At 50.0% G+C, this 134911-nt stretch overlaps 11 protein-coding genes and 1 non-coding gene across 23 annotated transcripts; 4 read left to right on the top strand and 8 right to left on the bottom strand.

Moving 5' to 3' along the window:
• The first annotated feature begins 4358 nt into the window (after positions 1-4358).
• LOC122431250 (interferon-induced transmembrane protein 3-like) lies at positions 4359-5416 on the top strand. The gene is made up of 2 exons (XM_043452451.1): positions 4359-4705; positions 5132-5416. The coding sequence occupies exons 1-2, from the start codon at positions 4457-4459 to the stop codon at positions 5321-5323; spliced, it is 441 nt and encodes a 146-aa protein (XP_043308386.1). The 5' UTR covers positions 4359-4456; the 3' UTR covers positions 5324-5416.
• A 2611-nt stretch (positions 5417-8027) lies between these two features.
• Positions 8028-13696, bottom strand: LOC122430804 (interferon-induced transmembrane protein 1-like). Its single transcript, XM_043451676.1, has 3 exons — positions 13672-13696; positions 8964-9173; positions 8028-8366 (listed from the first exon to the last, which is right to left on the bottom strand). Exons 1-3 carry the CDS (start codon positions 13675-13677, stop codon positions 8178-8180), a joined length of 405 nt encoding a protein of 134 aa, XP_043307611.1. The 5' UTR covers positions 13678-13696; the 3' UTR covers positions 8028-8177.
• Positions 13697-14396: 700 nt separating this feature from the next.
• On the top strand, positions 14397-16149 carry IFITM5 (interferon induced transmembrane protein 5). The gene is made up of 3 exons (XM_043451677.1): positions 14397-14574; positions 14691-14979; positions 15669-16149. The coding sequence occupies exons 2-3, from the start codon at positions 14788-14790 to the stop codon at positions 15879-15881; spliced, it is 405 nt and encodes a 134-aa protein (XP_043307612.1). The 5' UTR covers positions 14397-14574; positions 14691-14787; the 3' UTR covers positions 15882-16149.
• Positions 16150-16303: 154 nt separating this feature from the next.
• PGGHG (protein-glucosylgalactosylhydroxylysine glucosidase) lies at positions 16304-24123 on the bottom strand. 5 transcript variants are annotated; one of them, XM_043451673.1, is made up of 14 exons: positions 23981-24119; positions 23452-23735; positions 22863-23073; positions 22352-22787; positions 21650-21769; positions 21141-21272; positions 20830-20941; positions 20580-20652; positions 20246-20382; positions 19975-20108; positions 19761-19856; positions 19590-19687; positions 19305-19534; positions 16304-17272 (listed from the first exon to the last, which is right to left on the bottom strand). In XM_043451673.1, the coding sequence occupies exons 2-14, from the start codon at positions 23708-23710 to the stop codon at positions 17268-17270; spliced, it is 2043 nt and encodes a 680-aa protein (XP_043307608.1). In that variant the 5' UTR covers positions 23711-23735; positions 23981-24119; the 3' UTR covers positions 16304-17267. The 5 variants fall into 5 exon arrangements, with proteins under 5 accessions (XP_043307608.1, XP_043307606.1, XP_043307605.1 ...); XM_043451671.1 differs by lacking the exon at positions 16304-17272 and adding an exon at positions 18329-19233 and having other exon boundaries at positions 23991-24123; XM_043451670.1 differs by lacking the exon at positions 16304-17272 and adding an exon at positions 18329-19233.
• A 1886-nt stretch (positions 24124-26009) lies between these two features.
• On the bottom strand, positions 26010-32947 carry NLRP6 (NLR family pyrin domain containing 6). Its single transcript, XM_043451669.1, has 8 exons — positions 32810-32947; positions 31799-32079; positions 31574-31612; positions 29615-31328; positions 28678-28770; positions 27460-27630; positions 27216-27383; positions 26010-26753 (listed from the first exon to the last, which is right to left on the bottom strand). The coding sequence occupies exons 2-8, from the start codon at positions 32076-32078 to the stop codon at positions 26615-26617; spliced, it is 2604 nt and encodes an 867-aa protein (XP_043307604.1). The 5' UTR covers position 32079; positions 32810-32947; the 3' UTR covers positions 26010-26614.
• Positions 32948-49213: 16266 nt separating this feature from the next.
• PSMD13 (proteasome 26S subunit, non-ATPase 13) lies at positions 49214-60079 on the bottom strand. 2 transcript variants are annotated; one of them, XM_043451148.1, is made up of 13 exons: positions 59886-60073; positions 58395-58473; positions 54206-54240; positions 54069-54124; positions 53799-53842; positions 53528-53614; positions 53012-53183; positions 51960-52039; positions 51757-51882; positions 51265-51327; positions 50587-50667; positions 50271-50387; positions 49214-49702 (listed from the first exon to the last, which is right to left on the bottom strand). In XM_043451148.1, exons 1-13 carry the CDS (start codon positions 59978-59980, stop codon positions 49607-49609), a joined length of 1131 nt encoding a protein of 376 aa, XP_043307083.1. In that variant the 5' UTR covers positions 59981-60073; the 3' UTR covers positions 49214-49606. The 2 variants fall into 2 exon arrangements, with proteins under 2 accessions (XP_043307083.1, XP_043307085.1); XM_043451150.1 differs by lacking the exon at positions 50587-50667 and having other exon boundaries at positions 59886-60079.
• A 593-nt stretch (positions 60080-60672) lies between these two features.
• SIRT3 (sirtuin 3) lies at positions 60673-94006 on the top strand. 2 transcript variants are annotated; one of them, XM_043451151.1, is made up of 7 exons: positions 60673-60824; positions 70859-71047; positions 71137-71369; positions 74023-74123; positions 90458-90619; positions 91783-91992; positions 93498-94006. In XM_043451151.1, the coding sequence occupies exons 1-7, from the start codon at positions 60742-60744 to the stop codon at positions 93519-93521; spliced, it is 1002 nt and encodes a 333-aa protein (XP_043307086.1). In that variant the 5' UTR covers positions 60673-60741; the 3' UTR covers positions 93522-94006. The 2 variants fall into 2 exon arrangements, with proteins under 2 accessions (XP_043307086.1, XP_043307087.1); XM_043451152.1 differs by having other exon boundaries at positions 60692-60796.
• A 548-nt stretch (positions 94007-94554) lies between these two features.
• On the bottom strand, positions 94555-100336 carry RIC8A (RIC8 guanine nucleotide exchange factor A). Its single transcript, XM_043451147.1, has 10 exons — positions 100122-100336; positions 99780-99827; positions 99105-99695; positions 98329-98420; positions 97705-97855; positions 96793-96888; positions 96563-96707; positions 96349-96493; positions 95831-95950; positions 94555-95410 (listed from the first exon to the last, which is right to left on the bottom strand). The coding sequence occupies exons 1-10, from the start codon at positions 100203-100205 to the stop codon at positions 95290-95292; spliced, it is 1593 nt and encodes a 530-aa protein (XP_043307082.1). The 5' UTR covers positions 100206-100336; the 3' UTR covers positions 94555-95289.
• A 48-nt stretch (positions 100337-100384) lies between these two features.
• Positions 100385-106449, top strand: BET1L (Bet1 golgi vesicular membrane trafficking protein like). Of its 5 annotated transcripts, XM_043451157.1 has the most exons (6): positions 100408-100588; positions 101479-101967; positions 103155-103246; positions 103487-103543; positions 103674-104719; positions 104865-106449. In XM_043451157.1, the coding sequence occupies exons 2-5, from the start codon at positions 101949-101951 to the stop codon at positions 103839-103841; spliced, it is 336 nt and encodes a 111-aa protein (XP_043307092.1). In that variant the 5' UTR covers positions 100408-100588; positions 101479-101948; the 3' UTR covers positions 103842-104719; positions 104865-106449. The 5 variants fall into 5 exon arrangements, with proteins under 5 accessions (XP_043307093.1, XP_043307090.1, XP_043307092.1 ...); XM_043451155.1 differs by lacking the exon at positions 101479-101967 and having other exon boundaries at positions 100395-100588; XM_043451156.1 differs by lacking the exons at positions 100408-100588; positions 101479-101967 and adding an exon at positions 101981-102360.
• A 1302-nt stretch (positions 106450-107751) lies between these two features.
• Positions 107752-110586, bottom strand: ODF3 (outer dense fiber of sperm tails 3). 2 transcript variants are annotated; one of them, XM_043451153.1, is made up of 6 exons: positions 110421-110586; positions 110052-110252; positions 109502-109603; positions 109203-109324; positions 108276-108416; positions 107752-107892 (listed from the first exon to the last, which is right to left on the bottom strand). In XM_043451153.1, exons 1-6 carry the CDS (start codon positions 110527-110529, stop codon positions 107803-107805), a joined length of 765 nt encoding a protein of 254 aa, XP_043307088.1. In that variant the 5' UTR covers positions 110530-110586; the 3' UTR covers positions 107752-107802. The 2 variants fall into 2 exon arrangements, with proteins under 2 accessions (XP_043307088.1, XP_043307089.1); XM_043451154.1 differs by lacking the exon at positions 108276-108416 and having other exon boundaries at positions 107803-107892.
• Positions 110587-111980: 1394 nt separating this feature from the next.
• SCGB1C1 (secretoglobin family 1C member 1) lies at positions 111981-113569 on the bottom strand. Its single transcript, XM_043452273.1, has 3 exons — positions 113424-113569; positions 112590-112789; positions 111981-112146 (listed from the first exon to the last, which is right to left on the bottom strand). Exons 1-3 carry the CDS (start codon positions 113476-113478, stop codon positions 112114-112116), a joined length of 288 nt encoding a protein of 95 aa, XP_043308208.1. The 5' UTR covers positions 113479-113569; the 3' UTR covers positions 111981-112113.
• Positions 113570-121334: 7765 nt separating this feature from the next.
• Positions 121335-121441, bottom strand: LOC122431535. Its single transcript, XR_006266552.1, has one exon. It is a non-coding gene; the product is annotated as a U6 spliceosomal RNA (small nuclear RNA).
• Positions 121442-134911: the final 13470 nt, after the last annotated feature.

Below are 134911 nucleotides of genomic sequence, written 5' to 3'. Positions count from 1 at the left end.
TTCTGAAGGTTCTAAGAAAGACAGTGAGACGGAAAATGAAAAGGGAGTAGGGGCATACAGTTCAGAAATGAAGTGCCTTGGAAATATCTCTACATGCAGATGACATGACTTTGTGTGTAGAAAATCCTATGGAAACCACAAAAATCTATTAAAGAGATTAGCAAAGTTGCAGGTGACAAAATCAACATGCAAAAATCACTAGCAATGATTAACCCAATGATATAATTAAGAAAAAAATTCCATTTGTAATAGTAGTTTTAAACTACTTAGTAAAAAGTTTACCCAAGTAGATGTATGACTTGTACGCCAAAAACTACGGATCATTGCTGAAAGGAATTTAAAAAGTCAAAATAAATGAAAAGACATCTATGCTCACAGACCTGAGCTCTTAGGCAACACTCCACAAATGACCTTCAGTTTTAACACAATCAATATCAAAATTCCCACAGTTTTTACTCTTTTTTTCCATAAATGGATAGGCTGATCCTAAAATCCACATGGAATTGTCAGGCCAAAACAATCTTGAAAAAGAATAACAGAGTTAGGGGCTCATGCTTCCTGATTGAAAATTCACTACAAAGCTGCAGTCATCGAGGCATTGTGTTCCTGACGTAAGATACACACATGGACTGTGGGACAGAAATTAGAGTCCATGATAAACTTACACGTGGATGGTCAAGTGAGGCAACCAGGTTGCCAGGACTGTTCACAGCTGGTGCAGATGTGATGTCCATATGGAGAGGGAAGAAGCTGGACCCTTGCCTCACAGTTCATACAAAATTAACTCAAAATGGATGCGTGAGACAGGCCGTGACTGGGGCCTTTTGCCACAGGGCTTATACCTGGACCAACATCTCCTAGAGCAACAAAGAAACTACAAGGGACTAATAGAAACTGCATGCATGGGCGGTTGGGGGCAAGGTATGGACAGCAAGACACAAAAAGGCCAAAACACAGCTGCCGACACAAAAGTGAGCCCTGCCCACCGTCCCTGCACACAGCACCAGCAGCGGGTGGGCGGGCCATCGAAGCTGCCCTGCAGGCCAAGCCACCCATCTGCCCACACCCTCACCCCGTTTAAGGGACCAGCTCGCCCCATTTGGGAGTGAACATGGGCCCCTGTTGCTTGTTTTTGCTCCCTCCTTCTGAAGCAGGGGCCCCAGTAAAGCTGTGCCTCAGTTCTTCATTTGGCCTCTTATCGATTTCTACAATTAAACAGTCCAGGAGCCTGGGTTGGTAACAGTAGGACCTAGTATAAAAGCTGAACTGCAAAACGGTTAGAAAGAAACACAGTGTGACTTTGGATCAGGCAATGGTTTCTTAACTACATTACAAGCAACTAAAGAAAACACAGATAAATTGTAGTTTGCCAAATTAAAAATGTTTGTGCCTCAAAGGACACTCCAGAAAGTGAAAAGACAATCTAAAGAATGGGAGAGAATTTGGAGTTTGTGTATCTGACAAGGAACTAGTATTCAGAATATAAAAGAAGAACTGCAATTCAACAACAGCAAGACCCACAGACCAAGGAGTCAGTGGACAAAGGCCCGAGCAGACATTTTCCAAAGACACGTGAACAGCTGGTGAGCAGAAGCCATGCTTGGCACCATTGGTGGGCAAGGAAGTGCCCATAAACCACCACCAAGGGGACAGCTGCTGTGGTCTGTGAGGTGAAGACACCTGTTGGTGAGGATACGGAATGGTTAATCTCTCCTCCGAAGCTGGCAGCAAGGGAAAATGATGCACTCACTACGGAAAACAGTTGTGGGGCGGGGGGGGGCCTCAAGCAGGTAAACATTGAGTTAGGTTATAAGACCCAATAGTTCCACTCCAAGATGCATACTGAAGAGAGCTGAAAATGTATAGTTACAGAGAACCTTGACCACAAATGTTTCTAAGCATTGTTCATATAGCCAAAAACTGGAAACAGTCAAATGTCCATAGGTTGATGAAGAAAGAAAAAAATATGGTATCCTCTTACAGTACAACATTAACTGGCCATAAAGGAATGGAGTCTGACGCAGCCTACAGCATGGACGAACCTTCAGAACGTCATGCTCAGTGAAATACTACAGAGACAAAAGGCACATAATTCATACAAAATACCCCGAAAAGAAAAACCCATGCTGAGAGAGGAGACTGGTGTTTGAAGGAATGTGATGAGTTGAGGGGAAGAGATTAGGGAGGACCCCTGAATGGGAACGGGGTTCCCTTACCCTAAGGCGGGCGGGGAGAGTGGCTGTCGGAGCTGGACTGTGGCGGCTGTAACATCACACCAAAAATGTGCTAGAGAAGCTCACTTGTACACTTTCTGCGGGTAAAACAAAAAATGTTCTGTTCTGCAAATTTCAGGTGATTAAAAACCAAACCATATAACCAACAAATAAAAGCAGACTGAACCAAAGGCATGACTGTCAGCTGGCAACGACCTCCTATGTGTCACCGTCAGCGCTGCACAGCGGGTCACCCTGTCTACAGACCGGCCCCTGGGGAGAAGCTGTGGAGGCTGAGATGGGGCCCCTCTCCGGCCAGGAGCAGGGGGCCTGCAGGGGGCCCCGAGGCCGCGGGGGAGCCTCACCCCGTGCAGGCGAGGACGCGAGCCTGCGCAGGCACGGCCACCGGCCTGTGGGTGTCCGTCTGCCCACGCCGACCCTGCCCTCTGATGGCCCACTGTGCCCGTCAGCTCTGGCCAAAGGACGCCCTGCTGCGTCAGTGCCACCCAGCAGGAACGCAGAGCGCACGAGATACTCAACAAGGAGGGCTTCGCAGGAGGGCTGGGGTGCAGAGCACAGCTGTCCAAGGGAGACAGGAGGAGGCAGGTGCAGGCAGCAAGTGACCCCCTCTGAGGGGAACCAGGGAGGAGGTGGAAATGGCCACAACCTGGAGACCTGGAGGAGGCCCAGGGTGAGAGCCAGGCCTCTGGGGGCACCCGGAGGCTGGCCTGGGAGCCTTGACCCAACGGGACCCAACTAGTGGGATGGCCTTGCTCCTAACAGGATGGTCCAGGCCATCACCGCCCACAGCCTCACGCACAGGTGAGGACAGAGACAGGAGAGCACGTGGCCCTGTGGTCTGAAGAGAGCGGAGGCCTGGCCACAGAGCCGACCCGCCCTGTCCCTGAGCAGGGGGCACAGTCCTACGCCCAGAGCCGTCCTGCCGGCACGCCCGCTCCCCTGGAGCCACCCCAGGTCCCATGAGAAATGAGGGGGGCGGGGGAGGCAGGAAGGCCGGGCTGCACGGACACACAGGCCCAGGGCTCCCAGGGGCTGCCAGATGCCCGGCAGGCATCCTGCCTCCACACAGCCCGCCCGGGTCCAGCTCTTCCAGCCCGTGGGGGACCGCGGGCATCTCCTTCAGGGCAGGGCAAACGGGCTGCTGGGTGCTGCCCTGCACCCGGGAAGGACTCAAACCCCGCCTGGAGCGGGGACTCAGGACTAGGGGGCCAGTGCCCCTCAGAGCGGGGTGGGGGGCCTGGCGGTGGGGGTGGGGCTCCTCTGGGCCTGGGGGTGAGGCTGAGTGGGGCCTGGCAGGGGCCCCAAGTGGGGACAGTGGGCACTGCAGCAGGCTTGGGCCTGAGATCCCCGGGCTGGGGAAGGGTCCCAGCCCCAACCAACCCCTAAATAGGGAGCAGCTGTTGCTCAGACAGAGCCTCACCCTGGTGAGACCCCTATGTGCCTCTTTGGCACATTGATTATTTTAAGCTGTGTGGATGAAAAGTGTCATCTGCCCCATCAGGAAGCAGAGGGCGCTGCGGACCTGCAGGCCTCACACTACAGCCCCCAGTGTGCATCCCGAGGGGATTCAGGGTGAAGGCAGGCTGCTGCCCCCAAACAGCTGAGAGGCTCGTCAGAGGAGTGATTTCACAGGGCCCAGAATCTTGCATCTTATGGATGGAGGAGGCAAGGATTGACCTCTGCAGGAAATCACCTTTATTTCTATGCTTTTTGGGGTCATCTCCCAAAAGGGGCCTCTCCTACCCACCCCAGCACCTTTTGTCTCTAGCTCACAGTGGCATTTAAGGGGGTGGATTCAGCATTTCTGGGATAAATTACTCAAAATTTTCTCATTAACAGACAACTGATTACTCAGTTTTCCTGAGTCTCTCCCATATACAGGAGGTATACATGTTCTTAAACTGTTATTTGTATTTATTCTATTAAAGTGTCTTTATTACAAAAGGAGGGGAGGGGTGCTCTCAGCCAAGAACTCGGGACAGGGGAAGGAAATTGGCCCATTCCAGGCTCGGGGAAAGGAAATACCTCCAGCCCCTCAGCCTTCCTCCCACCCACCCTGCCGTAACCTGACACTCAGTGGTTCTTCCCGCCTCCTAGGACCAACCCATCCCCAATACCCCCAAAGCCAGGAAACGGAAATTCAGAGAAATCGAAACTCCTGGGTAAAGGAGGGCCACCCGAGCGTGTGCTGGCATCAGGACCGCAGTTGCTCCGTCCCCGCCATGAACCGCACACCCCAGCCCTTCTTCACTGGGGCCCACGGGGCGGTGCCCCCAGCCTACGAGGTGCTGAAGGAGGAGCACGAGGTGGCCGTGCTGGGGGCGCCCCAGAGCCAGGCGCCCGTGACGACCACGGTGATCAACATCCGCAGCGAGACCGCCGTGCCCGACCACATCGTGTGGTCTCTGTTCAACACCATCTTCATGAACTGCTGCTGCCTGGGCTTCGTGGCATTCGCCTACTCTGTGAAGGTGGGGGGGCACCTGGGGGCGTCTCCAAGGAAGTGTCTGGGAGCCTGGAGAGGGCCCTGCCCAGATGCCATGTTCTGTGTGTGTGTGTGTGTGTAAACATGTGCAGGTCATGATGAGGCTGCAGGGGGTGCGTGGGGATGACCAGGGTCAGCCTTTTGTCCCCTGGTGGGTGAGTGGCCGGTAAAGGGGCCTGAGAGGAAGGATGAGTGAGCCCCGGGCCTCCTGGAGAGGCCGACTACCTGTGGGAAAGCAGCTGGAGACCCCAGGAGGGTAGGAGGGCTCACCAGCTGCTGTCGTGCTCAGACTCCAGGGGACGCGCAGGCGTGGGTCCCCGCTGGGAAGAACGGGCACTGGGGGACCAGCAGGGGAGGGCCTGAGTCACAGGCCCGGCGGTCACCTGGACCCTCACCACCTCTCCCCCTGCAGTCTAGGGACCGGAAGATGATCGGCGACATCATTGGGGCCCAGAGCTACGCCTCCACCGCCAAGTGCCTGAACATCTGCGCCCTGGTCCTGGGCCTCCTTCTGATTATCATCCTCATCATCATTGTGTCCACCGGCTCCCTGATGATTCTTCAAGCACTCTCGGAGCTCATACAGAACCATGGAGGCCACTAGTCCCTGCCCACAGCCCGAGGCAGTCACCCCTTTTTCCTGCAGCTTATACAGGCATCTGTCCACCATGAAATAAAAGGAAGCATTTGTACGTGAGGGCACTGTGTTTTGACCTGGGGAGGGGGCAATTGAGAGTCCCAGCCTGGACGTGAGCCCGAGCCCACCTCCTCCCACCCCGCACTGTCCCACGTGCTCTGCTGCTCTAGGCAGGGCCCGGCCTCTCTGGGGCCTTGGGCTGGGTCTGCCGTAACTGGTCAGGGGGTTGGGGTGTGGGTTCCTCAAGGGAAGGGCCACGCTGGGCACAGAACACCCTCGGCTCTGTCGACAAAACAGAGAACAAAACCGACAGAAAATACAAACAAAACCCTCAGAAGCCAGCAGAAAAAAAAAAAGATTGGCGCGTTAGGATTTGGAGTTGGAGAAATGCAGATTCGGGTGGCAAGTCAACTGTGCTCCAGGAAAGTCCAGATGGCGGGGTCACAACACAGCGAGGATGGTCCAGAGCAGTCTCGGGAGGTCCCACAAAGGGGGCGGCGCTAGCAGGCCAGGGTCCCGGCCGGCAGCTGGCTGGTGGCTAAACAGTTTCCAGGGAGCGAAGAGCAGGAGTTCGGGGGGTCCGAGGGCGGTCAGGCCAGGACGCTGGTCAGTTCCGGCTCCCAGCTCCCTCTCACACCCTGCGGCACGTCCCTCTCGTCACTGTCCTTCACGGGGCCCCGCAGGCTCCTCCTGCCCGCAAGGCGACAGGAGCACAGCGTCCACCACTGCAGAGAGAGCCCCGTGCTGCTCAGATGGAGGAGTGGCCCCTGCCCTGCCCTGCCCTCGACCTCAGCCCCATCCCTGCTTCTGCCATGGCCTCCAGACGCGGGGGCGCTCGAGGGGCAGGGCAGACCCGCCCACCGCCAGCTGGGCTGGGGTGTGTAGAGGGGCAGCAGAGCCACCCCCTCGTCCCCTGATTCCACAGGCCGGTCCTCTCCCCCCAAATCTGTCCCTACCCCAGCCCCCTGACTTGGAGAGGCTGCGGGGAGGCTGGGATCCCAGGGTGGGCCAGGAGGGAGGCCCTCTCCCTGTGGGTCTGACACCCATGAGCAGGGAGGGGCAGCACCAAGGAAGCCCTGGAGGAGGGACGGCTGGCAGGCACGCCCCCAGGGTCGGGGAGGACTGCCTCTGAGGTGGGGAGGAGCCAGCAGCCCGCAATGCCCTGGAGTCGGCAGGGACGCTGCCCAGCGGCGCAGACCCTGCCAGGTGGGCTGCGGAGGCAGAATCTTCCCACACCAGCAGTGACAGGAAGAGAGCCAGGGGCGAGGCCGGGGCACCTCTGCCCACCCCCACCCGGGACTCATCTGCCCTGCTCTGCCCTCCCCCAGCTGGGACCAAACCTGGCATCTTAACGAGCCCTGTCTTCTGAATTCCTCCGAGGCCCAGTCCAGGCAAAGCAGAGGCAGAGTCTTCTCCCCACGGGCTACTTGGAAAAGGGACCAGTGGCGCCTCCTGGCCGCGCTGCCGGCCCCCCCATCACCCTGGCCCAGGGCTCCAACCTTCCTGCTCTGTCCTGCCGCTCCCCCAACTCTTCCAGCCCCGTCCACGCACTGCTGACAGAGGACACGCGACCGTCCACTGGGAACCAGGCCGGGCTGTGGCTCCAAGGACCACAGCTGCTCACGGCCCAGCAGTCAGCACCCAGGACCGTCGAGGGAAGGTCCCTCAGTTTCCCCTGCCTGATGCCTCGGGCCTCCTGTGAATTCTCAGAAGGTCCAGAACATGGGGCTTTGCGGCCTGCACCAAGGGGTCTCCCGCCTAGCAGGACCCTCACCCCAAATCGGTGAGGCTCAGGCGGGTTACACTCAGTGCCACCACCCCTCATGACTGCTGCCTGCCTGACAGAGGATGTGGGGACCCCTAGTCGGCCTGCCGGGGTTGGGGGTTCAGAGGTTGGGGTCAGGGTCACACGTCTGTCCCCCCGTCCCTGCCTGGGTGACAGTTCTTCCTGGACTCCGAGGCAGTCTGCCAGCCTCTCCTCCTGCAGGACTCAGCATCCCTGAGGTTGAGCCCCTGTGCTCACGCGTGGGACCCAAGAGAGAGTGGGCAACCTCATCTGAGTCACCGTCCTCCAGGGAGGATCCAGACCAGCCTGGCTCCCAGGTAGGGCCCAGTGGGGGTTGGGCGACCATCCCCTCTGGGTGCCAGGAGGAGGGAAGCCCACCCTGAAGAGCTGCTGACTTCAGCGAGAGCTGGACAGGACTGGCCCTGCACTCCCTGAGTGAGCCCAGAAGAGCCTGGGTCCCCAGAGGGCGTGTGGAGCGGGGTCACTCCCCAGCAGCAGCCTGTGGCTGCCTGGACTCCTTCAGCCTCTCTGGGGTGACACCCAGGACACCCCGTGCAGGGCACAGTGGCCCCGCAGGTGGGGTGCGGCCCCCTACCCGCTCCCCTGGGGAGCGGTGTCCGGGTGTTTGTCCCCGCACTGGGCTAGGAGGGGCCCCATCTCCCTGTCTGCATCCCAGGCTCACAACAGTGTCTGCGAGACCCTTCCACCCAGCAGGGCCCGCCGGGTTTGAGGGCAGGAAGGGGTCTTTCCTCTGGGGGTTCCTGTTGACCCGGGTGGGGTCACCAGCTCTGCTCTGGCCCTCTCCGTCAGCCTGCAGCTGACCGCTCTGGGCTCCCCAGAGGCCGCCGGGGTCACAGCTCCCTCCGCAGGAGACATCACAGCAGCTTCACAGACAAGGGCACTTTATTGATTCAATGGTTGACAATCTGGGTCTATAAACTGCTGCATTTGTGTTAGGGGAGGGTCGGGCCCGTGCCTCAGGTGCAAAACCATCCAAGGACAGTGGAGGCCCTGGACTGCCTCCATGGACAGCGGCTAGTATCCTCTATTTTTCATCATCTCCAAACTCATCTGGTAGGCTCCCCGGTAGACAAAAACGAGAAGAACGATTGATCCAATGGTCAGAAAGATGCCCAGGACCAGGGCCCAGATGTTCAGGCACTTGGCGGTGGAGGCGTAGCTCTGGGCCCCAGTGATGTCACCGACCATCTTCCGGTCCCTAGACTGGAGGAGGAGAGGTGGTGAGGGTCCAGGTGAGCGCTGGGCCTGTGACTCAGGCCCTCCCCTGCTGGCCCCAATCACCCCGATGGGTCCTCACACTCCCGTTCCCTGGAGTCTGAGCAGGACAGTGGCCGGTGAGATCCTCCCCTCTTGGCACCTTTGTCTGCGTCCTCACACAGAGTCAGCCTCCCCAGGAGCCCCAGGGCTCACCCTCCCTTCCTCTCAGGGCCCTTCACCGGCCACTCACCCCCCAGGGGTCAGTGTCCTTTCAGCACCTCTCTTGTTTCTGGACCAGACTCGAGTTCTGAGGCTGAGTATGAAGGATGTGCCTTCCCTGATGAGGCTGGGAAGGAGGCCGTCTTGGGGAGCGAGAGACACAGACTCCCACCTCCACCCCATGTGCACCCAGGCAACCTCACCATGAGTCTCACTGGGAATGATCCCCCAAGCCACACTCACACACACACACCACACACACACGCAAAGAACATGCACATAGACCTTTACACACAGAGGCTCCCCAGTGCATGCGCCATCCGGGCAGGGTCCCCTCCAGGCTCCCAGACACTTCCTTGGAGACGCCCCCAGGTGCCCACCCACCTTCACAGAGTAGGCGAATGCCACGAAGCCCAGGCAGCACGAGTTCATGAAGATGGTGTTGAACAGGGACCACACGATGTGGTCGGGAACAGAGGTCTCGCTGGGGATGCTGATCACCGTGGTTGTCACAGGCGCCTGGCTCTGGGGTGCCCCCAGCATGGCCACCTCGTGCTCCTCCTTGATCATGGCTTGTGCAGGGGGATCGATGTGCTGATGGTAAAGGGAAAGTTTGAGAAATGAATTTCCTGTTATATAGTCTGAGATTCCAGTGGATTTTTAGTGGGCGGTCCCATTCTGGGGTAGTTTCTATTTCTCAGTACTTTCTATTTCCTGTTATTGCTGAATTGGTTGGTTGTCTGGGACCTTGTTGGGTGCCTGAGGCCTCAATGTGATTTTATGGTCCCAATTCTCCCCGGGTGGCACTGCTAGTCCCAAGGTCCTGCCAGCAGCCCTTCCTGCTAAACAGATGCCTGGTTTCCAACCTGGGAAGAACACTTGAGCTAATCATTAATCAGATTATTGACACGAGACTTCGCCTTTTTCTTAATTGTGGTAAAACACACATCAAATTACCGTCTTAGCCATGTCTAAGAGCGCAGCTCACGGGCATTAAGCATATTCACACTGTGGTGCAACCACCAGCACCATCCAACTCCAGGACTTGCTCGCCCTCCCAAAAGGACACTCCATCCCCGGAAACACTCACTCCCCTCCCCTGACCTCCTGCAGCCCCTGCCCCACCGTCTACTTCCTGTGTCAGTGAATCTGACCCCTCCAGGGTCCTTGTGTGAGTGGAGTCAGACAGGATATGCTGTTTGGTGACTGGCTTCTTCCACTGAGCATCATGTCCTCAAAGTCCAGCCACACTGTAGCATGAATTCCCTTCTTTCCGTAGGGTGAATACTACTCATTTATCTTATTTTAAAGATCCCTGTAGGTAAGTTTGGTAACAGTTGATTTTTACACTGTTCCTTCTCATTCCGAATAAACAGTATTTTAGGCAGCTTTTGGTGTTTAATATGTTTTATAGCTATTACTCCAATTTCATTTGATGTGAAGAATTCTTTAGTCTGAATGTCAGCCCAAGGGTGTGTGGCCAAAGAGGGAAGCTACATTTTGCCATAACTAAAGACTCACTTTCATCTTTCTGGCAGGGATGAAGCAAGAAAAAACATACTGCACACCATAATTCCATGTTTACAGTACTCTTTACAGACAGTGTTTTCCAGTTTTGTGTAGGTGCAGTTAATACATTACTTCACGGTTACATCCAGAATGAGATGGCATCGCTATGCCTAGAACCATTAGAGAAAATGTGGCAGAACAGTAAAACTTTCTTGTAGGACTTCAGAAAAGAGATTCTGACTGTATCTAGATATTCTGTTATTTTCCGTCTCTTTGATACGATTTCATTGTCATTTTACTGTCTCCCATCTGTCTTTCAGTAGAGTTGACAAGTGTGCCAATTCCAATGCTGGATAGGATTAGTTTGTGTTTGGAACATGAATATGATACATGGGAATAGGTTTAAATGTTTTGGGTCATATAGTTAGCCATCAAAGCCAAAGTCTCAGTCACTCAGTCACGTCCGACTCTTTGTGACACCATGGGCTGTAGCCCGCCAGGCTTCTCTGTCCATGGAATTCTCCAGGCAAGAATACTGCAGTGGGTTGCCATTATCTTCTTCAGGCGATCTTCCTGACCCAGGGATCGAACCCGGGTCTCCTTGAGCCATCTTGAGCCACCAGGGAAGCCCTATAATTAACCATGTTGTGTATGGAAAATCCGATCCCTTTTGATAAGGTAGAGTTTTCAAAACAAATTTCAGATTTGCTACCATTCTGGGGCTTCCTCTGTGGCTTGGTGGTAAAGAATCTGCCTGCCAATGCAGGAGACGCGAGTTTGATCCCGGTCGGGAAGACTCCCTGGAGGATGAAATGGCAACCCACTTCAGTTGGTTGAGCCACTGAGCATAAAAGCCTTTCTCTCCTTGGCTGCTCTGCCAGCCCTCTGCACAGCTGAGGTTCCCAAGGGTGGAGCATTTGGCCAGAAGGATCCTGGGGGAAGGAGCCTCCTGTCTGCTCTAGGTAAAAAGAGAGCATTCCCAGGTGGTGCTAGGTCCATAGGGTTGCACAGAGTCAGACACAACTAAAGTGACTTAGCACGCGTGTTGAATTCAATTGTTGACAGGTATTTTTGTTTAGTTCCTAAGTCATGTCCACCTCTCTGGGACCCCATGAACTGCAGCATGCCAGACTTCCCTGTCCTTCACTATCTCCCTCAAACTCATGGCTATTGAGTCAGTGATGCCATCCAACCATCTCATCCTCTATTGCCCCCTTCTCCTCCTGCGCTCTATCTTTCACAGCATCTGGGTCTTTTTCAATGAATTGGCTCTTCACATTAGGTGGCCAAAGTATTAGAGCTTCAGCTTCAGCATCAGTCCTTCCAACGAATATTCAGGTATAAACTGATTTTTAAAAGGGTGGGGACAGGGGCAGGGCCATAGCCCCAGGTGCAGGACCAGCAGTGGACAAGGGAGCTCGTGGGGTGCCCACCATGGGCAATAGCCTCTGCTATCCTGCATAAACTATAAAGTCATCTGGTGGCGGTCAGGTCTGCACACACAAGAACAATCAGCCCGATGGTCAGAAGGAGGCCCAGGCCCAGGCCCAGATGTCCAGGCTTGGCAGTGGAGTGTGGCCCTGGCCCCATTGGTGCTGCCCACCGTCTTCCAGTCCCTGGACTAAGGGAGAAGAGGTGGTGAGGGTCCAGGTGACATCCAGGGCCTGTGACTCAAGGGCCCCCCTGCTAGACCCCAGTGCCCATCCTTCCTGATGGTGACCCACCCCTGCCCATTCCCTGGGGCGTGAGCAGGCCAGTGCCTGGTTGGCCTCCCTGTCCTGGGGCCTCCCAGACTCTTCCTCCCAGACTCTCAGCCTCCCCAGGAGCCCCGGGGCTCACCCTCCCTCAGCTCTGGCCCCTTCGCTGGCCACTCACCCACCAGGGGGCAGTGTCCTTCCAGCACCTTTCTCTTTTCTGGACCAGACTCGAGATCTGAATTTATCTGAGTGTGAAGGATGTACCTTTTCTAATGAGGCTGGGAAGGAGGATGTATTGGGACAATGGAGACATAGACCCCCCCCATGCCCACCCCTTGGGCACCCACAGCCTTGCCTTGATCTCTCACTGGGAGGGTCCCTCAAGCCACAGTTTTCACAGTTCCCTATTTTGGATGTAAAACCCCAGTCCCCCAAATCTGTCTCAGCACCTATGTGGGAACTGTGAGTTCCCAATGCGCAGTTTCCGGTCGGTGTGGAGCCCCCGGCTGCACTCTTCATGTGTGGAGTTCTGCTGGTCCAATCCTCTCCCAGCCCTCAGACTCCACGTTAGGAACTGTTGGTGTTTACCATCCGGAGTCGGGCTGGGTCTCATTTAAAAACTGAACTGGATCTCAAAATGAGCTACTTCCAGTTTAAGCTGGATTGGGTCTAGTGCAAATCCTACTGGGAATGCAGAACTTGCAAGTTAGAAAAACAAGCAGCAAAAACTGGTAGTGCAGATTAAGCATTTAAGAGCTGTTACACCACTTGCCTCCTGACCTAAGGACTCACATGTTAAGATAGGTTGATCATGGAATTGGTTGTATTGACTCCAGATCGCTCATCAAACCCAAGAAAATTGAGCAGCAAGGTACACCACGAATCACGCACAATCTGCATCGCAGAGGCAAGTCCCTTTGAGGTATTAGTTTGTCTCAGAGAGAACCCAAGGGTTAGATATAAGAAAGGAGCTCGCCACCTGCTGGCACAACTGTTCATTTTATATCTAAGAACTGCTGTCCCAGAAGCTGTATATATCACAAAAATGGCAAAGTCTTACTAAAACAACCTAGAATAGAATGGCCATTTATGAGGGATATTCCAAATAGATAAGATCACACAAGAGGTGGACCTGAAAGCAAAATTTCCTGAATCAAAGAAGTTGAATGGAACATGTGCTTTCTGCTCTAACAGGACCACTCTGGCTGCTCTAGAGAGAATGCAGAGGGGCTGCACTAATCCAGGAGAAGGAAGTTTGACTTGGTCTCAGTGGTGCTGAGAGTCTGCCCATTCTGGAATTGGGACCAAGTGGATTCGGTGTGAGGGGCAGAAGGGGCATGGGAATGGGTGGAGCTGGATGGGTGGAGTGGCCAGTGGCCACCTCCTGTGCCGGGGGCGGGGACTGAGCAGAGGGTACAGTGGACTGAATGCTTGTGTTCCCCCAAATTCCTACTGAAATCCTAAAGTGATGGTATTAGGAGGTTAGTAGGTCATGAGGGTGGATCCCTACCCCAGCTCCTTCCACCAGTGAGGAGCAGGGAGAAATAGGCTGTCTTCAACAAGGGCCCGTCCATGCTGGCACCCTCATCTTGGACCTTCAAGCCTTTAGAGAAGTGAGAGATACATTTCTATTATTTATGAGTCACTGGTCTGAGCACTAGCTATAGCAGTCCTAACTCAGACAGGAGGTTTGGGAGCCTGAGGTCTCCCTTAGAGGAGCAGGCTGGAGAGCCCAGGAGCCCTCTTCCACGGAGCGGGCACTCGGTTATTCGAATCTCAGTCAGTCAGTTTAGTCGCTCAGCCGTGTCCGACTCTGTGACCCCATGGACTGCATCACGCCAGGCTTTCCTGTCCATCATCAACTCCTGGAGCTTGCTCAAACTCACGTCCATCGAGTTGGTGATGCCATCCACCATCTCATCCTCTGTCGCCCCCTTCTCCTCCTGCCTTCAATCTTTCCCAGCATCGGGGTCTTTTCCAATGAGTCAGTTCCTCGCATCAGGTGGCCAAAGTATTGGAGTTTCAGCTTCAGCATCAGTCCTTCCAATGAATATTCAGGGATGATTTCCTTTAGGATGGACTGGCTGGATCTCCTTGCAGTGCAAGGGACTCGCAAGAGTCTTCTCCAACATCACAGTTCAAAAGTATCAATTCGCTGGTACTCAGCTTTCTTTATAGTCCAACTTTCACATCCAATCTGGCTCTTGACATACATGTGCTTCGCCGGCACACAGATGCTGCTGCGCCCTCTGGAGGGAGATGAGACCAGGCTTAAGACATAAAAAGCTCGGCCCCACAAACAGCTCTGGACTGGGGAGGAAGAAGCAGCCCGCCTGAGCGGCAGCTGCCATCCATGAGGGAGGAGGGCTCACTGCAGCCTCCAACAGCAGGGCCCGGTCACAGCCAGTCCCCCACCGTGCACACCCCGCTTTCTCTCTCCACACTGCGTTTTCTCCTTAGCACCCTCAAGTTCCACCTGGACGTGGCCTGCTTCCTCCCCCTGGCACTCACGGGAACTGTCATACCCCTAAGGCTGGACACGGGTGATCAGACGGTGATCTGGGCAGTGCTGAGGGCAGCAGAAGCCAAGGCAGCCACCCAGCCACAGCGGCCCTGACCCGGCGCCTCCACCTCCTTTGTCCGCGGGGGAAGGGGCTCTGGAGGGCAGACCGCAGCCACCGCGTGCCTCGGCCAGCCGCCTTGGATGGGGGCTTCCTAGCTGGACCCCAGGATAGGGGGGGCCCTGGCTGCTCCCCACCGCCCGCCAGCCTGTGGGGTAGCGTTTCCCGGTGAGGGGGTAGCTCTCTGAGGGGCGGGGCTCCCTGCGGGGCGGGCGGTGGGCTCGCGCGGGGGAGGCGGGCGGGGCGGCGGCGCTCGGCGGGCTGTCATTTGTCGTTATATTTAGCGGCGGGCCGGTCAGCCGGGCGGCGGCGGGGGCTATTAAGCGGCGGGGCGCCCACCCTTGAAGCAGGAGTCCGAGCGAGGAGACGGCGCTGGAACCCATGGACACGTCGTACCCCCGCGAGGACCCCCGGGCCCCGACGCCCCGCAAGGCCGACGGCAACACCCACACGGCCCTGACGCTGGGGGCGCCCCGACCCCCACCTCGAGACCACTTGATCTGGTCTGTGTTCAGCACCCTCTACCTGAACCTGTGCTGCCTCGGCTTCCTGGCGCTGGCCTACTCCATCAAGGTGGGCCTGGGGAGCTTCGTGGGGCCCAGGAGCATCTCATGGGGGCTGCTTATCAAGAGGGGGGTTGCAGGAGGACTCTGCTGGGTGCCCTCCAGCCTGACAGTGCAGGGGGGAAGTGGGGGCGGGGGCGGGGGGGCCTGCCTCCCAGAGGGCGTCTAAGTCTGTCTGCTGTTCATAAAAATGAAGGGGGGTGTCTAATCTTTCCCAAAGGACCCAGGGTAGATGGGGCCTTACCCAAGAAGCTCTCTTCTTTCAAATGGGGCTTTTCACACGCGGGGGCTCCTGTTAGCACAGCTCCCTAGCTTCAGCTCCTGTGGTGACGGCCTCCCAGCACCAATGAGGACTCCCTACCCTCGGGGGTCCTGGAAGGTAGATGCTGGCTTGGGATAGCCACTGGGTCCATTAACTGGAGTGTTAGGGTGCAGAGGCTGCCTTCAGCCCCACCTTAGGCTGAACCTTTTACCACCCAAGACCCCCCAGGGAAGGTCAAGCCCATGTGTCCAGCTGGGGACAGTGAAGGGAGTGAGTCCAGCTCAGACAGTATCCCCTCAGGCCTCACCCCTCCATCCAGGGTTTGGGTCCAGCATGGGTCCCCCAAGGTGTGGACCCAGTGGCTGCCTGGGGTGGGAGTGGCAGGGCCCCCAGTCCCTGTGAACGTGTAGCGACCTGGCCCTGCTGCTGGTCCACAGGCCCGAGACCAGAAGGTGGCTGGAGATCTGGAGGCAGCCCGGCGTCTCGGCTCCAAAGCCAAGTGCTACAACATCCTGGCCACGGTGTGGGCGCTGGTGCCGCCACTGCTGCTGCTGGCGCTGGTGGTGACCGGCGCCCTGCACCTGTCTCGGCTGGCCAAGGGCTCCGCCGCCTTCTTCAGCACCAAGTTCGATGACTCCGACTATGACTGACAGGCTGGGCCCTGTCCCTGTCCTGATCAGGGATCCCAACCCCAGGGCTCTACCCCAGCCCCCTGGAACCCTGACCATCTACAGGCTGAGGCCCACCCCCACCCTAGCCCGGGCACCTAACACTGACTCTGAAGGTCTTCTGCTCGGGCCTCAGGGGCTTCCCCTCAGCTCGATGCCCCCAGTTCCCTAACCCCCGGCCCTCAGGCCAGCTCCTCCCTTCCCACTCACCAGGCTCAGCTAGTCAATTAAAAGGACCTGGTTCCAGAAAGTGCCTTCTGGGACTGTTCCTGGCTGGGGCTGGGGAGGGTGTCTTCCTGAGGGGCGCTCCCCTGGGGACCACCACAGCCAAGTCCCCCTGGACTCCCCCAGCATCTGTGGTGGGCTGCCCTGGCCCGCTGGCTTGGCCCTGCCCTGACTGTCCCCTTTGCTCAGGCACCAGGCAGCCTGCGGCTTCTGGGCGGAGGCGCCTGAGTATTTTAGAATGAAGTTGGGGAACTTGGGCTTTTGATCTCTGCCATGCTGTGGTTTAGTGGCCTCTCTTCCAGAACATGTGTGGTGAGTCCCGAGTCCACGTGTGTGCCCATCCCCGAGTCAGCGCGTGCGCACGCGTGTTAAATGAGATCTCACTGGCCAGTGAGATCCGTCCTTGTCCTGCACATTCCTGTCTGTGGCTGGGCCTTTGCTGACCTCCTTCTTTGTGTCACTCTGTCCTCCTGACCTCACAGTCCTTTAATTCTGATTGATCGTCGTCCCAGCAGTGGGTTCCCTCCCTCCTGGATCAAGGGGGCTGGACACACAAGCAGACAGGCACGGTCACACCACCATCTCTGCACATGCCCATCACACACATGCACAGGAGCACCCCCCCACACACACACGATTGTACAGAGAGGAAGACACTTGGGGTGAGGACATTTCTAAGTGTCTTTGGCACATGTGCATGTTCTTGTATCATTTTACCTCCCCATGCAGCCCCCTACCAGACCCAGAGAAGGGGGCTGCTAAACACACATGCACACTCTGCGGCTGGGGCGAGGCCCTGGGGGCCGTGCTGTGGCCAGGCCAATGACAGGGCGGGCTAATTGCAGGGGCCTTAACCACAGGGTGGCTCAGGGCTTTGAGCACCCCACCCACGGTCCCCTCCCACCCGGCCTGGGCTGGGGGTGGAGGTCTCTGTGGAGCCGCTGGAGTGGCCGCCCTCCTGTGACAGCCGACAGTTGGCCGAGCTGTCTCCACCACGTGCCATCAGGGATGAGTCCCAGCTGCAGGCCGGCGGTGCCCCAGGCCCGTGCCGAGTGTGTGCTGCTCTGAGCCAGCCCGAGACAGAGGCTGTGCTGGAGGGTCCTGGGGTGGAGGCGGAGTTCTGCCCCTTCTTGGGCGCTGGTCCTACACTGGACCAAGAACAAGGCCAGTGCTCAGACTAGCACGGAGGCAGTGTTTCAACACTAAGCTCCAGGTCTGGCCCAGCAAGGGAACAGCCCATGCTGGACACAGGCTGGGAGCTGGGGTTACCCTATGTGTGGTCGAATACATGTCTCTAAGCAGGGGGTGGTCTGCTGGTCCCATTTGGTGAGGGGAGCAGAGTGTCCAGCCCATACCCAGGTGTGAGGACAGAGAATGTGCAGTCAAGCCAGGCACAGATGAAGGTCACCAGCAATGCTTCCTGCCCCAGGAAGGGACCTGGTCAAGTTTAGACAGTGGGCTGCCACAGACTGGATCAGCCAGGCAGCATACACGTGTTGCCACCCTGTTAAGGCCCCTCAAAGGGTTGCCCCTTCCCCTGCACAGGTGGGTGTGCATGCGCGCACACACACGTATGGCACACACGCCTGGGGAAATGTCAGGTTATGTCAGTCCTGTGGACAAAGGGCCACCTACTACCCCCACCTAATGCCTGTGCCCACATCTGGGTCCAGGGCTGCAAAGGAAAGTGTCTGCTTCATGGGGACCATCTGTGGCCTAAATCCTTGGCTTCAGCAGACCTCCTGGGCCTTTGCTGCACTGCTAGCAGCTGGATGAGAGCCTGTGGGCACCCGGGGGAGCCCCATCAAGCGCTGACTCCATTCTGAGGCCACGTGCACTCAGGAAGCTGCTCTGTAGCTCGGCCACGTTCCCTGCAGCCGCACGCAGGCAGGCCCTGGTGACCCCAGCTCCTCTGCCCACCCCCGTCCTCTCTTCCTCAGGAGCTTCAGTCTATCACAGTTTACCTGCTGGTATCTGCTTTTGGGAGAACTCAGGCTAATTCTCCACTGAGAACGGAGAGCAGTAGTTTGCCAGATGAAGGTGGCGGGGGGTGGGGGGGGTGGGGGGGAGTGGGGAGGGAGGCAGGTGCAGACGTGATGGGACCCACTTATTTGCTCCACATGAGCAAGGGAAGGGAAACCTGACCGTTGACGAGAGCCTCCCTTTCAGGAGGGTGCCCGTCGGCTCCTCAGCACAGACACAGCTTGCCCAGCACCAAGCTTTACTTCCCCAGCAGACACCGTCCCACCCTGGAAGACCCTAGAGCCCAAGTCAGCTGTGCCAGCTAGGGGGCTCAGGCCCAGAGCAGACAGTGGGCGGGGCCTTGGCCAAGGCTCTGTGCCCAGGCTGGGCAGGCCCAGCGCCACGGCCCCATCCTTCCAGCTGGTTGCGGGGAGAGGGCCCTGCTCCACACCCCACACCCCTTCCTTCCTCGAGGAAGGCATGTGACAGAGACCATCAGATGTGACCAAAGTGGCCCAGCAGCAAGAGAAGCCAAGGACTGAGGGTGCTGGGCCCTCCAGAGAGTCCAGGAGCACCTGGGCCCGCAGCACCTGGGCTCAGGTGTGTGACACACAGCTCTTTGTGGTGAAGCTGCGACCCAGGTCCTAAGTCCTCCCCATGCCCTGCACCCCGTGGTCCTCCCCAGCGAGGCCCACACCTGCCTCAGTCTTCTCTGCAGAACTGGCCCCTCGGGAAGGGCATGAAGGGGCTGAGCAGCAGGGAAGCAGCCTGTCCACAGGGGTCACTGGGGGCTCGGCTGGAGGCAGAGGCTTGAACTCAGGCCAGAGGGAGCCTGGCTGCCACATGGAAGCGGATGGGGGTCCAGGAGGGCATTGAGAAGGGACGGGTACAGCCACTCGGGGGCACCCACGGAGGGGCGTGGCTGGGGGGCAGCCCTGGCTGTCTGCGGGGAGGGGGCCTGGGGAGGGGCTCATGGAGCTTCAGGGCCCAAGGGTGTCCCACAGCAGGGCCTGTGGGCTCGGGGCAGCTGTTCAACATCTTCAGAAAGCCTCCCAGGAAGCTTGTGGGGCAGCGCTTGCGGCCTGTGCGGCCTACAGGCCTGACCTTTGTATCCGGCCCGCTGAGCAGGGAAAGCAGACTCTGTGTCCTGCAGAGAGAGGAGCATCGTGGGGCGAGGCACACACTGGGGCCACCTTGGGGGGGTCTGGGGGGGCCTACCTGGAGGCAGGGGCAGCCGAGTCCGCGACGGCCACAACTCGGCTTCCAGAGAGGGGGCCCAGCGTCCCGCCCGGGCCTTGACCTCGACTGTCACGAAGCCCGCAGAGAGGGAGAAGTTAAGCCTGCTCCCCTGGTAGGAGATGCCAGAGACACACACTCCAGAGACCCCCACCGGACACGTGGGGTCGAAGGTCAGACCAGCCGAGGTGATCCTTGGGGAAGGGAAGGCTCTGTGAGGAGGGCAGGGGGCAGCAGGTGATCACCCTCTGCTGCTGCTGCACTCACCTGAACCCTGTGACCCCAAACAGCACTGCCTGCAGGAAGCCCCCCATGCCTGTCAGGAAGTTCACAGCACCTGATCCGTCTGCATTCTCCGTCCACACCTGCAGGGGGCAAGGTGGTCAGGGCAGGGCTGGGCGTGGTGAACATGGAGGTCCAGGCTGGGGCCAGGCTGACCTTGAAGGGCTCTGTGACGTTGGCGAAGCTCTTCTCCAGGAGGGCCCATGCCCGCCCTGGGTCCTTCAGCTCCATCCAGCCCACCGCAAACATGCTCTGGGATTAGAGGACATGCTGGCATGAGGCCCACAGCAGGGGGAGGGGACACTGAGGCCAGTGGGACAGTGCCAAGGTGCTGTGAGGACCACCACCCCACGCCCCGCAGTCTCCTTACCCAGGTCATGGCGGGACCGTGGGGGGATGTCACAGCTTCATAAATCTCCAGGTTTTGCCTGCGAACATGGGGACTCAGGGGGAAGGGGACAGGGTACCCCAGGAGCACAACATCTGCCTGCTTCACTTCCTCTCCTGGAGGGGAGAGCGAGGTGCTGCTGAAGGGGTGGGGGCGGGGTGGGGACTGCTTTGTTGGGAAGGGGGCATCCAGGGTGGACACAAGTTCCTGCGGGAGGAGAGAAGGGCCTTGAAGGAGCTGCAAGTCCACTCACCAGGTTTGTACCCATCAAACTCAGGGTGAAAGTTCAGTTTCGAGTCAAAGGGCACCTTGATCTTATCAGCCACCACCAACCACTGGTTGGGGACAGGATGCCCCAGGTCCTGGGCCAGGGCAGCAGCAAAGCGCAGGCTAGGAGCAGAGGTGGCAGGGCAGGGGTGAGGCGGGGCAGGGGGCAGGGGAAAGTGGGTGGAGGGGTGGGGTGAGGCGGGGGAGGGGGCAGGGGTGGGGGAGGGAGCAGGGGGAGGCTCGGGGGAGGGGGCAGGGGGAAGTGGGCTGCAGCCGCCACACTCCTTCCCCTTCGCGGTGGAGGCGGGGTGGGGTCTGACCTGTTCTGGACCAAGACGTTGGTGTACACAGAGTTGTTGACCCCTGGGTGGTACTCATCGGGTGGCATGACTCCTGGGCACAGAAGGGCAAGACGGTACTTCATGGACGGGCTTAGGGACCTGCCCCGGCCCAGTCACCACTGTGGGGCTGGCAGTCACACGCGTCTGCCTGCCCCTCCACTCATGACCATCCATGCTCCACGTCCCTTCCCCATCACCCACACTCCTTCTGCAACGGCCATGCTCTCACCCTTCAGGTGGTACTTCTCCTCCTCAGGGCTCCACTCTACACGGCTGCACCAAAACTCAGCCACGGCCCTGACCACGTCCCAGCCACCAGCCTCTCGGAAGAGCTCCAAGTCCTGAGGGGCAGGAGGGGGTATGTCAGAGGCCACGGCACCTGTGATTCTAGCTCCCACTGGTCACTGCATTTCTCGTCAAGGCCCACCCTTCTGAGCGCCCAGCAATGAAGGCTGGGCTCCGAGATGCTCCACAGGACTGGCCCAGACAGGCAGTCATGCGGTGAGGAGGGTCGCCCCGGTGGGCACAGGGACACCTCACCTGGGTGGTGTGGTAGTACTGCTGGAAGGCCAGCACCACGGCCCCGTTGACGTGGATCTCCTGGGTCCCGTAGATGGCTTCAGGGCAGACCTCTAGGCCAGAGCCCGCGCTCTCCCAGGCAAACTTGGCTCCCTGGGGGTTGGGGGATGGAGCAGATGACTCTGCTCCTGGGGGCCAGGGGGAGCCCGTCCCTTTCCCCTCGCTGCCAGCCTTCAGCCATGGAGGGCAGACAGAGGCAGGGGCCGTCGTGGGGCCCTGCTGGCTCTCAGTGCCCACTGGGTCCCTGCCGTGGGCCAGCTTGCTTCCGTCCGGCATCTACTGTGTCCCTGCCCTGGGGCAGGGCAGCGAGGGGAGCCCTGCCGGGCCCATCGGGCTGTTGTTCCCACTTGCGCAGTACAGGCTGGGGGAGGAATCCAGGACGGCCGGGTCCCACCCACAGCGGGGGCCTGGGGTGAGGGGTGAAGGCCTGAGAGGGGTGTGGGGACTCAGGCCCTTTGGGGGCCCCTTACCTGGTAGCCCAGGCTCCGGGCGTTGTCCAGGGCCCCGCTGAGCGTCCGGATGCGGTACTGCAGGAGAGCCTTGGCGGCCTCCGGGTGGAGCAGCAGGAGACCGGGGAGCACCCAGAGGTCCTGGAGCGCAGCCACGGGAGAGCCCCTGGTCTCTCCCTGAAGCCACATCCAGCTTCCTCCTACAGCGTGCCCTCGGGTCTGTCCCCGATGATGCTCTGCCCGCCAACCCCAAGGCCCCATCCCCCAAACCGAGACACTTCTCAGACCCGGTGGGCACTGCGTCTTCTGGGCTCAGGCTAGAGTCTGGGTGTGGCGAGTGGGTGGACGGCCCCACAGTCACCCGGTCCTGGCTGCCTCACCTTCCTCCACCCTCCCTCCCCTCAGCAGCCCCAGGGGTCTTTCCAGAGCACACTGCTGGCCATGTCCTTCCCCAGGTAGAGTCTCTGTGGCCTCCTCGGGCCTCTACAGTGACTCCTTCCCCAGAGGGGAGGGCAACCTTCGCCCCAGCCAGGAGTCCTGCAGTTGCATAGTTCTGGGCCTCTGCACCTTCTGGTCTGATCCCTCCTCCTTCAGCTGCAACTCTGCTGCTCCCAGTAGGCCTCCCCGGCTGCGTCCCTGTGCCTCCCCAGCCGCAGACCCACCCCGGGCAGAGCAGAGGCCCACAGAGGCCTGCAGAGCTCGAGGACTGGGGATGGCACTCACCTGGTCCCAGAAGACATGGCCCCAGTAGCATTCCCCACGGCTTCCATTGGAGAGGCCCCCGGGGCTGAGGCCATGGCAGACGTATCCTGGGGCCCCGGGCTGGGGCAGGGCGCTGAGCAAGTAGTAGAGGGCACCACGCAGGGCCTGGCGCAGGGCCAGTGGCCCTTCCACATCCAGGCCACAGTCCGCCCAGAGCTGGGCCCAGGCCTGGGCGTGGGCCGTGTAGAGAGCGTTCCTGGCCTGCAGCTGCAGGGCCTCTGCGAGGCAGACCTGGGCCTCAGCCTGGCTGCCACCCACCACCGTCAGGAACTCCCATGTCGCATCCTCCTGCCCTTCTCCAAGGGTCAAGGCAGGGGGCACTGGGGTCCACAGCACATGCACCTCCTGCTGTGCGCCCCCAGGCTGCTCAGGGGTGAGTGTGCGCCCATACAGGTACCTGCAAGAGGGCAGCTGTGTCTCAGGGACCAGCCTCTCCTCCGGCCCACCCAGCTGGCCACCTGCCCCTCCTCACCGGGCTCCCTGGAAGTCAGGACCCAGATGCAGGTCCAGGTCCGGACTTTCTGGGGAGAAGGCTGACTGCAGCCGCACTGTGATGGGCCAGCTCCCCTTGGCCAGGCGGGTGATGGACACACTGAAGGCCAGGACATGAGGCAGTGTGCGGTGGGCATAGATGCGCTGGGAGGCACGGAAGCTGGGGCCCTCCAGGGTGTGCAGGAAGGAGCCTGAGAAAGGGTGGAGAGGAAGATGGGGCAATTCTCATACCCGCCCTGGGGCCGCCCAGGACAGTTCCAAACCGCCGGCCTTTCTGGGCTGGGAATGAAGACCCCTCTCCCCTCAGTGAGGGAGCTACCTCCAAGCCCCAGCTGTCCTGTTAGGGAAGCAACAGCTACATGGGGGCCGCCGGGCTCCTGCTCGTTCAGGAGGCCCGGCTGGCTGAAGCCTCACAAAGCAGCCTCTCAGAGCCTCCTTTTGCCAGGCGCCGGCATCCTGAGTGAGGAGGTGCCAGGATGGGACCTCTGTCTTGTCTTCTGCTTGCTTGGAACAATGGCAGGGGGGTGGGGGCTGGGGTAAGGGGTGGGCGGAGGGCAGGCAGTGGCTACCTGTGTTAGTGTCCAGAACATAGGTCTTGGTTAACTGCTCTCCTGTCCCTGCAGGGGCCTCCAGCTGGACATTGAGGGGACTGGGCAGAATGGCCCGGTGGGTATCCCCCAAAGCCCCATTGTACACACCGCTCACATGCAGTGTCTCATGATACACGCGTGTGCCCAAGTATGCATTGGTCACGGTGGCCAAGAGCCGGGGGTCACTGGGCAGAGAATGGGCAGTGAATCTGGTGGCGTCCTTGCCAGCATCCTCCATGGAAAGGGTGACTCCGTGGAGGGGCCTGCAAAAGCGGGGGTCAGAGGTCCCACAATTGGCTGGGCCTCTGTTTTCTGTAACTCCCAAAGCTCTCCTTGGAACTTGACTGATGCCCCCAGAGGTGGAAGGAGGGGCCTGTGCCCACCTGGGTGGCCCCGATTTTCTCAGGACGTCCCAGGAAACACCCTCCGCCTGAAGATGCTCACCCCCACCCCCCACTATTGATCCAGGGACCCAACGGAGGCTCCAGCTCCCACCTCAGGGCCGTACCCCCACAAACCGGTCCTGTTGGCAGGAAGGGCGGAGTCTCAGCCCGCGGGCCTCAGCCTCCTGGAGGCCAGTCGGTACAGGGCGGGGTGCGGCCAGCAGCTGGGGAAGGGGACGGGCAGGCGGGCCAGAGGCCCCGTCTTTGGGTCCGCAGCCCTGCCGTCTTCCTCGGCTCCGGTGGGCGCTGCCCCTCAGGGGCCGGAGGAGAAACAGCCAGCGGCAACCCTGCCGCCGGAAGGCCCCGCGGTCCCCGCCCCAGGGCCGCGCGGGGCGGGCCGGACGCGCGTCCCCACCCCCGGGCGTGCGCGAGGAGGGGGCAAAGGACGGGCCGGGCCGCGTCCAGCTGCCCAGCCTGTGAGGCCGAGCGGAGAGAAGCCCAGCTCCAACTTTGCCCTGAGGCTTCTCCAGGGTGGATCTGCTGGGCTTTCGGCTTTCACCGGTCCCCTCTCCGGCCGGTTCCTTCCTCTCTCCCTGACCGCCCTCCCCCAGGAGAGGTGGGTCGGGGTCGGGGTTCTCCTCTGGAGCCCCGCCCTCCTTTGTCCCCGCCCCACTTGCTGGCTCTGCACCCCCTCCTCAGTCTCCATCTTCCGCTCCCCTGCCCACGGAAGCTCTGGGCCCTGGGCCTGTCTAGACCTTGTCTCTCTAACCCTGGCCTCACCCAAATGACTGTGCTGGGATCACTGGCCCAACCAGACACTCAGATTTAGCCTGTGCCTGAAACTTGGCCTTCCTACCTCTCCCCAGCACAAGCAATGGTGACCTCACTATCCCCCACCCAGGCCCCTCCATCCCCGCTCCCAGGGCCCCACCAGGCCTGCTCTGGCCTCACAGCTCTTGTGAACAGAGCCACAGCCACCCTGAGAGTGGTTAGGGTCTGCTCAAAGCCTGCAGCAGTGCCCACCTTACTGGCAGGAGGAGACACCCAGGCTCCTCCCCACTCAGCCCCACCCCCCAGCTGCTACCTGACTTCCCTGCTGCTTCTGCACCATCCCAAGCACGCTCCCTATTATGGACTCAGTGTGTCCCCCCCACATGCATCGGTTGACTTCTGATCCCCACTGTGATGGTGTTTGTAGGTGGGGCCTTTGGTACATAGTAAGGTCAAGAGCAGTCAAGAGTAAGATTAGTTCCTTTACAAAGAAGAGATTTTGAGTAAACTCCGGAAGTTGGCAATGGACAGGGAGGCCTGGCGTGTTGCAGTCCATGGGGTCTCAAAGAGTTGAACACAACTGAGCGCCTGCACTGAACTGAACTGAAGAAGAGGCCTTAGAGCTCACTCCTTTTACCCTGGAGGACACTGCTGGAAGACAGCCATCTGCACCAAGAAGGTCCTCATCAGACACCGAATTGACTGGCACCTTGACCTTGGACATCCCAGCCTCCAGAACTGTGAGAAATACACTTCTGTTGTAGATCAGCTAAAGGCTCTACAGTATTTTGTTAATAGCAGGCCGAGCCGCTGTGTGGCCTTTACACTTTCTGTCCCACTGCCTTTTCCTCAAGACATCCTTAGGTTGACCCCTCACTTCCTTCCATTTTCAAGTGCCGTGTCTTCCCTAGATTGTCCTAGACTCCTTACAGGTAAGAGAAAACCCTTGGCTCCATCCCCCCACCCACTTCTTTTCCTTCCTCCTCAGCATTTATCAGTTGCTTAGAATGCCAGCTCCAGGAGGGCAGGGATATTTTGTCTGCTTTGTGGAATGAATAACTGGATTTGAAAATGGGTTATAGAAGGAAGTTTGGGGGACATGAAGGGACCCAGAAGGCCCTTCTGACTAGGGCCACAGAAGCTGGCGGAGTCCAGCTGTGTTGAGCAGAGAAGACGGAAGGATTCGGGTTGTCTGCTGCTGGCCCTGCCCGTCAAGGTCAAGCCTCCCATCAGAACTTCCTGAATCCAGCTGTTCCCCCGAGCTCACTCAGGAAATGGGGGCTGCAGCTCTGCCCTGTTCAGATGGGCTGGGGAGCAAAGGCAAGGGCATGAGCACCCGTGAGGATGCCTGGCTGTGCAGCAGAGAATGACAGACCTGAATCCCAAGGAGAATTTATTATCAGCACACGGGGCTCACACCACCTGTGCCATCACAGCCCTGCTCAGAGCTCCACCTCCACTCCCCTTGGTCACTTAAGTCCTCAGAGAGCAACTGGACACCTCTGGGCGCCTTGGCCCCTGCTTGGTCCCCTGTGGCCAGAGCAGAGTGGTTGGGCTCTGGGTGCCTGTACTGAGTGGGGCAGGGTCCACAAATGGGTCATCTCACGCTGAGCTCAGCAGGTAGAAGCAACACATGGTCGGTGCTCAGTTCCTGGCGCTCTCAGCTTCACCCTGCAGTGGGAGGGCTGGAGGGTCCCAGGAGAGAAACCTGGGTGGGGCAGCGGTGAGGGTTAGGGGAGGGGGCCCTCTTCCCTGTAGGGAGGACAGAGACATAAGCTGTCCCCAGGGTGTGGGGGAAGGGACATGTCCTGGGCCTGCCCCCGGGGCAGGCGAGGGCCGTGTCTGTCTGAGTCTCCCACCTGCCTGTCCCGGGCCCCTCAGGCTCAAGGGTTGCCCAGAGCAGAGAGCACCATCCTCTCGTCCTTGAAATGGGGAGGTCTACTCTGTAGGGCTGACCAAATTCCTCCCTAGTTCTGGCCTTCAGGACCTCAAAGGGCACTAATGAACACTTTGGGGGGCTTGGGATGGACGTCCAGCGCTGAGTGTGTGATGAGTAGTCTCGGGTTTGCTGTCTCCACATCTTGAAGCTCCTGCAGGGACTGCTCGCTCAGTTCCACAGAGGTCAGCCTGTAGCCGTGTGCAGAGAATGGCAGTGGGCTTGGTGAGGGAGGGGGCCTGAGGGTGCAGTGACCGGGGAGCAGTGGCGGGGCGGTGCTGGGGCTGCTGACCTGGGTTGTGCCAAAGGCACACGGTGACAGGAGGTGGCCAGTCGGGGATTGTCAGAGGGTGGGGAATGGGGCAGGGACTAGGGTCCAGAGCCTTCAGGGGACTAAAGGGGATTTGGGGTCACTGGTCCATATTCTGGGCATGGGCACCTGACAACGGACAATTGGTCTAGCGGATGGTCCAGGCCCAGGGCCGGGGCCAGGGATTTAGAGGGTGGGGCTCCAGGGCCCGAGTTACAGCGGGGTTGCCTCAGGAGGGCCCTGGGAGAGATTCCTCGTTAAGGTTCGGGGGAAGCCCCGGCACCCACCCCAGCCCAGGGCTGAGAGGCTGCGTTCCCAGCACCCTTCCCAGCCCTGTCTCCACCTGAGGGTTTGCAGGCGGCATCCTGGGCACTTTAGGGTGGTGCACAAGCAGGTCACCGTAGGTCCTGACAGCTGGCAGCCGCTGAGATCCAGGGTGGTCAGTGCTGGGATCTGCTGGAGCTTGCCAACCATGTACTGGAGTGCTTCCTGCAGGCCTGGCTGCTGAACCCTAGGGGAGGGCTGACCTCAGGAGCTGCTGTGGGAGCCCCAGTCCCTCCCTTGGTCCCTCCCAGGCTGCTCCTCACCTGAGTGTCTGCACCCGGCACTGGGGCGAGGCCAGGCCCTCGCTCAGCACACGCAGGCCGGCCTCGCTGAGCCCGTTGTGGAAGAGGCCCAGCTCTGCCAGGGCCAGGGCCTCCCTCAGGGCCTCAGAGAGATCTCTGCAGACCGAGTCGGGGAGTTTGCAGTGGGACAACCTGTGGTCAAGAAGCACACGAGTCCCCAGTGTGTGAGCTGCCTGCTTCCGGGGGGCTGAGGTTCAGTCTGCAGACTTGTTGGCTCCACGCCTGCCTCCCTGGGCCCCACGGAGCTTCTGCTGCATGTCACCACCTGTGTCCACACCTCGTGTGCACCCACTGGACTACACTCCCCTTGTCTCTTAGGACATTCTCCACGAGCTTACTCTCAATGTGCCTAACTCCATATAACTATCCACCAAGTATAGGAGGACTGAGCTCATTTAGTTAGCTAGTCCTAACAGTTGGGCAATGGGTCACTTCTGCTTTTTTGCCATTATAAATAATGCTGTGATGAACATCTTTATGCAGTTAGTTTGGCAGCAGAATTGATGGGCTCCTGATGTTTATGCCCAGTTAAGTTACCATGTCAGCATTGACACATGACTGTGTCTAATTCACCATACCTAATCAGTACTCATTCCTATAATGTTTCTTACTCTCTGCTTACTTGGTGGTAGTGAAGAGTAATTGGAAAAGATTACATACTAAGTACTGCCTCAGTAATTCTCACATCAACCTTCTGAGGTAGAAGCTACAGGCTCCATTCCCCGGGAGAAGACTGAAGCTGAGACAGACTGGCCTGCCAAGGGCAAAGAGGCAGGCAGACTGGCCTCAGAGCCTGCGCCCTGAACACCTTCCACAACTACTTCTGAGACTCCAGAAGGACCACCCTTGGCTACAGCAGTGCCCAGTAGCCCTTGGCAGCCTTCCTGGGGAAGGGAAATGACAGTCTGGCCTTTATCCCTCTTCCAGAAGCTCAGCTGTACTCTGCTGCCCGCTCACACAGGGGCCAAAGCCTCTGTTCTAAGTAGCACCCAAGTGCTTCCCTCCTCTGTCCTGTGTGGGCAGAGCTGTTGATCCTGCCAAGGGACACCAGGGCCATAGGTTCTCAGCCTGTCTCAGCGGCCCCTCGGTCAGCCATCCCGACAGGGTTACACCTCTGCCCCTGCCCAGGGCATTCTGCTATGTCCTTTCCAGGGGAAGGGCTGGGATTTGTTCACTCACGTCAGGCTGTTCAGACCACACTGTTTGTCGGTCATGGCCTCACAGAGTGGGCGCAGGGGGGAGCCTGGGGGTTTTCTCGTGGTGGCTCGAGAGCTACGAAGAGAGAAAGGAAGGTGAAGGTCCCTGCCCTTTCCAGTCCCTCACTCCTGAGAAGGACTCCTTCCTACGGTTCCGAGACATTGGAGCTGCTTCTGCCCTTACCCTCAAGCTGGGCCAGGACCCTCTCCCTCTTCATCCCAAACCCAGAGTGAAACCACTTATCTGTGACCTCATCCATGCCCCACTGAAGCTGTCTGTGTGAGTCCCATGGGACAGGTGGGCCTGTCTTGCACGTGCACTGGGTGTCCCCAGCCCCAGCCCGTCAGCACCCTGACACTCGTTCTCCCAACAGATGCTGAGCAGCTGAGTCAGGTGCTGGGTTGGAATCAAGTGCACAGAAACAACTGCACGACCTTTGCCCAGGAGATGAAAGTCTGGTGGAGGAGATGGGTATGGGTAGATGTCATGGCCTACAGTAGTCAGTGGGGCACTTCTGAGGCCAAGATGGCTTCAGACTAGAGAGGAGAGTTTGGAGGGGCTTTGAGGACAGGCAGTGTTCTGGGCGGAAGGAGCAGCAGGAGCAAAGGCTCAGAGCACAGTGTGCATGGTTATTCCAGAAATCATTATGAGAAAGCCTCGTGTTGGTGGTGAGAAAGGGAGGTTTGCCTTGGACGTGGATGCTAGGGTGGGGAACATGGTGAAGGCACCTGGGGAAGATGGACATTGGGAGCTGCCTTGAGGAGGTAAGAAAGACCAGCCATGAAGTCGTGCCTCTCCTCTGGGGAGCAGGTGTCAGGTCTGGACACGCTCCCCAGGCCCAGATGGACATAAGATGCTCTGGCACACATGCCTACACAGAGGGCCCACAGAAGAGGGCAGCCCTGCCCTGGAGACTCACGAGCTGCCACCCAGGCTGCCCTGTAGACGCTTCATCAGGCTCTTCTTTTTCTTCTCCTGTGCAGTGGCCAGTCTGCAGCTGACCAGCCGCAGCGCCTGCCCTTCTGGGCAGCACCGCACACAGTAGCTCAGGACGGCCAGGTCCATTCTGCTGAAGTGCACGCGCTCTAGCACCAGCTCAGGGAGGCCACGGAGGGCCTGGTGCACAAATGTGTCCTCCTGTGTCTCGTACAGGCAGTAGAGCAGCTCCAGCGGGTAGTTGAGCTCCTCGCCCTCCTCCTCCTCTGACTCCTCAGTGCCCTGGGGCACCAGGATCTCCTCTGTCCCCTCTGGCGCCACCCTAGGGCGGCCCTGTCCCTGGTCCTGCACCCACCTCAGGACATGCTGCTTCACGCGCTCTGAAACAGTGCAGCCGAAGTGGCGCTCGATCTCGCACATCCTCTCTGCGTTCAGTAGTCCAAAGAGGAAGCGTGTAGTGAGCTTGAGGTGGCTGCGCAGCTCCAGGTCCCCCTGCAGAAGTGCCTCTACACCGCCAGCAGGTGCCCTGGGAGCCCCTTCGTCCTCCAGCAGGTAGGACAAAGCAGCTAAGAATTCCTGGAAGCTCTGGTCGATGAACTGGTAGGTGACCTCTGTTTCCATCACGCCTGGCATCTCCTTCTTGCTGAGAAACTGCGTCTGGACCTTGGAGCCGCAGAGCTGCAGCCGTTCCAGGTCCTCCTCTGAGAACCGCGCCCTGCCCCCAAGGACGCCGTCACAGGCCAGGCGGCACAGCTTGCGCAGCTCTCTCTGCAGCTGGGCCCCATCGGCCGCGGGCGCCGATCTCAGGACGCTGGCCACGAAGAGCAAGTACACGGACGTGGTGGTCTTGGAAGTGCGCCACAGGTCCTGGCCGCGCTGGAGCTGCTGGCGCAGAACGGTGCACACGATCCAGCACACGGCAGGCACGAAGCACAGGGAGAAGAGCATCTCGTTCTCCTTCACAGAGCGGTAGGCGTGCTCCGCCTTCCACTCGTCCTGGAAAAACTTGTAGAAGTACTTCTTCCTGTCCTTGTCTGAGAAGCCACACACCTCGGCGCATTGCGGTGAGCACAGGCGGGCCTGCAGCCTCCCGGGGGCGGCGGATCGCCTGGTCACTAGCAGGCGTGCTGTGGGCAGCAGCTCCTTGCTCAGCAGGCTCCCCAGCACCCGCGCACCGCTGGTGGCCTCGTGGGGGTCTGTGCAGGGCATGGCCTCGGCCGGCTCTGGCGCCAGCATTTCGTCCACGCCGTCCAGGATGAACAGCAGCCTCTCGGACTGCTCCAGCATCTGCTGCAAGGGCGCCTTGCGGTCGGGGCACTGGTCTAGCATCAGGTCGGCTAGGCTGCACATGCCCGGTCGCTCCAGCAGCTCGCGGCAAGACAGGAAGAAGGCAAAGTCCACCTGACTGTGGTACAGCTTGCCCGCTGCCCAGTCATACAGGATTTTCCTGGCCGCCATGGTCTTGCCGATGCCCGCCGGGCCCTGCAGCGCCACGGTCAGCCGTCTCTCGCCGTCCTCGTCGCGGCCGAACAGGCGGTTGAAGGTGTGGGTGTCTGAGCGCCGGGCGCGCTCGGCCTCCGGCTCCTCGGCGATGAGCAGCTTGGTGAAGCGCTTGTTGATCTTCACTGAGCGAGCGTCCCGCTCCTTCACCTTAGCGTGCTGCCGCAGCACGTGCTCCCGGTACTTCTTCTTGTACTCTGCGGGTCAGGGGGGCGCCGGACAGAGGGCAGGGGAACAGGGTTCGAGGAGCGCTATGTCAGTGCCGCTCTGGGGCCCGTTGCCCTCCCCGGGGGGGCTCCGGCCTCAGTTTCCCCTATTGCCTCACAACCCCCTCTCTGCGCTCCTCCCCAGGGCCAGCTGTGCGGAACTTCTGAGTGACTCTGAGGACACCCGAAGTGTCCGGACAGCTCGGAGCCTGCGCTTCCCGCCGAGAGAGACCTACCTGAGACGGAGAGCAGCGCCGGGGAGCTGGGGCCGAGACCTGGAAGGGAGAGCTGCGCTGGGTCCCGCGGACTGGGCGGGGTGCGGAAGGGCGCGTCCGGGGTCGGGCCCCGGGGCGGGCGGGCGCTCTTTCGGGGAAGCCAAAGGAGGGAGGCCCGTGGCCAGGAACCTGCCCAGGCGGGAGAGGCCGAGGGGGGACCCAGGCGAAGCCCCACCTGGCACTCACTCTGCAGCCGACGCTCCTTGAGCTGCGCCGCCACGTCGCGCACGTCTGCCCTCTTCAGGGTTTTCTGGGCCACGTCCAGCGCGCGTTCTGGCCCGTAGAAATGGACCAGCAGCTTCACGAGGTCCAAGGTGTCCGCGCCCTCCAGCCGCCCCCACGGGATGCTGCGACCGTCCACCCGCTCGTCTCGCAGTTTGTGGCGGAAGCGCTTCAGCTGCTCTTGGCTCAGGTCTTCCAGTACGCCCAGGAGCAGCTCCCGGGCAGCGGTAGCGCGGGGCTCCATGCTGGGGGCGGGGACGCGGTCAGCAGGGTGCCGCGCCCCCCGTGACCCCGGCCTCTCGCCGCTGTGTCAACCCCAGCCCTCGGCTCCCACGAGCAGCAGGGGTTTTGACGCGCCCCCATCTATCCAGGTGACTCCAGGACAACACTTGAAAGAGCGCTTTACTGGGAGGGTCGTCCTCTCCTCCCAGGACCGCGACAGGGGACTTTCCTCCAAGGCTTTCACGCCGCCGACTGCATGGCGGTCTGGTGGCGAAATGGAGTTACTCCCAGGCCGGCACTGGCCACCGCTGATCCCAGCGTTAGGGGGCACCTTCCTACCCCGCAACACCGCCCCCCGCCCCCCGTTCTGCTCGTTCCTTTTAGGCATCCATGTCAGATGTCCCAGCTAAGATGTGTCTGTGATGGCCTGTGTTCTCCCCTTCCTTGCTTCCCTCCCATTCTCTTCCCCAGGAGCCTGGAGCTGACTCACCACCTGGCCCTCATTGTGCTCCTGCATTCCCCAGGACACCCGTGGTCACTGCACCCTGTAGTGGGGACTAGCCTGAGAGCCTTGCACGAGTCGCTGAGACTGAGCTCCTGGTGGGGGACAGACCCTACAGGTACCCTCTGAGGGGATGGAGCCCCCAGCACCTGGAGCCTGGGGTGCAGTGGGGGAAGGATGTGTCTGCAGGGTGCCAGGCGGAGGACCCAGAGAGCTGAGGCCTAGTGACCTCTCAGAAAGCCGGCACTCACCTGGAGCAGTAGGCCTCTAGCTGGTCTGCAGAGTCGACCCCTAGGTCTAGCACTCAGGCGCAGAGATGGGGATCCGGGAGCCTATCTAGGGTCAAGTCCTAGGGGGATTTCCAGCCCTGTCCATACCCCAGACCAAAGTGTTCTGGCTCAGCCAACTCTTCGATGTCCGTCCAACAGTCACCAAGCTCCCAAACTCAGGGACTGTGGCACATACTTACAATCAGCCTTTAAGAGCTCTGCTTGGTGACCTTTGATTTTCTACTGTTCAGTTCACATGCTCTGAGAACCTGCGGGGTGTGGCAGCAAGGCAGGCTATGAGCAGGAAATGGCAGAGCAAGGTGGGCTGTGTGGAGGAGGCAGCTGGCTCAGAACAAGACCTTAAACTTTAAGGCCTCAAGATAGGCTAATTTCTGAAGGTGGGGATGAGCCAAGGCTTCCTAGGCAGAGGGGACAGAAGAGGGACTTGCATGGTTTTTTGGGGGGAAAGGAAGGCTGTCACCTGGGACCTATGAGATAATGGGACTGGGAAGAGCTCTGTGGCCTCCCAGACCTGGCTTGAGGAGGTTGACAGCAAGAGGTTTGAATGAGTGTGTGACCATGCGGGACCCATGAATGTGGGTTTCTACTGACAGTGTCTGCTTGTGTGAAACATGGGCACTAGGATCTGGTATCTTCGGGGACTACTATCTAGCCCACCACAGATACATTCACACAAACACAGTATGAAGATGGTCACACAGACAGACCCAGACAAACACACACACCCATGTTTCACACAAGCAAGTGGACAGAATCTGGCCCTACATAACTGTTGGGCATCTCGGGGCCCCTGGCCACAGCCCCAGTCCTGAAGACCCTATGTGGCCCCAACTGGTCCCCTTCCTGACCCCCTCCTTGAGCCCCTTCCTGACCCCCTCCTTGATTTCCTTTAGGAAGTCCATCCTAAAGGAAATCAGTCCTGAATATTCACTGGAAGGACTGATACTGAGGCTGAAGCTTCAATACTTTGGCCACCTGATGCGAAGAACTGACTCGTTGGAAAAGACCCTGATGCTGGGAGAGATTGCAGGCAGGAGAAGTGGGCGGCCGAGGATGAGACGGCTGGATGGCATCACTGACCTGATAGATGTGAGTTTGAGTAAGTTCTGGGAGTTGGTGATGGACAGGGAGGTCTGGCGTGCTGCAGTCCATTGGGTCACAAAGAGTCGGACACGACTGAGCGACTGAGCGGACCTGGGACTGACCCCCTCCTGGGATGCCTCATGAAGCTCTGAGCTGCTGCACAGACAGACGCCACACATGGGCCACGGCTGTTTCTTCTAACTGCACAGTCACTCTTTCCTCTTCACACTATGAATTCTCGAAAGCTAGTTCTCTGCAAATGAACCATCTCCCTTTCATTGTTTTAGACAGACTACCTGGGATCAAATCCCGGCCCCACAGTCCAGTAGCTGGATGACCTTGGACAAGTTACTTAACCTCTGGGCCTCCATCTCCTCTGCAGAATGGCATGGTGATGGCACTTCAGTATCGAGGGCTGAGAGGAGCCAAGCTGTAAGGGATGTGTCTGCCACATTCTAGGCATGTTATTATCATCACTTATGTTCTCTGGATGACCTCTCACCATGAAGTTATGTTTTTTGTGGTCATCAAGAATGTCCATATCTCTAAACTCCAGTTCTGATTCCTCTTCACCTCTCCCCAGCACTTAACACCTGAATATGAACTTTTCCTCAAAATGGCCTTTTCCTCTTGTCAAAGGCACAAAGATAGCCGTGGGGCCCAGGCAGCGTCTGTCTGGTGCGTTCTGCCACAGCCAGTCTGCGGGGGGCCCTGGGGCCTGTGCTGTGAGGGTGCCAAGGTCAGCCTATCTCCTGAGAGGGACTCTCCCTCAGTGGACTCTGTGCCCCCATAAACTCTCAGCACCTGCTGATAACAGCCCTGGAAAAGTGTTTGATAACAGGAACCAAGGTTTCTGGGAATCTTTGCCAGGATGTGAGATGTGGAAGGAGGGGTATGAGGAGGAGAAGGGGAGGAGAAGGGGATGACAGAGGATGAGATGGTTGGATGGCATCACCGACTTGATGGATATGAGTTTGAGCAAGCTCTGGGAGTTGGTGATGGACAGCGAGGCCTGGCGTGCTGCAGTCCATGGGGTTGCAAAGAGTCAGACATAACTAAGTGACTGAACTGAACAGAGGGAGGTTGGGTATTGTCACCCTGCTTATGTAACTTACTTGCAGAGCACATCATGAGAAATGCCAGGCTGGATGAGTTATAAGCTGGAATCAAGTTTGCTGGGAGAAAGACCAATAACCTTAGATATGTGGATGATACCACTCTAATGGCAGAAAGTGAAGAGGAACTAAAGAACCTCTTGATGACAGTGAAGGAGGAGAGTGAAAAAGCTGGCTTAAAACTCAACATTCAAAAAACTAAGATCATGGCATCAGACCAGGCGTTGCTCATGGGGCCACTCCCAGCTGGAGGAAATATGGGCCACATTTCCAGCCTAAAGTCCCATCACCAAAGATTGTTCTCCCAAGACCTGTGGTCTGACCACAGAAGTGCCCTGACCTTGAGAGTATTCCAGGGACCAGCGTGGCTCAAGTCTAGCGAATTTGCATCGAAATCCAGCAGCTGGTGGTGCTGGTGCTGTCGTTCCTGGCTCAGGAGAGGATGGTTTCAGTTCAAGGTGCAGCAGACAATTGGATTTAGGTCTGAAGTCCCTACAGATCCCAACAGAACCCTCCTGAAGCCTCACGGCTCAGGCTCACAGCCACATCCAGAATCATCAGGGTGGTGCTGGGGGCCTCCAAACACAATGTCCCTCTGGGCTTCAGCTCCTCTGAGGGCCCCATCACAGCAGGATTTTCCTTGAAAAGACCTTTGGAGCCTCTCCCTCTGCCTGAAGTCCGGTGCTCAGGGCAGTGGCTGATGGTTCTGTCCCCCACCCGCCGCCCCGTGTCCCCCACCCACTGTCCGCACGTATCACTCCCTCTCTCCTCCCGCCCCCTGTGGTCCCCTAGCACTGTAACAGCCATGTCATTCCAGGGGTCACAGACGGACCAGAGGTGGTAGGCCCTGCCAGCTGCGGATCCAAGACCCATGCTGCCCTTCTCCCGCAACCTCGTGATTAGTTCAGTGTTGCCCTATAAAGTCTGATTGCCTGAGACAACCATGGGACAGCGTCTCGGCCAACAAGAGGGAAGGGGAAGCTGCCTGGTGAGCAACGGGGAGCCAAGTGCTGCTGGTGTGAGAGCAGGTGAGCTGGCCCAGCCTTCGGTCTTGCCCCCTCCCTGCCCCGTGTCCTGTGTGGCCGTGGGCACAGGGCCTGGAGGTCAGGAGTGATGCTCTTGCGAGGATGGAAACAGCTCTCTGAGGGCAGAGGACCAGGAGGAGCGAAGGAGACTGGCTGGGGGATGCCCAGCTCCTAGGCTGCCTCCTGAGCCCTTGCCGGGTGGAAATCCCACCCCTGTGGGCCTCTGTCCCACGTGGCCACAGGCAGCGTTCTTGGTGCTCAGAGATCCATCTCCGAGGCAGTTCCTGCTCAGACTCCTTTCTGACGCCTGTGTCCCTAGCAAGCCCTCCGCTGCTTTGTCTCCTGTAAAGAGCAGACCCAGCCCTGCACCCTGGTACAGTGCCTGGGAATGCTCTCTTCTTTTCCCCTCGAACAGATGAGAGGCTCCTTCCCCCAGGATCCTACTGGCCAAATACTTCACCCTTGGGAACCTCAGCTATGCAGAGAAGCCAAGGAGAGGGGCTTACAGGGGTCTTTAAAATAAGATAAATGAGTAGTATTCACCCTTCAGAAGGGAGGGAATTCACGGTACAGTGTGGATAGACCTTGAGGACATGATGCTCAGTGGAATAAGCCAGTCACCAAACAGCGTATCCTGTCTGACTCCACTCACACAAGGACCCTGGAGGGGTCAGATTCACTGACACATGAAGTAGACGGTGGGGCAGGGGCTGCAAGAGGTCAGGGGAGGGGAGTGAGTGTTTCTGGGGATGGAGTGTCATTTTGGGAGGGTGAGCAAGTCCTGGAGTTGGATGGTGCTGGTGGTTGCACCATGGTGTGAATATGCTTAATGCCCGTGAGCTGCGCTCTTAGACATGGCTAAGATGGTAATTTGATGTGTGTTTTACCACAATTAAGAAAAAGACGAAGTCTCATGTCAATAATCTGATTAATGATTAGCTCAAGTGTTCTCCCCAGGTTGGAAACCAGGCATCTGTTTAGCCGGAAGGGCTGCTGGCAGGACCTTGGGACTAGCAGTGCCACCCGGGGAGCACCAGGGCCATAAAGTCTGATCAGGCTTGGGGGGCTGCTGAGTGCCCGCCCCATGACCTCCTCCCTCTGAGAACCAGGCTTGTAAGATCACTGAGATCCCCTGGTTGTCTTGCTGCAGCTGTGAGGGCCTCCCACCATCACGGAGTCCAAGTCTTTGGCCACAGCCCCACTTGTGAGGAGGGAAGGGCAGCCCCTTCTCTGACAGACCCCCAGGTTCATGCTGGTCTCTGCTTGTGGGGGCGGGTGTCTTGCTCCTCAGCCCCTCCGTAGGTGGGGCTTGGTGGAGAGTCATGGATGAAGTTCTTCTTCCAAAGGTGGTCTGGATTCATCAGGGGGATGAGGGCACCATCCGGATCCTTGGGAGGCTCAGGGAGGACCAGATGGCTGGCAGGTGCCCTGAGCCAGGGGCCACAGAGACGGGCTGCCCTCTGCACGAAGCTTTTCTTTGGGAGGGAGTTGTTGAGAGTCTCTGTCTTCTTGCAGGGCTGGGGGGCTCTCCTGGCCGCAGAGGCCATGGAGGGACGGGAACAGGGAAGCCCCCGGGGCCTTGCTGCTGCAGTGGGGAGCCCCTCGCAGGCCCCAGCTCCTCTCACAGATCAGCAAGGGGCCTTTGAACCTGAAGCCCTGCCCCTGCCCGTGGCTCATGCTGTGGCCTGTGGGCTCAGCCCCACCCGGCATACACCCCTGTGAGTGCCTCCTCTCCCTGGGCAAGGCCCACAGCACAGCTCTTGAGTGTGCACAGAGTGGGCGCGGCGCATCCCTCACTTCCTCCATCTTCTGCTCAGACGTCCCTCCCCGGAGGCCTCCAGCCACCTGCCTAAACAGCCTCCCTCCACTCTCATCCTCCCATCCTTGACCAGGTGTCCACAGGCGGTGAAGTCTGGGGGCGGGGGGGGGGCGGCGGTGGGGTCCTGTGCACAGCCTAATTACTAGTTCTGCAACTCACTGGCCACTATGTGACCCTAGAAACGCTCTTGACATTCCTGGGGTCAAGTTCCTTCATCTGAACTTCTTGGGATTGTGAGCTTAAAGGGAGGAAATACAAGTAAAAATAGTTTAAAGCCCCTAGCTCACATCACATACAGTAACTGACTCAAAATGGACCAAACAGCTAAATTTAAGAGTTAAAATTATAGAACTCTTGGAAAAGCATAGGAGAAAATCTTCATGATCTTGAATTTGGCAATGAGTTCTTAGATAATGACAGCAAAAACATGAGCAATGAAAAAAAATTTTTTTTACTTCATCAAAATTAAAAACTTTTGTGCACCAAAGGACACTATCAAGAGAGTGAAAAGACAGCCACAGAATGGGAGAAAATATTTGCAAATCACATATCTGATAATAGATTAATACCTAGGATATATAAAGAGTTCCTATTGCTCTTTAAATGAAAAAACCCAAAAAAGTCCAATTGAAAAATGGGCAAGGATTCGAATAAACATTTCTCCAAAGAAGGTGTACTAATGATCAATAATCACATAAAAGATGCCCCAAATCATTAGTCATTAGAAAAATGCAATTGAAAACCACAATTAGATATCACTTCACATCTACTAGGATGACTTCTAGTTTAAAAAAAAAAAGAAAATGGAAAAAACCTTAAGTGTTGTTGAAGATGTGAACAAAATTGAATCCTTGTGCATTGCTGGTAAGAATTTAAAATAGCGCAGCCACTGTGGAAAATGGTTTGGTTGTTTCTCCAAAGACTCAAAAGAGTTGAAAACAAGGACTTGGATGGATACTTGTACACAAATGTTCTTAACAGCATTATTCACAATTGCCAAAAGATAGAAACAAACCAAGTGCCCACCAATAGATGAATAGATATAAGTGTGATGTGTAATACAGTGGAATCTTATTGAGCCACACAGTGGAATGAAATTCTGACACAGGCTACGACGAGGATAAACCTTGAAAACATGCTCAGTGCATTAAGCCAGACACAAGAGGACAAATACGGTATGATTCCACTTACATGAAGTAAACAGAATAGGTAAATTCATAGACACAGCAAATAGACTAGAGAAGTTACAGGGACTGGGTGGGGGAGGGAACGGGGATGGGTGATGAGCGGGTTTTGGAACAGTGGTGGCTGTAACACAATGTCGTGAATGTAATTAATGCCACTGAATCTTACACTTCACAGTGGTTAAAATGAAACATTTTGCATTAGGTATGTTTTACCGCAATAAACAGAAGCACCTACCCCACAGCCCCTGAACATGTAGTGTGGAATGATGGGAACAAAATCTCCTGCCTGGAAGGAGCATGCACCCTTGTTGGGGAGACAGAAAATAAACAGGATAAATCAGTAAACTACACACGAATTAAACAGTGCCAAGCCAGAGGGGAGCAGAGAGAGGAGACAGGAAGTGGGTGCACAGGTGGACGTGGGGGATGTCACAGGGCAGTGCGGAGGAGTACCCTGCCCCGGGGACAGCTGTGCTGAGGTCTGGCGGGAGCCAGCCTGTTTCGAACACAGGCGGCTGTGCGGGGAGAGGAGGTCTGAGGCCTGCAGCCAGGGCTGGGGGCCAGGAAGGCAGGGGGCACTTTCTGCACAGCTGACAGAGGCGCAGGGGTAGCGCCAAGGCGAGGAGAGGGCGGAGGTGGGGAGGCCCCCTTAGCCCCCAGGAGGCCTCCCCTCCAGTTCACTCCCCTGGACTTCGCCCACCAGGACTGCCGAGCCTCGAATCCCAGTCTTCCAGCGTCCCTTGTCCCTTGTGTCTCCTGGCTCATATGCCACGGCAGCCGCAGTGGTCACTACGAACACCCTGGACTTCCTCTCTCCATGGTTCTCACTTGGATAAAGTCTAACCGATCCTGTCTGTTCTGTGCCACTGAGGGCAGCTGGAGGAAGACTGGAGCAGTCACTGTGCCCCTGCCAGCCCTGATGGCCAGACACTCACTGCCTCTCAGCTCCTGAAGCCACCCCTGGCTCTGCACCCACGGACCTGAACCCCCACCCCCGCCACGGGGTCCTACAGTGCTCCAGGCCCCATGCTCTCCCTGCCTCCTTTTCCTGTTGGCCATCTGTATGTCTCCTTACACTTAAAAAGTTTTATTGGCGTGTAGTTGTTTTACAATGTTGTGTTAGCTTCTGCTGTGTGTGCTCAGTTACTCAGCCGTGTCTGACTCTGCAACCACATGGACTGTAGGTAGCCCACCAAGCTCCTCTGTCCATGGGATTCTCCAGGCAAGAATACTGGAGCAGGTTGCCATTTTCTCCTCCAGGGGATCTTCCCAACCCAGAAATAGAACCTGAGTCTCTTGCATCTCCTGCATTGGCAGGCGGATTCTTTATCACTGTGCCACCTGGGAAGCACTGTACAGCTATGCATCAGCTATGCACAATCTGTATCTCTTCTTTGGGAGAATGTTTCTTCAGATCCTCTGACCATTTTTAATTGGATTATTTGTTTTTTCACTATTGAGTTGTATGAGTTCTTCATGTATTTTGGATATTAACCCCTTATCAGATGTATGATTTACGCATATTTTCTTTCATTCAGTAGGTTGCCTTTTCATTTTGTTGATGGTTTTCTTTGCTGTGCAAAAGCCCCCACTTGTTCATTTTTGCTTTTGTTGCCTTTGCTTTTGGTGTCAAATCCAAAAAAATCATCACCAGATGTCAAGGAGCTTACCGTGGTCTGTTTTTACTTCTAGGAGTTTTATGGCTTCAAGTGTTAACGTTCATGTCTTAAATACATTCTGGGTTAATTTTTGCAAATGGTGCAAGATAGTGGTTCAGTTTCACTTTTTTGCATGCATCTGTTCCGTTTTCCCAACACCTTTCATTGGAGAGACTGTCATCTTTCTTCATTGTATATTCTTGGCTCTTTTATCATAAATTAATTGACCATTTATGTGTGGGCTTTCTATTCTCATTGAAAATAGGCTGGATTTGACACACAGGCCACAGTTTGTCAATGCCTGAGACTGTGTTGTTTTGAGCCTGAGTTCTGTCACTCAGAGCAATGCATGTGAGACACTTCCATGTGGCTGTGTGTCGTGGTAGTTTGTTCCTTTTCATTGCTGAGTAGTATCTCACGTGTGGATATTATAGGACACTTTTTAACTGAATTTGTTCATTTAGTAACCGTTATGTTTTGGACGTCTTTTCATGTTAGTGTATGTAAATACATCTCATTCTTTGTACCTTCCTCATAGTTGCCTGCGGTAGTGTAACCAGGGCCCTGTTAATAAACACTGGGTTAGTCCACTTCCCCTGCTATAGACTGCTGATGCATGACGTGCAGGTCAGGAAGTTGTGTACGTCTCTTCCACTCAGAACTCAATCCTGACAGCAGGCAAGGGTGGGAAATGCAGTCTCGCCACGTGTCAGGAGGGCAGGAGCATGGCTAGCAGTCTCAGCTGCGCTGTTCAGCCCTGAATTCTGCTGAGCTGTCTCTCTACTACCACCCACAGGGGTTACATATAGATACATACACACACACACATATATATACATTCATATGTATACACTGCATATATAAATTATGTATGCATTTTGTACAGAATTACATAAACGTATGTATATAAACACATATAACCATACACTCATGCAGTCCCCCATGGGAAACCACGTTATGACCTGGAGGACAGAGCTTACTTATTAGCAGTTTCTTTTGCCTTTATTCTTACAGACTCCACTCATTTCTGGAGTTACTTAGATCACAACTTTCCCCAGAGATTCTTTTTTAAAAAGTTGATTTATTTTTAATTGGAGAATAATTACTTTATTGTGTTGGTTTCTTCCATACATCAACATGAATCAGCCACAGGGATACATATGTCCACTTCCTTAGGACCTCCCTCCCACCTGCCACTCCTTCCCCGAGATCTTTTCATACATCTGTGTTATGGTTAGAATCTTTTGTGACATACACTGTATTAGTCCTGGAATTCCCTGACATCTCGAGTGATACTTTTAATTTGCAGACATTAATGTTCACTCTTTGTGCTGTAAAGTTCTGTGAATTTTGACTGATGCGTAATATCACGTTCACCTGTTGCCCAGATCCTGGTTTCCAATGCCATTCACCAATAAAAGGATCAAGGTTCCTTAGTTTATTCTAGGACTGGGTCAGAACATATACAAGGTGAGGGTGGAGCATTTTATAGTGCAAGTAAGTAAGAAAATGTTCAAGACAAATTAAAAAATATGAGAAAACTCCATAATGAAAATGGTTTGCCAAGGGGGCACAGGAGTCAAAAGAAAGAACTCCCGACACCAAACCTGGAAACATTCAAGCAACAAAATGAAGTACAATAGTATTGATTAAAACCCAAAGTATAAGACAAATATGCATGAGACCATACTGATATGGACTGTGCACTTGATATGGTATGATAAGAAGGGCACTTTACCTCTGTAGTCATGCTCCCAAACCTCATAACCCCAGATGATCCTGAGAACAACAGGAGACAAATTCTAATAGAGGGTTTCCCGAAGACATACCCGAACAGTTCTCAAAACCTGTCCATTTCATCAAAGACAAGGAAAGTCTGAGACTGGTCACAGCCCAGAGAAGACTACAGAGACGAGAGGACTGTCATGTCGGGTCTTGGATGGGGCCCTGGGACATCAGAGAGAAAGTGAAGAAATATGAAGAAACTATGGAATTTGCTTAATAATGGTGTATCAATACTGGGACCTTGCAGGAGGCTCGTGGGTAAAGAGTCCACCTGCAGGCAGCACACTGGGTTTGATCCCTGGGTGGGAAGATCCCCTGGAGGGCACGGCAGCCCACTCCAGTCTTCCTGCCTGGAGAGTCCCATGGACAGAGGAGCCTGGCGGGCTACAGTCTATAGGGTCACAAAGAGTTTGACGCGACTGAAACAATTGAGTACATGTCAATATTGGTTCATTGATTGCGACAAAACATAGCATACAATTGTATTGGCTGAAATTCTCCAGAGAAACAGAACTAACAGGATATAGATATTGATGATTTATTATGAGGATTGGCTCATGTGATCATAGAGGCTGAGAAGTCCCAAGACCTGTAGCTGGCGAGCTGGACTCAGGACACCTGACAGTCAGCTCCGTCCTGAGAAACGCAGGCTTGAAACCCTGCAAGAGGCAAGAGCTAATGTCTCAGCTGAGTCTGAAGGCAAGAAGAGACCATGTCCCAGATGAAGCAGTCAGGCGGGAGGAGTCCTCTCACTCGAGGTAGGGCCAACTTTTTGTTCTATTCAGTAGTCTGATTGGGCGAGGCCCACCCACATTTTGGAGGGCAAACTGCTTTACCTAGTCCCCCTCTCTGAATGTTAATCTCCCCCAGAAACACCCTTACAGATGCACCCAGAACAAAGCTGGACCGAATATTGGGCTTCATGGCCCAGCTGAACTGAAACACAAGACTAACCACGAAACCAACAGAGCTGTGTACGTGCCCCATCGCCGGGCAGCAGCATTTGTCTGTGAGCACGTCCTGTGTGAAGACGGTAGAGGCTGAGCTCCAGAGGAGGGGTGTGCAAAGTGGCGGCTGGGGGCAGAAATCGAGCAGCAGGCCTCTCACAGAATCTCTGCCAGTGACCCTCAGTTTCAGTACATTTTGCTAACCGTAAAAAATACTTAGTGGAGGTGCATATTTGTAGGTTAAGGGAGTGGGGGGTGAGTTTTGCAACCTGGGTGAGATTTTTAACCTCTCTGGAAGTGCTCATTTAGTTTTCAGTGGTTATGAAGCATAAATGGCAACCCACTCCAGTTGTTCTTTGCCTGGAGAATCCCTGGGACGGGGGAGCCTGGTGGGCTGCTGTCTATGGGGTCACACAGAGTTGGACACAACTGAAGTGACTTAGCAGCATGAAGCATAAAGCTTTCATATGACATGAACATAGCTCTCAAAGTTGATTATACATCAGAAAACCTTGGGCGGGGGCTTCTTGTAACAGATGACTGGGACCATCCGGAGTGCCTGATAGTTCTGACAAGGTCCCAGGTGACACTCCTGCTGCTGGTCTAGAGAGCATACTTTGAGAAGCTATATTTTATGTGTTGAAAACAGATTCGCAATGCAATAAAAATAAGATGCAAATGTTTGCATCCGTGTGCATTTTGTCTGGGTCCTTGATGTCTAGAATGTCTGCTACAGAGTAGGGCTGTGCCCCACGGTCAGTGTCTCTCTTCAAGAGCTTCTGTGGTTCCGAGTGTGGACACAGGGTGGTGCCACGTGTCCGCAGAGTCTGCCCCAGACCTTCCGGGTGGGCCAGACCTTCCGGGTGGCCCTTGTGAAGGACGGTGTGCATGGTGGCTGATCTCCCTGCACTGGGGGGCAGTAGGGACAGGTCTAGGGCCCAGATCCAGCTCAGACCCGGATCTACAGACATATGCTGAGGGTGAAGAAGTGGTATCTCTGTCCACAGAGCCCTGAGAGGCTTTCCTGACGCCACCCTGCCCCGGACAGGCCAGAATGGGTCTGGCTGGCCCCAGCCCTCAGCCGTGCTCCCTCTCTGTGGCTCAGTTTGTCCACTGTTGCAGGGGGTCCTTATCCCCACCCTGCATCCCTCAGGACCCTTTACTTCCTTGTTCAAAGTGACTCCCCACTTGGCCGCCACTGCTTTCCCCACAGGGCACATTGTTTTCTTTCCAGAAAAGGCAGACTGCAGTGGAGAAAGGGAGTCGAGGACTTAGGGCTGCACTGTGTGTCGGGGGCGGGGGCAGCTTGACCTCGGGTGATGGAGAGAGAGGCTGTGCTGGGCTCCCCACCTCCGGCAGCCTCAGTGTGGGTGGGGGAGCAAGGATTGGCACAGTTTGGTTTGAATGACTGGTTCTGGGGGCTGAATCCCGGTTCGGGTGCAGCCTGAAGCTGAGCCCCAGAAGCTGCGTGAACAGAGAGTGAGGAGGGCCGGTTTATGCTTGGAAAAGTTGGGAAGGTCAAAGGGCTGGGGAAGGTGGACACGCAGGCCGGAGTGTCCATCCAGGTTTGAGCACAGCCTTGGAATCTCTTTCCCCTGGAGGGTGGCCTCCAGGTCCCCTGTCCCGCTCCTCAATTGGGCTCCACCCATTCACGCTGGGCTGGCCAGGGTCTTTCTTGGGAGCCTGGGGCTGATGCCCCAGAGCACAATGGGCACTCTACTGCCCCCACCCCCACCCCCCACCTACACCTCAAGCCCCTTCAAGCCAGGATGGGCAGAGAAGGAGGCCTCCCTCAGAGCCAGGCCTGCACGATGTGGGCAGGAGGTCTTATCTGTGAGAAAAGAACCACCACAGGTCGTGTGACTGACCCTCTGATCCACAGCTTTATCCCCAACTGGACCCCAAAGCTATAATTAAAGGTTCAGGCGGAAGGGATTATTCTAGAGGAGGGGCAGCGCCCCCCACAGCCTGAGGCTGGAGATAATGTTCAGAACACACTTCCTCCTCTGGCCTCCCAGGACTTGGCTCCTTCCTGGGAAACCAGGTTACAGGAGGACGGTCAAGACTGGGGCCTGGGAGGGCGGGGCTGGGAGCCCAGAAGCAAGTCCCACATTTAGAACAGGTGTAGCCTCCAGGGAAGAACAAGGTAAGCTGATGTTCCTTGTGGAATGCAGTCACATCATCAGTCACCATCGGGGTGTAATCGTTTGTGAGGATGGAGACCAATGCTAAGTCTGGGGCTTAGGACCAACGTGGTGAGACGTCCTGCTGCTGCTTGGCCCCTGGGCTCACACCTACACTGACCTGGTGGAGACAGCTGAGGAACACACTCTGGGCTGTGGCCTTGATCACTGTCACTAGTAACATTTTAGTCATTCTGATGGTGGGTTGTGACCCCGCAGTTTCCTATCATCTCGGACTCTGCACTCCTCCAGCTTAACCCTCAGCGGTGCAGAACTGAGGCTCCGCCCAGCCTCCTAGCTGCCCAGTCATCCACCCATCCCTTCCTTCCCCACCCTCCATCCATCTAACATTGACTGAAAACCTGCTCTAGGCTCCAAAGTCTCCATGGTGAACGCACCAGACCCTGCCCTTGTGGGCCTGACCACCAGCTGCGTCTGAGGAGATGTAACTTGCTCAGGGCCTGCGTGTCCTGAAGACACATGAAAAGCTGAGGGGAAGGCCCCTAGACTGAGGCACCGGAGTGGGTCAGGGTGTGGCATGCCCAGGACAGACAGGAGGCCATTGCTGGGTGCAGGGGAGCAGCGAGGGCCAGGTGGCAGCGGTCAGACCACTCAGGCCTGGGGGCCCTGCTGGAGGGTTCTGGGCAGGGCTGTGCAGAGACCTGAGTATTCTGGAAGGCTCGTCCTGGCTGCTTTGGGGAGCACCTATGGAGGCTGGATGGGGAGGGCAGGCGTGGGTTCAGCAGGTTCAGCACTCAGAGCCCCAGGACAGAACAGATGACAACTTTGGCCTCTGGCAGAAGGGGATCTGAGGGCACAGGCTAACTGGGCCCCACAGATGGCTCTCTGCTCTCTGGAGGACACTGACGGGTCAGGCAGTGGTCTCCTCTGGCCACTTCCATTCTCTCAGGGAAATTGGCACAGGGTTTTCATTGCAGGGGGTGAGGGGTTGTTGCACAGAAGGAATGTGGAAGACTGTCAGTGTGAAAACAAGCTCACTAACCAGCGTTTGGTGTGGGAGGGAATGAACAGCTCATCACCTGCATAAGAGAAAGAGGCTCGAGCTCACAGGCGGTGACCGGCAATGCTACAGCGACCTCCCGGGGCCCGCAGGTGGTGCTGACCCAGTGCATTCAGCCCTTGGTACCAGCCCTGCATGTGGGCCTGGAGGCAGATCCTCAAAGTGTCTTGTCTGCTGAACTTCTCCTCTGCTTCTCTGCAGCCCAGCCCCCGAGGAGCAGCGGCCTCTGGGCTAGCCCCGGGCTGTGCTCAGGGTGGAGCAGGATGACCAGTACGTTCCGGCAGAGGAGGCCTGACCATTCAGCCAGGAATTCCGGCGTCAGAGAACTTCACAGTAGCTCCACAGAGCTCTGCCTGCTGACTTCCTAGATATTTAGGGTTAACTCTTAAATTATGTCACTTTCCCCTCTTGCCGTCTCAAACCAACTTCTCTGGTCCTGCTCTTTTGTTGAGCTCCTTCCCCACAAAGAAGTGAATGTCCTTTCCAGAGAAGGCCAGTCCTCCCTGCAATGCAAGCAGCCTGAAGCCCCCTTGGGACCCATAGCAGGGGCTGGGCCTGGAGTTGCTGGTCTGAGGCCCTTTCTCTCCCAGTTCTAAGCAGGCTTCCTTCTGCCAAGCCCTGTGACAGGAGGGGACAGCTGCAGCTGCCTCCGTGAGCTATAAAAAGCTCCTGCAACCAAGTGAGCAGAGGGCATACGGCGTGCACACCCGGAACATCACTGGACTAAGGAGGAGCTCAGCCCTACAGCTATGCTGAGGTTGGCCCCCACCATCAGGCTGCTGCAAGCCCCGCTGGGGGGTTGGGTGGTCCCTAAGGCACACATCACTGCCAAGCCAGCCAAAACACCCACTTCTCCAAAGGTAGGTCCCACCAAGGCAGTGGGGAGTAGGGGGTGAGGGGTGGGGGGCCCCTACCCCAGGTAGGGCGAGTGGGTGGTCCTGAGATGTTTTCAGGATGAGGTGGGTTTGGGGCAGGATGCAGAGGGGAGAGGGGCTTCCTTCAGGCCTGCTTACAGAGGGGACCCTGGTGATGAGTCTCAGACCCTGGGCTGGAACAGGGCTGCTTCACCACCCACTAAAAGGAAAGAGTGGGCTGCTTTGAGGGTCTGTGAGAGCCCAGGTGAAAATGCAAATCTGTGACCCTGGGGCTCCAGGACAGTCAATAACGTATCTCTATTTTAAGCATAAATAAGCCAAGGTCACTGCCCAAGGTCATAGGACTAGATCTGAACCCAGCCTTCAGTCCCTATTCTAGGCCAACGTTGCTTAAATCTCAGGGAGTGAAAAGTCAATAAGGAAGGACTGGTCTCCAACCTGGTGTCCTGATCCACTCTGGGGAGAGGTGGGGCAACTGGTCTGGGCTGTTTCAGGAGGAAACAGTGAAGGTGAAATATAGCTGGTGCTTCGGAACTGGGCTCCAAGGGTACAGCCACTGGGAACACAGGGTGCCAGGTGGCGTGGCCTCTACATGTGTCTGCATGCGTGTGTGTGTGTGCGTGCGCACACACACACACACACAGACACACACAAATGTACAGGGAACCCCGCCCAGGCTTCGGAACAGGACCGCCACTCACAGAAAGGGCCCTGGACTTGTTCCAAGCCACCTGACACCACACCTGACATGCACAAGTCCGCAGGTAACCAGAAGGGAGTGTGCACATCCTGCTCAGTGGGAAGGAGCTCAAGGTCAAGGAACAGGCCCGGCTCTCAGGCAGAGGGTGGGGCTGTGATAAAAGGCCCCACCCAGAGAACAGAGTCCAATAGGCTGTCCTCCCTTACAACGGCAGTGGTCACTGCTCACACCTTGCAGATAAGGCTATCTGGGGCAGATGGAGTGAACACTGCTGGGCCAAGGGTCCAGCGGGAGCCAAGGGGGCAGGGCTGTGCGTCTAGCTCTTCGCCCTCCTCTGGTTAAGTCCCAGGGACAGAGGCAGTCGGCCTGGGCTGAGGGGACCCATATGCATCTTCTCGCCCCAGGAGCAGGCCATCGGGCTCTCGGTGACGTTCCTCAGCTTCCTGCTTCCTGCCGGCTGGGTCCTGTACCACCTGGATAACTACAAGAAGAGCTCAGCAGCATGAAGGCTCTGCGGTCACCACACCAGGCACAGACAGAAAGAAGGGATTAAAGCCCTCTTTCCTCACGTCTCTGGTGATTTTCTGTATGTGCATCATGCATCTCCCCCACGCCCCCTGGAGGCCCAGGACTGGGCTGTTGGAAAGTTGGTTCCTGTCAGCATCGGGGTACTCGGGCCACAGAAGCTGCTGGCTTGGTGGCAATGGGTAGATACATGTTAGAAGGAAACAAACACCACGTCTCCCTGAGCAACAACACAGGCAGGACTTGCTTCCTTGGCCGCTGTGCCCGCCACCCTCTGCTCTGGCTCTGCCCCGTGGCTGGTGTGGTCAGGGATGCCTTCTCCTCAGAGTAGACGGTGAGAACCATGGCCAAATAGCCACCAGGTCCCATCTCCTGCTTTTTAACCACTTCAGGCATAGGCTTAACCTGGGAGCTAAGGCTAAGGAAATAGAACCACAAAAAAGACAGAGCAAGGCATTTATTACAGAAACATCCTTAAGCTGCACTGGAGAAGCCATTCACACATGTGGGTGCAGTGGAGGCAAATGCTGGAATGGGTGCCCTCCACCTATAAGGGGTTTTCTTCCCCATTCCTGGAGGTACCCACACATTCCTGCTGCCTCACCTGAGCCCCAGCGACCCCTCTCCACTGCAGGGTACAGCGCCATCCAGAAATGGGGCTTTTGCCTATGGCTGGCCCCCTCATTAATGACAGTCCTCTGTGACAATCTGCACAGTAAGAACAGTCCCTAATCCAAACTGAATCCCACTCCCACCCCCAATTAAACACAGGTCTTCTCAGCTGCCTGGACCACGAGCCACCAAACACCTCCGCAGACAGGCCGAGGCCGGGAGCCTAGGTGAGGATGTCATGGGCCTGGTGCTCCACCAGCATCTCCATGCTCTTCACGTCGGTGCACCAGAACTCCAGGCGGTCCTTCATCCCCTTGATCTGCGTGCAAGCCAGGACACACGTGTGTTAAGGCGCTTGGGAATCACGGCAGCTGATGGGCCAGTCCTAAATGTCCAGCTAATTCTCTAGGGCTGCATTATTAAAAAGGACATCAGAGCTGGGGGAGCTGGGTGTGTGAGATGGGATTGTCCCAGTCAATTCTTACCAGAAGGACATTAAGAAAAACTTGCATGAAAGAAAACAGGCAAGAATGGAGGAAATCCAGAGGATTAAATTTCCAGAAAATATAAGTACGATAGATTTTGGCTCCAATCACAGATCCAGAAGAATATTTAATCAGAGTACCAATTTTAAGATTAAAAGCCATCATCAAGCACAACCAGCACTGTTATCACAATAAGCTTTAAATGCAGGGTTCAAATCTCAAGCTTGCATTAAATTAGGTTCTTTGAAAAGCCCTTAGTCCATAGAGCAGTAATTCATTCACTGAAATCTCTTGTCTAACAATGCTTTCTTCCTAAATGGCTTCCATCCAAATGAAACTAAGACAGCACAGATACAACCCCAAACACCCAGAAAGGTGAACTCTGTATTTCAAGCACATTACCTGTTGCAAATCCAACACGCGGGGCTGCACCCAGGTCATGTGAACCCGCTTATCCACCTCGTCAATACTGCCTTTCACCAGCCCCACCGAGAGGGCCTTCATCACCAGCAACTCCACCTGTGCATAGAGCGGGCTTGTGTAAGGCACTCTGGCGCCAACACGCACATCCCTGTGGACCCTGCCAGCTGTGAAACATGAGGGGAGCAAGGCTCAGTGTCCTTGTGACCTGAGTCTAGGGGCGGTGAGCTCACAGAGGAGTCCGGAGCCTGGGAAGCAGCTCTGCTGCTGCAACATCCTGAGTCTAAGAACGACATACCTCGTTCACGGTGATTTTAGCACTTTTGGCAATTTCTTCAAAAGTGAGTTGCCTATGATTGGCAGGTCGTGTAAAAGTCATCTGAAAAAAATTTTTTTAAGTCAGAGAACTGATAAAGATATTTTTGTCAATACTTGCTCTGAAAACACAGACCTTATCAGTACCCTACATACTAAAATTTTCTTAGTATTAGTCACATATCTTACTCAGACTAAGCTTCCCATTCCTAGACAAGAAGGTGAAATAGACTTTGTGGTCGTTTTCTAGAACAGTCATTACTCATCTCCTGGATGAGTACTTGAGGCTGCCACGTGCCAGGGCTGTATGTGGAGCTGGCAACACTGCGAGGGAGCAGAAGCACAAAGTGCCTGTGGCCACGAAGCTCACGTTCCAGTGCAGGACAGAGGAGCAGGCAGATGAAGAGAGGCAGGTGACGTTCTCTCAGCACAGATGGACGGGGAAGCACTCCCTGAGGAGGGGGCACTGAAGCTAAGGCTCAAATACAAACTGAAAAAAGCAAGTGGTGGCAAAGGAAGAGCAGAGCTGGTTGGGGGTGGGGGGCAGGAGAACCACCACCACCACAGCTTAAGCTGCAACCCGAGGGCCTTCAGAGTTTGCAGGGCCCCATGGCTCTCGGCAGGGTCTTAGATCACCAAGTAGGTCCTGGGTCTTGCTTACCTCCATGAGGCACAATAACTGAATTTTCCTCAGAAGTTGGGCTTCGTTGGCTGCTAAATCAGGCTGTAAAGCAATACAACATCAGTTACCTAACCTGGGTTTTGAAATTCTTTCTACAATAGTCAATAGAACAAAAAGAAACTGGGCAGGTCCAAACATTTTCCACTCTAGATCACTGAGGCTCATTATTAGCTTCAAGTGATTCGAACTTCATTCTTCTCAGGAAATCATTAGAAGAGTGCTTAGCTGAAGACCTAGGATTTTCCAAGACAAAGAATTTACAAAGTAAGATTTGTGCCACTGTCACGAACACCAGGGGGCAGGACCACAAGGTGTATGTTGGGACCCTTGGCACAGGGAAAGGCAAGAAGGGTTAGGGTTAGAGAGAAAAGTGACCCCAGGGCCTGGCACATGTAAGGAAGGTGCTCAATAAACCAACAGACACATGGTGAACGAGCTCCACAGGCGCACAGCCAATCCCACGGGACTGACCTGCTGGCCCCAGGCGGTCTTCAGAGTCTGGAATCGCTCTACATTGCCACTGTTAAAGGCATAGAGGGTGTCAATCAGCCATTGCCGGTCCGTGTCCCTCAGAGACTCCAGCACAGGGTGCATGAGCTGTGAGGACAGACATGGTCAGCTGACAGAAGCTCAGCCTCCCCGGGCTCAGGAATCTGTGCCCCTAGTTCACTTACCAGCTCACCAAAGTTGAAAACTCCCTCGCCAAGAAGTCCTGCCAGTCCTAGTGTGAAAGCTCTCTCCTGCTGCTCAGACACTATGGCAACAACACACCTCCAGTTACACTCCAGGCACAAGAATCAGTTCTATTTTGCTTTAGAAATTTCCAATAAAAAATAAACTGTTTTCTGTAATGGTTATATTACAAAGTCCTAACATCAGTTACCTCGTTTCAAGTACTGGATTGACTCAGACTGTACCTGGAACCATATATAGAGTTTTGGTAGGAAAGGCATTCATTACTTATTTTTACCTAACTACGTGAATCTCCTGCCTGGTGGGGTGTGTTCCTCACACCCCTGCCTGCTGAGGGAAGCAGCACCATTTCTTATCCAGCTTAGAGCCACCACGTTTAGCCTCTTTTGACTAGAATTAACCTACATTTTGTCCCTTTATTCTCTTGACCGTATTAGTTGCTTTTTCCAACATAGTTTTCTTGAAATGTAGCAATTAAAACTGCACTAACAGTTTTAGGAGTTGCTGATCTCCTTAGCTTCAACAGTATACTGTGAAACATCTAAATTATGTTAAAATAGGGTAAAATTTCTTTTGTAAACACATATTTCTTGCACTATCCCCAAAAGTCACTCGTCACTTTTCTTCCACCCCCAAATCCTTGGAAGATTTTCGTAATTTACTGCCCTGGGTATAGCACTTCAGTTTCATGACAAGAGTCCCAGGTTCAGGGATGTCACGGTGCCTTGCAGGGGGTCAAGGCATTCACATCACTCTACCTCTCACTCTGACTCAGACCACAGAAAGTAGTAGTTCCGGAGCAGGAACAGTAAAGGGGCTATGAGGGTCAGCTTCACTTTCAATGACTTAAAAGCCGAAAACAAATACAATGCGAAAACTAAGGCTTAAACAACTCTTCCTACCACGTGGGCTTTCTTCTAAAAGAAATAAACACATTTGGGTAATTTCTGAGGTCAGGTGCCTCAGGCATGTCACAACTACTACGTCATGTGAGTGAGCACCTCATGTGACATAGATCTTTTGGTCATGTTACCTGGCAGATCCTTGATGTCAACACAGCCCAGAAATCGCAGAGCATCTTTGTAGTAGGATGCATGGTTTCCAATTGTTTGATAGTATTTACTGGAGAGGTCGTAGAAACGACTGTGAACGGATGTCACCCCAGGGAGGTTGTTGAGCATTTCTTCAACATCTTCGATAGTTTCCTATATACAGGAAGCAAGAATACTTTCTAACTTAAAACGTTTTTCAAGTAACATATGACAAGGTGAAAAGCATAAGCCACAAAGACTGATAAATTTGACTACTTTAAAATGGAAAACTTCAGTTCATTCTGTGTGGTCTCCTGCTGGATGTACGTGCTCACAAGGGAGAGAACTCTGTTTAAGGGGAACAGGCATCACATCAGGGAGAAATGGAGAGTTTTCTGTGCTATTTTTGCAACTTTCCTGTAATTTAAAATTATTTAACAGTAAACAAAGAGGAAAATTAGGATTTTTTTCTCCTTACAGTTCTAAACACTGTTAAGTCTGTACCGTGGCGGTCTCACCTTCGTCACTTGCAGGTCACCGATATTCAGCTTCAGAGCGCCAATCGCGGTTTTGCACAGGATCACGGCCTCATCACTGCTTTTCACCTGAAGACATCAGAGATGAGGGGGCTCAGAAGTGTGGGCAATGCAGGAACGACGAAGGCATCTGTCACTGACTTAACCTGCATGACTACAGACACACTGGTCTCCAGAGTTGTGAACAGTGGGCACAGACACAAACTGTAATTCACATAGCTTTTAAAAGATCTGGCTCAAACTTCATGTTTACCTTCTCACGAGTCTTTTCCAGAAAACTAAGAGCCACATTAGGATCTAGAAAAGAAAGACCAAAGTCAGAAGCATCGCCCACAGAGTATCCTGTTGTACCTGTAAAGTATCCATCTTTACAGGTGGGATAATCTTTAGGCTTAGACCATAAAATACAAAACTCAGAATTTTATATTGTCTATTGAAATCCAAAAGCTCAATTAACTTACACTTTGACATCATTTTAATTACCATCAGGATCTGCTCCTTTATGAAAGAAAGTGACACTCACCAGTCATCTGTCTAACTACATGTAGAATGATTTCTACCAGGGACAAAGGATTCACCCTGAAATAAAAACCCAGTCTTTGAACATCAACAAATCAACGTATTCATTTTCAAAAACAAAAACAAACAAAAGAATTTTACCTGTGTTCAAATTCACTGATGAAGTTTTCATAAAGCTGTGGAACCAAAACACGGAGAGTAATTATAAGACATCTTTAATTCTGCAAAATCAAGACTTCAGACACTAGCATGATACCCATCAGACAGCAGGCGCTGCATAAGTCTGTGCTGAATAATAGGGCCCAAATTGGGCCTTATTAAGCTCACATAAATGATCACCCCTAGGGACTGCCCTAGTGGTTGAGGCATTAAGAATCCACCTTGCGAGGCAGGGGTTACGGGTTCAACCTCTGGTTGGGGAGCTAAGATCCCATATGCAGAAGAGCAACGAAGCCCATGTGTTGCAATAACTGAGCTTGTGCCACAACTAGAGAGTCTGTGTTCCTCAACAGAGATTCTTCATGACTCTAGAAAGATTCTGAGTGCCACAACTAAGACCCAACGCAGCCAAACAGATAAATAATTTTAAAAACGATCACCAATAAACTATTGAAAAAAGCTAGAGTTGTTTTTTTTGTCCGCCTAACTTTTAGAATTAGAACCTTGCCCCATGAGACTCTACCAAGGACCAACTCATCTATCTGTTCTCCAAAGTACTCTGAATAAAACATACTATCTGTTTGAAAGGCTCACTAACTAAACAGAGGTCAGAAGGTTGCAGGCTAATTATGTCCCATTATCAAATATCACAGTCATTCAGCAAACACTTGAGCACTTACTGAGACTGTTTACTAAGTACTACAACACAGAATGTGTAAGACAAAAACTGAACTTCTGAGGAGCTTCTGGCCTAGTGGAGAAGCCAGACTTGCTAACAAATAAACGACCACACTTTGAGTTAAAAAGCAAGGAAAAAAGCACACAGCTGGATTAGCCGATGAGAGAGACTGCAAACATTATCTCAGAAACTGATAGTTGAGCTTTAAGGAATGAAGAGCAGTAAGAGGTGGACAAATCTGATGTGGTAGAGGGGGCAGTTGGGAAACCATTCCAGACAGGAATAAACATACACAAAAGTACCAAAGAAATAACTGCATTATGTTTTAGAAGTACTTCTGAAGGACACAGAGAATGGGCCTTGGTCTCTATCCTAAAGTTAAAGCTATACCAGTGGACATATACAGCCACATTTGTATTTTATACACATGGCTGGATGCAAAGAAGACGGAAAGGAAAAGGATTGAAGAAGACAGAACAGTTGAGGCCATGAGAGGTAATGACAGAAGAGAGAGGAGCAAAGGCAGTGAGGATGACAGTCTGAGAAATCTTCAAGTGAACGGAACCAGACCTGCTCAGTGTGGGGAGGGGAGGTGATGACAACCTCTGAGCTCACAGCTGGGCAACAGGGTGGTACAGGGAGCGCCCATATGGGCAGGGCTGGGAGAGGGACCCTTCAGACAAGTCAGCTTTGGATAAAGAGAGTTTAAAGTTCCTCTGGGTATGAAGACTGAAAGATGGAAACGTCTCTGTGAAACAAAATGTGGTGAATATATATACACAGCGGGATATCACTCAGCCTAAAAAATGAAAATCCTGCCATCTGTGACAATGCAAATGAACTTTGAGGGCATTATGTGAAGTGAAATAAGTCAGAGAAAGACAAGTACTATTTAACCTCACTTATACGTGAAACCTAAAAAACTAACTTATACAGAGAATAGAATGGTGGCTGCCAGAAGCAGGGGTGAACGTGGTCAACAGGTCAATGTACAAACTCCTATTTATAAGATAACTAAGTCCTGGGGAATGCAGTGTACAGCATGGTGACGACAGCTAACCACACCGCACAGTATACCTGAAAGTTGCTAGGAGAGTAGATCTTAAAAGTTTTCATCGTAAGAAAAACAAATCAGTAACAATGTGATGTGATATGCTAATTAGATTCACTGTGGTGATCATTTTGCATACATATGTACATCAGATCATTACACTGGACACCTTAAACTAAAACAATGTTAGATGTCAATTATTTCTCAATAAAACTTAGAGGGAAAAATGAACCTGTAGCAGCCAGTTAGATATTTATATCAGGCACCTGGCAAAGAGTCAATGTAATAAAATGGATTTTTCATTACAGACTATTTGAAAGATACCTTTATCATTAAGAGGGAGTGTTTCAACTTCTCTGATATGTTATGATTTATGAAATTACCTAAAAAAAAAAAAAGCTCTCTAAGGCAAAAAGTTCACTAAGTCTAGAAAGTCAAAGCTATTTCTGGTGACTGAAAATTCATGAATACTATTGATAAAATAAATTTATATTAAACACTAAAATATATAAACTTAAAACTGAATAAAGTATATTAATACAAACAATTTATATTTTCAAGTAGGACAAGAAAAATTACACATGAATTTCTTTCTCTGAGCCTCCCCCCTCATCCCTCATCTGCACTGTGCATCTGCACTAGGGTGCCTGCTCCACTGTAAACATCAATTTTTTCCTTTCTTTGGACAATGTAACTTCTTAAATGAGGGGCGTTTTTTTCCAGCTCTGCAGTGGTCAAGGTGACTTGCTGCTCTCTTTGTATGACCTTACCTGGCCATGCATCCTTGATGGACTGTACGTAAAATATCAGTTTGTCATTCTGATGTACTACCCTCTGTCTCAAATATGTATGACTGTGTGTTTGACCGGGGCTTGGTTTCTATCCTAACATGTTGCATAGTTCTCTGAGCTTTCTGAGAGTCTGTCTCCCAGGTTATAATCCTCAATTTGGCTCAAATAAAATCCCCCCTATTCCTTTTTGATTATTAATTTGCATTTTTGTCAACACTATCTATCTGAGAATGATGAGGGCTGGGCCCCGACAATTTTTAAAGGATTATTTTGTCCAAGGAAATAGTAAACAAATCTACAGACCTAAATATGATGTCACTTTCCCAAGAGGCTGAGCAAATATTCTGCTATGAGGTGAAAGTGATTTGAAGACAAGAAACCAAAGAATAGAAATGAGCACTTATGAGTTATCCACCACTATGACATAGAACCTTAGGGAATAAATATCGAGACAGCTCTAATTTATCATGTTTTCACATAATCCAGAAGATAGCATGGCCAGCAAAATCTCCAGGCTTACAGAAGATTACAAGTTCCTTTGAGTAGTAAAATGTCAAACCGATAGATATAAACCACAAGAAAACCTTAGAAGCCCAGATGATGGAGTATCAAAGTGGTAAGCTTCACTATAAGCACAATTAAAGCAAATAACTGAAGCTGTCATTACAAACTAGCTTTCAGTTCCAATGCATTTATACACCTCTGATTCATTCAGAATCCAAGAGAAAGGCATCAAGGAGAAAGATATCAGGGAAGATTTCAAAGAGTAGTCTCAGATCAGTTCAGTCGCTCAGTCATGTCCAACTCTTTGTGACCCCATGGACTGCAGTAGGTCAGGCTTCCCTGTCCTTCACCAACTCCCGAAGTTTGCTCAAACTCATGTCCATCCAGACAATAGTCTACCAGTAAACAAATCTGGGCAGAGGGAGGGGTTTATGGGGTGGGAAGCAGGGGATCTGGGAAAGGCTTGGGCAGAGTATGTTTTTCTGTTGACAAAATTCTACAAGGCTCTATTAGAGGCAGCATGATACTAAGCAGCATTCCATGATACTAAGCCTCCCACTCCCAAGTGAAGCACATCTTCCATACTGCCCAGGACAAAGTGTTGGGGGAAACAAGCAGAGTCAGTGGGGGAGAGGGGAAGAGGAGAGATGGCAGTTATAACAACTGCTGACAAGTACAGGGTTGGGATTTTAGAAGAAGCTAGAATGTCTATGTTTGAATCCTCTTCTGTCACTTATCAGCTGGGATCTATGGCCAGTCACTTAAGCTCTTGCTGTCTGTCTCTACATAAGAAAAACAGAATAGCAGTAGTACTAATCTACCAATGTTGTTATGAGGAGTAGATGAATAAATGTGTAAAGCACTCAAAATGGTACCTGAGTAGACGTATATATATACATACATACACACACATATATATATATATATACACACACACACACACACATATATATATATATATACACACACACACACACACATATATATATATATATACACACACACACACACACACATATATATATATATACACACACACACACACACATATATATATATATATGGGGGGGGAGAAGTCCATCTTTTATTTTTAAAAAGTACTTGAGCATATTTAAATACTGTGACATAGCATGGCAAATTATTTACCTTAATGAGACCATCTCCTTGGGCAAAGCAGGGGTCCTGTACAAAATCAAGCACTTGAAGAGTCAGCTGATGCCACAACCTGAAAAACACAAGGCTCTTAAGACCTATAACCTAGCATCAGTCAGACACCTTCACCTTTGATGGTCCTATCAAATAAGAAACACTCATCAGTCTCTAATGTTTAACACAAGAATACTAAAGCAGATGCTTTTTAAAGCTTAGTTCTTTCCCTGTCTCTGCCACCCAATGGTTATGTCACCGAGAGATCACTCTAAGATTGTTTTATCAGCTATAAATGGAGAACATCTTTCTAGACCACCTCATAGGGTTACTGCAAGGCTTGACTGGAAACTAGAATTTTGGAATCATATGTATGGAATTTGAAATTCTGGCTCTTCTACCCATTAGCTGACTACCTCAGGGAAGGAACTTAAACTAAGCTTCAGTTTCTTCATCTATGAACAGGATGAAGGACTGAATGAGCTAATACAGAAAACCTCTAGAACAATGACATAGAGCATTTGAAACCAAAGGCTAATTCTTAAGAATGCAAGTAAAATGCATGAAAAGTACAAGGGGCTACACAAGCACTTATTTGCCAAAAACTAATATTTTTTTTCCTCAAAATCTGCTAACAGCAGAAGGCTGCTATCATCAATGGCACCCCACTCCAGTACTCCTGCCTGGAAAACCCCATGGATGGAGGAGCCTGGTGGGCTGCAGTCCACGGGGTCGCACAGACTCGGACACGACTGAAGCGACTTAGCAGCAGCAGCAACTACCATCAAAACACATACTGAATATCCATGCAAAAGGCACAACGCTAAAGGCTAAGGTTGTTAACAGGGGAGTATTACAAGAGCTGTGTTTTCCTGTGAAAAATAACTAACCCACTGCTAACACTTTATTCTATTCATTTAAAAAGAGGTTGTTGTTTAGCAACTGATAAACTTAATTATTCTGAAATTCATCCTGTTTCTAAAAAAACCCATACTCTAAGATCTTCCGGGTGCACAAAGCCCAATATGAAATGCAATGGAAAGCAGGGGCCGTGGCACGCGGAGAAGTGGTTGCACGCCAGCAACCACTAGTAACTAGTGGCAGAATCAACAGCGGAAAAAAATGTACTGGTCTCTGGTTTGTCTACTCCAGACTGCTGAGAAAAATAACTGTAGGTACAATCACACTATGACAAGGCTAAATATAAGACATCGGTATCTGTTCAGTCACAGTCCCTGGGTCCAGAAGGCAGTGAACGCTAGATCCCAAAACCCAGTCTGTGGCTCTCCTCCTCAGTCCTGTGGGATGTCACCCCTTTCCCTCCTCGGTCCTGCCTTCCGGGTCCCTCAACACACCTTCTCTGTCTAGCCTGTCCCCACTCACTCCACACGGGTCCGAGCACCCTCAGTCCACCAAGATCCAGGTCCAACCCCCGTCCCCCCGTCGCTCTCCTATCCCAGGAGGCCCACGGCCCTTCGGATCGGCGCTCACTTCTTGGTGTAGAGCTCCTCCAAACGGTGCCACACGGCGGCCTGGCCGGGCCCGGAGCTCTGACTCTCCTGTAAGAAGCCGGGTACGTCCTTCATGACGGCAGGTACAACCAGGGAAAGCAGTACCGCGGAGATGCCAGGAAGCGGGGGAGGCCGCCGGAAGTGCTCACTCACTTCCGGCGCCGCGTCACGCGGGGAAGGCTGGGAGCACTATGCTCAGCTTTAGGCGCCGGCTGGTTGTCATAGTAACCGCGCCTCTTGGCTTTGGACCCAGTTCTCTCCAGGGTTGGTAACGGATTTCCCCTCGAAGCTGGCCGTGCTACTGAGGCTTTGAAGAGTACGGGCGCCTAGGTCGAGCTGGCTTTGTGACCTTTGTGACCCAATGTTCTCGATTCAAGTGGGGTTAACAATACCATCTTCCTAGTAGTGGCTTGCGAGGACTAAGTATAAATATGATGCCTGACCACAGAAAGCGCCCCCAAAAGTGTTAGTTATCATCTCCATCTCAACAGAAAAAAGGTGAGAGCGAGGGTAGGGAAATGCAGTTCCAGGTTTGGTCTTGGGAACCAGAGGTGGGAACTCAACAGAATAGGAAACCACCCCCACCTGACGTCCACCTCCACCTGGGATGCTGGGACGGGGAAAGAGAATGTGAGGCTAGGGTAAGGGCTCGCAAAGACCTGGCGAAGGTGCGCTTGGAGGGGCGGGACGAGCTGAGCTGGATGGCCAGGAAGGACGCGCAGGAAAGACGCGCAGGGGCGGGGAAAGAGCGTGAGGCTAAGGTTAAGGGCGCGCTGGCGGGGGGCGGGGCGCGCACGCGATCCCTGAGCACCTGACACTGCGCGCTGCGGAGGAATATGGCGCTGTTTCCTTGTTCAGCTCTTCCAGCCCTCAGGTTCTGGGGCCTGCGAGGTGCGCGGGTGCGGACCCGCTGGCCTCGGTTCGTTCCGGGAGGGGGCGGCTGCGGTACCGGGCGGGGCCCAGGGAGGAGACCGACCCCCTCAGGCGAGCAGGGATGTCAGGCTTCCCCCTGCGTGGTCAGCGGGAGGATTGGAGAACCTGAAAATGGCAAGTCACTGCTCAGGCGGCTCTGAAGGGCGTTCTGGAGCCCCGGATAGCAACGGTTTCTCGTTTCTTCCCAAGGGTATTTTGGACGTGTGTAAACAACACTTAATGTTCATTCTTGACATCTGGCCCCCGTTTTAGTTAGATTATGTTCTGTACCTCTCCTTTTTTTCCCCCCCACTTAACGTGTCTTGGAGTTACTTCTATTCTAAACTTAAATGCTTTCTCAGTCTTTTATGTTAATCTGTAGAATTCCATTCTTTGGACGTTTCATACTTAATTTAACCAGTCTCGTGTTGAAAATGTTTCTAATCTTTAATTATTACAAATAGTGCTGTGTTGAATAACCTTGTTCGTATTCCACCTTTTGGATAAATCTCTAGTAGTGGAACTCCTGTCTCTACATTTTATTGCCCCAGGTAAACGTCCTGCAATTAATACTCCCACCAGCGTATGTTCATACCCTTAGTCAGGTTCATACACAGTAATTGCCCATTTTGAATCCTTGTCTAGAAATCGGACCTACAAGTGGAAGAATCTTAAGATCATAGTTGTTAATCACAGTTGTTAGGAAACTAAATGCCCAATAATGGACAAATATTTAAGTAAATAATGGTACATTCACTTAATGCCTTCTTACACAACAACCAAAAATACTGAAGAGTTTAATAAAGAGATACCAAGGAGGAGTCTTTCTTTCATCCAGGAGACTTTTGTTGGACTTACCATCTACCAGACTGTTCCAGGTGCAGTGATGGAGCAGGGGTCAAATTGTTGCCTCCATGGAGCTTATTTCAGTTTCAGAATCTGCAGGCAGTTATGTGGGTGGGGTATGGCTAAATAGTGACCGTATCAATCAGTAAATCCTTGCTACCACTTCCTGCCCAAACTGGAGGCATGAAGGTACCTGTGAAGAGCAGTTTGCTTGCATAGGCTGTCTACAATTTGGAATTTCTGCCTTTCGAGCTTGTATCTTAGGGGCTCCTGTTTGAAAGTGTCCTTTGTCTCCATTTCCCAAGCAGCAGCTGTGCTTGCTCCTCAGCTTACCCCTACTCTCAGTAAATCTCATTCCATGTAGCATTTACTTTAAGTCATACACCTTCAGTATTTTCTAGATGTTCGGTAAAATTCAGTCTGTGTGTTTTTCAGTGACAGACATTTTACTTGTGTAAATGAGAAGTACATATTAAGTACCCTGAGTGATACCTTGCACTCGAGTAGGCACTCAACAATGGGTTTTATTTCAATACCAGTGAGCAACTTTTCAGTTTTCCACAGACACCAACTGGATGTCAACTATAACTGACTTCTGACTGTGTCAGCCTGGAGACAGCACTAGATTCCGCAGGCTACGGGCTTAGTCCCGCAGGACTGACCTCACTTCAGCCACTGGTCCCGGTCCACCTGTGCTTCTGAGCAACTGACCACAGAGCGGAGCTTCCCGTGACCCCCTCCTCTGATGGGATTAATTTACTAGAGCCGCTCACAGAGTTCAGGAAACCAGTTTACTTAGTAGATTGCTAGTTTATTATAAAGGATATTAAAAAGTATGAATGAACAACCAGATAAAGAGATACCCAGGGTGAGGTTTGGGAGAGTTCCAAATGCAGGAGCTTCTGTCCCTGTGCAGTTTGGGGCCTGGCATGTGGAAGCTTTCTGAACCTCTTGCTTTTGGGTTTTCATGGAGATTCCAACCCTCTAATTGTGGTTGGTTTCCCTGGCAACCATACCCCATCTTTAGGGGATTTCCAATAATCACCTCATTAACATAAACTCAGTGTAGTTGTAAGAGGCTTGTTATGAGTAACAGGACACCCATTTCACTTCATAGCTCTGAAGGGATTTTGGGACCTGAGGCCAAAAGACCAAATACTGTAGTAAAAGGTGTTCCCATTGCTCTTAGGAAATTCTAACGGTTCTGGGACTAAGACCGAAATATATATAATTCAGTTCAGTTGCTCAGTCGTGTCTGACTCTTTGCGACCCCATGAATCGCAGCACGCCAGGCCTCCCTGTCCATCACCAACTCCCGGAGTTTACTCAAACTCATGTCCACCGAGTTGGTGATGCCATCCAATCATCTCATCCTCTGTCGTCCCCTTCTCCTTCTGCCCCTAATCCGTCCCAGCATCAGGGTCTTTTCCAATGAGTTAATTCTTCGCATGAGGTGGCCAAAGTATTGGAGTTTCAGCTTCAGCATCAGTCCTTCCAATGAACACCCAGGACTGATCTCTTTGCAGTCCAAGGGACTCTCAAGAGTCCTCTCCAACACCACAGTTCAAAAGCATCAATTCTTTGGCGCTCAGCTTTCTTCACAGTCCAACTCTCACATCCATACATGACCACTGGAAAAACCATAGCCTTGACTAGATGGACCTTTGTTGGCAAAGTAATGTCTCTGCTTTTTAAGGTGCTATCTAGGTTGGTCATAACTTTCCTTCCAAGAAGTAAGCGTCTTTTAATTTCATGGCTCCAATCACCATCTGCAGTGATTTTGGAACCCCCAAAAATCAAGTCTGACACTATTTCCACTGTTTCCCCATCTATTTCCCATGAAGTGATGGGACCAGATGCCATGATCTTAGTTTTCTGAATGTTGAGCTTTAAGCCAACTTTTTCACTCTCCCCTTTCACTTTCATCAAGAGGCTTTTTAGTTCCTCTTCACTTTCTGCCATAAGGGTGGTGTCATCTGCATATCTGAGGTTATTGATATTTCTCCCGGCAACCTTGATTCCAGCTTGTGCTTCTTCCAGCCCAGCATTTCTCATGTGCTCTGCATATAAGTTAAATAAGCAGGGAGACAATATACAGCCTAGATGTACGCCTTTTCCTATTTGGAACCAGTCTGTTGTTCCATGTCCAGTTCTAACTGTTGCTTCCTGACCTGCATACAGGTTTCTCAAAAGGCAGGTCAGGTGGTCTGGTATTCCCATCTCCTTCAGAATTTTCCACAGTTTATTGTGATCCACACAGTCACAGGCTTTGGCATAGTCAATAAAGCAGAAATAGATGTTTTTCTGGAACTCTCTTGCTTTTTCGATGATCCAGCAGATGTTGGCAATTTGATCTCTGGTTCCTTTGCCTTTTCTAAAACCAGCTTGAACATCTGGAAATTCATGGTTCATGTACTGTTAAAGCCTGGCTTGGAGAATTTTGAGCATTACTTTACTAGCATGTGAGATGAGTGCATTTGGGCAGTAGTTTGAGCGTTCTTTGGCATTGCCTTTCTTTGGGATTGGAATGAAAACTGGCCACTGCTGAGTTTTCCAAATTTGCTGGCATATTGAGTGCAGCACTTTCACAGCATCATCTTTCAGGATTTGAAATAGCTCAACTGGAATTCCATCACCTCCACTAGCTTTGTTTGTAGTGATGCTTTCTAAGACCCACTTGACTTCACATTCTGGGATGTCTAGCTCTAGGTGAGTGATCATACCATCGTGATTATCTGGGTTGTGAAGATCTTTTTTGTACAGTTCTTCTGTGTATTCTTGCCATTTCTTCTTAATATCTTCTGCTTCTGTTAGGTCCACGCCATTTCTGTCATTTGTCGAACCCATCTTTGCCTGAAATGTTCCCTTGGTATCTCTAATTTTCTTGAAGAGATCTCTAGTCTTTCCCTTTCTGTTGTTTTCGTCTATTTCTTTGCATTGATCGCAGAGGAAGGCTTTCTTATCTCTCCTTGCTATTCTTTGGAACTCTGCATTCAAATGGGAATATCTTTCCTTTTCGCTTCTCTTTTCACAGCTATTTGTAAGGCCTCCTCAGACAACCATTTTGCCTTTTTACATTTCTTTTCCATGGGGATGGTCTTGAACCCTGTCTCTTGTACAATGTCACGAACCTCCGTCCATAGTTCATCAGGCACTCTATCAGATCTAGTCCCTTAAATATATTTCTCACTTCCACTGTATAGTCATAAGGGATTTGATTTAGGTCATACCTGAATGGTCCAGTGGTTTTCCCTACTTTCTTCAATTTAAGTCTGAATTTGGCCATAAGGAGTTCATGATCTGAGCCACAGTCAGCTCCCAGTCTTGTTTTTGCTAACTGTATAGAGCTTCTCCATTTTTGGCTGCAAAGAATATAATCAATCTGATTTTGGTGTTGACCATCTGGTGATGTCCATGTGTAGAGTCTTCTCTTGTGTTGTTGGAAGAGGGTGTTTGCTATGACCAGTGTATTCTCTTGGCAGAACTCTCTTAGCCTTTGCCCTGCTTTATTCTGGACTCCAAGGCCAAATTTGCCTGTTACTCCAGGTGTTTCTTGACTTCCTACTTTTGCATTCCAGTACCCTATAATGAGAAGGACATCTTTTTTGGGTGTTAGTTCTAGAAGATCTTGTAGTTCATCATAGCACCATTCAACTTCAGCTTCTTCATCATTACTGGTTGGGGCGTAGACTTGGATTACCATGATATTGAATGGTTTGCCTTGGAAATGAACAGAGATCATTCTGTCATTTTTAAGATTTCATCCAAGTACTGCATTTTGGACTCTCTTGTTGACCATAATGACTACTCCATTTCTTCTAAGGGATTCCTGCCCACAGTAGTAGATATAATGGTCATCTGAGTTAAATTCACCCATTCCAGCCCATTTTAGTTTGCTAATTCCTAGAATGTTGACATTCACTCTTGCCATCTCCTGTTTGACTGCTTCCAATTTGCCTTGATTCATGGCCCTAACATTCCAGGTTCCTATGCAATATTGCTCTTCACAGCATCAGATCTTGCTTCTATCACCAGTCACATCCACAACTGGGTATTGTTTTTGCTTTGGCTCCATCCCTTCATTCTTTCTGGAGTTATTTCTCCAATGATCTCCAGTAGCATATTGGGCACCTACTGGCCTGGGGAGTTCCTCTTTCAGTATCGTATCATTTTGCCTTTTCATACTGTTCATGGGGTTCTCAAGGCAAGAATACTGAAGTGGTTTGCCATTCCCTTCTCCAGTGGACCACTTTCTGTCAGACGTCTCCACCATGACCCGACCGTCTTGAGTGGCCCCACACGGCATGGCTTAGTTTCATTGAGTTAGACAAGGCTGTGGTCCGTGTGATCAGATTGGCTAGTTTTCTGTGATTATGGTTTCAGTGTGTCTGCCCTTTGATGCCCTCTCGCAACACCTACCATCTTACTTGGGCTTCTCTTACCTTGGATGTGGGGTATCTCTTTATGGCTGCTCCAGCAAAGTGCAGCCACTGCTGCTTACCTTGCGGGAGGGGCATCTTCTCACGGCCGCCCCTCCTGACCTTGAACATGCAGTAGCTCTTCTTGGCCCTCCTGCACCCACGCAGCCACCGCTCCTTGGATGTGGGGTAGCTCCTGTAATATATTGTTAGATATAGTCAAAGCTATGGTTTTTCCAGTAGTCATATATGGATGTGAGAGTTGGACTATAAAGAAAGCTGAGCGCCAAAGAATTGATGCTTTTGAACTGTTTTGGAGAAGATTCTTGAGTGTCCCTTGAACTGCAAGGAGATCCAAAGAGTCAATCCTGAAGGAAGTCAGTCCTGAATACTCATTGGAAGGACTGATGCTGAAGCTGAAACTCTAGTACTTTGGCCACCTGATGTGAAGAACTGACTCACTGAAAAAGACTGATGCTGGGAAATATTGAAGGCAGGAGTAGAAGGGGTAGACAGAGGATGAGATGGTTGGATGGCGTCACTGACCGATGGACATGAGTTTAAGCAAGCCCTGGGAGTTGGTGATGAACAGGGAAGCCTGGTGTGCTGCAGTCCATGGGGTTGTAAAGAGTCAGACACGACTGAGCGACTGAACTGAACTGAATATATATATAATTCTAAATCACAATATCACAACTCCCTCTCATTCCTTTTGTATTTCTCATAATTTGCATTTAGAAGGAGCACAGAAATGTTTGGTTGAGGACCTTAGGTGAACAGATGTCCTTGATGCTATGTGAAGTGGACATTTAATAGCTGTGTTTGTAGCCAGAGCCATCTTTTTCCTTCCTAACTGTATGGTTTTCACTGGAAAAGCCCCTTTGGTGATTTCATTGATGTGCACTCAGGAGAGCTGCCTTGTCTGGTGCTTTTATGGAAGACTTGGGTGGAGGAGAACTTTATTCGGAATCTGTAGGCATCTCTGGGAGAGCATGGGGAGGAGTGGAAAGCATTGTCTCCCTGCTGTATGTCCTGTACTTTCTGCTGGGTGGTTTACAGCTGTGGGTTTTTTCAAAAGACTGTTGGAATCATCTCTGGCTCCCTTGCTTTTGGCTTTGGCAGCCAAGGCTCAGGATGCTTGAGTGACTTAATGAGACAATGGTGACTATGGCTCTGACTCCCCTTTTGGTGCCCTCAGCCCTACCTTCCCTTGCCAGTTCCTCTTTCTCATTACATAGTTTTCTGAGGCCTGTTCTTTGGAAAACCAAGATGATGGTTTGTCAGGAGAGGCATCACAAGTGGACTGAGTGGCCAGTGAGCTCCTGAGTTGCACTGTCATTGACCTCAGTGTGGACTGTGAGAGGCAGCTGTGCAGTGTTAGGAGGGAAGGGGTGACAGGCCCCTGAAGTGAAGAATTGGAGCCAGGACTGTCACCCTTCAGAGGAGTGTGAAGGTGACTTCTTACTGGGTTGGGCAGTGGCTTCATGAAGGAGGTGGCCTTGACTCTGGGAGACTCTAGACATGCTGAGGAGTAAAAAGGTCTTTTCGGGTAAAGGAGCTGGGTTTAGAGTGAGTACAGGAACCAGGAAAGGAGAGGTCTATGAGAGGGAGTAATGGGCCTGAAACTGTCACTGGGGTGGGGTGTGTTATGCTGTGCTAAGATGCTCTGGTGCTATGGGGTCCGAGGGCATCAGGGAGAACCTCAGCAGCATGGTGTAAGCAGGTGAGTGTGCAGATTGTGCAGGAGCAAAAGGAAAACCAGAGACAGTGGGCAAACAAAGTGAGCTAGGACCACACTTCTGAAAGATAAGCTCTGGATTGTCCTTACCTGTATCTGAAGATGTGCTTTTAGGGTGCTTATTTCTTACCTGTATCAGAAATTAGTGAAATAAATATTCTGTTTCCTCTTTTTGTGTCTGTATTCACTTTAGATTTATCAATCATTTGGGGTGGGTTTTCATTTCAGTTTGTTTAATTTCTTCCTGTCAGGGTGGAGGGGTCTATACCTAGGGCCGAAGTCCTAGCTGTGGGTCATCGGGGCCTTCTGGAAGATGGGCGTGGTGGCTCCCAGCCTTGGGGTGAGAGGCAGATGCTCTGTGCAGTGGGGCTGGCTGTCTTGAACTCTGGACAGATTGCCAACATGCTACCAGCAGGTGATGAAGTTATGTAGCTCACGTAGATGCCAGATGAGCCCCTGAGAGCAGATCAGGAAGTCCAGAGGCCTTCAGGCCCACACTGGGCTCTGCCTATGTGCCCTGTGGCTGCAGACTTGCTTCAGGTGGACGTATTCAGGTGCTGCTCCTGTTGTGCAGTTTGTGTCATCTTTGTCTTCTTTCTGGTGCTTCCTGGTTGTGGAGCCTCTTACTGAGTCCTGATGCCTCTCTGAAGCTTGTGGCATCTTTATTGTGTGTCTTACTCTTTTCTTCTTGTGGAAGACCATCTCTTACTCCAAACAGTTAGTATTGTGAATGTCTCAGCTCCTGGCTTCTGCAGATGACCTGAGACTCCTGGAGTTTTGCAGGGTGACCCCCAGCTCCAGTTGGCTCCTGCCTTGCCTGGGTTGTATCATATGTTTGGCTGCTATATAAAATGAGCAGCCTCCTGAATGGCTGCGAACATAGAAGATGGAGTCTCTGCAGCAGTTTGAATCCCTCGGTGTCAGGATATGAGTGTTTCTTTTTGGAATGGTCTCTTGAACCTACTTAATTAACATCCTGTTAATATTTGGTAAAGATGGGTACAATAAAGGACAGAAATGGTGTGGACCTAACAAACAGAAAATATTAAGAAGAGGTGGCAAGAATACACAGAAGAACTATACAAAAAAGATCTTCATGACCCAGATAACCACGATGGTGTGATCACTCACCTAGACCCAGACATCCCAGAATGTGAAGTCAAGTGGGCCTTAGGAAGCATCACTACTAACAAAGCTAGTGGTAGGCGATGGAATTCCAGTTGAACTATTTCAAATCCTCAAAGATGATGCTGTGAAAGTGCTGCACTCAATATGCCAGCAAATTTGGCAAACTCAGCAGTGGCCACAGGACTGGAAAAGGTCAGTTTTCATTCCAATCCCAAAGAAAGGCAATGCCAAAGAATGCTCAAACTACTGCACAAATGCACTCATCTCACACGCTAGCAAAGGAATGCTCAAAATTCTCCAAGTCAGGCTTCAACAGTACATGAAATGTGAACTTCCAGATGTTCAAGCTGGATTTAGAAAAGGCAGAGGAACCAGAGATCAAATTGGTTTGATCATCATTGAAAAAGCAAGAGAATTCCAGAAAAACATTTACTTCTACTTTATTGACTATGCCAAAGCCTTTGACTATGTGGATCACAACAAACTTGTAAAAATTCTGAAAGAGATGGAAGTACCAGACCACCTTACCTGCCTCCTGAGAAATCTGTATGCAGGTCAAAAAGCAACAGTTAGAACTGGACATGGAACAACAGACTGGTTCCAAGTTGGGAAAGGAGTACAACAAGGCTGTATATTGTCACCGTGCTTATTTAACTTATGTGCAGAGTACATCATGTGAATTGCCAGGGCTGGATGAAGCACAAGCTGGAATCAAGATTGCCAGGAGAAATATTAATAACCTCAGATATGCAGATGATACCACCTTTATGGCAGAAAGGGAAGAAGAAATAAAGAGCCTCTTGATGAAAGTGAAAGGTGAGAGTGAAAAAGTTGACTTAAAGCTCAAGATTCAGAAAACTAAGATCATGGCATCTGGTCCCATCACCTCATCGGAAATAGATGGGGACACAATGGAAACAGAGACTTTATCATTTTTGGGTCTCCAAAATCACGTCAGATGGTGACCTCAGCCATGAAATTAAAAGACATATGTTCCTTGGAAGAAAAGCTATGACCAACCTAGATAGCATATTAAAAAGCAGAGATGTTACTTTGCTGACAAAGGTCTGTCTAGTCAAAGCTATGGTTTTTCCCATAGTCATGTTTGGATGTGAGAGTTGAACTATAAAGAAAGCTGAGTGGCAAAGAATTGATGCTTTTGAACTGTGGTGTTGGAGAAGACTCTTGAGAGTCCCTTGGACTGCACAGAGATCCAGCCAGCTCAATCCTAAAGGAAATCAGTCCTGAATATTCATTGGATGGACTGATGCTGTAGCTGAAACTCCAATACTTTGGCCACCTGATGCGAAGAACTGACTCATTTGAAAAGACCCTGATGCTGGGAAAGATTGAAGGCGGGAGGGGAAGAGGAGGATGAGATGGTTGAATGGCATCACCGACTCAATGAACATGAGTTTGAGCAAGCTCCAGGAGTTGGTGATGGACAGGGAAGCCTGGTGTGCTGCAGTCAATGGGGTTGCAAAAAGTCGGATGCAACTAAGTGACTAAACTGAAGTGAATATTTGGCATAAAGTCTGAGATGTTTAATTTGCTTTAAATGTCACTGAGTATTTGTCACATGCTTTCTATGTTAGGGTGTATGGCTCTGCAGAGAGCGTCCCCAGATGCTCTTGCCTCTAGCTTGAGCCTTCACTAGCTTTTGATAACAGGAATTGTGAAATGATACTTTCCTGAATTGCACAGTTCCCATTAACCTGAAATTTTTGCTCCCAAATACATCTTGATTTCAGAGTTTCTGTTTTATCCCATGATAAGAAAAATAGTCGTTTGTGGGGCGGGAAGGAAGTGTAGTCATTTTTAGTGGTGGGATTGGTGGAAGGCAGACATCGCTTTCTTGCCGGCATCAGCTCGATTATCATCGGTTACCTGGCTGCTCTCCTTTTCTATCAGGATTACAGGTGGAGGATGGCCCATATCTTGTTCCGCTGGTGGCTCAAGTGACACTGGAGGTGGAGGCCACAGTGAGAAGAAGTTTCTCCTGCAGGACATCGCTGAGCTGATTAAGACCAGAGCCTGCCAGAGGGTGGTGGTCATGGTGGGGGCTGGCATCAGCACACCCAGCGGCATCCCAGACTTCAGGTGCCTTGCACTCCCAGAGCACCTCCCACAGCTCCCTCCACTCCCTGCTGTCTCTTGAAGGGCTCAGAGCCTCTTGCTTCTCTCTGCAGGTCTCCAGGGGTCGGCTACTACAGCATCCTCCAGCAGTACAAGCTCCCCTACCCTGAGGCCATTTTTGAGCTCTCATTTTTCTTTCATGACCCCAAGCCATTTTTCACTTTTGCCAAGAAGCTGTACCCTGGGAACTATAGGCCTAATGCCACTCACTACTTCCTCCGATTGCTACATGAGAAGGGGCTGCTTCTGCGGCTGTACACACAGAACATCGACGGGCTTGAGAGAGGTGAGCCTTAGTCCTGTTTCACACCTTTCCACTCATGCATGGAAGGCTCAGGTGCCTGTTAGTGCTGAGGCCTAGTGCTGATTCCCCATCCTTGTGGCTGATTTTGATCCGAGAAGTTTTGCCATCATCTCCAGCGAAAATGTCCTCTTTCTGTTTTAAATATCACTGTTAGGACCTCATTGGTGGACCCATTTTCTAGGTTGTGAGTTTGGGATAGACCTAAAGTTGACATTGGGAGCTTCTGGTTTTGCTGATCTGATGGTTTTCTTTTTTCAAGTTTTCATTATGGAATTTTTTGAGCACATAGTGAGAGGAATGTGATGAACCCTCATGTCCTCATTATCTCATCATGGCCAGTCCTGTTTAACCTGTGTCCTACCCCCACCTTCTCTCACCCCTGAGTATTTTGAAGCAGATCCCTCTCATCATAAATTTAATCTATAAATCCAGCAATGGATATCTTTAGAAGGTAAAGACTTCTAAAACACAACTGTGATATCATTATCACAGAAAGAAATCACTAACAGTTCCTTAATATCAAATTCAGTGTGGTGATTTCTTGACTGTACCTAGATGGTGGCCATGTGCAGTGACTCGTGGGTCCTGCTGACCTCTGCCCGTGCACTCTGGAGAAGCAGTTGCTGGGCCTTTTCTCTTCTGCAGGTGCTGACAGGCAGCTCTCAGCAAGCCAGCAGCAGCTCAGCCAGGCTACAGATGTCTTGTGAATTGAAAAAAGCTGTCTCAACTCCAGGAAAATGTTTACTTGCTAGAAGGACTCTACAAGTTGGAGCCCCATAGGCAGTAGTGAATGCCCCATAGGGACGGTCTCTTTCCTGGGAGTACGGCAGAGCAGCCGTGTGGGGAGTGGGGGGTGTGGCTGTGGCGTTTACATGTGTACAGTGAGGACCGGGCGGGGGAGGGGGGGGGGTGGCGGGGGGGGGGGCGGGGAACAGGGCAGCAAGGACCGGGTCTTCATACCTGTGGCCTTCCAAAGCTCACGGTGGTAACAGAACTTACATGATAAGTAACCTTTTGTTTGTTTTTCCACAGGTTTTTGGAAATGTATTTATATTAGCAGTATTTTCTTACTCTTGGTGTCTGTAGCATAGAAAATGTTTTTCTTGGTATTGGGTATACTTTGATCTAGACTAATGTCAAATGTTTTTTCTACTGTGTGTTTTCACAGGCTTTGTTTTTTTTTTTTTCTTTTGCTATTCTTTAATTAAAAAAATTTCCATACATTAACATGAATCAGTTCAGTTCAGTCGCTCAGTCGTGTCTGACTCTTTACGACCCCATGAATCGCAGCACAGGAGGCCTCCCTGTCCATCACCAACTCCCGGAGTTTACTCAAACTCATGCCCATCGAGTCGGTGATGCCATCCAGCCATCTCATTCTCTGTCAGCTGTAGGTATATATGTGTCTCCTTCCTCTTGAACCTCCCTCCCACCTCCTACCCCTGTAGGTTGTCACAGAGAATTCTCGCTGGCTACCTATTTCACGTTAGTAGTGTATATGTGTCCCTGCTCCTCTCTCCATTCGTCCCATCCTCTCCTCCTCCTCACCCTGTGTCCATAACCCTGTTGTTTATGTCTGCATCTCCACTGCTGCCCTGCAAATAGGTTCATCAGTACCATCTTTCTGGATTCCATATACATGCATTAATATATGATATTTGTTTTTCTGATTTAGTTCACTCTGTATAATAGGCTCTAGGTTCATCCACCTCATTAGCACTGACTCAAATGCACTCCTTTTTTATAGCTAATATTCCACTGTATATATGTACCACAACTGCTTTATCCATTCATCTGTCAATGGACATCTGGGTTGCTTCCATGTCCTAGCTATTTGTAAATAGTGGTGCAGTGAACATTGAGGTACTTGTGTCTTTTTCAGTTATAGTTTTCTCAGAGTTTATGCCCAGTAGTGGAACTGTTGGGTCATATGGTAGTTTTAGTCATAGTTTTTTTTTTTTAAGGAATCTCCATATTGTTTTCCATAGTGGCTGTATCAATGTACATTTCCACCAACTGTGTAAGAGGGTTCCCTTTCCCTCACACCCTCTCCCGCATTTATTGTTTGTAGATTTTTTGATGATAGCCATTCTGACTGGTGTGAGGTGGTATCTTATTGTAGTTTTGGTTTGCATTTTTTTAGTAATGAGCAATGCTGAGTATCTTTTCATGGGTTTCCCTGGTGGCTCAGATGGTGAAGAATCTGCCTGCCATGCAGGAGACTGGGTTTGATCCTGGAGTCGGGACAGTCTGCTGGAGAAGGGAATAGCAACCCACTCCAGTATTCTTGCCTGGGAAATCCAATGGACAGAGGCGCCTGGTGGCCTGTAGTCCATAGGGTTGCAAAAAGTGCCAGACACAACTGAGCAACACACACACACAGTTATGAGCTATGCTGATAATTTTTTCCATGTGCTATTACACAGGCTTTGTTGTAACTGTGATTTGGCTCCTTGTCAGAGCCTCATCACTGAACTTATTCTGATCAGTGGGGTTTTGTCTGTGGGTTATAGAGGCAAGGCTTCCATGGAGGGCTGCGGCTCCTCCTGGGGGCCTGCCATGCCCAGAAGTAACACTGAGGGGCTTGTGTGCCCACCCCAGAGGCAGCAGCACTTAGCTTCGGTTTGAATTTCAGCATCTGGCATCCCTGCCTCAAAGCTTGTTGAAGCTCATGGATCCCTTGCCTCTGCCACCTGCACCATCTGCCGAAGACCCTATCCAGGGGAGGACTTCTGGGTAAGTTGTCACAGAGAGTTCTTTTCCTCTGCACTTCTCACTGGGAGTAATCCGAAGAAGTGGTATTGTATAAGCATTGTGTTGGAAGGACAACAGAACAGTAATACTATGAAAATGATTTTCTTTAATTTTAAGATAAAAAATTAATATTTGCTTGTCAAAATTAAGGCAGTACAGACAACAAGGATCTACTGTACAGCACAGGGAACTATATTCAGTATCTTTAATAACCTATAAGGGAAAAGAATAAAAAAAGAATATATACACATATATATGTATAGCCGAATCACTTTGCTATACGCATGAAACTAACACAATATTGTAAATCAGCTGTACTTCAGTTTTTTTAAATGTGCAAGTCCTAACTCCCAGTATCTATAAATATAAACTTATTGGGCCATAGGATATTTGCAGATTAAAAAAAATTAAGGAAATACAAAATATGTAGGGAAAAATGAATCTGCCTTCTGCCAGTTCCTATAGCCCATTTGATATGTGTATGTATATATAAACATACATGCACATTTCTATGTACCTACTGTTGGGGTCCTTTAATGGACCGGAACCTTGTGGTGCGGAGTCGACGATAAGAAAGTGAAAGAGAGAAAGAGAGAGAGAGAAAGAGAGAGAGAGAGAGACAAAAAGACCCGGGGACCTAAGCTCTGATGGAGCAAAGGTGCTTTAATGATTTTTCTATGAGTATATATAGGCTGCAGTACAAGAAACTTCTTTCGGGAATGATAGAGATCAGAAAACCAAATGTACAGCAACTGTTACCACAAGGTCAGGAGACAATCCATATCTCAAGAAAGGGGAAGGAGATTAAGCTGTTTTGTCCTAAGGAGAATGTTTACTAAAGGAGACTGATGCTTGCCTCACACAATGACCTCAGTCCCTGGGAGCAGCGTGCTGTTCCGCCTGAAGAGGGACAAAGGACTCATGAGAGATAGCATGTAGGAATCCTCCCGTCAAACATTCCCTGACAATTCCCCCTTATTTATTTATAATATTTGTAAGAAGAGTTCTGACCATCAGAGTTTGTTTAGTTTTGACAATCTTTGCATGAAGGCAACGGTAGACAACAAATATAATTGTTAAGACAATCACCAAAATTATGGTTCCAGATCCAGTGCTATGAGTAAGACTTTGAAACCATCCACGTGGGTCTAGCCCAGATAATTGATCAGCTAATTGTTTAGCTAAAGTTTCCATATCAGTGGAAGAGGGCAGATTATTAGAAAAGGTTTCAAATATTTCTTTTTGTAATAACTGTACATTCAGAGAGGCATTATCATGTATGTTTTGTAAATGATACTTGATTTGTTCCCAGTTGTAGGCACTATTATTAAAATGAACAGGAGTAACACAAAATTGAGTAGAATTCTAGTCACATTTTAGCATCACCTGTTTTTGTACATCTGTTAATTGATCTCCAACCCATTCGATGGCTGTTTTCAGTTCCTGTATTTCTTCTTGAATTTCCTCATCTATCTGAGTCTGAGTGGGCCATATAGTATGGGCATCTTTAGTCCAATTTTGGATAAAATTATGTGTTTGAATTGAGGTTTGTAAAGTAACGCTAGTCATGACAGCAATGGTGCAAATAGTTATTAATCTTATAATGCCAAAAATCAGCCATCCAATGAATCGTTTACATCGCTAGAGCAATTTAGTAAGCAACCAGGAAGCAAGTCCAGCCATGGGACCTTCTTCCCAGGGCCGTTGGAGATTTATTGGTAACCATAGACTACGTCGAGATCGAAGAATTAAAAGAGAATCATATCTTAAGGAAATAGAGGAGTTAAGACAAGTACATAATCTGCAATTTATGCAAGTTACAGAACGTATAGTCTTATTGAATTGTAAGTTTCCTATAGCTGTAACAAAAGGAAATGGAACACAGGCTTGTATAAAATATGATTGATTATAGCGAAAGAAATAATTGTTATAGCTATGATTGGTCCCTGTGGAATGTCTGGTCCAAGTCCTAAGTTCTTCGGTGTTTACAGCAAGTTTCCAGATGTCCCATTGTTTAGGCCCAATCTGTTTATCAAAGATGATTCGAGGACGAGGTGGGGGCCATTCCATCATCAAGCTAGCCAAGAAGTCCTCTGTCATGGTAATGTTCCATTGTAGTATTAGTAACCTTCCATGTTACTTGAGTAATATAATCATACGTAGTATTGTTAATATCATCTGAGCAGTTCAATAACCACATACTATGGGTTCCCCAATTGACAATTGTATGATTAGCTATAAACATTAATTTTCCTGGTTTGGCCTGACATTTGTCCCAATGATCAGGAATATATTTAAAGTTCTTATTAGTAAACCCTTGGCATGCTGTTCTTTGTTCTTTCCCTAATTCTTTCCCTAAAGTTTCAGTAGTATAAACATGGTTTACTGACAAAGAAAGGGCAGTAAATAATCCAAGTAGTGTCCGAAAATCCTTTTCTGGAGGCAGGACGAAAGCCCAAGTTTGTCGACTAACGTTTATACATAATTCTGGGGCCCATACATAAAGGAAGGACTTCATAACCTAGAACGATATTAATTAGTTTTTCTTTTTCTTCAGGATGAGAGGGCCCCTCCAGTTCCAAGGAGGGGGCATATGTGTTGACTCATTAGTGGATGTGATTGGTTCTATATCTGTCCATTTTACAACCTACAATAAAAAAGGGGGGTTAGGTATATAAGCCCAGTAAGTGTGATCAATCAGGTCAGCCTGAGCGGGGGAAGCAAAAGCAAGCAAAGCAAGCATAGCGAAGAAAAATATTTTTAGGATTCTGAGGCATTCCCTGTTGATAAATCAGGTTTTCAGTTTAATTAGTAAGGGTTTTTATCTGTCCCCAAGTAGGGAGATCATAAGGTCGATGACGTCGAGTGCGGCGTTTTTTGGAAATTTTTAATGTCGCCATGGCTTATATTGGAATTCTTTCTTCCTGGGTTTTTTGCTGTTTCATCTCTAGTCTGAATGCTGGGGGCCCCCTTAGGTTGAATCTTCTGAAGAGGAAGTCATGTGAGCTCTTTGGATCTATCTGGAGAAATAGAAGCATATCCTTTCCCTGTAAGATTAGTTTCTTAGATTTCTGTTGATTAGTTAACCCGTCTTGATATCAAATGGGCAAAGGAAAGGAGGTGTCCTATAATGTTTAAAAACTTCTTTTTTTGTTTGTTTGTTTTTTGCTTTTGTCAAAACATCTCTTTGTGGTAAGTTTAAAAACTTTAAAACAAATAAGGCTATATTAACAATAGTTATAAAAAGAGAGGAAAGCGATAATGATGAAAACATTCTTAGGAAATATTTCAGTCTAAAAGAGAAAAAAAAATCATTCAGAAATCTGTTTGGGACTGGTATTTGGCTGTGGTTTGTGTTATTTGGGGCAAAGGATTAGGAGTAACCATTCAAATATTTTTTCCTAAGTGAAATTATTGAAAAGGTGATGCAGAACAGCTTGACAAATGAAATGTTGCTCACATCCAAATATATTTGACCTTGTCCTTGAAAAAGAAATGCAGCTTAGCAAATGTTGAATCTCACTGTTTAGTGTGTTAAAGAGGATGATTACACTTCCAAGACAGACCTGAAAAGAAGGCAAACATTCCACATTTCTGATATTCTTAGGAACAAATAATCCATTCGGGAAATGGTGTCTTTTTTTTTTTTTTTTTTATGCCGTTTTTGCCCTGCTTTAAGAATCTTACAGATTGGGAACAGAAATAAAGTCACACCAACAATAGTTATAGGCTTAAAGACTACACTACACCAGAATCTAGTAAAGTTTGCTCTGGACAAGGAAGACAAAAGTGTTCCTGTGTATTTTCTCTTATTTAATTTTTTATTTGCAGCTACAGTGTGTAATGTGTTTGTCCAATCATGTCTTGTGTTTGTGGACTATAAGGAATGTCTGCAATCTGTTTAATAGAGAATGAATGTAAAAATTGTTTGAACTGCTTAGAAATATAGGCAGAGTCATTGTCTGTTTTTATAGAATTAGGTGTTCTCATTATCGTGAAGTAAGTTGATAGGTGGGTTATAACATGTTGTGTAGTCTTACCTTAGAGAGGTGTTGCCCCTAGAAAAGAAGAATTTGTATTGATCGAGACATGTAAGAAGGAAGAGGAAGAAAGTTCAGGACAATGAGTTACATCAGTTTGCCATAAAATTTTCCTTCATTTGTTATAAGCCTTTTTAAAATTTTAGCACTAAATATCTTTAAAAGTTAAAAGGCCAAAACAAAGTATGATAGCATAATAAACAAATGTAATGTTTATTTCAAATAAACATACCATACTTTGTGGTTTTCATTGTGATCCACCCAAGCATTTCAGCTGTATTTTTTAATATATTTGTAGTCTGAATGTATCTGTTGACCAAAGTTAATTTTGTTAAATATTGTTTTCTCAGAATTTTTCTCTTGTTTTTAATTTGGTTTAATTTGGAAAAAGAACATTTGCTGTAGCTAGAACGACAATGAAAAACTAGTCTAGTAAAGCTTATGTAAATACCACTTTATTTTATAATGTTTATAATGTTATAATGTTTCAACAATTAGAAAAATATTTTTGTATTCATCATTTTATTTGCCATTTCTTATATCTTTCTATTAAAAGCATATATTTTACTTTTCTATAGCAACCATGAAATGTCTTGTATGTTAGCATTTTATAGACCGTTGAACATATTTCTCAAATCATATTATATTATATATATATCCATTCATATATAAATATATATTTATATTCATTAACAGCGCAAAATCTCTTCAGCTCTTCTGCAAGAAAAACCCCTTTTAAGAGTAAGCCAATGTTCAGCAATTAACGCTTCAAAATCCTACTTCATTTGGAAATGACCCAGCCATTCAACAAACTTCTACTACTTAGTTCAGCACAACTCTAGAAACCTAAGTTACTCCAATCCCAAGAGACGGCTCCAGATTATAGATAATAGATCATTCTATCAAAAATACAATTATTTCTAAGAGCTTATCTAAAAGTTTTTATCTCATCTATATATTTGTATATATATATATATATATATATATATATATATATATAAAGAGTTACCTTTTTGTTGACAAACTTAGTTTACCTTAAACCAAGGCATAATAAAAGTATTATATAATGTTGATGACTCAAGACATGTCCAAACTAGATTAACAAATAGTTATATTTAAATCACATTAACATTTAAATAAACATCATACCCAACATTGAACACCCTTCAGTTCATGTAAAGCTGAATCCAAATAGAGCTCATTAATTCCACACTATCCAAAAACAAAGACATACATTGAGACATAGATAATTTTAGATACATAGGCATAGTTCTCTGCTTGAAATTTAAAATATCCTTTTGTTTTATTTATTTTGAGCCCCACCAATTTGTTAATGGCTGGAGTCCTAGATAGAGTGGGCTGTGTATCCCAAGGACATGATAAGAGTTAACTTAAGGTTTTTTCTTAGGCCTATTTTTGTTTCCCAGGCAGAACTGGAGCTCAAAAAAAAAAATATTTTAACAAGTTAACCTTTTCTTAACTGCACGTGCAAGAAGAACCGGTTTTGCAATTTCAATAAAGATTTTATTTTCATCAGGTTTCTCCGGAGTCTAAAGAATATCATAGCCATTCAGTGTCAAAAATATCATTTCTCTTTTTTGTAGCTGTAGTATATTATTAATGATATATGCATGAGGGAATTGCTGTCACATAGGAAGTAAAGCCTTGTCTACAAAATTCTGACAAACACTAGGACTGTTATGGAGACAGCGATGGCACCCTATTTTAGTACTCTTGTCTGGAGAATCCTAGGGACGGGGGAGCCTGGCGGGCTGACATCCATGGGGTCGCATGGAGTAGGACACGACCGAAGTGACTCAGCAGCAGCAGTAGCAGGACTTTTAAGCATACCTTGAGGTAACATAGTCTGTTGAGATCTTTTATGAGGCCCAATAGGATTAGGATAAGGGAGAGAGAAAGTGAATCTCTGCCGGTCTAAAGGGTGTAAAGGTATATTTAAAAGGCAATCTTGTGAATCAGTAATAATAATGTGCCAATTTTGAGGAATAGTAATAGGTGATGGGATCTCTGGTTGCAATGTACCCATAGGTTTCATAAAAGAATTAACTTTTCTAAACTCTGTTAAGAGACACCATTTGTTATGTTTCCTTTTTATAACAAAAATAGAGTTCCAAAAAGAGCAAGATTTTTCAATATGTTTCAATTTTAATTGTGTGTTTATAAGTTTTTTAGTAGCTTGTAATTTTTCTTTCGTAAGGGGCCATTGCTTTGTCTAAATAGGCTCATAATTTTTTTAAGTTATTTTAATAATTGTTTTGTTTGTTAAATGAGCAGTGGCCCCTAGGAAAAATGTGGAATGTATATCTGAGTTTGCCATTGTATAAGTAAGTTCCTTCCTATTAGATTAAAGGGTACATTTATCACATAAGGTTTTAATGTTGAAGGTTAGCCTTCTGGTCCCTCACATGAGTATATTTGAACACTTTGATAAACTTCTTGTACTTTAGTTTGAGAAATTCTTGCAATTTGGCAAGAGACCTTTTGTACAGGCCAGGATTTGGGCCATAAATGTTTGGAAATAATAGTGATATCAGATCCAGTGTCAAGGAGACCAGAAAATCTTTTACCATTAATTTTGATATTTATATTTGGTCGGGCATACTCAGATACTAATGATGTCCACAAAGATTGTTTTTGATCTGTACTTTCAAACCCATCTGTCCGTACATTATTAGAGGAATTAATAGAAATGTAAGGTAAAAGAAGTAATTGAGCAATTTTGTCCCCCTTTTTGAATTGCCATAGAATCTGAGATGACATCAGAATTTGAATCTCTCCTTTATAATCTGAATCAATTATTCCAGGGTGAACAGCAATTCCTTTAGAAGTCAGACTAGATCGGCCAAGCAAAAGACCAAAAGTTTGTGGGGGCAGGGGTCCAAAAAGTCTGGTAGGCACTCTAGTAGGGACTGCTTGAGGGTAAAGGAAAAAATCATTTAGGGCTGGTATATCGACGGCAGTACTGCTGGATGTTGAGGGCTTGAGGGAAAAGATAGAATTTGCTCCTGTTTGGAGTTCCCTGGAATAGGTTTTCCATCAATATCAAATTTAAATTTACAACTTTTGGCCCAGTGCATTCTTCTATGGCAGCGAGGGCAAATTTTTTGGTATTTTATTAGCCTTCTTAGGGCAGTCCCTTTTTAAATGATTTTCATCTCCACAATTAAAGCATCCTTCATTTCCTTTTCTAAAGGTAGCAGCCATTGCCTCAACCAGCATTTGCATCTTTTGAGTTTCTGATCCTAGATTGCAACAAGCTTTCAAATAATCAGTAATAATTTTGGTCTCACAAATTGCAGCTATAGCTCTTTGACATTTCTGATTTGCATTCTCATAAGCAAGTAATTTCTCTAGCTGTTTTTTGGTTTCTTCTCCGATTACAGCATGGGAAATAGCAGCTTCTAATCTAGTTTAAAAATTAGCATAACTTTTCATTAGGTTCCAACAAATGAGAGACTTGGAGTTGCGACTGTTGGCAGAGAAGAAGCATTTGGAGCAGCCGGGGCAAGGCTAATAAGAAAATTTTGAGATATTTTGTATTGTTTTAATTGGGCCTTTTGTAAAGTTTAATCATTTAATTTATATTTATGTAATAAGTGTTCTGTCGCTGAATATTGGAAGGGCTAGAATGTACCTTGAAATGGCAGAATTACAGCTTTAATAAGAGCCCATAGGGGCTAGAGATCAATTGGAATATTTTTTCCTTGTTTGGCTGCTCATTTAACATTTTCTTTGACCTGGAGCCAAATTTCTAAATCAAAACTGCATTTATCAGGAAACTAAGGATTATGTTCAACTACTGTTTAAAGGCAAGCCTCTATTCATTGCCGTGAAGCCAGAAGTCCCTGAAATTTAAACAAATGGTGAAGTAAAGTAGAAAAATAATGGGGCTGGCCAGCCGTTTAACCCTTGCCTTAGTACTTACCGACCTCAATGGGTCCCTGAGTCACTCCGCCCGATATGCCGCGTATACCAGTGTCCCTGTTCGGGCGCCATTTGTTGGGGTCCTTTAATGGACCGGAACCTTGTGGTGCGGAGTCGACGATAAGAAAGTGAAAGAGAGAAAGAGAGAGAGAGAAAGAGAGAGAGAGAGAGACAAAAAGACCCGGGGACCTAAGCTCTGATGGAGCGAAGGTGCTTTAATGATTTTTCTATGAGTATATATAGGCTGCAGTACAAGAAACTTCTTTCGGGAATGATAGAGATCAGAAAACCAAATGTACAGCAACTGTTACCACAAGGTCAGGAGACAATCCATATCTCAAGAAAGGGGAAGGAGATTAAGCTGTTTTGTCCTAAGGAGAATGTTTACTAAAGGAGACTGATGCTTGCCTCACACAATGACGTCAGTCCCTGGGAGCAGCGTGCTGTTCCGCTTGAAGAGGGACAAAGGACTCATGAGAGATAGCATGTAGGAATCCTCCCGTCAAACATTCCCTGACACCTACACCACACACAATTAGTTTTTTTCATTAATGGGATAACTAATATTCACATTGCTTTGTCCCTGAGCAAAATTTCATAGATATCTTGTGTCAGTAACTATAGCTCTGCTTACTGTTTTTAGGTAACTATAGAGCATTGCTCTTGTTCATTTGCTATGTCGTGTCTGACTCTGTGAAACGGTGGACTGCAGCATGCCAGGATTCCCTGTCCTTCACTATCTCCCAGAGTTTGCTCAAACTCGTGTCCCTTGAGTCGGTGATGCCATCCAACCATCTCATCCTCTGTTGCCCCTTCTCCTGCCATCAATCTTTCCCAGCCTCAGGGTCTTTTCCAGTGAATCAGTTCTTCAAATCAGGTGGCCAAAGTATTAGAGTTTCAGCTTAGCATCAGTCCTTCCAATGAGTATTCAGGGTTGAGTTCCTTTAGGATTGACTGGTTTATCTCCTTGCTGTCCAAGGGACGCTCAAGAGTCTTCTCTAGCAGCACAGTTTGAAAGCATCTGTTCCTCAGAACTCAGCCTTCTTTATATGGTCCAACTCTCATCTGTACATGACTACTGGAAAAACCATAGCTTTGACTATATGGACTTCTGTTGGCAAAGTGATGTCTCTGCTTTTTAATATGCTGTTTAGGTTTTTCATAGCTTTTCTTCCAAGGAGCAAGTGTCTTTTAATTTCATGGCTGCAGTCACCATCCACAGTGATGTTTGAGCTCAAGAAAATAAAGTTTGTCACTGTTCCATTTTGTTCCCCATCTATTTGCCCTGAAGTAATGGGACTAGATGCTATGATCTTAGTTTTCTGAATGTTGAGTTTAAGCCAGCTTTTTCACAATACACAGCCTTGATGTACTCCTTTCCCAATTTTGAACCAGTCCATTGTTCCATGTATGGTTCAAACTGTTGCTTCTTGACATGCATACAGGTTCCTCAGGAGGCAAGTAAGGTGGTCTGATATCCTCATCTCTTTAAGAATTTTCCAGTTTGTTGTGATCCACACAGTCAGGCTTTAGTGTGGTCAATTAAACAGAAGTAGATGTTTTTCTGGAATTACCTTGATTTCTCTGTGATCCAACAGATGTTGGCAGTTTGATCTCTGGTTCCTTTGCCTTTTCTAAATCCAGCTTATACATCTGGAATTTCTCGGTTCACATGTTATTGCAGCCTAACTTGAAGGATTTTGAGCATTACTTTGCTGGCATGTGAAATGAGCGCAATTGTATGATAATTTGAGCATTCTTTGGCAAAGCATTTCTTTGGGATTGGAATGAAAACTTATCTTTTCCAGTCCTGTGGCCACTGCTGAATTTTCCAAATCTTCTGGCATACTGAGTCTGGCTAACGGTTTGTCAATTTTGTTTATCTTCTCAAAGAGCCAGCTTTTAGTTTTATTAATCTTTACTATTTTTTCTTTCATTTCTTTTTCATTTATATGATTTATTTCCTTGTACTAATTTTTTTTGTTGTTCTTCTTTTTCCCGTTGTTTTCGGTGTAAAGTTAGGTTGTCTATTCAATGTTTTTCTTGTTTCTTAGAGGTAGGATTGTATTGCTATAAACTTTCCTCTTAGAACTGCTTTTGTTGCATCCCATAGGTTTTGAGTTGTCGTGTTTTCATTGTCATTTGTTTCCAGAAATTTTTTTATTTCCATTTTGATTTCTTCAGTAACCTGTTGGTTATTTAGAGACGTGTTGTTTAATCTCCATGTGTTTGTGTTTCTTACAGTTTTTTTCTTGTAATTGATATCTAGTCTCATAGCATTGTGGTCGGAGAAGATGCTTGATATGATTTCAATTTTCTTAAATTTACTGAGGTTTGATTTGTGACCCAAGATATGGTCTGTCCTGGGGAATGTTCCATGTGCATTTGAGAAGAAGGTATATTCTTCTGCATTTGGATGGAGTGTTTTGAAGATATCAATGAGATCCATCTCATCTAATGTATCCTTTAAGACCTGTGTTTCCTTATTAATTTTCTGTTGTGATGATCTGTCCACTGGTGTGAGTGGGGTGTTAAAGTCTCCTACTATTATTCTGTTACTGTCAGTTTCTGCTTTTATGTCTGTTAGTGTTTGTCTTACGTATTGAGGTGCTCCTATGTTGGGTGCATAGATATTTACAATTGTTATGTCTCCCTCTTGGATTGATCCCTTGATCATTATGTAGTGTCTTTCCTTATCTCTTGTAATATTATTTTATGGCCTGTTTTGTCTAATAGGAGGATTGCTACTCCAGCTTTCTTTTGCTTCTCATTTGCATGGAATATATTTTTCCATCCTCTCACTTTCAGTCTGTATGTGTCTTTAGGTCTGAAGTGGGTTTCTTGTAGACAGCATATGTATGGGTCATGTTTTTGTACCCATTCAGCCAGTCTGTGTCTTTTGGTTGGAGCATTTAATCCATTTTCATTTATATATATGTTCCTATTGCCATTTTCTTAATTGTTTGGGGTTGATTTTGTAGATCTTTTTTCTTCTCTTATATTTCTTGACTATATAAATCCTTTTAACATTTGTTGTAAAGCTGGTTTGGTGGTACTGAATTCACTTAACTTTTGCTTGTCTGAAAAGCTTTTTATTTCTCCATCAATTTTGAATGAGAGCCTCGCCGGGTACCGTAATCTTGGTTGTTGATTTTTCCCTTTCAGTACTTTAAATATATCCTGCCATTCCCTTCTGGCCTGCAGAGTTTCTGCTGAAAGATCAGCTCTTAAATGTATGGGGTTTCCCTTGTATGTTACTTGTTGCTTCTCCCTTGCTGCTTTTAATATTCTTTCTTTGTGTTTAGTCTTTGTGAGTTTGATTAGTATGTGTCTTGGTGTGTTTCTCCTTTTGTTTATCCTGTATGGGACTCTTTGTGCCTCTTGGACTTCATTGATTATTTCCTTTTCCATGTTGGGGAAGTTCTCAACTATAACCTCTTCAAAAATTTTCTCATATCCTTTCTTTTTCTCTTCTTCTTCTGGGACCCCTATAATTTGAATGTTGGTGCATTTGATATTGTCCCAGAGGTCTCTAAGACTATCCTCAGTTCTTTTCATTCTTTTTAGTTTATTCTGCTCTTCAGAAGTTATTTCCACCATTTTATCTTCCAGCTCACTGATTCATTCTTCTGCCTCAGATATTCTGCTATTGATTCCTTCCAGAGTATGTTTAATTTCAGTAATTGTGTTGTTTGTTCCTGTATGTTTATTCTCTAATTCTTCTAGGTCTTTGTTAATTGATTCTTGCATTTTCTCCATTTTGTTTTCAAGGTTTTTGATCATCTTTGCTATAATTATTCTGAATTCTTTTTCAGGTAGTTTGCCTATTTCCTCTTCATTTATTTGGACTTCTGTGTTTCTAATTTGTTCCTTCATCTGTGTAGTATTTCTCTGACTTTTCATTATTTTCTTTTAACTTATCGTGTTTGAAGTCTCTTTTTCTCAGGCTTCAATGTTGAATTCTTTCTTCCTTTTGGTTTCTGCCCTCCTAAGGTTGGTCCAGTGGTTTGTATAAGCTTCGTATAGGGTGAGATATGTGCTGAGTTTTTTTCTTTTTGTTTTTTTTTTGTTTTTCCTCTGATGGGCAAGGCTGAGTGAGGTGGTAATCCTGTCTGCTGATGATTTGGTTTGTATTTTTGTTTTGTTTGTTGTTTAGATGAGGCGTCCTGCATAGGGTGCTTGCTACTGGTGGTTGGGTGATGCCAAGTCTTATATTCAAGTGGTTTCCTTTGTGTGAGTTCTCACTCTTTGAAACTCCCTAGGGTTAGTTCTCTGTTAGTCTAGGGTCTTGGAGTCAGTGCTCCCACTCCAGAGGCTCAGGGCTTGGTCTTCAGTGCCATCTCAGAGATGGCCTGGATGGAGGAGGACTGGCAGGCCAAAGCCCAGGGACTTGTAACACACAGTCTGGGGAGAGTTCCCACACGGATGCTGGAGGACCTCACACAGTGGCCTGGGCTAAAGGCAGGCAAACACCGTGTCTCCTCTCCTCTAGACAGTGGTTCATCCAAGTGTGATCGCCAGGCCTGCAGCCTTGGGCTCCTGTGAGCACGTGTTTTGGAAGTAACTTCTGGCATCCCTGTGTCGTATTTTAGATTCCACATACAAGTGATATCATATGGTATTTGTTTTTCTCTGTCTGACTTTGCTTAGTATTATAATCTCTAGGTCCATCCATGTTGCTGCAAATGGCATTATTTAATTCTTTTTAATGGCTGAGTAATATACTATCATGTATATATATATATATATATATATATATACACCATATCTTTTTAATCTTAGAATGGCTTTTTTTTTTTTTAAGTAGAGTAAGGTAGAGTGGAAAATCTTAAATAAAGGTGAAATTGAAATAATAACATGGCACAGAATCCTGTATTTGTTAAATTGAGGTGAATTCACATAACATAAAATTAACCATTTTAAAGTGTACACTTTATTGGTATTTAGTATTTTTACTGTATTGTGCAACCACCACCTCTATCTAATTCCAGAGTATTTTCATCACCCCACAGGAAAACCCTGTATCCAGTAATCAGTCAACCTTAATTCCCTCCCTGACCCCAAACCCTTAGCAACCACAGATCTTTATTATTATTATTTTATTGAAGTATAGTCAAACCAGTCAATCCTAAAGGAAATCAACCCTAAATAGTCATTGGAAGTACCGACGCTGACGCTTGCAACTGCTTTGGCCACCTGATGCATGAAGAGCCAACTCATTGGAAAAGACCCTGATGCTGGGAAAGATTGGGGGCAGGAGGACAAGGGGGTGCCAGGATGAGATGGTTGGATGGCATCACCAACTCAATGAACATGAGTTTGTGCAAACTCCAGGAGACAGCGAGGGACAGGGAAGCCTGGTGTGCTGTAGTCCATGGGGTTGCAAAGAGTTGGACACAACTTAGTGACTGAACAACAAACAACAATAGTTGATTTACACTGTTGCATTAGTTTCAAGTGTACAGCAGAGTGATTCAGTTATACACATACATCCTTTTTCAGATTCTTTTCCCATATCGGTTATTACAGATTATTGAGTTGAGTTCCCTGTGCTATATAGTAGGTCCTTGTTGGTTATCTGTTTTATGTTTTATATTTAGTAGTGTGTATATGTTAAATTCCTGATTTATTCCTCCCTACCACAGTTCCCCTTTGGTAACCATAAATTTGTTTTTCAAATCTGTGAATCTTTTTTTGTTTTGTAAGTAAGTTCATTTGTATCTTATAAAAAATTAGATTCCATATATGAGTGATACTGTATGATATTTGTCTGTGTCTGACTTAGTGTGATATCTCTAGGTGCATCTGTGTTGCTGCAAATATCATTACTTTGTTTTTTAATGGCTGAGTTATATTCCATCTGTGTGCACGTACCACATCTTCTTTATCCATTCCTCTGTCCTTGTGTCAGTATTTCATTTAGGTTGGCAATCAGAATTTTGCCTTTTCCAGAGCATCATAGAGTTGGAATAATATAGTATGCAGCCTTTCTCATTGACTTCTTTCACTTAGTATTATGTATTTAAGGTTCCTCCATGTCTTTTCATGGCCTGATAGCTTTTTTTTTTTTTTTTTTTTTTGAGGCGGAGTAACATTCCATTGTTTGGATGTAACACAGTTTGTTTATCCATTCACCTACTAAAGGACACCTTGGTTGCTTCCAGGTTTTGGTAATTATGAGTAAAGTTGTTACAAACATCCATATGCAGGTTTTTATGTGGATATGTTTTCAACTCCTTTGGGTAAATACCAAGGAATGTGATGCTGATCAGTTTGTGTCTTCCAAAGTAGCTGCCCCATTTTGCATTTCTAGTCACAGTGAATGTGAGTTCCTGTTGCTCTGCATCAACAACACTTGGTGTTGATTTTGGCCGTTCTTGTAGGTGGGTAGTGATATCTCATTGTTTTAATTTGCAGTTTCCTAGTGACATATAATGTGGAACTTGTTTCTTATACTCATTTGCCATCTGTATCTTCTTTGGTGAGGTCTTGGGCCCAATTTTAAATTGAGTTGCCTATTTTCTTATTGCTGAGCTTTAAGAATTCTTTGTATTATCAGATTTGTCTTTTGCAAGTATTCTCTCCTAGTCTGTGACTTCTCTCATCCTCTTGACATTGTCTTTCACAGAGGAGAAGTTTTTTGTTTTAATGAAGTCTGATTTACCATATTTTTCTTTCAGTGATCATCTTTTTCCATATCATATTGGCTAGTCTGAGTCTTTTGCTTTCTATATAAACTTTAGAATCACTTTTTTTTTTTTTTTGCCATTTTCTGATAGTTTAAAAACTTCTCTTTGTCTTTAGAGTTTTGCACTTTACTGTGCTTTGTCTCCATATTGTTGTGGTTCAGTCCCTCAGTTGTGTCTGACTCTTTGTGACCCTATGGACTTTTGTAGAGCTTTCTGAATCTGTAGTTTGATATCTTTTTCATTTTTGCTAAAGAAAACCCCAAACCTTCAGTCATGGTAATTCCTCTGGACAGTGACTGCCCCACCCATGTGGACCTTGTAATTCTTCTTTGGACCTTGGGTTAAACACCTCTGATATTGGCTCACGCTCTGCCCAGAACCCTTGGCCACTCTTCTCTGCATCCTGTCTTGTTCCCCTGGGTGCTGCATTCTGAGTCTTCCTCCTGATCTACTTTCCAGTTTGTCGACACACTGTTCTTCCACAGAGGATAAAGCCCCTCCACTGAGCTTTAATTTGCAGTACTCTACTTTTTATTCAAGTCCTATCTGGTTCCTTTCCAAATCCACTGCAATACTTTGTATAGCTTTTTATCTCCAACAAGTATTTCAAACCTGTCCTTTAAAAAATTGAAGCATAATACAGTTTTTATCTGGATCTGCTAATATCTAAAGTCTTTGAATAGTCCATTTCTTTTGTCTGTTGTTTCTGCTGCTCCTTACTGGGTTCAGCCTGCAAAAACAAATTTGCATTAGCTGTAAAGATTTACCTTAGAAGGCAAGTGTTTTTTCCCTTAGTTTCCTCTTCTGATGTCCAGCCCAAGCATGAACAAGTGTGGCAGGATACGATGACTCACATCTGCTTCACCTTGGCCTGCAAGTAGGGGGTCTCTGGGTAGTGTTGTGAGTCATAACTCCAGCCAGTGAGTTCAAGCTGACCTGAATGTCTTCAGGGCTAAGGTCACGTCAGGATCGCTTCAGCTAAAATCAGGGACAAAGTTATACTGTCATTTTCATTCAGTAACACCTATTGTAAGCCAGATGCCTACAGAGTACTGCTGAGGATTATCTAATTAGTACAGTTGACTTTGAACATGGGTTTGAACTGTGTGGGTCCACTCATAACATGGATTTTTAAGAAAATAACTGTGAATTCTGGGACTATATGATCCACAGCTGGTTGAATCACAGATGCAGAACCACAGATATGGAGGAACCATGTGTACAGAGGGCTTAGCCTGAATTTTGTGCAGATTTTCAATTGTGCAAAGGATTGCTGCGCCTGACCCCTGTGTTGCTTGAGGGTCAGCTGGGCTTCCTCACCCCCTGAGTCTCTGAGAAGCACTCCTGGTGCAGAGCACAGTGTTCAGTATGTCAGATGTCATGTAGTGTCCAAGATCTCCTTTCAAATACTGCAACCTCAAAAAAAAATATTGCCATCTCCCCAGATTCTGCGGGCTATACGAAATAAAGCTGGCAGAGTGTTAGTAGCTGCTGAAGCTGGGTTCCTTATACACAGGGGCTTCACTGTACTACTGTCTCCGCTGTTGGGAATGTTTGACACTTTCTCAGTAAGAAGTTGGTTTTGCCTTTTCAAGTGTGCCGTATGGCTTCCTTGGAGCACTTTCTCCCTGTGTCACCCCAGGCCGACGTGATGGTGGACAGGGTTCCCCGCTGCCCGGTCTGCTCTGGCGTCACGAAGCCTGACATCGTGTTCTTTGGGGAGCCGCTGCCCGAGAGGTTCCTGCTGCATCTGGCTGACTTCCCCATGGCAGACCTGCTGCTCATCCTTGGGACCTCCCTGGAGGTGTGTCAGCAGGCCTAGTGGTTCACAGATGTGTGGGGAGGCGACCAGTGAGACAAGGCGGAGGAAGTGAGGGCTGGTGGGAACCCCCCCTGCCTCTAGACTATGAGTGGACTCAACATGTGAGGAAGCAGCGGCATTCCAGGCCGAGACAGCAGCAGTCTGCGTGGGAGGACGGGGGGAAGGAAGGTGTCTAGAGTGTGGGTGGGCACGACATGTGAGGGCGAAGGAGATGTCGGGCAGGAGCAGGCTTCCAAGGTCGCATTTATCACAGAGACCGATTTTCTGTAGAAGCAGTGAAACCAGGGGTGTATCTGGTCATCCTTGAGATCAGAGAGATCTGGGAACAGGATGAATTGAGCACACATCCAGGAGGCTGAGCATAGTCAGACTTGGGGACCGTGAGAGATGGCAGAGGGGAGGAGGGCTGGACTTAAGAGCCTGGCGTTTCTTCGAGGACTGAAGAGGGAGGTGTCTCTGTCTCCTTGGGAGGTCAGGGCCTTTGCTTAGGAGTCTGGATTGGTTGCTGAATTCAGTTCTGCACACGTGTTTGAGGTGCTTGGGAGATGCATCTAGACCTGACGTTCGGGAAGCTTCTAAATGCTTTGATGAGACCCTGAAGGCACTATGCCTGACTGGATTCAGGCACCACAGGGGCAGACGGGCCAGAAAGACCTGTGCCCAGGCCTCCAACCAGCCAGGGACCCAGAGCTGTGTGTGTTTTCCCCCAGTTTGCCAGGCCCTGTTGTAGCGGGTGCATCGGGAACCCCTCAGTGGTGGTCCCTCTGAGGGATCGGGCACTTGCCCTCAGGGAGCAGGAACAGATAGATGAGCGGTCACGTCACTGGTGAGCCGGGAGAAGACAGTGCGTGGATGGGGAGAGCAGGTGAGATGGTGTGGATGAACTTCAGCAGGGAGACCTGCAGGAGCCAGGAGAGGCAGAAGAGAAAGGGGCGTGGATGAGAGGGAGGCTCGGGGGAGGGGGACGCAGGGTATTTGAGACCAAGCAGCAGGAGCACTACCGCAGAACTGAAGCGGGTGCTGGGTTTTCTCCATATCCAAGGTCTCACCTTGGTCACCTCCAGGGCTTCAAGGGCTGTCGCACCAAGGTCCTGAGGGCCTGGGAAAGTGAGCACCCTGCTCCTCACATTTGGGCAATTTTTCAGGTGGAACCTTTTGCCAGCTTGTCCGATGCCGTGCGGAGCTCGGTTCCCCGACTGCTCATCAACCGGGACTTGGTGGGGTCCTTGGCTAGGAATCCTCGGGGCAGGGACGTGGTCCAGCTGGGGGATGTGGTCCATGGTGTGAAAAGGCTGGTGGAGCTTCTTGGCTGGACGGATGACATCCAGGACCTCATCCAGAGGGAAACTGGAAAGGTATGGCCTGCCGCACAGTCACAGGAGAGGTCTCTTCTGCTCCAGGGTCTGGTCGACCTGGAGCAGAGCCCTGTTTGGCTAACACTGTAACAGTAACAGATAATACTGCTGTTAACTCTGCACCAGGCACTGTCTGGGCCGTCTGTGTGCTTATTAATGGGGTGCTGTGATTCTTATTCCCTCCATTTAGACATGAAGAAACTGCCACCTTGTGCCTGCTCTGAGTGGCAGATGAGGGTCCAGGCACATGGGGCTGTCGTTCTACAATCACACTTCAGCTCTTTGTACCCTAAACTGAAGGAGCACCACACAGCTTCAGGCTAAGATGTGGTTCTCAAGTTCTCTGAACCAGTATGGGATGATGCTTTTAGGAGTGTGAGAGCCACTGACTTATCCACTGGCGGTAGAAAGCCAGAGCCTTCATTGCTCTAGATGTCAAACCTCCTACAAGTGAAGTTTCCCACAAGAATCAGTTAGCATGTATAGCCTTCATGAGAGGGGTTATTTTCTATAGGGGGCAGCATTAAATGTTTGAAGTCTGTCTCTCAAGAGGGTTGTTTATGATTACAGCCAGGTGTAACACTGCCCAAAGTGGACTTCACCAGAATGCTTATGTTCTTATCTTGGGAAACCTCCCTACCTTTGGCGTGCCTGCCTTAGGGATTTAGCACCATGGGTGAGCCCTTTCCTTTCATCTCCACTGGCAAAACCCCTAGCCTCTGGCTATAGGCTATTTTCTTACCAATTTGGACCAAAGTGAGAATATGAGGCTTTTTAAGGCTATGAGAACTTGCAGTTATATTGTTTTCATGGAGTTAGACATCAGTGCCCTTCAATCCAGAGTTTGGCTCTTAGGGATAAGCTAAAGGATGGTGTCATTTCTCAACTCATTGGAGGAAATGAAGACCATCAGGTGTGTCACATTGCTGTATCACCTAATGGAAGGCCAGCTAACACGATGCTTTCACTTTGCATCTCCAGAGTAAGAGTAGCAGATGCCTCACTCATAGAGGAGTAGAGGTCTTGGTCATATCCACTTGGCAGCTTACACAGGAGCCTTTCTTTACCTAAGGACTGACTTCCTGCTTTCATATAATCACGTCAAGTAGCCACTATGGGCTTTTGGAATTAGTCCTACAGGATTTGACCTTAGCCATTTTCTAGTTCCAGAGAAATTTGTGTAGTGTGTTACGATTTTAGGGGTTTGTTTATTTTAAAAGAGTTGCCGCCCAAGAGTAAACACTAAGGGGTGAATGGAAGTGAAAGTTGGATCACTTTTCCAAATAGTGAATGTTCTTGAGCACGTGAGCCTCAGTATGTCTATATTGGTTACTTAAGCAAAGCCCTTTTAGCCGCCCAGTTTTGCCCAGCCCTGCTTGGCATCGTCTTAACTTGGTTGAATAGCATTTGCAGACAGAAAAGCTTCCATTTTATGAAAGTTTGATTCCAGGCCCTCACATGTGCCCAGTGTGTTTTCAGTAACCGATTTCCTCTTTGTGTTCCAGTTTGATGGCTGGGACAGATTGTGAGGGATGCCTCTCACACCAGAGGTTACTTGGGAGTCACTACCCATTTCTGATGAAGACCTGCCTGAAGAACAGCTGGGGCATGTTTACAAATTTTGGCTGAACCACAACACGCAACTTGAGGCTGCCCCTGGAGTGTCTTCCTGGGTTGTAAACCCTGTGCAGTCAGGGTCACTCGTCAGAGATGTGAAGGCGCTGCCTGGGCTGACTTTGCTGTTTAACTCTTCACTCTGCTGAGGCTCTTAATGTCAAAAGCTTTCTTCGGACGGTGAATCTCTTGAACTCAAGACTGCCTAGAACCCCAAGTTGGAGTCCATCTGAAGGGCAGGATCAACATCTGTCCACCTGGGGTGAGCAGCCCAAGCCACCTCCCAGGAGTGGGTCTGGGTCCCAGGTAATGCACTAGAGTCTTCTAGCACCCTGGCCTCTTTAGTAGGCTTATTTTTAGTCTGTTCTTCTTTTCTGGCATGAAATAAATTTTAATATAGGAACTGGGCATCCCTTCATTTTTGTCACCTAAAAGGGACAGGAATGTGGAAACTTGGGGGTGTGGGTGTTTCTCCTCTACTACGGAGGACTGAGAACATTTGTCCCTGAATTCATCCACAGGCCCTCAGAGCACCCAACACACCCTTGTCCCTGATGCCTTTCACATCAACCCCAGAAACTCATCTGTTTCAGACCATTCTAGCAGCCTCCCCCCACCCCCCCAAACCAGGCCTTCTTCCATTAATGCTGCTTGAATTAACCTCTAAGACAGAAGGCACCGCTCCCTTGTTAACAGCCACACTGCTGTTTGGGCAGAACCTACTGTGATCTTCCTGCTTTGGTATAGGCCCTGTCTGGGGCTGCCCCCAGGCCCAGCTCCTGCCCCTCAGGGCTCCCTCCTTCTTGGAGTCTTATCTCCGCATTGGATCCCTGGGCTAGAGCCCCCTGGAGCAGATTTCACTGACAAACTGCTCAGGAGACCTGGTGGCCTAATACATGAGTGGTCATCCAGGAAAAGTGCTGGATTTTAAGAAAGACATAATTCTACTTCTACTTAACGTGCCTTTACTTGATATTCTGCACATATATTCACACACACGCATGCGTGCACACACATTCTTGCCTGGAACTCTATTTCAAAAAGATGTTTTCATGAAGCTCTGTGGTGCACAACCGAAATCTAGATTTACGGTTTCAGGAGAGACATTTTCCTTCATATATTTAATGATCAAAGCCACCAGGAAGGATTGAGATTATCAGAGCCACTGATAACTTGGGCACTGAGCCAGGACCGAAAATAAAAGAGGCTACCAACTCTGCACTCAGTGGGGACAAAAGCAGCAGATAAGAAGTGTGTTTCTGGCATTAGCATATGAGTTCCAACAGGTTTCTCGCCCTGTGAAATGCGGCACCTGCTCAGCACCAGCTCCGGGCCAGCATGCCGGCTGTGCCCGTGCTGTCTGCCTGTTCCCACGCTCAGCCCCACCCTCCCAAATGCATGTACAGTTCTGCCTTCAGTCAAGCCCTGCCCTCAGGCACACACAAAAGAAACCACTTCATTTACAGAAACAAAGACTGGGTTCCCAGAGTTCTAGCAGGACGAGAGCCTCACAGTCCTACAGAGAAGAAAATGGACCAAAGGCAAATCATGAATAGAACTTTGGAAGTAAAGAGAAAGGGACCTCCAAGCTGGAGGGAGGGGCGTAGCTTCCCCACGTCCTGGCCCCAAGGACACCTCTGGAAGCAGCACCGGTTCTGAAGGGGAGCAGAAGAGCGGCCATTCTCAGTCAGGGTCCGAGTCAGGGTCCGAGGAAAGTTGCCCCTCCATGGTCTCACACATGGCGTCCTGCAGGGATGTGAGCTGACCCCGAGGACTCATCCCCATGGGCTGGATGACCCTGTGCCTGTGGGAAGAAGGCATGGTAGGGGATGGGAAAGGGGCCTGGCAGGTGGAGCAGGGGTCCTGCTCACCCCTCGCTGTGACCTGCTGCTCCACCAAGCTGCTCCTGTTTACTGGGGAAACCTGGATGGGAACTGTCTCAATCAGGCCTAAATCCTAACTGCTACCTAAACTTTGAGATGTTAAGCAGTCTCTTACTGTCTCTGGGCCTCAGTTTTCATCAGTTGAAAAATGGACATAATACTTACCTCAGCCCTAGCTTTTTGCTAGAGAACTTTCTCCAAGACAGAGGATTTCCAACATTAGTAACCCAGTCTTGCCAGAACCTAAATCCCACTCTGATCCCACCTCCTTGGCTTGCACGACGGGGCATGGGTTGTCCTCCTCTGTCCCAGCTCTGGGCCCTCCTTGCCATGCCATGTACCTGGAAAGCTTGTCAAACATGTTCACCAGCTTCATGGCCTCATGCTCCTTCTGCTCCTCTGTCATGCCTTCCATGGGGTTGGGTGGCTTTTCCTCTACCCTTCCAGTCACTGGGTTTATGCTGTTTCATGAAAGAGAGGTGTGGGGAATGCATTAGTGACTCCAGGACGGGAGGGCTGCGTGGGTTGGGTGAAGTTCCCATCTTCCTGCCTGGGCCTGGAATGGCAAGAAATTCACTCTCTTGGGTGCAGGGAAGGCAAGGCAACTGCAGAAGGACTCCCTCCAGGAGCAGCAGGTAACCAGCTCCTGCTACCTGGCCTGCCTGGTCCCCCACAGTGGTCAGATCCCTTCAGCCTGTGTTCTCAATGGAACACCGTGGTGTCAGAATACGTGTCCCTTAGAACAGAGGCCTGATTCTGTAAGGTTTTACCTATCTGTCACCCTTATCCCATCCACCCTGCAGGTTCAAATGGGTGTGGTAAAAGGGGTGGGGGGTTGAGTAAGAGTCTCAGCACACACCTGGCCTTGGCTTCCTTGTACTCGTCCGTGTCTGTGTCCTCGTCCTCCGAGTACTGGCCCTCAGGCCGGCCCCCTGCCATGAGGCCCCTAGCAGCCAGGAGGCCGGCGGCATTTCCATAGCCTGTGTACTTGATGAAGCGGGGCACTGAAGGGCAGGACAGAAGTCAGTGTGGAAACGTGACCGGGGCGGGGCAGGCCCCCACTCACCACTCACCGCTCTCAGAGCACAGCACAAACAGGAACTCGGCCGCCACCCTCTTCACGTCGGTGTCCAGGTGCGTCATGAGGCGAACCAGTTTGTTCCGCAACAGCTCCCCCACCTCAGGCCGGGTCCTCACGTCCCGCAGTGGGGGCAGCACCTGAGGGGGCAGCTGTCTCTCAGCCTGGGCCTGGAAGGACCAGGGTCTCCAACCAGGGCCCGGCCATAGCCCGTCTGCCCCATACCTGGGCCTTTAGGAACTTCCTGGCGGGGCGGTGCATGCGGGCACACTCCGTCAGCACGCTCAGCACAGGGGCCACGCTTTCCTTCAGCCTGTGTGTCTGCAGAGGAGCCTTGGTCACGGACTGGGCCCCCCCTTACTCAAGGCCAGGGGGCCAGGCACCTGCCCCAGATGATCCTGGCAGGAGGCACTTGGGAAGTGGCCCCAGCTGAGGGACCAAGAGTGAGCCGTGGGTGTCTGTATGAGCTTCAAAAAGAACAGGCACAGACCCTAACTCAGAAGGCCATTCGTATGTTGGGGCAAATCATTTAACTACTTTCCCCACCTTTAAATGAGAGGGGGCAGAAAACTGTATGTTTAAAATCATCAGCACCAACAGCACACAAGACAGCTCACAAAGTGCTGAATCTTAAGTCTGTCACAGTCTAGCCTGCACGATGCCTGCAAACTCCCAGAGAAGCTGGTTAGAGTGTTGGCCAGTCAGTGTCCCGTGGTGCAGCTGCAGGAATCAGGGAGCCGCTGGCTCTTAAGGTCCTGTGGGTCCTCTTGAGGGAAGCCAAGGCACAGCTGATGCTCATCTCTGAGGGCTGCTCATGCACAGTGACACTCTGAGTCTAGGGTCACAAGGAAGGATGGGGAGTGTGGTGGCGCTTCAAGGGGGTAGGGATGGGGGGCTTCTCAGGACCCCTCAAGAGGATTCACAAAGAGATCTAAAAAACGAGTACTTTGCCAGATTCTGAAAAGTTTTTTCCACATACTTCTCAGGGAGGAAGGTCTGGCTTGACCATGAAGTTGGAGGCATTGCCTGAATCACACTGGGGAGTTGATCTCCCCTCACCAGTGTGGACAGCAAAAACACAGTGACCACAGTAGCTTGGAAAACCTGGGCCAGAGCCACAGTAGTCCCCCCGCCCACCTGATGAAGACGCTTCTCCATGAAGCTGAGGAGGACACGAATCACATCCATGTTCACTCCTAGGAACTCCAAGGAACCTTCGTGTGGCTCCAGGGTGAGAAGAACATCCAGACATTTGAGAGGCAAGTTCCCCAGGAGGTTCACTGCATGGCTGGGGACAGATAAAAGGGGTACTTGGTAAATACAATCCCCTGCTGCCACCTGCTGGGGCCATAAATGCCATGAACCAGTGTCTGGGGGCCCAAACAGCAGAACCAGATACTAGAGCTAAGGGTACTACTTCCTGCAAATGCCCAGCCTATCACATATCTAGGTTGAGGCAACACAGCTAAAACTGAGAACCCGCCTAGGCATAGGCCACCAAGAATGAAAGTGAAGAAGCATACTACCCTATCAATACCACAGTGTCCGCTGCCCCTACCCAAGGCCCCCTGGCACCTTCCTGCCTTGGACTCACAGCTCCGATCTTAGACCGTTAAATGCTGGAGCTCCCCAGAAACACACTTTTGTCTGGTCCCACCCAGATGGATGAAGACTCTCTAAGACTGGGAACCACCACAGAGACCTGTGAGCAGACCACCCCCATTCCTCCCCACCACCCCACATGACAGGCACCCCCCTCACCCGTGGAACTCCTCTGTGCGGTCTCCAGCAGCAGCAACCATCACACAGTGCCGCAGAAGGGTCCCCAAGTGCCGGTATAGGGCAGTGTCTTCCTGACCAAACAGACATGAGTTCCTGTGAGAGAGAGCCCCACTGGCCCCCACTGCTGCCAACTGAGATTCTACCTTCTGGACGCCCCTGCAAGACCACATGCATTAACAATGCTTCTCTACTGTACATCCTGGTGCTTGTTCTCTCCCACAAGACCTCAAGAGAACTCTCTTGGTTAAGAATATCAATGGATCCCCTTGGGACACAGCTGCTCTATGCTTTAGCCCCACACTCAGTCTCACCGTGAAGAATCTCATAGCCTCCCCTGCACACCACACAGCCCTCCAGCCAGGCTGCAAGAGCCAGTTATGCTCTCCAACTCAGAAAACTTCTGTGAGACCCTTCCAAGATGGGTGCTCCCTGCTTCTCTCGACTGGCTAAGCATGCCTAATCCAGAAACTTGAAGGAAAAAGGAAAGGAAAGAAAAGTTGCTCAGTCGTGTCCGACTCTTTGCGACCCCTGGGCTGGAGCCTACCAGGCTCCTCCATCCATGGAATTTTCCTAGCAAGAGTACTGGAGTGGGTTGCCATTTCCTTCTCCAGAGGATCTTCCCAACCCAGGGATCGAATCCAGATCTCCCGCATTGCAGGCAGACGCTTTACCGTCTGAGCCAACCCAGCAAAGAAGCACGTGCAGGAAATGTCCAAGCTGTTAAACTCCGCCCACAGGTTGAGGTCAGCCCTCACCTCATCCACCTCCCTCTTGATGGAGTCGAAGGTGATGTTGAAGAGCACTTTGAGGATCTCCATGGCTCGCTCAGTCTCCTGGGGAGGCAGGAGCTCAGGGCGCCTCTCGCCCTCAGTCATTCCCAACGTCAGCTCCAGCGCCCTGGTCAGCAGGCGCACTCCCTGCAGCTCCTGAAACAGCTGCTGGCGCACGTCGGTGCGGAGTGCAGTCAGCAAGAAGAGAAGACGCAAGTCAAAGAACTGGACGTCGTGCGGGAAGCTGCTCTGGCGGTACAGTCCTACGCGCTCTGCAAGCCTCACCACTAGCCCCGCCTCTGCTGCCAGCACCTGTGCCACGGGGCTGCTTAACACGAGATTGCACAGGCACTTAAGGGACTCGAGTACAACATCCATGTTCAGCGGCTCAGGGACCGACCCCTGGGAGGCGGAGATGCCAGCATAGCAGGCAAGAGCCTGCAGGCTCCGGCGACTGGTGAAGGAGTCCAGGCAGCTGCGGTCCCTAGACAGGATGCGGATGCTCTGCAGCCAGATGACGCGGCGGGAGGGTGGCAGGCCCTGCTCCAGGACTGAGACAAGCAGCTTCGCCAGTCTCTGTGGGCAGGGAGAAGAGCCGTTCCACCAGGTCCTTCTATCTGGGCCACCCAATCATGCCCCTCTACCTCAGTGAGCACCCACCTTCCTATCCTCCTGTTGCGCATCATCAAACGTGAAACTCTGGGAGTTCTGCAAAGAAACCCAGAGGCTCAGAAGGCACAGGCCCACCGCGGCAGAACCCAGGTTCCGCGGATGGGGGCCTGAGGCCGAAGGCACCTTTATGAACAAATGGCGCCCCAGCCCCACACACCAGCACCCTAGCAACTCCTCAATGAGTCGATGCTCCTCCCGATCGCTCTCCCTTCCACCCTCAGCCCCTTGCCACGCTCACCACTCTCGCCGCCCCTCCTGCCGGCCACGCGCGCGGGCCCCACCCGGCCCCACCTCCTCTCTGCACGTCCCAAATCTACAACTCCCGCTCACCTCCCGGTTGTACGCGCGCAAAGCCTCCATAACTATGTCCTCCTCCCCCGTCTCCACGGCATCCGCAACTGCCCGGGGCTCCATGGCACCTCCAGGACCCGATGCCAGGACAACCACAGGTTCCTAGCTTCCCGATTCCGGCCCAGCGTCTGCCCGCCCCTCCCAGGCTCGGCGCGCGGGGGAGGCCGGGACGGGGCGTGCGCGGCGCCGAGGGGCGGGGCCTGGGCTGTGCGCAGGGGAGGCCGGGACGGGGCGTGCGCGGCGCCGCAGGTTGTGTCACGGGCTGAGCGCGGGGGAAGCCGGGACACGGCGGGCGCCAAGCTCTATGGGCTGTGCGGCGCCTTAAAGGGGCGAGGCCTGGAACAGCTGGATAGAACTTGAAGACTTTGCTGCCGAGTCAGCTTTGGCCTTAAGCTCTGGGTCGGTGATCGTCCGACCTATGGGCCGGAATCGCCCTGAACCCAGCGGTGAGCCTCACTCCTTGGGCCAGGATTCCTAACCGGAGAGGGCCTCAGCCCCGCACCCCTCCATCACACGCACACCAACACCGCTCTTGATGCACAGAAAGAATGAAATATCCAAGGAAAAGTCGAGGTGGAAAGGACTTTACAACCTCCGGACCACTTGGTTTCTAAACAGACGTTGGAGTGCCTACTGCATGCGAGGAGCCGGGAAGGGGGGGGGGGGCGGAATAGAACCCACAGGTCCCTGCCTTCTTGGGGCTTATGTGCCAGACTAAAACGGGCAAACAAGACGACGTTAGGCAGCTATCGTGCTGTGATTGAATAAGAAAAGGGCCTTGATGGGCTGCAAGGAGATCTGAAGAAGTGCCATTTTTGCTGAGACCGGAACCTAAGGAGTGAGCCAGGAAAGGCTCTGAAGGAAGGTTATGCAAGGCAGGAGTGGCCAATGCAAGGGTGGGAATGGCCGTGGTGGGAGAGAGAAACATCATTGTTGGGGCTGAGAGAAAAGGGAGACTGGGGAGGAGAGGTCAGGATGAAGACAGAGTCTGATTGTGTGCGGTGACTTTCTTGCTGTGTAAGCAGGTACACCTGCTGGTCTGCTCGGACTGTTCCCTTTTTCGAAAAGCGGGGATGATAAAAGTTCCCATTTCAGTGGATTGTCACAGCAGTTGCTCCATTACGATGGGTGGGTAACTTATAATCCATCCACCGGGCAAGAAGGCTTTGTTGAGCATCTACTTTGTGTCAGACCCCTTGTCAGCACCGCGTGGAAGGTCAAAAAGCACTGGCTCCTACCATACCCACTTCCCTCACGCTCCCACCCCTCTTCCTGCTTTCTTGTTTTCTTCGGAGGGCTTCACTCCTGCGACTTCCGCACCGCTCTCTCGTTCCAGGCACTGATCTCCAGTTTGTCCTGCAGGCAGTAACTGGAACCGGGCTTCCCACCGAGTTCGCTCCTTAACTGAACCGCAGCCGGGCGGGCCGGGCCTCAACCCCGGCGGAGTCGCGGCGAGGAGCCTCTTTGACCTGGGAAAGGCCCGTGTGCTCTTCCCAGTTAGGACGCCGACTCCGCCTTAGGCGGGAATGGCTGCTGCAGTGTCTGTCCGCACCATACTTGCCTCTAAAAATACAAACCATCCAGGGGTCCCGAGAGCAAACGCCAGCCCCATCCCCAAGTCAAATGACGGAAGAAACGTCAGATCCTTCCAGTTCTCACAGCCGAGTCTCTGTTGGCTAGATCTCGGCCGGAAGTGGGGGGCCTGAGGCGGAAGGGGTGGGGCCGGGAGCCCCTTCCGGCGACTGCGCCACGTCCGAGGAGGCTGTAGGCGAGCGGTGACAGATCGCCGGGTCGGAGCTGGACGCGATGGCGGACTGGGCTCGGGGTGAGCACGGAAGGGCGGAGGCGGGTGGCTACAGGGCTCGACGGGGCCGACTCCGCTGCCCTTTGGAACCGCCTTCGCCTTTCTCCGCGCCACTAGGTGGCGTCGTTGGGAAGACCCTACGGGCGGACGTAGTTTGGGCAGGGCGGGCAGGGTGCAGCCCGCCGCGCTGTGGATGAGTCGCTGGGTCCCTGTGGGCGCTCCTGCCCAGCTGCTGCGTGAAACTGCGGGGTCCGGATGCCCACAGTCCCCACCCGTTCCGTCCCTGCGAGATGGCTCTGCACGGGACCTTGGCCGGGTCTCCTGGTCGACGGGTCCCGGAGGCTAGACCCCCTCGGAGTAGGAGCTGCGCGTGATAGGAGGGCCCAAGCATGCCTAGTACTCACTGGGGTCGGGGTACCCCACTTGCCCTCTGGGAGTCTCTCTTTTCACCTGCCAAGTGGGATGCTGATGCTTGTTTCGCTGGGCTGTTGTGACTTTTAAGGAATTAATGTTACAATCGGTTGGTAGGACCCTAACACCTCTTATTTTGGGGTTTATAAACATCCATGGTTCCTAGGGCTGTGCCCCTTTTTGATGAGTCTCCTTGAGGCATCTGGCCCGAGGCAAATATGCACCCCGAATTTTGTGGGAAACAGTTCTCACCAGCCTGATAGATGGTAATTCTGAATCACCAGACCCATCGCCAGTCACAGGCCAGGTCTCAGCAGGTACCAGGCTTTGGGTGACACACAAGACCCTGTGTGGGATCAGTCTCAAGCCCTGTTAGTAAGTCTTTCGAAAGTCTTTACCAGAGCTCATTGGGGTTTTTTTTGAGAACAGGTTCTGCGTACGTTGCTAGTGACATCTGCGGAGGGATGGTAAAAGTTCTGTCACAGAATGTCAGAAAGTACTGGTTAAACTGAGCCCTTTGGAGGTGTCCGCCCACCCATCCCAGCCTGGATACATGCACAAGACCTGTGTTCACACACACTGTTGTTTATACAGTCTTATCTCATGTGTGAAGTGTTGGATCCTGGGTGAGGGTAGGACCTGCTCAGCAGACACACAAAATCCCAGTTCCCTTAGACACCTGACTGGGCCAGATGGGATTGGAGTCAGAGTCTGGAGGCCATAAAGGGCTGAGGTACAGGGGTAAAGGGGATGTTCATGGGCGGATTTATGCCCTCAGCCTCTCTCTCTCCTCACAGCTCAGAGCCCTGGTGCTGTGGAAGAGATTCTAGACCGAGAGAACAAGCGGATGGCTGACAGCTTGGCCTCCAAGGTCACCAGGCTCAAATCGGTCAGTGATGGTCCTCTCCTTTTGCCTCCACCTGGCACCCTGGAGGGGGGATCAGAGGGCGGTAAAGACCTGGATGGGTTTCAGGTAGTTCCATTCTCTTTGTCCCATCCACGGCACACTCATCTGTGTGAGGCCCAGGTGGCATTTGGATCTCCTGATCTCTTGTTGATCTTGTTGGGGGTCAGGTGCTGTTCATGTGTTTGTCCTGGTCTGACCCTACCCCCTCTGTGTCCTGACCAGCTGGCTCTGGACATTGATAGGGATGCGGAGGACCAGAACCGGTACCTGGACGGCATGGTAAGGGTCTGCGGTTTGCAAGTGTCACGGTCAGCTCAGCTCCCCACCACCTGCTTTGTGGCCCCCCATCTGTGTATGTTTGTTGTGGAGTCCCTATCGCTTTGTGACAATGTTCGAATTTCTCCCCCAGGACTCAGATTTCACAAGTATGACGGGCCTACTCACAGGGAGTGTGAAGCGGTTTTCCACAATGGCGCGATCTGGGCGAGACAACCGGAAGCTTCTTTGTGGTATGGCTGTGGGCCTGATTGTGGCCTTCTTCATCCTCTCCTACCTCCTGTCGAGGGCAAGGACGTGAGCCAGTGGGAGCTGGCTTCAGTGGCTGCCTGGGGAAACCAGGATCTTCCTCTGTCTGGTGTTTTGGGCTCCAGAGAACTTGTTTACAAAATACTCCTTTGAAATGATGATCATGGCTTAGGAATCTTCTTCCTGCGTGGTTGGGAGCCTCTAACCCAGTGAGCCCATGTTAGCTGGTTCTATGTGTGCAAGGGCCCTATCCCTATGGGGTAGCCAAGGCCCAGCTCCCTCTGCCACCTTGGGCTCTAGAAGCCCCAGCAGTGTTGAGTCCAAGCAGAGCATCTGGGAATCCTGGACACGGCCACCTGTGAGCAGCAGTCCTTTCCTCGGCCCTCAAGGTTCTGAACATCTCAAGGCTCCTCTACGCTGTCTTGGTCTGGATGAGGCTGTGTCTGATATTTGAGTTGCCTGGAGCTGACACAGGAAGGGGGTGTGGCTGTGAAGCTCAAATCATTGCTGTCACCTCCAACTGAGTGTCCTCAGCCCGGAGATTGCAGTTTCTCTAGCCAGGGCTGCTGGTCATCCGTGACCCAGTGAGATTCAAAGGTCCTGCTGAACGTCCTCTTCCTGCCCTCCAATCCCACGACTGAAACCAGACCCTCAGGGATGGGCAGGGGGATGTGGATGGAGGAAGGATCTGTAGCCTTGGCTGAAGACTTGGGATCCAGATCCTGGCAATTTCCCAGCCATGTATCTAGGAGCAGAAGCTAATGTTTTCATGGGATTCAGGATCTACCCAGCACCAGAGATCTGTTTCCAGGAGGCTAGATCTCTAGAAACAGGTCCATCTGATGCTTAAGTCAGGCAAGGTGTGAAGCAGGGCTTTTACGGGTGTAGGCAGGAGGTTTCTGGATAATGACTTTTTTTTAGGACCTATAGGTCACTTTTTTTTTTTAATTCATTTATTTTTGGCCAAGCTGCATGGCGTGTGGGATCTTAGTTCCCTGGCCAGGGATCGAACCTGTACCCCCTGCAGTGGAAGTGTGGAGTCTTAACCACTGGACCTCCAGGGAAGTCCCTATAGGTCACTTTTTGAGGGTTCGTGGGCAGTTTCCACTAAGCTAACCCTAACCCAGCAGTGTCTGCCCACCTCTCCTTGGGCCCTCAGTGTCCACTTGGTCAGTCCCCTGCTCATATGAACTGAACTAACAGGCCCAGCCAAACCAGTGGCTTCTTTGTACCAAACCAGTGGCTTCTTTGTACCTCACTGTGAGTCCCCAGTATCCTTGTCTTTCCATAAAAAACACTTGTAAGAAACAAGTCATTGGCTCTGTGTCTTTCCTGGTTCCTGCTCCCATCCTCTTAGTTACGCACCTGACTCTCTGAGGGCTGTTGGCTCACTGTGCAGCTACCCGCACACTCATGCCATGTGTGGTGCATCAGCTCTGCTCGCCCACCTTGTTCTCTTCTCTGGCCATGTGGACCTCGCCTTCTGGCCCTGCCACTCCTGCTCCTTTTCCTCCTGCTCTCCCTTGTTCTCTGCCTAGCAGGTCTGGCCTCTCCTGACACTTGCCATGGAGCCCTTTTCTCCACTGCAGTTGGCTGGGCCCTTGGCTTCCTGAGTGGTCTGCTTGACTGTTCCCCTCCCTCCGGTGTGTGCTTCTCAGCCAGTAAGGTTGGCTACTTGCCTCTGTGTCCCTGGGGCTTGGGTGTTTCTCTGTCCTCCTTGACATTCCTTCACAGGCCCCTGTGGTCATGCCTTGATCCCCGTTCTTCTGTATACCACAGCTTTGGCTTTGCTCTCTGCCCATCTCACAGTGAACCTAGTCATAGGGACATGTCCACTGGTCACCATGCTCAAAGCTACTACCCATATATATCTGGTCACTGCAGGAGCAGCAGATACCCCCAGACCTGAACTCCGTGGCCCCTGCCTTTTCTGGGTCTGCTAACCTTGCTTCCTGAGAAAGTGGCTCAGCCAGGGCAGCCTTCCCCCCTCTGGCCTGCTCCAAAGCAGACCAGGAATTTGGAGTTCGTGTTTCAGGGTGGTCTTTTCTGAGGAAAGTGAAAGTTGCTCAGTCGTGTCTGACTCTTTGTGACTCCATGTACTGTAGTTCATGGAATTCTCCGAACAATACTGGAGTGGGTAGCCTTTCCCTTCTCCAGGGAATCTTCCCATCCCATCCCAGGACTCCTGCATTGCAGGCAGATTCTTTACCAACTGAGCTGTCAGTGAAGTCCCTTCTGTGAGGATGACTTGGCCATCTCTGAGACCTTCACTTGCTGTGTTTTTTTCCCTCAGGTTGCCCCCTGTGCCTCCCTGCTTCTCCATCTCTATGACTCTTTGTAGCCTTTCCAGCTATTTGGGGGTTTGGGTATTTGTTTCTCATTGTGTTAGATGAATTCCTGAAGTGGGCATGGAGCTCTGCTGTGCTGTCAGCAGGGTTTCCTGTGGGCCTTCACCCTCTCCTCCTCAGCCCTGTACACTGAGCACCTAATCCCGAGGATCAGTGGGGTTGCTGACAGTGATCTCTGAGACTATGAAACAGAGACGGACTTGAGGACTTTCGGTGTCAGGTGTGGACAAACAGCCAGGTTCTATCCCTTAAGTCAAAGACAAGGCATTTAGCAATAAAAACTTGAAATAAACAGTATCGTGATAAAGTAAACATGGCCTTTGGTGTTTTCGTTTCCTAGGGGGCTTCAGAAAGTTTTGTCTGGAACTGACCCTGGTCCCCAGACTGTCCACAGGCACTGGTGGTCTTGACTCTGATGCTATTTTTCTGGGCCCTGCTGTGCTCCTCAGTCATCCCCCTGGGCAGGCAGATGTGGGGTTGACAATTCCTGCTCCTGGACCTTTCTTTGCCCAGGTTTCTGTGACTGTGATGGGAAGGTGATAGCATTACTGCTTCAGGTTTAAGGGAATATATGTGAGTACTTAGAACAAGTAGCCTGACATGGTCACAGCTCAGTGAGGGTCAGCAGTTGTCATGTGCTTTGTAAGCTGCAGACACAGGTGCAACAGGGCTACCTGCTCAGGACTGGGGTGAAGATTAGATTCATTCCTCAAGGTTGGCCTTGGACTCCAGGGTACCCTCTTGAAACACCCCTTTTCATCCCAGCTCAGACACCCGCTTCCCTGTCCACATCCTCCTATGCTTCCTGTATTTGGTGTGTAACAGATCACCTTCAGGTGTAGTTGCAGTGGTTTATGTCTCATGGGGACTATTTGTGTTTGAGACAGAGACGGTTCTCTCTGCTCTAGGATGTTAGTTACAGCCTTTTGGAGACACAGGCTGGCACTACCACCCGCTGAAAGCTCAACACAAATCTGCAGGTGGTCGCAGATGTGAGCTGAGGGCCCAACTGGCTTCACTGCCTTGCTGTGTGTTGAGCTTACTCACAACATGGTGGCTGATGGGAGGATGAGCAAAGAGAAGGAGGGTGTCCAGACAGAAACCCTTTGTATATTGTGTGGCTTGGCTTCAGAAGTCAAGTAACAACAGCATGATTATTCAGGATGGTCACAGGGTCTATCCTAGATTCCAGGGAAGGGGCACAGACTCCATATCTCAGCAGGGAAGAGTCAGTCTCACAGAGAGAAACTGTCTGGAGGATACAATAGAATGTGGAGGGCAGGGATGGAGGCGGAATGAGGCCTCCTCTCAGCTCAGACCCCAGGCCCTAGAACCTGACATGGGATGGCATGATCGCCTATGGGGGCCTCTTTCTGGAAAAGCTGGATCCTCCCCCACGAGAGACCATCGCTAGTAGAATCCATGATTTTATTATATATCTGGGCATAGCAAGAAACAAGGTTAGCAAATGGGAACGCATAGAAAAAATAACAATTTTTTCTATGTCCAAGCAATTGTCCAAACAAGCATGCTCTGCCCTCCAGGGCCAGGTTGGCTGCAGCCCAGCCGGAGGAGGAGGCGCCCACAGCCCTCAACTCAGGGAGTCTGTTAGTGGGGGGATGTGACATGCAGAGGCTTCCAGCGACGGGGGTGGGCAGGGCTGGGCTACTCTACATCCACAACCAGGGGCGTCATGTAGTCAGAGTGTTTGATGCCAAAGGAGACGACAGGGGCGCAGGGCTTGGTCATCGTCACCTGGGGGAGGAACGGCTGTGAGGAGCCGGCACTGCTGCCCCCACCCCGCAGGCTCTGCCCTCACGGGCCGGGGCTTCTGACGGCGGTTTTGCTGTACCCCTGAAGCCCTGGGCCAAGGTGACCAGCAGGAAGTCCGCTCTGCCAGGCTTGACTGCAGAGCCTGGGTGTGGTGAGCGCTTGGCAGCACTCACCATCCTGTGTCTGGGGGTCTGGGAACATAAAGCCCACCAGCGGGGGAGAGGGCTGGTGGTGGAACGCGTGTCCTGAGGGTACCCGGCCACCATGACCCTTGCAGGCTTGCACGCCCTTCCCCGCGCCACCCCCTGGGCCATGTCACCCCTCCTGCCCCCACCCCACCCATCTGGGCTGTGCTCTTGCCAGACCTTCTCAGGGCTGTGGGCTCCTGGTCCTGGCTTTAGGGTCTTGTCCCCTGGGGGCTCCACCCGGGCAGCCATGGTATACTGTGGAGCCTTGAACTTAGTCACCTGGACATCAGTCTGGCGGTAGGCCGCGGGACCTGGGGTCTGCAGGGTGAAAGAGGCTCAGACAGGCTCAGCCTGCCAGAGTGCGGGGCCTCCGAGGGCTGGCATCAGACAGTGTGTTTCAGGCCCCAAGTCACTGTGTGTCTGTGTGTCGGGGGCCTCTTCTGTCTCCAAACAATGACCATACCGTGGGACAACACTCCAGTGCTCTGGACCCTTCTCTGTGTGGACGTCACCTTCTCTTCAGCCTCACCGTGGCAATGACACCCCAGTCTGTGCCAGCCCCAGATTTTCCATGAGTGTGTGTGAAAGAGGCCCCTTCCCGACTAGGGACTCAAGGGCCACGGGCTGGGCTGGTGAGATTGGCAGTGCTGTGATGCCAGCCTCGCCAGGCTCCCAGGCACACAAGCATCTCAGTGCCTTTACGTTGGCTATTTCTGAAGCCAGAGCCCTCCTCCCCCAAATACGTCACAACCCATTTTTCTCCTCTGCTCAGCATCTTCCTGCGTGCTGCGCTGTCTCAGACTCTCCTCGCCTCTCAGGCAGCACCCACACACCCGTCGCTTTCATCACTCCTCAGCACTGTCAGCCTCCTGGCCGAGTCTTAACCTCTTTCATCCTTGTCCACCGTCTGCCCCTCCTCACCTCTGGAATGTAGCCCAGTGAGGGTGGGGCCAGATAGGTGGCAGGCTCCCAGAGGAGGAAGAGCTTCGGAGCTTCTGGAGGATGGGGGTCAGGCTGGTAGGCCCTGGGGTCTGGGGGAAGGGACCAGATGGGCCATCTCTCTAGGGGGTAAGCAGTGCTGTGCCCCAGCCAGGTGACCCTTGCCTTGTGCAGGTCGTCGCTGAAGCTGCCCAGCTTGCTGCGGCCCTTGATGGAGAAGGAGGGCTGGGAGGCCTTGCCGACCGTGTGGGGGCCCATCACCATGGGCAGCATGTAGGCTGCGGGGCCTGCAGGTGCACCAGTGTCGAGTCTCAGGCTGGACAGAGCCCTGTGCCCGAGTCTCCACTGGCTTCTTCCCTGGGCTCTCCACCTCCAGGAGACCAGCTATCAGGGTGGCCCCCCTCACCCACCCTACACAGGGTCCCCAGCCCAGTCAGCCATGGGTCATTGAGACTGCTGCAGACCTGGGGTGCTGTCCACTCGGAAGGTCTTGGTTCGGGCAGAAATGGAGTGGCTGGGCGCCGAGTCGAACACATGCTTGGTAGATTTCTCTGGAAAGTAGTCGCCTGGGATGGGTTGGGGGGAAGAATGTGGGTGCTGGAGGGTAAGAATAATCCTACAGATCAAAACAGATGCCTAGCCCTGGTCAACTCAAGGAGGACCCCCGACGTGGCAGGTGTGGGGCCTCTGGGCCCCAGTGAGAGGCAACCGTGGTTTTGCAAGGGGTGTCCGGGATGAAAACTCTGGTTGCAGGAGTTAGAGAGACAGGGGCCTGGAGAGCGAGTCTGATGTGGGCCTGGTGCGGTGATCAATCAGACAAGGAAGGCCCTCAATCAGAGTTGGACACCAGTCTCAGAGGCTGCACTGGGTCCCAGCTCCCCACCAGGCCCAACGTTGCTCTGTTGTGAGGAGAAGGTGGGTTGGGAGGGTGAGGATGGCTGTACCCTTCACATGCTCATGCCCCTAGGTTTGCAGAGGCTTGGGCAGGGCTGGGGCTGAGCCAGGGGCCCTCACCAGGGCCAGGGGTCAGTGTGGTCTTTGTGTGGTAGCGCCCCAGGATGGAGTAGGCGGGGCCAAGATCCTTGCCAGTCCTCAGTATCTTGGGGTTCACGCTGTAGCGGGGCCCTGGGGAGCAGTTCTCTGCCAGGAGCATGGGAGCCCCGCGGAAGCTGTAGGCCGGTGCACGCAGCTTGGTGGGCGTGTGCTTCACAAAGCCTGCGGGGCGGGGATTCTGAGCTGCCTGGAACCAGACCGTGCCCTTCCCCCCAACCCCCATTGACCCTAGAGGAGTTGATGGTCTGGGAGTGACAGATGAGCCCAGGCCCACCCCAGACCTGGCTTCTGCTTCCCCTGCTCCGCCCTCCCAGAGTCCCAAGGGCTTACCCGTGGTGGGTGGAATCAGGTACTTGGGTCCAGGGCTGCTGTAGAGGGCCATGATGGGCCCCCGGGGACGATGGGGCCTCCAGGTGCCCACCCATACCTCCTCCGCCATGACTGGTTCTGTCCATGGATGGGAGGGTGACCGAGTGCTGGAAGGCCTGGGCCCTCCACCCCCATCACTGCTCTTGCCCGCACTGACAGGCAGAACTGCAGGCACTGCGCCTCGATCACTGGGAGCCTCTGCTTAGAGCAGTGGGTTGGCTCTGCTGCACCCACCCCCAAGAGGAGGAGCATCAGAGCCTCACGGACAAGCCCATGAAGCTGTCTTAGTGCTTGTGGACCTGCCCACAGTGGCTCTGAGGGGGTCTGGGCAGGTTCCTCGTGCTCAGAGGACTCTGAGTGTGACAGGGTAAGGAGCAGTGGACAAAGATGGGGAACTTCTTTGTGCTCTGGAGTGGGGAGGGGGCCGCTCTGGAGGGGCCCTCACCTCTTTGGTCTGGGAGCAGCACTCAGAGTGACCTATGAACTGAGCCTTCTCAGAGGTGGTCCCGTCACACCAGCCTTGGTGCCAGGGTGTTCCAGAAAAGGAGTATGGAGAGGAAGGCCTCTCCTCTCCCTCTGGGGGCGTCAAGAATTGGGGAGGTGTCCCCGCTTCTGAGCTCTAGAATGTGGCTCTGTGGGATGGTGGATTCTAGATCACTGTCTATGTGATGGAGACAATGGCCTCAGCGCGCGGGACCTCCACCCACACCATGCCTGGCTCAGGGCCGAGACTTTGCTTTGCTCCTCTTTGCAGGGATCAGGGTAGAGTGCAGAGGACAGGCAGGGACTGCTAGGGCTGGGACCAGCACAGTGAGGCAAGGAGTAAGGTCGTTAGGGGCAGAGCTGAACCTGCTCAATCCTGCCCCCAGTTAAGACTACTGAGCTGGGGAAACTGAGGCACAGGAAGGCTGTTGGGGGTCCAGGGATCCAGGAAAGGGCAGGCCTGCCCTGGTTTGGGGGCAGGTGTTGGTGTGGGGAGCTGCTGAGGCGCCTTCCTCTGACACTGCTCTCCTCCCACCATGCGAGCTGCGCCCACCGTTGGACCCTGAGTGTCCTCACTAGCAGAATCCTCCTGGGGCTCCAGCTGGGACTTTGTGTCTTTCCTTGAGGGACTTCTCAACCCCTGGACCCATGTCATGTGTACATTGTGCACATTTATTGTCTCAAAATGATAACCTTCAGACGTAGAGCCCCCCCACCCGGCCTGTACCCTCAGCCCTGGGGTTGAGGCAGCCTGTACCCACTGCCTCTCTCTGGGGCTCTCTGCTGCTCCTAGCTCTGAGCCCCTGCCCCTGCCTCTGCCTCTGCAGACCTTTTTGTGTCCAATGCCTCCCTGCATCTACATGTCTGCCTACACACTGTCTTGCTTTGTCTACTTCCTTACAAGGGTGTCTGCCTGGATTTTTGTTGGCGGGTCTGCCCTCTATGTGGAGTTACTTACACATGTGTGCTCCACTCACATGACCCTGGGTATGGGAGTCTGTAGTGTCCCTGAGGGTGGGGAGAGACAGGAGCCAGAGCCTGAGCTACAGGAGGCTTTATTGATTGGATGACTTGAGGATAAATTCATGCATAGGGAAGTGGTAGGGGTGTTGTCGTCATGGCTGCTTGTGTAGCTGGTCCTATGGCTGCTTGGAGCCACGTCTGGGGTCCACTAGGCATCGTCCTGACTGCCCAGCACCTGCACCTGGAAGGCAGACACGTGTGGGCCAAGGGGCCTGGCGGTTCCATGCCCATTGATCAGTAACTGGAAAGCCACAGCTCCATCAGGCAAACAGGCCCAAGCCAGCCTCTGCGCATTGCAGCCAGTCACCTCCCAGCAGCTGGGGAAGCAGGGTGTGTTCATGTGTTTGCATGTGTGTGTATGCATGTGTGTGCAGAGGTGAGCATGTGCATATGCATGTATGTGCATGTAGGGGGAGGCTGAAGGCTGCTGTGGGCAGTGAGGTCTGGGATGTCCACCTCTGCTGGCAGAGGTAGGTGAAGGTGTCTGTGGGAAGGTGCGGCATGGGTTGTTATACTGGGTGGGCAATGAGGTGCTATGGCATTTTCAAGGGCCTAAGGAATAGGGCTGTGGGTCCCGCCGGGGTTGCAGGCTTTTAGGGAATGGTTGCCCCCCGACCACAATACCAGCAGCTTGACCAGCTCCGCCTTGTGCATGGGCTGCAGGCTGTCTATGCAGGACTTGAGCTCGGCTATTGCTGCCTTGGCGTCTGCATTGATGTTGTACTTGCTGAGGGGCCCTTCATAGAGGTCCTCTATGGACCCCACCAGCAGCGTTTGCAGGAAGTCCATGAAAAGCTCTTCGCTGTCCTCCCCTGTGGCCAGCCCTGTATTGTGGGGGTGAGATGATGCCAGGACAGGACTCTTTCCAACCCCAGCCCCAGATCCCCCACCTCCAGCCTCAGTGGTTCTCCAGACTCTCCCCATCAATGCCCACCCCACCTGCCCCATATTTTCCTCTGCAACATCCCCCAACTCCACTTGCCCTCAGACCCCTCCTGTCACCCTAACCTCAGCTGCCTCTTTTCACCCTGGGCTCCCTGGCATCACTGAGGAAGGAAAGCCAAGCCTCTGATGTAGTGGGACTTTCCCCTTCCTGTGAGGTTGGCTTACCTGGAGCTTGGATTGGGGTCAGGGTCAGCCTGAGTTGGGCTGAGTTGGTGACCTTGGGCTTGGTGGTGACACAGGGGCTGAGACAGAGGTTGAAGCTGGGCTGGGGTTGGGGCCATTTGGGCTTAGTCTATGATTGGGGTAGGGTTGCCTGGGGACTGGGGTCAGCAAGGGCACCAGGGTCATTGCCCATGTTCATGTTCTGTGATGGAAGTGGGTCGGGGTGCCTGGAAAGATGGGCATCAATCACTGCAGGGTCAGTGCCTGGATTTCTAGTTTCCGAGGTTCCCACCTGTTCCTCTGGCCCCAGCCTCCCGAATGTGCTGGAAGCCCCTGTCAGTGCAGACTTACCGCAGGTGCAGAGCACAGTGAGAGCCGCTAGCAGGAGGGCGCTGCTTCTCTTCATGGTGGACAGCGGCGGTGACTCATGAGCTGCCTCGCTGGCTTTATGCCTCACAGGCCAGTCTGGGGGGCGGGTCCAACCTGCTCATCAAGGCCTGGCCAGTGAGAGCACAAGAAGGGCAGCTGGGGGTGTGTCCTCACCCCTTGCCCTGAGTGGGTGCCAAGCAGCAAGGGGCCCAGGGTGCTCTGTGAGGGCTGGTTGGCAAGCTGTTTGGGGTGCATGGACATACATAAGGGGGCAAGGTGAGCCTGGTCAGTGAGGAAGGAAGCGATGCTGAGGGCCTCTAGCCTTGCTTTGCTTGTGGTTGAGAGTGGCAGGCTCTTGGGCTGGGCCCGGGCCCAGGCCTTTCTTTTGGGGTGGAAAACCCCCTCCACTCAACGTGCTTCATGGCCCAGTACTGAGCTCTGAGCCCTGAGATAGCCTGAAGGTCTCCACTGGGGCAGGAGTGGGTGAAGAGGGGTGGGGCACTTCCTGAGGGCTTCCTGGGTCCTGCAGATTGAGTGCTGGGAGATGGGCCCAGGGCCACAGGAAGCCTGAAGTGGGCAGCAGCCTCCAGGGAACAGAGGGTGGGCCTGAGAGTGACCGAGTGGCGAGGAGCTGGGCTGTCTCTGAGGCCTGGTGGGATGACCATATCGCTGCAGGAAGCAAGGAGGGGACTGCACTGACTTAGCTTCCTTCGGTGGTCCTCCAGCCTGGTGAAGTCTAGGGTCTGGGGGAGACAGTCCAGTGCTGTGATGGAGACGCGGGGCTGGGCCGCCTGGGCTCCTGACCTGATCTCCCACGAGCAGTGCTGCCGTCCTGGCCCTCCTGCCCTGGGCCTGGCCCTTCTTCTCCTGTCCCATGCTGCCACCTGGCGGCCCATGGCATCTGGCAGGACAGGCCCACTCTCCTGCAGGGTCCCTGCAAGGATCCAGGGCTTCTGCCCTGCCTGACGCCGGGGGACTCCTTGTTCAGCATCGACTCGCACCTTCAGCAAACCTCCGGAGCAGCTCCGTCCGGGTCGGCTACCCAGCCCTGTTTGACACCCTGCCTCTCACGCGCCTCTAGCTGCTCCTGAGTCTGTCACAGATCCCATACCTTTGTCCTGTGTCCTCTGAGCACTTAGAGTTTCTCATCCATTTGGGCGTCTGTTTGTCACAAGCAGTCTGTAATCCCCTTAGCAAGGGGATGAAATGAAACCCATAGATGATATAACCTACTTGTACACATAGTTCCAAGAATTTAGGAGAAATAACCTGCAGTGAAGTCATCTGTAACAGAACAATGTGGCTGTTTGGGTGAGACTGCAGTCAGCAAATGTGAGCCCCGCCCTGTCCCCAAAGGCTGGAGGGGTTCTAGTCAGTGAGACAGCCCTTGCTCTGTTTGCGCTCCGCTGGACCCATCACCTTCTTTAACTTCATGGCCCTTGGGCTGCTTGCTAGGTCACCTGGAGGGATGTTTAAAAGTGCTGTCCCTAGGCTTCGACATGGTGCAGACCCATGGAAGCAGGGTCCCTGGGGTGGGGCTGGGATTCCTGTCCTTCTGCATCCCTCCGGCCCTAGCAGAGACCACCTCGCCCAGCATCATTCCCCTTCCTCCACTTCCTCCCAGTCTCCAGAGTGCTGTGTGTTGGTTTGATATGATTTCAAATGCACTTTTTATGATGGAAGTGAAGTTGTTTTAATCTACTTCTTTATGACAAAGGCCAAAAGAGGTTGTTTTGCAAGTAAAGTTGTTTTGATTTAAGAATGAAGCGAGCTGTGTCAGGATCGTTCCCTAGCAGCTCCTGGCTGGCTCCTGATTCTCTGGAGATCCTCTTAGAGAAGCTACACCTTAAGTGATAAATAACTTCAACTGAATTTGGACTTTATTCCTGTCATCTCCCCTTCTGTGGCACAACAGTGTAATTAATTTATCATTTGTTTGGATTATGTTATTTCTTTATTGGTTTATTATAAGAAAACATTATCCTGCATGTTACTGGCTTATGCAATTATTATAATTCTGTGTTAAATAAACTATGGGCAAAGACAGTCTCAGTCTGTCTCTCCAGACTGTATGCTTTCACTGAGTGATATGCACGTGAGATTTAACCATGCTTTTCAAGGTTTGGTGGTTCATTTCTTACTGCTGATGAGTAATACTCCATTGCCTTTGTATGGAAGGGAGAAAAATTTTCACTCTGCCCTTCCATAATAAAAGACAAATTGCAGGAGAAAAAACAGAAGCATACCTCCTCTATGCTTCCCTGGTGGCTTTGTGGTAAAGAATCTGCCTGTAATACAGGAGACTTGGGTTTGACCCCTGGGTTGGGAAGATCCCCTGGAGAAGGAAATGGCAACCCACTCCAGTATCCTTGCCTGGGGAATCCCATGGACAGAGGAGCCTGGTGGGCTATAGTCCATGGGGTCACAAAGAGGCGAACACGACTCAGTGACTAAAACAACAAATAGCTTCTGTATACAGGGGAGCTGCCAAAGAAACTCCCTGAAACGTCCATCTTCAGCTAAACACAGAAGACCCCGAAGAGTGGGAGAAGCCCATTATGGAAGGTAATTACACAAAACACAGTAAGGAAGGGTATGATTGTTTATAGATTTAAGTCGGGACCTCTGCATTGATGTTACTTGAGTTTTAATTATCCTGTATTTCTGGTGCAAACAGGGACAACCCTCAAATGCAGAGATTTCTCTGTTGTAAATGTCAATCACAAAATGGCAGTTGCTGCATAGTTTCCGGAGAGCCCTCTTTTTTTTTTTTTTTTCATGGAAGTGGACTTAAGCAATCCTCACAGCAGAGAGGCATATTATGGGGTGGCATGTTTTACTTGCTTTGAGATGGCTATATCCCAATTTGATTATTCATTCATCTATTGAAAGATACCCTGATTACTTCAAGCTTTTAACTATTATGGATAGTGCTGCTGTGCCTAAGTTCATTTTTGTTTGCACTTGGGCCTGGGTTTTTCAAAGCAGTTTCCTAAATACTGGAAGTACGATTGTTGGATCCCAAGGTGAGGTTTGTTTAGCTTTGGAGAAAACTGCCCAACTGTGTTACAAGGTGGCTATGTGTGCATCCCACCAGCAGTGAGGGAGCGTTCCTGCTGTTCCTCAGCCTCTGGCAATTGGTATTGTCATATATTTAGAGTTTAGCAGCCCTAATATGTGTAGTGTGATAGCCCGTGACTTTAATTTGTAATTCCCCAATGGAGATCCAGCCAGTCCATCCTAAAGGAGATCAGTCCTGGGTGTTCAGTGGAAGGACTGATGCTGAAGCTGAAACTCCAATACTTTGGCCACCTCATGCGAAGAATTGACTCATTGGAAAAGACCCTGATGCTGGGAGGGATTGGGGGCAGGAGGAGAAGGGGATGACAGAGGATGAGATGGCTGGATGGCATCACTGACTTGATGAACATGAATCTGAGTAAACTCTGGGAGTTGGTGATGGACAGGGAGGCCTGGCGTGCTGCGATTCATGGGGTCGCAAAGTGTCAGACACGACTGAGCGACTGAACTGAACTGAACTGAACTGAATGGTGTATGATGTTGAGCGTGTTTCTGTTTTGTACTATCTGTATAACTTTTTTGGCTGGGTGTCTGTTCAGATCTTTACTTATTGTTTATAGGGTTGTTCAAGAGGTCTTTGTCTATTTTGTGTCTAAATCCTGTATCAGATATGAATTTTGAAAATATTTTTCTCCCAGTTTGTGGCTTTTATTTTGATTTTCTGAATGAGGTCTTTCAGAATAGACATCTTTATTTCTATAAAGTCCACAATATTTTTCTTTTGTGGACTGACAGCTTGTGTGTTAAAACTCAAAGCTCATGATATACAGGCCAAACCCAGGTTCATGTAGATTTTCTATGTTTATGTCCACAATTTTGATAGTTTCAAAATTTAAATGTCTGTTAGTAAATTTGAGTGAATTTGGTGACTACATTTCATTCTATACAGTTTCAAGTTAATTATTCCTTAACTGTTTTGGAGAAGTTTTGGATATTGGTAATATTTCAGTTTGAATTTCCATAATTGAATAGACCTAGCAGAACTGCCCTGAGGGGCGGAGTCTCCACTTGGCTGTGCCTGCGCGAGTGAGGGAGGCTTGACCTGCAGTTCTCATTGGCTGGCAGGGAGCGAGGAGCCCGCCTCCCTGACCCACCCCCACCCCAAGCGGAAATCCCGCTCTGACTGAGCACCTGCGTGTGGCTGCTGACAGGAGGCTGGTCTCCTCAGGACCCACTGGGGTTTCAGCTTTGGGACGTTGTGAGATTCAGTTCAGGAAGACAGGGCGTCTGGTCTCCTCAGGACCTGCTCAGGTTTTGGCTTTAGGGCATTGTGGGGTTCACTTCAGGCTGTGCCGGGGTCCAGCGGCAGGATCCAGGGGGTACCCTCGGGATGAATGGCGTCGGCGAGAGAAGACACGTGAGACCAGCCTTGATAGGGTCAAGTCTGCGAGGGAAAGAGAGAGAGAGAGAGAGAGAGAGACCAGACGGGGGGTGCAGCAGAGTCTGGCAGGGTCTGGCAATGTTTTATTTTTTACCGTAGCTTTTATACCCTAAGTTAGTACATTTCTAAGGGGAAGATAGTTTAACATTACATCAGCTTGTTCTTCACGAAACCAGGGTGTTTTCTGCATACTTCTTTGTTTATGAGGGGCTTGTACATTATATTCTGGCCTTGGGGCCTATTAATATTTTATGCAAGTCAGGTGAATGTAAACCTATTTTCTGTTTCTATGGTGACCATAACTGAAAGGTAGCAGTCTCATAGGGCAACAGTACAGAGCAGAAGTATAACCTTGTTAACACAAAAATTAATCCTTCTGCAGAAGTTGTCAGTTGAGTTTATCTAAGAAGTTTACCCCACACTGACTCTGCGACTTTGGTGAGGCAGCCCCTGCCTAGCACTCCTGGCTGACAATTAACAACCATCTCATTGGTACCACACTAGGGCTAAGCTCTTATTTTTCTAGATCTATAACTATATTAACAATGGTTTCTATAACACAACCTTAGCACATTAAAAGCAAAAACACAGCAAGCAAAACATAGCAAGCGAATGTCAACCCAATAACCACCTTTAGAATAATTTTTCTTATGATTTCTAATAGGACTCCTTCACCCCTCAAAAAGGCTCTATGTCTATTAGGGCTTTTATATAATCAGGTTCTCTATGCTATTTTATGATTAGGGTATTATAAGCAATCATGCATATTAGTATCAACGGCGTAAACACATTTGCCAAACAAACTAAAATGCCAGCAAAGTAGTTTAAATTAAAACACTCCTTTCACCCTGGATAATCTCATAAAATACCACCACCCAGGAAACTTATTGATTAAAGTTCTAAATTGATTCTTATTTGGGAAGAGATCGGGGAAGGCCTTCTGCCTGTGTCACAGAAATTAGGGAGTAGTCTATTGAAGCAAGCATCAGAAAGGCAGATATCATCTTTAAGGTGAGCGCTGGGGGCAGCTTTTCGGAATCCCTGAAAACCCGATTTGCCTTGCCTGTCAGGTTTTCTCCTCGTGACCTTGTCATGGGTGGGATCTCATGTGCTGGCTCCCGGCAAGGCTGACAGGAGATGGGTCTCCTCAGGACCCACTGGTGTTCCGGCTTTGGGACATTGTGGGGTTAGTTCAGGCTGAATGGGTGTCTGGTCTCCTCAGGACCTGCTGGTGCTTCAGCTTTGGGACTTTTTGGAGTTCAGTTCAGGGATATGGGAATCTGGCCATTGAGGATCCACTGGGGCTTCGGCTTTGGGACATTGTGGTGTTCAGTTCAAGCTGATGGGAGTCTGGTCTCCTCAGGACCCACTGGGGTTTCAGATTTGATACATTTTGGGGTTCAATCCAGGGTGATGGGAGTCTGGCCCCTCAGGACCAATTATGACTTTGGCTTTGGGACATTGTGGGGTTAGTTCAGGCTGATGGGAGTCTGGTCTTTTCAGGACCCACTGGAATTTCAGCTTTGGGACATTGTGGGGTTCAGTTCAGGGAGATGGGAGTCTGGCCACTGGGGCTTCAGCTTTGGGACGTTGTGGGGTTCATCTTAAGCTGATGGGAGTCTGGTCTTCTTGGGACCCACTGGGTTTTCAGCTTTGATACATTCTGGGGTTCAATCCAGGGTGATGGGAATCTGGCCCCTCAGGACCCATTAGGGCTTTGGCTTTGGGACATTGTGGGGTTCAGTCGAGTCTGACAGGAGCCTGGTTTCCTCAGGACCTGCAGGGAAGTGGTGCCGCTGAAGGAAAAGGTGAGGAGAATTGGGAAGAAACTTTCTGTGTGTGGCTGTTGCTGAGTGTCTGTCTTCAGAGGACCCAGGACAGTTAGGGCTTGATGTGGAAAGTTGTGGGTTTTTAGTCAGTTTTTGTCTGCAGTATAGAATGCTGTCCAGTCTTGTTCCTTGGTGTGTGGTGTCTGTTTTTCCCAGCATGGTTTATTGAGCGGACTGTCCTTTCCTGGGTGTGTGTTCTTAGCTCCTTTCTTGTAAATTGATTACCGTGAACCTGTAGATTTATTTCTGGGCTCTCTGGTATCTCTGCCTGTTTCTGATACAGTTCCACATGTCTTGTGGTGCCTTTAGGTGTGTAATGTAGATTGAAGTCAGGGATGGAGATGCTGCCAGCCTGTTCTCCTTTCTCGGGGTCACTGTGGCTCTTCTGGGCCCTTTGTGGTTCCACATGGATGTTAACATTGTTTATGTTTCTGTGAAAAATGTTAATGAGATGTTGGCAGTGATTGCATGAATGTGTATGTTACTTTGGTTAGAATGGAGATTTTAACGATATTGTCACCCATGAGCATGGGATATCTTTTCATATCTGTTCAGTTTAATTGAGTACTGTGTCTTGCAGTTTTTAGCTTGCAGCTCTTTCAAGTCTTTGGTTAAATTTCTAGTTTTGGGGGGATGCAATTGTACAGGGGATTATTTTCTTAATTTCTCTTTCTGATAGTTCATTGTTAGTGTAGAGAATCACACATGATCTTGCAGTTCTACTGATTTATTTTTTGGCCATGCAACTCAGCATGTTGGATCTTAATTCCCTGACTGAGGGTCAAACCCGGACCCCTTGCAGTGGATGTGCAGAATCTTCACCACTGGACTGCCAGGGAAGTCCCTGAATTCACTTTATAGTTCTGACAGTTGCTTTGGTGTAGTGTTACATGGAAAACTAGAATTCAGACATCTCACAGTTTCAGTTCCGTCAGGGCCATCCTCAGCACCCAAGGCATGGTGGCTACTCTTCCTACAGTGACTTTTGATACCATGTGGACTACTACGAGGCAATTAGCATCACTACTTTAGTTGAATTTGGTCTGGTTAAGTCTTGGACCCTATTGCAATGTTTGATGCCATCTCTGATTTTCTGGCATGTGACTTACTGAAACTTTCTAGTAAAATTTCAAAAGCTTCAAGTTTAAATAGTGGTACAAAGTTTTCTATATTTACACCGAAAAATGCAATGTGTTTTACCCAAAACAGGGTCACTTTCTCAGGGAACCAGCCCATAACCCCCAAATGGGGGGTAGTTATGGTGTCCACATTTCAATCCTATCCATAGGACCACTTCAACTTGCATCAGCTGCCCAAACTTTGTGCAAATGTCTTTCTCCACTCTAATGCAGTTTTCTTTTTCTGGGACCACCACTGGGGCTTTCCCTCAGGTCAAAAACTTTCATGGATTTAAAGTGACAAGATGACTATGATCTGCATGGCTTTTTCTGTGTGACTTCTTTCACTGAGGATGTTTTCAGTGCTTTCCCATGTTGTAACCTGTATCACTTTTTAATTGTGATTACAAACATATAATATTTATCATTTGAGTCATTTTAAGTATGCACTTCTTTTTTTTTTTCTTTTCTCTTTTTTTCTTTTTAAAATATGGAACGCTTCACGAATTTGCGTGTCATCCTTGCGCAGGGGCCATGCTAATCTTCTCTGTATCGTTCCAATTTTAGTATATGTGCTGCCGAAGCGAGCACTAAGTATGCACTTCTATAGCATACTGCACCCATGTTGTAAAAATATCCTCACCATTTATCTCCAGAATCTTTTCCTTTTCCCTAAGTGACACTGTAACCATTAAACATTCACCACCCTCAATCCCTGGCTACCTTATTCTACTTGGAATTTGTCTTATATGGATATCTTGACTGGAATCATAGAACATTTTTCCATTTGTGTCGGCCTTGTTTCAACTTCACATAATGACTTGAAGGTTCATTCACATTAGAGCATGTGTGAGAGTTATCTTGTTTTTAAAGGTTGAATCATATTCCATTGTGCATATACTACACTGTGCTTATCCATTCATCTGTTGAATGCTTGTGTTGCTTCCACCTTTTGGCTACTGTGAATAATGCTGCTATGAATATGGGATACGAATATCTGTTCCAGTTCTTGGTTTTAAATATTTTGGGTGTATTACTGGACCAGAATGGATGGATTCTATGTTAACTCTGTGTTTGGTTTTGAGGTGCCCCCTACTGTTTTCTGCAGCTGTGGCTCTATTTTACTATATTCCTTTATATGGCAGAGTAATGCATCTTATGGATGGATCTACCTTATTTTGCTTATTCATTCATCTGTTGGTGGACATTTTCATTGTCTTTACCTTGGGCTGTTGAGAACAGTGCTGCTATGAATATTGGTATGCAACTTTATATTTGAACAACTGTTTTAAATTCTTTTTAAATTCTATGTATATCTAGGAGTGGAGCTTCCAAAACATATGATAATTATATTTCTATATTTTTGAGAAAATGCTGAAGTTTTACACACACTGATTGCACTGTTTTACATCTCCACAAATAAAGTTGGAGTTCCAATTTCTGTACATTTTTGCCAACATTTTTTATTTGTCTTTATTGTTGATTTTCCCCATGTCCATCCTGTGTGCCTTATTAAGGAGGAAATCATAATGCAGGATCCACACTTGAGGAGAGGGGAGTTAGCTTCACATACTTGATGGACAGATGAGTGTCTGTATCAATTGTTTAGAGTCTTTCTGCATAGAGGTTTTTATTCAGCACTACTCATAAAATCTATGTAACTTTTTTTAAAACCAGTTTGGACACATGAGAATTATTTTACACTTTTGGTTATAATCCAGCACTATGTTATTACACTGCTTAGTTTATTCTTGCTTTGGCTATTGAGAGCTTTTCCCATGCTCTCCTGTTTTTATTTTACATAATTCAGCTTTCATGGGTTTTTTTTGGTACTTCTTCTCATATTTTAAGATCATCTTGCTTTACATATTTACAGTCCCAGTCCTAGTATCAGCCACATATTTAAAGAGCACTTATATAAAAAAAGAACACTTATCCCTTTTTATTAGAGAATGGTAATAAAAACTTGCATATGAGAACTTACTATTCTTAGCAGACAATGCATGAAAACACATATGCATGTATCCCAGACTATGCATACACACAATTATGAAGATTTTCACAGGGACCTATGTGTTTCTGTATTAGGCTAAAGATAGTTTATAATTATGACTCCAATCTGATCTGTTTTGACACAGGTATTGTAACCTTCTCCCTTTGTCTGCCTGTAACTTCCCACTCCAGTGGTAAGAAACCTGGCTTCCACTACTTGTCATTTATCAAATTCAGTGCTTGTTCCATTTGATGACTGATACAGTAGTTTCAGTCCTGTTAGCTGCAACATCCCATAGGAAAGAACTTACAGAGCCCATTGTTTATGCATGGTACATTTTGCCTTTGGCCTGCAGATTCCATTCATTTCCACAGTGAACTTAGGTCAGCTCATTTTGTCCTACCACTAAGAGTGGGTTTTTTTCTTTTTATTCCTTTTTTTAAAAAAAAAATCTCTTGGCTGTGACATATGGCATGTGGGATTTTAGGTCCCTGAGCAGGAATTAAACCCACCTTTCCTGCATTGGCAATATGAAGTCTTAACCACTGGACCACCAGGGTAAGTCCTGAAGTTTTACATACATTTCTCAATTAGTTCGATTCTTTGTTAAATTCTGCATTCCAGTCTTTGACTGGAATAAATAAATAAATGTGAATAGGTAATAATTTACTTGTTGGGTTCTAAAAACAAAAATCTATGTGCTTAGACAAATGCACAGTGGCAGGTATTCATCATTACAATACCATGTGAAATATTTCAGCCACATATTCCATAAACTGTTTATCGTGTCTGTTTTGCCTTTTCTAGAATGTCTTATAAGTTTGTACAGTGTGTAGCACTTGAGGCTGGATTGCTTCACTTAGTAATGTAAGTGTTAGATTCATGCTTTTTTTTTTTTTATAAATGGGTTGGTGGTTCATTCCTTTGTATCTCTAAATACTACTGTGTTGCATTATATGAAAGGAAAGATAAGTTTCCCTCTACCCTTTGATGTTCTTTATTGAGATCCTCATAATGAAAGGGAGATGAACTGGAGAAAAACAATCGGAGGTTTAATATATGCCATACATTGGTGTATACTTGAAAGATACCTGGGAAAACTGAGTCACTTCCTGAAATGGTGCAAGTTCAGTTCAGTTCAATCACTCAGTCGAGACCAACTGTTTACAACTCCATGGACTACAGCACACCAGGTTTCCCTGTCCATCACCAACTCTCAGAGCTGGCTCAAACTAATGTCCACTGAGTCAGTGATGCCATCCAACCATCTCATCCTCTATCATCCCCTTCTCCTACCATCAATCTTTCCCAGCATCAGGGTTTTTTCAAATGAGTCAGTTCTTCACATCAGGTGGCCAATGTGTTAGAGTTTCAGCTTTAGCATCTGTCCTTCCAATGAATACTCAGGACTGATTTCCTTTAGGATGGACTGGTTTGGTCTCCTTGCAGTCCAAGGGACTCTCAAGAGTCTTCTCCAACATTACTGTTCAAAAGAATCAATTCTTCAGCACTCAGCTTTCTTTATAGTCCAACTCTCACATCCATACATGACTACTGGAAAAACCATAGCTTTGACTATATGGACCTTTGTTGGCAAAGTAATGTCTCTGCTTTTTAATATGCTGTCTAGGTTGGTCATAGCTTTTCTTCCAAGGAGCAAGCATCTTTGAATTTCATGGCTGCAATCACCATGTGCAGTGATTTTGGAGCCTCCCCAAAATAAAGTCTCTCACTGTTTCTATTGTTTCCCCATCTATTTGTCGTGAAGTGATGGGACCAGATGACATGCTCTTAGTTTTTTGAATATTGAGTTTTAAGCCTTTTTCACTCTTCTCTTTCACTTTCATCAAGAGGCTCTTCAGTTCGTCTTCACTTTCTGCCATAAGGGTTGTGTCATCTGTGTATCTGAGGTTATTGATATTTCTCCCAGCAATCTTAATTCCAGCTTATCTTTCATCAGGCCCAGTATTTCACATGATGTACTCTGCATATTAGTTAAATAAACAGGGTAGCAATATACAGTCTTGATGTACTCCTTTCCCAATTTGGAACCAGTCCCTTGTTCCTTGTCTGATTCTAACTGTTGCTTCTTGACCTCCATATAGATTTCTCAGGAGGCAGGTCAGGTGGTCTGGTATTCCCACCTGTTTAAGAATTTTCCATAGTTTGTTGTGATCTACACAGTCAAAGGCTTTGGCATAATCAATAAAGCAGAAGTAGATGTTTTTCTGGAATTCTGTTATTTTTCCTATGATCCAGCAGATGTTGGCAACTAGATCTCTGGTTTCTCTTCCTTTTCTAAATCCAGCTTCAACCTCTGTACATTCATGGTTCACATACTGTATAAGCCTGGCTTAGAGAATTTTGAGCATTACTTTGCTAGTGTGTGAGATGAGTGTAATTGTGTGGTAGTTTGAACATTCTTTGGCATTGCCCTTCTTTGGGATTGGAATGAAAACTGACCTTTTTTAGTCCTGTGGCCACTGCTGACTTTTCCAAATTTGCTGGCATATAGAGTGCAGCACTTTCACAGCATCATCTTTTAGGATTTGAAAAAGCTCAATTGGAATTGCATCACCTCCAGTAGGTTTGTTTGTAGTTATGCTTCCTAAGGCCCCCTTGACTTCACATTCCAGGATGTCTGGCTCTAGGTGAGTGATCACACCGTTGTGGTTACCTGGGTCACGAAGATCTTTTTTGTATAGTTCTTCTGTGTATTTTTGCCACCTATTCTTAATATCTTCTGCTTCTGTTAGGTCCATACTATTTCTGTCCTTTATTGTGCTCATCTTTGCATGCAATGTTCCCTTGCTATCTCTTATTTCTTGAAGAGGTCTCTAGTCTTTCCCATTCTATTGTTTTCCTCTATTTCTTTGCATTGATCACTGAGGAAGGCTTTCTTATCTTTCTTTGCTGTTCTTTGGAACTATGCATTCAAATGCATATATCTTTCCTTTCTCCTTTGCCTTTAGCTTGTCTGCTTTCCTCAACTATTTTTAAGACCTCCTCAGACAACCATTTTGCCTTTTTCCATTTCTTCTTGATCACTGCCTCCTGTACAATATCATGAACCTCCATTCATATTTCTTCAGGCATTCTGTCTATCAGATCTAATGCCTTAAATCTATTTGTCACTTCCACTGGATAATTGTAAGGGATTTGATTTAGGACATACCTGAATGGTCTAGTGATTTTTCCCTACTTTCTTCAATCTAAGTCTGAATTTTGAAGTTAGGAGTTCATGATCTGGGCTCCACTCAGCTCCCATTCTTGTTTTTGCTGACTGTTCAGAGCTTCTCCATCTTTGGCTGCAAAGAATATAATCAATCTGATTTCGGTGTTGACCATCTGGAGATGTCCATATGTAGAGTCTTCTCTTGTGTTGTTGCAAGAGGGTGTTTGCTATGACCAGTGCATTCTCTTGGCAAAACTCTGTTAGCCTTTGTCCTGCTTCATTTTGTACTCCAAGGCCAAGTTTGCCTGTTACTCCTGGTATCTCTTGACTTAAGCATTCCAAGACTGGTCCAAGACTTTACCTTAAGCACTATCATCAATGAAAGAAGGAGGTTAGGGAATGGAAGAAGACATTTAAGGGAATTTATTAGGTGAATCACAGTAAATAAGGGTATGGTGGTTTTGCAGATTAACATCCAGCTTAGACAAGCTTTTCTTGATATTTATAATCATCCAGTTCCTGTTCCAGAGAGGGACACACCCTTACAGATGGAGGTATCTTTAATAAGTGTAAATCTGCTTCATAAAATGGCATTTCTACTTGGTTTTCCAAGATTCTCCTGGTGCTGCTGTTTTTTTTTTTTTTTTAATTAATCAGTCCAAAATAATCCTTTTGTCAAATGTGCATATTTTGGGTGTGCTGTATTGTGCTCCCCTTGACATGTCTGTGTCCTAATTTACTTAAGAATGCATCTGTGGAAGGACATCCTGATATCTTTAAGTTTTTAACTATTATGGATAGAGCTCTTGCACATTACTTGATGCTAGTTTTTATTTCACAGTTTTGCAAAGCAGTTGTCTAAATACAAGAGATACACTTCTTGGATCCTGAGGTGAGACTGTTTAGATTTGGAGAAAAGTGCCAAACTGTCTTCCAAAGTTGACTGTACATGCATTCCACCAGCATCTTGAGTGTACTCTTATATGCTTATTTACTATCTATCTTCTTTGGCCAGGTGCGTATTTCAATCTTTACCAAATTTTAAAGAGGTGGTTTGGTATAATTTGAGTCAGATCCTTTTTCAGATATGTGTTTTGGAAACGGCACTAGTGGTAAAGAACCCACTTGCAAATACAGGAGACATAGGAGATGCGGGTTTGACCCCTTGGCTGGGAGGATCCCCTGGAGGAGGGTGTGGCAACCCCCTCCAGTATTCTTGCCTGGAGAATCCCATGGACAGAGGAGCCTGGCAGGTTACAGTCCATAGAGTCACAAAGAGTCAGACATGACTGAAGTAACTGAGCATACATACAGTATGTGCTTTGTCTTTTGGTTTTCTGAATAAGGTCTTCCATAGAGCAGAAACTTTTATAAAGTCCACATTATTTTTTCTTTTGATGATAGACTTTTATTAAAAGTTATTTTTTGTTTTATTTTTATTTTTGGCCACACTGGGTCTTTGTTGTGCATGGGCTTTTTCTAGTTGTGGTCCTGGGGCTACTCCTATTTACAGTATGTGGGTTTCCCTTGGAAGTGGCCTTCCTTGCTGTGGAGCATGGGCTTCTAGGCTCTTGGGCTCAGTAGAAAATATTTTAAAAATATTTTTCCTGATGCATGAGTATAGGGTATATATATATATTTTCTGTTTTCAATATCTTTATCAATGCCCTATAGTATTCTGATTATAGGTCTTTTATGTCGTTGGCTAAATTTATTCCTAGTTTTTTTTTCCCCTTGAATTGTGACTGGGGTTGTTTTTTTAAAATTCTTTTTGATGGCTTGTTATTCATGTATAGAAACAAAATTGATTTGTGTGTATTCCTTTTTTTTTTTTTTTGCTGAATTTATCTTTTAACATATTTTTTGAAATAATGTGAAAGATTGTGAAGCTAAAATCTCACCGTTTCTCCTGCAATCCAGATCATCTATAGGACCCACGACTTAGTGGCTACTAACACCCTCTTCTCACGATGCCTTTTAATACTAATAACATATGGACTCCTACAAGGGAAATAAGTGTCACAACTTCGGTTGAACTTGGTCTGGTAAGTCTTGGTCTCTATAACAAAGTCTGATGCCTGTCTCACCTGATTTCTTGAATGGTATTGTCATGGTTGTTTTGAAATTTAACTCATTTTCCACTAATTTAAAATGTACAGAAAGCTTTTAATAATGGTAAAAAGTACTCATATTTGCCAATTCACACAAAATGTTCAGTGTGTTTTACCCAAAACAGTGACACTCTCCTGAGGAACCAACACCTAGCCCCCCATGAGGAAATCATGACTTCTGTGTAATAGTTTAATACACAGGCCCACTTCCACTTTCACCTGCTGCCCCAACTGTGTGAAGATACCTTTTTCGATTCTGATCCGGTTTTCTTTTCCTGGAGTCATTCCTGAGTTTCCCCTCATTTGGACGGCCTTGAAGGATTTAAAGCAGACAAGATGAATATGGGATCTGGGTGACCTTTTATGGTATGGCTTTTCTCACTAAGGATGTTGTTAATATTCATTTATGTTGTAACAATTACGACCACTACACTTTTTTCTCATTAAAAATACAAAACGTGGCATTAACCATTTAATTCATTTTAAGTATGCAATTTTGTGATACTAATTCCTTTTACATAGTTGCACAAATAAGTTAAATAATGTGTGTACCTCCTGTGTGCATGGCAGATACTCATATATATATATATATATATGAAGTGAAGTGAAGTGAAGCCGCTCAGTCATGTCCGACTCTTTGCAACCCCATGGACTGTGTGTGTGTACACACACACACACACATACACACATGTTTATCCATTCATCAGTTGTTGGACAGGTAGGTTGCTTTCACATCTTTGCTGTTGTGAATAGTGCTGCTATGAACATAGTGCAGATGGTGACTGCAGCCATGAAATTAAAAGACACTCCTTAGAAGGAAAGTTATGACCAGCCTAGATAGCATATTAAAAAGCAGAGACATTACTTTGCCAACAAAGGTCCATCTAGTCAAGGCTATGGTTTTTCCAGCGGTCGTGTATGGATGTGAGAGTTGGAATGTGAAGAAAGCTGAGTGCCGAAGAATTGATGCTTTTGAACTGTGGTGTTAGAGAAGACTCTTGAGAGTCCCTTGGACTGCAAGGAGATCCAACCAGTCCATCCTAAAGGAGATCAGTCCTGGGTGTTCATTGGAAGGACTGATGCTGAAGCTGAAACTCCAATACTTTGGCCACCTCATGCGAAGAGTTGACTCATTGGAAAAGACCCTGATGCTGGGAGGGATGGGGGCAGGAGGAGGAGGGGACGAGAGAGGATGAGATGGCTGGATGGCATCACTGACTCGATGGGCATGAGTTTGAGTAAACTCTGGGAGTTGGTGATGGACAGGGAGGCCTGGAGTGCTGCGATTCATGGGGTTGCAAAGAGTTGGGCACGACTGAGCGACTGAACTGAACTGAACTGACTGACTGAGCGACTGAACTGAACTGAACTGACTGACTGACTGAGCGACTGAACTGAACTGAACTGAACTGAACATAGTGGTGAATGTATCTTTTCAAATTATAGCTTTGTCTGGATATATGCCCAGGAGTGGATTGCTAATTCATATGACAACTTTTTAGTTTTTTGAGGATCCTCCATACTGCTTTCCACAGTGGCTGCATCAATTCCCACCAACAGTGTAGGAGATTTCCTTTTCTCCACCCCCTCACCAGCATTTGTTATTTGTAGACATTTTATCGATGCCATTCTGACGACTGTGAGGTGATACCTCATTGTGGTTTTGATTTGCATTACTTTAATAATTAGCAGTGTGAAGTGTCTTTTCATGTGCCTGTTGATCATCTGTATGTTTTCTTTGGAGAAATGTCTATTTAGACCTGCTCATTTTTAATTAATTTATTTTTTTGAGATGCATGTGCTGTTTGTGTATTTTGGAAATTAGACCTTTTTGGTGGCATCATTTGCAAATATTTTCCCCAACAATTAGTACAGGTGCTGGGACAACCAGATCCCACATGCAAAAGAACAACGTTGGATCCCTGTTTCCCTCACTATTCAAAATCAACTCAAAATGGATCAAAGGCCTAGATGTAAGAACCAAAATTATACACCCCATATAAGAAAACATGAGAGAAAAACTTCATGACTTTGGATTTGGCCATAATTTCTTAGATCTGCTACCAAAACCACAAACGACAAAAGACAAAAGAGATGAATTAGACTTTTTCAAAACAAAAGTTGTTGTGCACAAAAGGAATAAGGAAAAAGATCTGCCATCCAAAATGGCATGAGATGTTTGCAGATCATGCACCTGATAAAGGTGTGTAGCCTATAAGCTGAGACCCCAGTGGCCCAGTGGGGTGTCCGTGGGGCCCCTCCTGTCCCAGATGATAAGGGGGTTTCAAGCCCACAACACCCTTGGGCTGGACACTGGTCATCCTCAGCACCCTCAAGGAGTGAGTGCTGGATGGTTTTGAGCACAGTTCCTTCTCATCACTGCCCTCAAAGACTGGAGGCTTCAACATGTCTCCAGAACAACACAGAATCTTTGTACATCTTTGAGAACCAAGGGATCATCCTTCAGTTTCTTGAAAAGTGCATCTTACTTCCTAGCAGTAACCTTTTCCAATATGGCTCCTGTGGTGTTCTCCTACTTTCTTTATTTCTCTGAAAGTGGCCAGGGCAATTTGGGTGGCTCCAGTCCCCACAGCAGGTGACAAGGCCAGTGGGGCCAGGTCGTGGTGGTCCTTCCTTTCACTGGATACTAATTCAGACTCTCAGGATGACTTTGAATGTGGATGCCCCTGATTCTCTATCAAGAATTCTCATCTCCTCACCTTTTCTTTTCCTTTTGCTTTTCAGTCTCAGATTTACCTGACATCACCACTCACAGTTCCTGAAGAGCCCAGAGATTTCTCCTGAAGGAAAGGTTCTGAAAGATTCAGAGGGATAAATAAAGAATGCAGATGATTCCTATCTCATGCCTAGAGGGTGATGAGAGAGTGTTTTCTCATGAGAACTGTAAAATTCTCCAAGTAGTAGATCATTGGGGGGCATCCTTTCTCTTTCTGCTCATTCTAATAATATTGTTCCTGAATTTTAAATCAGTAAAAATTTATCTTATAAATATGCCAAGGGGGAGATCCATTTAGAATGTTACTGAAGTAACTCCAAGGTTTTTACAACAAATAGCGACACTGAACCTGAGGTCAAACACTGGCTGAGAGATTCCCACCCTGAGCCACTGTCCCTTGGAGGGTGGGATGGTCATGACCGTCCTCCGGCTGGTAAGCCTCCTCAGGCACACCCTATGTGGGGCCGCCACATTACAGAATCTCAGAATGGCCATGACCGTCCTCCGGCAGGTAAGCCTCCTCAGGCACACCCTGTGTGGGACCACCGCATCACAGAATCTCAGAATGGCCGTGACTGTCCTCCAGCTGGTAAGCCTCCTTAGGCACACCCTGTGTGGGACCACCGCATCACAGAATCTCAGAATGGCCGTGACCATCCTCCGGCAAGTAAGCCTCCTCAGGCACACCCTATGCGGGACCACCGCATCACAGAATCTCAGAATGGCCGTGACTGTCCTCCGGCAGGTAAGCCTCCTCAGGCACACCCTATGTGTGACCACCGCATCACAGAATCTCAGAATGGCCGTGACCGTCCTCCGGCAGGTTAGCCTCCTCAGGCACACCCTATGCGGGACCACCGCATCACAGAATCTCAGAATGGCCATGACCATCCTCCGGCAGGTTAGCCTCCTCAGGCGCACCCTATGTGTGACCACCGCATCACAGAATCTCAGAATGGCCTTGACCGTCCTCCAGCAGGTAAGCCTCCTTAGGCACACCTTTGTGGGACCACCGCATCACAGAATCTCAGAATGGCCGTGACCGTCCTGCGGCAGGTAAGCCTCCTCAGGCATACCCTATGTGGGACCACCACATCACAGAATGTTTTAATGGCCGTGACCGTCCTCGGTCAGGTAAGCCTCCTTAGGCACACCTTTGTGGGACCACCGCATCACAGAATCTCAGAATGGCCATGACCGTCCTCCAGCAGGTAAGCCGCCTCAGGCACACCCTATGTGTGACCACTGCATCACAGAATCTCACAATGGCCGTGACTGTCCTCTGGCAGGTAAGCCTCCTCAGGCACACCCTATGTGGGGCCACCACATCACAGAATGTCTTAATGGCCGTGACCGTCCTCCAGCAGGTGGGCCTCCTTAGGCACATCCTATGTGGGACCACCACATCAAAAAATGTCTTAATGGCTGTGACCGTCCTCCGGCAGGTAAGCCTCCTCAGGCACACCCTATATGGGACCACCGCATCACAGAATCTCAGAATGGCCATGGCCGTCCTCCGGTAGGTTATCCTCAGGCATACCCTATGTGGGACCACCGCATCAAAGAATCTCAGAATGGCCAATGGCCGGCAGCTGGCGAGAGATGAGGAAAACATTTGTCCCAGCAGCTTGGGTCAACTCCTGGGCAAGGACTTAGTAAGGGTCAGCGTCAGGTCGTTAGAGCCAGCATCAGGGCCTTAGAGACAGTGTCAGGACCTCAGAGATAACTTGATGGTCTTAGCATGAGTCAGTTAAGGCTGTTCATTAGGACACTTCGGAGACTTTATTAGGGACATATTCAGGGCCTTGGTTATGGACAGAATCAGAGGGATATTTAGTGACAGCATAGACTATAAGGGACAGCATCAAGGCCTACGCCAGGGACAGTGTAAAGGCTTCAGGTAAGGTTGTTCCTTAGGGATATCTCAGGGGTTTCAATAGGACCAGCATCAGGGCTATAGTTAGAACCAGTGTCAGGGCAATAGTTAGTGACAAAATCAGGGTGTTACTTAGGGAAAAAGTCAGGTCATTATTATTGACAGTGTCAGGGCCTTTGTGAGGAAGAGGTTCTTGAGCTTACCAAGGAACAGGATCAGAGAAATAGGACCATTGTCAGGTCATGAGTTAGGGCCACAATTAGGGTGTTACATACGGAAAGAGTTAGGTTGTTAATGACAGTGTATGGGCCTTAGGTAGAGTCATCATCAAGACCTTAGTTAGGAAGAGCTTCAGTTCAATTCAGTCTCTCAGTTGTGTCCAACACTTTGTGACCCCATGGACTGCAGCATGCCAGGCTTCCCTGTCCATCACCAACTCCCAGAGCTTGCTCAAACTCATGTCCATTGAGTCAGTGATGCCATCCAACCATCTCATCCTCTATCATCCCCTTCTCCTCCTGCCTTCAATCTTTCCCAGCATCAGGGTCTTTCAAATAAGTCAGTTGTTTGCAATAGGTGGCCAAAATATTGGAACTTCAGCTTCAGCATCTGTCCTTCCAGTGACTATTCAGGACTTATTTCCTTTAGGATGGACTGGTTGGATCTCCTTGCAGTCCAAGGGACTCTTAAGAGTCTTCTCCAACACCACAGATCAAAAGCATCAATTCTTCAGTGCTCAGTTTTCTTTATAGTCCAACTCTCACATCCATACATGACTACTGGAAAAACCATAGCTTTGACTAGATGGACCTTGGTCAGCAAAGTAATGTCTCTGCTTTTTAATATGCTGTCTAGGTTGGTCATAACTTTCCTTCCAAGGAGTAAGCGTCTTTTAATTTCATGGCTGCAGTCACCATCTGCAGTGATTTTGGAGCCCCCCAAAATAAAGGCTGACACTGTTTCCACTGTCTCCCCATCTATTTCCCATGAAGAGATGGGACCAGATGCCATGATCTTAGTTTTCTGAATGTTAAGCGTTAAGCCAAATTTTCACTCTCCTCTTTCACTTTCATCAAGAGGCTTTTTAGTTCCTTTTCATTCTCTGCCATAAGGGTGGTGTCATCTGCATATCTGAGGTTATTGATATTTCTCCCGGCAATCTTGATTCCAGCTTGTGCTTCATCCAGCCCAGTGTTTCTCATGATGTACTCTGCATGTAAGTTAAATAAGCAGGGTGATGGTATGCAGCCTTGACATACTCCTTCCCTGATTTGGAACCCGTCTGTTGTTCCATGTCCAGTTCTAACTGTTGATTCTTGACCTGCATACAGATTTCTCAGGAGGCAGGTCAGGTGGTCTGGTATTCCCATCTGTTTAAGAATTTTCCACAGTTTGTTATGATCCACACAGTCAAAGGCTTTGGTGTGGTCAATAAAGCAGAAGTAGATACTTTTCTGGATCTCTGTTGCTTTTTTGATGATCCAACAGATGTTGGCAATTTGATCTTTGGTTCCTCTACCTTTTCCAAATTCAACTTGAACATCTGGACATTCATGGGTCATGTACTGTTGAAGCCTGGCTTAGAGAATTTTGAGCATTATTTTGTTAGCATGTGAAATGAGTGCAATTGTTATGGGATTCCAGGTGAGCTATTTCAAATCCTAAAAGATGATGCTGTGAACGTGCTGCACTCAATATGTCAGCAAATTTGGAAAACTCAGCAGGGGCCACAGGACTGGAAAAAGTCAGTTTTCATTCCAATCCCAAAGAAAGGCAATGCCAAAGAATGCTTAAACTACCGCAAAGAGTCGGACATGACTGAGCGACTGCACTGAACTGAACTTGAACATTCTTTGGCATTTCCTAACACCTTGGGCGCCCACCTGGAACCCGGGCCTAGGGACCCCAACTGGCATTTTTCGCCTGGGGAGCCCTGACGTGGGGCGGCCCAACACCTGCTTCCAAAGGCCTCCCGTGGCTGTTTGCTTCTTCTGGCAGAGCTAGCTTTGCTCCCCGCTCCGGCACTGGGCACGCCAGGGGCCGGCCCACCACGCCTCGCTGGGGGCCCATGGGAGGTGCCAGGTGTCCTCGGCCAGGTGACCCCGGCATGGCACTCGCCCCCTCAGATGCACTCATGCTGCCTCCTTCCCCGTGGGCAGGACTGCACTG

This window comes from Cervus canadensis, chromosome 29 (assembly GCF_019320065.1).
Source record: "Cervus canadensis isolate Bull #8, Minnesota chromosome 29, ASM1932006v1, whole genome shotgun sequence".
In the NCBI taxonomy this organism is placed as follows: domain Eukaryota; kingdom Metazoa; phylum Chordata; class Mammalia; order Artiodactyla; family Cervidae; genus Cervus; species Cervus canadensis.
The sequence above is the reverse complement of the archived record's forward strand: the minus strand, read 5'-3'. Positions and strand labels throughout refer to the sequence as shown.

Bases quoted from the DNA above. Each gene is read 5' to 3' on its own strand.
- LOC122431250 (XM_043452451.1), top strand. From the start codon at position 4,457: ATGAACCGCACACCCCAGCCCTTCTTCACTGGGGCCCACGGGGCGGTG. The intron at 4,706-5,131 runs GTGGGGGGGCAC...CTCCCCCTGCAG, and splicing joins CATTCGCCTACTCTGTGAAG to TCTAGGGACCGGAAGATGAT.
- LOC122430804 (XM_043451676.1), bottom strand. The intron at 8,367-8,963 runs GTGGGTGGGCAC...CTCCTCCTCCAG, and splicing joins CATTCGCCTACTCTGTGAAG to TCTAGGGACCGGAAGATGGT.
- IFITM5 (XM_043451677.1), top strand. From the start codon at position 14,788: ATGGACACGTCGTACCCCCGCGAGGACCCCCGGGCCCCGACGCCCCGC. The intron at 14,980-15,668 runs GTGGGCCTGGGG...GCTGGTCCACAG, and splicing joins CGCTGGCCTACTCCATCAAG to GCCCGAGACCAGAAGGTGGC.
- PGGHG (XM_043451671.1), bottom strand. From the start codon at position 23,710: ATGGAGGATGCTGGCAAGGACGCCACCAGATTCACTGCCCATTCTCTG. The intron at 21,770-22,351 runs GTGAGTGCCATC...GCTGCGCTCCAG, and splicing joins GCCATGTCTTCTGGGACCAG to GACCTCTGGGTGCTCCCCGG. The intron at 20,942-21,140 runs GTGAGGTGTCCC...CCTGCCCCTCAG, and splicing joins AGTACTACCACACCACCCAG to GACTTGGAGCTCTTCCGAGA.
- NLRP6 (XM_043451669.1), bottom strand. From the start codon at position 32,078: ATGGAGCCCCGCGCTACCGCTGCCCGGGAGCTGCTCCTGGGCGTACTG. The intron at 27,631-28,677 runs GTGAGTGAACAA...TCTTGACCACAG, and splicing joins TGTGGTCTGAACAGCCTGAC to GTTGTCCCACTGCAAACTCC. The intron at 26,754-27,215 runs GTGGAGACAGGG...ACACGGCTACAG, and splicing joins TGCCGCCTGCAAACCCTCAG to GCTGACCTCTGTGGAACTGA.
- PSMD13 (XM_043451148.1), bottom strand. From the start codon at position 59,980: ATGAAGGACGTACCCGGCTTCTTACAGGAGAGTCAGAGCTCCGGGCCC. The intron at 50,668-51,264 runs GTAAGCAAGACC...AATTTTTTTCAG, and splicing joins AGTTATTGTGCCTCATGGAG to ATGACTTTTACACGACCTGC. The intron at 50,388-50,586 runs GTATGTCGTTCT...CTCTATGCACAG, and splicing joins CTAAAATCACCGTGAACGAG to GTGGAGTTGCTGGTGATGAA.
- SIRT3 (XM_043451151.1), top strand. From the start codon at position 60,742: ATGGCGCTGTTTCCTTGTTCAGCTCTTCCAGCCCTCAGGTTCTGGGGC. The intron at 90,620-91,782 runs GTGTGTCAGCAG...GCAATTTTTCAG, and splicing joins TCCTTGGGACCTCCCTGGAG to GTGGAACCTTTTGCCAGCTT. The intron at 91,993-93,497 runs GTATGGCCTGCC...TTTGTGTTCCAG, and splicing joins TCCAGAGGGAAACTGGAAAG to TTTGATGGCTGGGACAGATT.
- RIC8A (XM_043451147.1), bottom strand. From the start codon at position 100,205: ATGGAGCCCCGGGCAGTTGCGGATGCCGTGGAGACGGGGGAGGAGGAC. The intron at 99,696-99,779 runs GTGGGTGCTCAC...CCCTGCCCACAG, and splicing joins CGCAACAGGAGGATAGGAAG to AGACTGGCGAAGCTGCTTGT. The intron at 95,411-95,830 runs GTACATGGCATG...TTCTTCCCACAG, and splicing joins ATGTTTGACAAGCTTTCCAG to GCACAGGGTCATCCAGCCCA.
- BET1L (XM_043451155.1), top strand. From the start codon at position 100,561: ATGGGCCGGAATCGCCCTGAACCCAGCG. The intron at 100,589-103,154 runs GTGAGCCTCACT...CTCTCCTCACAG, and splicing joins GAATCGCCCTGAACCCAGCG to CTCAGAGCCCTGGTGCTGTG. The intron at 103,544-103,673 runs GTAAGGGTCTGC...TTTCTCCCCCAG, and splicing joins ACCGGTACCTGGACGGCATG to GACTCAGATTTCACAAGTAT.
- ODF3 (XM_043451153.1), bottom strand. From the start codon at position 110,529: ATGGCGGAGGAGGTATGGGTGGGCACCTGGAGGCCCCATCGTCCCCGG. The intron at 109,604-110,051 runs GTGAGGGCCCCT...AACCCATCCCAG, and splicing joins CACACTGACCCCTGGCCCTG to GCGACTACTTTCCAGAGAAA. The intron at 109,325-109,501 runs GTCTGCAGCAGT...GTGCACCTGCAG, and splicing joins CCGAGTGGACAGCACCCCAG to GCCCCGCAGCCTACATGCTG.
- SCGB1C1 (XM_043452273.1), bottom strand. From the start codon at position 113,478: ATGAAGAGAAGCAGCGCCCTCCTGCTAGCGGCTCTCACTGTGCTCTGC. The intron at 112,790-113,423 runs GTAAGTCTGCAC...CCCACAATACAG, and splicing joins CACTGTGCTCTGCACCTGCG to GGCTGGCCACAGGGGAGGAC. The intron at 112,147-112,589 runs GTATTGTGGTCG...TCTGCCTTCCAG, and splicing joins CGGAGCTGGTCAAGCTGCTG to GTGCAGGTGCTGGGCAGTCA.